This window comes from Camelus ferus, chromosome 8 (genome assembly GCF_009834535.1).
Source record: "Camelus ferus isolate YT-003-E chromosome 8, BCGSAC_Cfer_1.0, whole genome shotgun sequence".
NCBI classification, from domain to species: domain Eukaryota; kingdom Metazoa; phylum Chordata; class Mammalia; order Artiodactyla; family Camelidae; genus Camelus; species Camelus ferus.
The window spans coordinates 51,820,841-51,936,356 of NC_045703.1; the positions used below are offsets into that span (position 1 = coordinate 51,820,841).

At 39.1% G+C, this 115,516-nt stretch overlaps 2 protein-coding genes, 1 long non-coding RNA gene and 1 other non-coding gene across 7 annotated transcripts; 2 read left to right on the top strand and 2 right to left on the bottom strand.

Annotated features, from left to right (window-relative positions):
* Nucleotides 1-1,500: 1,500 nt before the first annotated feature.
* On the bottom strand, nt 1,501-34,434 carry LOC116665424. The gene is made up of 2 exons (XR_004322023.1): nt 34,269-34,434; nt 1,501-2,294 (listed from the first exon to the last, which is right to left on the bottom strand). It is a non-coding gene; the product is annotated as an uncharacterized LOC116665424 (long non-coding RNA).
* Nucleotides 34,435-34,550: 116 nt separating this feature from the next.
* On the top strand, nt 34,551-48,433 carry CCDC28A (coiled-coil domain containing 28A). 4 transcript variants are annotated; one of them, XM_006188492.3, is made up of 6 exons: nt 34,551-34,840; nt 36,753-36,952; nt 40,040-40,203; nt 42,962-43,116; nt 44,836-44,858; nt 47,863-48,433. In XM_006188492.3, exons 1-6 carry the CDS (start codon nt 34,586-34,588, stop codon nt 47,915-47,917), a joined length of 852 nt encoding a protein of 283 aa, XP_006188554.2. In that variant the 5' UTR covers nt 34,551-34,585; the 3' UTR covers nt 47,918-48,433. The 4 variants fall into 4 exon arrangements, with proteins under 4 accessions (XP_006188554.2, XP_032340914.1, XP_032340915.1 ...); XM_032485023.1 differs by lacking the exon at nt 47,863-48,433 and adding an exon at nt 47,003-47,829; XM_032485024.1 differs by lacking the exon at nt 47,863-48,433 and adding an exon at nt 46,533-46,961.
* A 2,059-nt stretch (nt 48,434-50,492) lies between these two features.
* Nucleotides 50,493-113,757, top strand: ECT2L (epithelial cell transforming 2 like). Its single transcript, XM_032485034.1, has 22 exons — nt 50,493-50,625; nt 58,422-58,555; nt 59,891-60,003; nt 75,016-75,178; nt 78,263-78,515; nt 79,327-79,495; nt 80,239-80,377; nt 81,958-82,126; nt 85,286-85,414; nt 89,632-89,724; nt 91,312-91,494; nt 92,054-92,157; nt 94,001-94,126; nt 98,807-98,893; nt 99,408-99,622; nt 100,222-100,369; nt 101,994-102,067; nt 102,168-102,324; nt 103,015-103,080; nt 104,464-104,552; nt 112,064-112,236; nt 113,607-113,757. The coding sequence occupies exons 2-22, from the start codon at nt 58,454-58,456 to the stop codon at nt 113,732-113,734; spliced, it is 2,880 nt and encodes a 959-aa protein (XP_032340925.1). The 5' UTR covers nt 50,493-50,625; nt 58,422-58,453; the 3' UTR covers nt 113,735-113,757.
* Nucleotides 58,746-58,818, bottom strand: TRNAG-ACC. The gene has a single exon. It is a non-coding gene; the product is annotated as a tRNA-Gly (tRNA).
* Nucleotides 113,758-115,516: the final 1,759 nt, after the last annotated feature.

Below are 115,516 nucleotides of genomic sequence, written 5' to 3' on the forward strand. Positions count from 1 at the left end.
TTAACTATCCACGTAGATACTCTTCTAAGGACCCTTAGCACATCCAAGTGATATGTAAATAAATAATTTGTAAAACAAACCTAAGAAAAACCACAACCAACAATTTGTATTAGTCCTAAAGAGAGCAAACACAAACTTAACTTATCACCTTTCTACACATAACATTATGAACACCTTTTTTGGTATAGTTAACAGACTGATGAAGTTGGAGGACATAAATTATATATACATAATTATATTAAAAAAGGAAATGTCCATTCATGTACACATTACTACCTATTGATCAGTAATAATCATTAGTAAATAAGAAAGCAATGTACTTCAAGCAACAAGAATTTATTGAGCATACCTTAGGTGCCCAGCACTGTGTCAGGGCCTACAAATCTGGCTGTGAATGAGACCCCTTATGTCTTACTAGTTACACTGTATATATTTAAGGATACATCAAAGAATAAAATCACGTACATTTTAATTTTTTTAGTGTGTTAAAATACAAAATTAAATCTTAATGTATTTTAAAATATTAATTTCATCATAAAAATAAATCCACAAAGAAGCCAGAACGTTGAGCCAAAATGGAAACTCAGCTGTAACAGCAACTGGATTTATGGCCATTAAGCTATCTGGAAACTATTCTCTTCCCTTAAAATCCAAACTAGCTATAGAAAGCCCTCTCACTCCCACAGGGCATGTTAGCAATAGAATTTGAGATCAGAGGGCTGGAGTTGTAGAGACTGAGTTCGGACAAAGTGAAGCCATATGTACTAGATTGGATTATTGTTCACAATTCTTCCCTCCATCCCTCAGCCATGTAAACCTACAGCACGCTAGAGCAGATAGGTGTATTTCCTAACTCTGTTGATGTTGCACCACGTTGCTTGCTCTGGTCAATGGGATGTCCGTGAATAGGACGTGCACAAAGGACTTAAATGTCTCTGCATTTTTTGGCTCAGTCTTTAGCACTCCTCTGATTGCCATAAAGAGGCATGTGCCAGCTAGCTGCTGCCCTTTGGTCTGGGTCCTGGAGTAAGGTACACAGGTAGTTCTACACTTGACCTAAAGCCAAGAGCCAAGACCAGCTAACCTGCAGCCTAATGCAGAGCCTCCTCTGCTAACCTGCAGGCCTGTGAGCAAGAATATAAATGCTTCAAGTTATAGGCCATGGGGTTTTTGAGATCTTTGCAGGATTTGGGGAACAATAAGTAACTAATACACACCATTCCTGGTTAAAACAAGTAGCACAAGTACAGATTACAGTAGCAGGAGGACTTCATGCAACTGCAGACAAAGAGGCCTAACAAACTGTGCATTAGTTTAAAATCCCTAACAGAAGTAACAGACCACACCAGTGAAGGGGATCATAGGATTCAAGTGGGAGCCAGTGGATGGTGCAGAAAAAGGGCCACAAATGAATGAAGCCAGTCTAGACCTCATAGGCTGGCCTACATCCTGAGAGCTTGCATGTCCCAAAGGCTGACACAATCACCACACGTGAATCTGTCTCCTGTTGAAAACACAAAGCTTTATTTTCCATTCATGGTTGAAAAATATTTTCATAGATCAAAGACTTTGGCTTAAGTAATTTAATAAAATAAGGCTCTAACTTGATATCTATATAATTTGAAAGTCAAGCACAATGATATTCTTCTTTGTTTTAGCAACTGAGAAAAGAGTCTGACTTATTAAGTAAATTATAAATCTCTACCAAGGGAAGACTGAATCACAACAGCTCTGTGAATGAAGGTTTTGCAATAGTTCGAATAGAGAAAAGCAATGAAGAAATGATTCATGACATAGTACACACCTTATGTGTAGGACACAAAGGTGCCCAGAACTCAAAACAACCCACAACGTATTAGCCAATGCCACAGTCACGTTGGGAAAGAAATTTCGTTTCAGTAAAACAACAATGTCTATAACATTGTTGATTTGAACTTTTCTGGTTTGGCAATTAAGTTGGCATCTCATTTTAAACTTTGTTTTTGTTGTTATAATAAACATTAGAGGTAAAAGGTTTTGCCTTAGTTAGTACCCTGCTGTTGTGAGTGACAGAGAACCCAAACTCCAACTCATTTAAATAGGAAAGAAAATGTATTTATTCATGTAGCAGAAAAGCCTTGGGGTTGTTTAGTGTCATGAGTGGTTTGATCCAGGAGCTCAAAAAATGTAATCAAAATTCAGTTTCTCGTAGCTTCTTGGCTCAGCCTTCTGCTGTGTCAGCTTCATTCTTAAGATTCATGTGGTAGCCTCTGGCATCTCCAGGCTTACAATCTTGTCCTTATTGCTACAAGTTTCTGCAGAAATAGAGAAAATAGACCCTCTGCAACTGCAGTACTCACTATAATTGAACCAATCACCATAGCAAAGGCCATACCTTCAGTAGCATAACCTGAAACAGACAGACTAACAGTTTTCAATGCGAGGTAGAGGTGGAGAAAAGGTTCCCCAAATAAAATTAGGGTCCTATTAGAAAAATGAGATGGGACTATGGGTGGAAAGGAATATTAAGCATCTTCTATAGCAGAGTTGGCAAACCATGGCCCAGGTGCCAACTATGTCCCACTGCTTGTTTTTATACAGCCAGCAGCAAAGAATGGTTTCTACATTTTTAAATAGCTGGAGGAAAAAATAAAAAGAAGACTATTTCATGACATGTGAAAATTATATGAGATTCAAATTTCATTGTCACCAAATACTGGAGGACAGCCACATTCATTCACTATATGTACTGTTCACAGCTGCTTTCATGCCACAATAGTCACAACAGAAAAGACACGGCTCCCAAAGCCTAAAATATTTGCTATCTGAGCCTTAAAGAAAAGCTTTGCCATAGTTTTATACTCTATAGGTATACACCTATAGTTTCACTTTAATACATTGTTAAGGTAGCATGATTGTTAAAACAACTGAAGTCAAGACTAAGACTCTCCATCTGTACATGTCCTTTTAAAGTAGATCACACTCAAATCTGAGAACTTCAGCTTCATCTATAGGATACTGAAGAGCGAAGATGTAACATCAATCAGGATGTCAGGTAAAGAGAGGACACTGAAATGGCCATTGCCCCCCAAAATGCACATTCTGATAATGACAAGTAAATTTTGAAATGCCCCCGTGACGTTGCCTCCAGACGTTCATCCCAATGGACAACAGGCAGTGCTATGTGGGACAGCTGAATCACATCACGGTGAGACATTTTTGTCCATAAGGGAAGAAGAGTATGGGTGCCTGGAAGCCAGGCATTGACTTGTTTTAGACAAGCCAATTACATGTCTCCCACGTCCAGTGTCTTTTCAAAGGAAATAACCCTTTCCACAGCCTTACTAATGACCCAGTTCTATGCACTCCACCCACTGGTGGCCAATCCACAGCCCAACCAATGGCCTAGGAACAGTAAAAGCCCTCAGAGATGAGCTGGGGTATCAGTTTCCTGTACTTGCTGTAACAAATTACTATAAACTGGATGACTTAAAACAACAGAAATTTATTCTCTCACAGTTCTACAGGCCAGAAGTCTGAAATCAAGGTGTTGGCAGGGTTGGTTCCTTCTGGAGGCTCTAAAGGAGAATCCACTTCATGCCTCTCTCCTGCGTCAGATGGCTGAGTCGTCTTGGCATTCCTCAGCTTGTGGCTACCCTCTAATCTCTGCCTTCATCTTCACATGGCCCTTCCCCTCTCTGTGACTCTATTTCTTCTCCTTTGTCTCTTATAAGAATGCTCATGATCAGATTTAGGGCTCACCTTACTCTAAGATGATCTCATCTTGATACCCATAACTTAATTACATCTGCAAAAGCCCTTATTCTAAATAAGGTCACATTTTGAGGTTCTGAGTAGACATGAATTTGATGGGGACACGATTCAGGCCACTACAGCTGGGTCAAATAAAATCAGGAATTTGAAATGGGAGAATACAGATGAGGCAACTAATGTTGAGAGCTGAAGTTCCCAAGATGTCCTTGAAAGAGCCAGGAGCAAACCAAACTTATGAGTAAGCTGAAGGCATTAAAAATCAGAAATTACAGATACAGAAGAAACTATGAGGAGGAGAAAAGGTACAAAATAGACTGTAAGGATGCCAGTAGGTATAAAAAGAAAGGAAAAGACACCAAGAGAAGCAGAAATCAAGATGATCAGAGTCTTAAATCAGGGCACCCATAACCCTATGTGACCACACACAACTGTCCCTGTACAGCCTTGGACATGTTTCAGATTCTGAAGATATCCAATGGTCTTGAGTTCCTTTGAGATTCTCTCTTTTTGCCAATTATATTTTTATAATAATTGCCATTACTAAACTTTGCTAAAAGATATCTCTTTTACTTATAAAGAGCTTAGTATCTTGAGTATATTTAAAATAACTGCGGAGTAAAATATATGTGGTACATGTTCATAGTGAGGTCCTAACAATTCTAATTAATCTTTTTGCTTTTTTATAGACTCTTGAGTTAAAGAACTCCTTCAGGTAATTCTTTAGACATCTGAGTGAGATGTACCCAGCTGATTAACTGCAGTCAAAACATGACTGTCAGCAGTCATCATGGCATGTGGATGAGCCAGCTTTTACTGGTAAGGTTGCAGTAACAACCCCCAAATCACAGTGGCTTAAACAATAAAAGATTATTTCTCATTCACAATGCTTATCAGCCATGGGTTAATTGTAATTCTTCTGCCAGATGTTTCTTCTTTAATATCTGAGCCATGCAATTCTCACAGCAGAGGGAATAGAGAGAGCAAGTTGGCAAAAACACACAATGATAATCAACACTTCTATTTAGACATAATGTAAGTCAGATCTGTTTGTATCATTGGCCAAAACAAGCCAAATGGCCAAGACCAACAGGAGGTACTGCAAGTTATAAGGGATATGTAATCCTCTTGTAGGAAGGGGTATGTAATCCTCTTGTAGGGAGGGAAATTATTTAGAACGGTGATAAAATCTATCAGTTTATCATGTAAACTGTATCAAAGAGAGAAATGTGTTACTTTATCAATATGTTCTTTTCTAGACGACTTGCAACTTTTTATGAAAGCACACTGAAAACTGTAGCATAACGTGCATTTTTATATTCAATCATGCATATATATTCTTATACATAAACTATAGTTTTATCATCATTATCAAGCATGCTAGAAAACATGAAGGTATAAAAGTTGTTCCACTAGAGGAATTTAAAACCAATGGGAGTAATTGTTTTCACAGCACACGTATTAGTTTTGAAGCATTACAGATATATTTAAAACAGTAATAGATGAACAAGCCAATGGGAAGCTTCAGAGACAGTACTATATGCTATACGTACACACACACACACATACACACAAATTTTGTATATGAAAAAAATGTACTTTAAATCAATGGGAGGAGGATAGATTATCAAATAATTGGTTACCTTTTTGTGTGTGTGACCATTTTTTTAAGTTAGGTCCTTATCTCCTAACTTGTATCTAAGTAGATTGCACGTGGATTGAATATTTGAATTTTCTTAATCATAAAAATATTGGAAGAAATGTAAAACATGTGTTCATATATCCATGGGGTAGAGAAAGACTTTCTCAGTATTACACCAAAGATAGAAATCATAAGGTTTTGATAGATTTGATTGATGTAGCAAATACTTCAAAAGGTGTCCCCCTCCAAAGGGGAGTCTACTTAGCTCATCAGCCAACAACCCTGCCCCTTACCATGTCAACAGCACTGCATTTTCATCAATAATGTTGTAACCACATGATCCTGCTCCACTGGCTCAAATATGTCAGACTAGCAGGAGACACCTGACCCAAGCTGAACCAATCAAATTGAATTTCAGGGATCCTGAACTTGGAACAAAGAGCTTTTGGGTCAGTCTGGTTACCATATTGAGTAGAGAACAGGTAAACACAAAAGACATGGATGGTCATTTCCCACTCACACAGCATTTGTGAATCAAACAAAGCTATACTTCCAGGGCCTGGAAATGAAGCAGATGTCCAGAGAAAAGCAGATATGGAGAGAGTACCTAATGGAATTTGGAGTATTTGATTTCAGATACATTTGTAACTGGCTGCATTGTTACCCTTGGGTCCCAAGAGCTCTGCCAGCATATGCACTGGAAACCTTTTGTGTACACCTCCTTTTCTCACATCTGATTGTGATACAAATGATTCCATACAGGCTTCTACTCTTTTTCAGCATCTCACCTCGAGTGGACCGCACACTCTTGTTTCCTGTTCAGGGTTTCTTTGGCACTGTGGTGTAGGACAATGTGGGAGCCTGTTGGTACTGACACAGCACACCCAGAACTGCACACAAGCAGTGGATGGAAATGCTTCTCAGTTTGTCCCTTTGACAGAGGTCTGCAGAAAGGCTCAGCAGGAACAAGCACCAATCTCCTAATAATGCAGCCGAGGGTTGCCTTTGTCTCCTTCCCTAGTTTACTTTCCTTGGTCCCTCCTTTCTGCTTCTTTGAATCACATCCCAAATAAACTGCTTGCATGCAACCCTAGACCCAAGCTCTGCTTTTGGGCAAACCCAGAATAAGCAAGTTGATATCAGAAGTAGCCACAGAAAGAAAACCCTCAAGACAGGATTCTAAACCTGGATCACCCACTGGTCATGCAGCAAAAAGAACCCCACTGTTGGTAGTCTGTGAGATGGCTATAATCTCTGGTAACAATAGCTTCACAAATTGCAATCATCCATGTTGGACAGGAATGTGGTAGAAGCAGAAGGCGTAGCAAGGGTTATGGGGTAATTTGGGACTGGAACAGATGGCAACAGTAATTCCAAGAATTATAGAATGGTTTGGCTTCTGTTAACTGCTTTTAAAGTCTCGATAAAAGAAAACATACTCATGTCATCCAACTATAACTCAAATCCCACTATAAAAATAAAAAGTCTTTCATATCAGTGTCTTTTCCATAACTGGTGCTGGATCCACTGATATCCATATGGAAAAAGTGAACTTTGACCTCTGCTTTATACCATATCCTCAAATTAATTCTAGATGGATCATGGACCTAAATGTAAATGGTAAAACAATAAAGCTTTTAGAAGAAAACAGAGAAGAACATATTCATGACCTTGGGGTTAAACAGAACATAAAGAGCACTAACTCTAAGGGAAGACTGATAAACTGAACTTCATTAAAATTAAGAACTTCTGTTCATCAAAAGACACCATTAAGAGTTAAAAGGTAAGCCAAGAACTTGGAGCATGTATTCAACCAAGTATTCAGATTCAGAAAACATAAAGAATTCTTACAAATCAATAGGAAAAAAAAAAAAAAGAAAGAAATTCATAGAGCTGGATCTTTAAAAACTGCTTGCAAAACCCTTTCCACGAGGATAAACAAATGGCAAAATGCATATGAAAAGATGATTAATGTCATTATTCATCAAGGAAACATGCATTAAACCTACAATCTGATATACTACACTCTCTCAAGAATGACTTACAGGAAAAGAACTGTCCATACAAAGTAAATACCTGGTGAGGATGTGAAGCAACTGGAACCTTATGTGTTGCTGATGGGGACGTTTAAATCAGTACAACCACTTTGGTTTTTTTTTTTTTTTAATAGAGGTACTAGGAATTGAACCCAGGATTTTGTACACACTCTCTATCACTGAGCTATACCCTTCCTCCCTTTTTTTTAAACTCCTTTGGGGGCGGGGGGTAGTTAAATTTGTTTGTTTGTTTCTTTGTTTATTTTAAATGGAGGTACTGGGGATTGAATCCAGGACCTTGTGCATGCTAGCCATGCACCCCATCACTGAGCTATATACTCCCCACAGTACAACCACTTTGGAAGACTGCTTGGCAGCATCTAACTAAAGTCCTATGAACATATAGCCAATAACTGAGCAACTTTGCTCTGCGAAAATTCTATTCCCAAAAGAAATGAGTACTTATGTTCACCAAAAGTCACAGGTAAGAACATGCATAGCAGTTGTATCATAATAGCACAAACTGGAAACAACCCTAATGTCCATCACCAGGGGAATGAATAAATGAACACAGTGACTATGGAATGCCACATAGCAATGAACAAGAGCTACTGCTGCACCCAGCAACAGGAATGCCCCTCACAGACATGATGGTGAGCAAGAGTACAAGCCATGAATCCACTTATATAAAGTTGAAGAACAAGAAAATGCATTTATGATGAAAGAGACCACACAGCGACACCTTTGTGGGGAACAGTGTTGACTGGGTGGGGACATGAAGCAGCCCCTGGAGTGCTGGCAGTGGTCTGTATCGAGATTAGGTAGCAGTTATAAGGGTGTATGCAAATGTAAACATGTATCAAGCTCTACCTTTAATATGTGTTTACTTTGCTGTATGTAAATTATACCCTGATTTAAAAATAAATAAATAAAAAGAGAAAGGGGAAAAATAAAAAAAAAAATTAAATGGCCTTCATTTCCCATAGCTGTAGGGCAATTATACTTAAAAACTCAGGCCCCAGATTTAACTGGAAGGGTGGCAAAACTGCAAAGGAGAGTGAAGGTACAACCTCAAAAAATCTTCAATATCGAAGTCGGGGCCCTGATAGGGAAAGTTGTTTCTTGCCATCTGGGATGGTGACCTTGGGTGGATATACCAAAATATCTTGAATCCCCAAGTTTCCATGAAACACCTGCCAGAAGCAGCAATCCTTTCCCCCTTGCTAGGGGGAAAAGTTCACAATGGCTGGAAGCTTTGCAGAAACCTCACCTGAGTCAGGCACTTTGTAAGACAATGCTTTTTCTGTTTAAGATCTGCCACCACAACCTTCACTGCCTCTGGAATAACAAGGGTTTACTGGGAAAAAACATTTCCTACTCTGGAAGGAAAAAGCTTATACAATCAAAACAATTTCAGGACCGGAATAATAAACGCTGGCAAGAAGTGGAAGAAGGCGTGTGGGAGTGTGTCTCAGGAGTGTTCAGACAGGGTGGCGGAAGGGCAAAGGACATGCATCTGCAGAGCGGAGGTCTCGTCCACGTTGGCGCACTCTCCTGTGACTTGGAGAGATGCCTCCTGGAAAGGAAACCTGGAGTTCACCTAACGTGCTGCTGAGATGGGCTCCTGAGGAGCAGCCATCTGGGTGCCTTACTGTACAAACGAGGTTGAGCTGCCAGAACTACTTTGGCAGAATACTGAAGAAGGGGTCATAAAGCTCAGTGAGGTGAAAATGTTAAAACAGACTTATCACACTTCTTACATATGATCTGAGAACCGCTATCTGACTACATTCCCCAGGAAGCCCCAGAGGTCACTGGCTTCCCTGAGGGAATAAGGAATGCACCAAGAAGCTTGCAGTGGGATCTCTGAGAAACTCAATGACACATTTCCTCTATACATTGAAGAGATGCTGCCTTGAAACCAGACTTCAATAGAGATGACAGGACTCTAGAACAGCAGAGGCTGGGGGATGGCACCTGACAGAATCTACAGGGACGTAACTACCGTAACAGACAGCAAGGCTGGAGTGGCAGACTTAGTGTCTTTACAGAAAGCTGTGGGGATGGGTAGTAGATTACGACATTTCTAGAAGCAGGACAGATGGCTACCCAATCAAGGTGCTGCTTATTTGCCCTGGAAAACAAAAAAACAAAATAACAAAATAACTGCTGAGAAGACTGACATCTGCAAAACAGAAAAAATACCGCGGTCTCTCCTTGAGTTTTAAACCAGTGCATAGAGCAGAGCCCATGATTAAAGGGGGGTATGGGTCTCCTTGAGGAAGAGCTTTATATTATCTCATCAAGTCTGCACAATAAATATTCCCTCAATCTTCCTGGAAAAGCTCTTGCAACCATTTACTACAGAACCTGTACACTGGAGAACAGAGTCTTCCTAGACTTTTTGAGGACTGTTACATAGTAGGGTCTGAACAGACAATGAAACAATCAAACGCAAAATGCCACCATAGACCTCTGGGTAGAGAAAGGACTGATGGATGCCAGGTGATAAGTCCCTAATGCCTGGCACAGGTCCATGTTACTGTGATCCCCCAAATTCTGCAGAATAGAATAGAATCCTGAAGATAGGAAATAAGCTATTCTGTGGTTATTTCCCCAGTTCCCAAGTGTGAAGTTGGAATGAACACTCTTATCATTTGGCAGAATTTTCACATTCTATGACCTACTATGTAAAACTTATCATGGAAGAAGGGCTATGAAGAAATTCTTGAAAATATCCCCCGACCATAGTCAGTCAAAGTTGCCAAGATAGTAAATCAAATACATCCCAAGAGGAATTTCAAGAATTCACACAACTCTTGAATAGTTAGAAGAAGCAGAGGGTTGCTTTCCCTGTTAATTTACCTGTGTGACCCTGCAGAAACCAGATAGATCATGTTGGTTAATGGTGACATATTAAATGTAACCACTTCGTAGTTCCAACTGAAGCTGATGGGCTGGATGTGGTATCTTCAATAGAAATAAGCAACACAAGCTCTGGCATCTTACTGGGTCTTGCCCAACAATAAAGAGGAACAAACAATGTATCTTTACATGAGAAGGACAGCAGTACATTTCACTGTCTGGACTCAGGGCTTTTAAACTCTTCTGCTTTCTTTACAATATTATTGGTAAAATTCTTGATCATCTTGACATTCTCCAGAAAAATCAAGCTGGTCCACTACAATATCTGGCTAAATAGACTTGGTGAATAGAAAGTGACAAGTACTCCGGATACCCTAGAAAGAACCCTGCCTGCCAGAGGGTGGGAGATAAATACGACAAAGATTCAAAGGCCTGCTACTTCCATGAAACTTTTAGAGGGCCAATAGTCTGGGATGTCACAGACAGGCCACCTAAGGAACAGGACAAGTTTCTGTCCTTGCATCACCACCCCCAAGGGGCACAGGGCTTGGTGGACCTCTTTAGATTTTAGAGGCAGTATATACTGAACTTGGGACTATTGCTCCAACCTATTTATTAAGCAATTCAGAGGGCTGCCAGCTTCAAGGGGGCCTTGAGGAAGAGAAAGTATATCCACAATTTTAAGTCACTCAAGTCACATGCTAATCAAGAAACAATGATGTTAGACATATCCTTAAGATTTAAGGATTTAAGGATATTTAGGGTCACTGGAGAAGCTCAATAGGAGAGTTACAACTTAGACCCTAGGATTCTGGTGGAGAGTGATGTCTTTGGCAGCAGAGAACCACTCGTCATTGGAAAAGCAGCTCCTGGTATACTAACTACTAGGCCCAGTGGAAGCTGAGTTCTTGTCACAAGACATCAAGTGACTGCTACCTACCCATCATGAACTAGAGACTAAAAGATTCATTCAACCATAAAATCAGATGGGTGTAGTGGTAATCCATCATAACAGGTGAATGGTACACACAGGATAAGGTCCAGCATGTCCGCAGGGCTCAAGTAAATTACATAAACAGTGGTCCCAGCTCCTGTATCTCCTGCTTTTATTGCACCGATGCCTCACTTTGCACCTATGACCAAATGATGGAGGAAGATAAAATGCAAGCTTGGTTGTCAGACAGGTTCACTCAGTATGTTAATGTGAGCCAGAAATGAAATGCTGGGACACACAACCCCACCCAGGAGCAGCCCAAAAACATGGGGATAAAGGGAAATCCTCTCAGAGGAAGAGCTGATATATGCTAACAAAATCTAGCATTTTCTTTGATCATGTATGTAAACAACAAACCACACTAATATTGATAGTACCTGTGACATGGGGATGAATAGAAATCATAAGTATTCTCATTATTGTTTATGGCCAGCATTACTTTGAAATTATCAGTTACCAGTCATTACATATTTTAATTCATTAAGAAAGAAGCATACCTTTTGTAATTCCATATATTTTATTTTATGCATTTAAAAACATATTTTGAGAAGAGCCCACTGACTTCACCAGACTGCTACAGAGATCACAGCCCAAAAATGATTGCAAATCCTGTCCCAAAGACACCCATCCCACGGCATCTATGGGCATACACAGGGATAGACATGCCAATGTTTTCTATCACAGAGGGGAGCTGGTGGCAAGCTATGTGTCCATCATTAGAATGGCGAAGTTAAATGCTGAAGTTTTATTCCATGGCATACTATAGACAAACATACTAAAACATGAATTCACCTTAAAATCACAGCAAGATCTCAAGCACAGTATAGTCAGGAAAATTTAAAACAGCTGCATACAAAATAACAGTATATATATTCCTCTACCTGTATGATTAAAGGATATATACATATTCAAGGACATATATTAATGACATCACACTTTGGAGTAGAAGCCCAGGGCCAGGGGTAGGCAGAGCAATAGGACTGGAAGAGGAGGAAAATGGAAAATAGAAAAAAATAGCTAACATATATGAAGGCCATTAAATAAAACAGTGACAAAGCTGTGCCATAATCCAAGGAATCTATATAGTTCTTCCCTCTGATTCAAGGTCAAATGAACAAGCCAAAAGACCTTACCACGAACAAAATGCAAAGGCAAAGCAAAGCTAGGGAAAATAATCACTAAAAAAAAAAAAAAAAAAAAAAAAGACAATGGGCTAATGTCTTTAATATAGAAGTTTTTATCAATCAATTGGGAAAATAGACAGATATTTTTAAATGGACAAAAAAAAATCAAAGCAGGCAATTAAAAAAACTTACAGGGACAGCAGCATGTAAATCAATGAAGCTAGAACACTCCCTTACACCATACACAAAAATAAACTCAAAATGGATCAAAGACTTAAACATAAGACAAGACACAATAAACCTCCTAGAAGAAAATATAGGCAAAACATTATCTCACATACATCTCAAAAATGTTCTCCTAGGACAGTCTACACAACCAATAGAAATAAAAGCAAGAAGAAACAAATGGGACCTAATTAAACTTACAAGTTCTGCACAGCAAAGGAAACCCTAAGTAAAACAAAAAGACAACCTACGGAATGGGAGAAAATTTTTGCAAATGAAATTGACAAAGGCTTGATCTCCAGAATATATAAGCAGCTCATACGACTTAAAAAGAAAAAAACAGTTTGGTGCAGCCACTGTGGAAAACACTATGGTGATTCCTCAAAAGACTAGGAATAGACTTACCATAAGACCCAGGAATCCTGCTCCTGGGCATATATCCAGAAGTTACCCTACTTCAGAATGACACCTGCACCTCAGTGTTCATAGCAGCACTATTTACAATAGCCAAGACATGGAAACAGCCTAAATGTCCATCAACAGATGACTAGATAAAGAAGCTGTGGTATATTTATACAATGGAATACTATTCAGCCATAAAAACCGACAACATAACGCCATTTGCAGCAACATGGATGTCCCTGGAGAATGTCATTCTAAGTGAAGTAAGCCAGAAAGAGAAAGAAAAATACCGTATGAGATCGCTCATATGCAGAATCTAAAAAAAAACCAAAAAACAAAAATACAAAACAGAAAAAAACTTATAGACATAGAATACAAACTTGTGGTTGCCAGGGGGACAGGGGGTGGGAAGGGACTGGGATTTCAAAATGTAGAATAATAAACAAGATTGTACTGTGTAGCACAGGGAAATATATACAGGATCTTGTGGTGGCTCACAGCAAAAGAGAATGTGACAATGAATGTATGTATGTTCATGTATAACTGAAAAATTGTTATCTACACTGGAATTTGACACAACACTGTAAAATGACTATAACTCAATAAAAAAAAAAGTTAAAAAAAAAAAACTTACAGGGAGAGGGTATAGCTCAGTGCTAGAGTGCATGCTTAGTGTGCATGAGGTCCTGGGTTCAATCCCCAGTACTGCCACTAAATAAATAAATAATCCTAATTACCTCCACCCCCCAAAAATAAAATAATTTTTAAAAAAGAAAGTAGCAGGTTATTTAAAAAACTTATAAATATACAAAAAGGAACTATTTAAACTCATAAGCAATGCAAGGTAAAATATCTACTTTTATCAAGGGAAGGGAAAATCTAACCTTTCAAACACTACTGGTGGGGAAAAGAAAGGTGGTATCAATTTTCTGAAGGGAAATTTGACATATGTTTAAAATTCCATGAAAATCTGCTTTAAAACCTACAAATCCTTGGCATAGCATTTTCACATTTAGAAATGCAGCTTAAGGAAATAATGAAAGTACATGGATATTTAGTTACAAAGACGTTTATTGGGGCATTGTTTCTTACAACCAAAATGTGACAAAAAGAAAAAAGTGATTAGATTAGATAATGGCAAAATAAATTGTAATATCTCTGTATTACAGAATAGGATGACATCACTGAAGCAGCATCAACAAGATGGGAATATGTTTAAAATATAGCATAGAAGGAAAACACATAAAATGTATGTAATATGACTCATTTTGTGATTTAACATTTACATAGCATTGTTAATCATAAAGGTTTCACATTCATGAAAATAATTTGGAACACAAAGGTCAAAGAACATAAAAGTCACCCAAAATTTCTCCAACCAGATCTATTCACTGTTTATACTTCAATGTATGCTACATGGATAAGAGTCTAATGTAAACAAATGGAATGGGGAAAAAAATGTTCTTTGGGAACCCAAATGTCAAATTTAATTTCTAATTCAAATGTTCACAAGTGAGTAAATCCCATATGTACCATTTTCTTTTATGATGAATTACTGCTATACCCATCTGAACTCTGAAAAAAAGCTAATAACTCAGAAAAGCTTAGAGATGCCAACTGGGTAAAATTTCCAAATTCTGATCAGGAAATAAATCTGATTGGAAAGAAGTAAGAAAAATGAATGAAACAGGAGCCACCGAGAGTTGATTTCTTTTTTTTTTTTTTTTTTTTTTGCACTTGTACCTAAACACCACAGGCTTGAGGTATGAAGGATTTTATGATAAACCACTAGGATTGCAGAAGTTAAAATTCAAAGCTTGGGTTCTGGAGAATGGCTGCCTAGGGTTGAATCACTGCTCCACTACTCATAAGTTCTATGTTACTGGGGAACTTAATGTTTCTGTCCCTCAGTTTCCTTAGAATGGGGATAATAGGCTCACTTATGGGGTTGTAGGTGAAATGAGATCATATAGCTAAAGCACTTAGAACTGTACTTGGCTCTTAACAAGCACGCTGCAACTGTTAATTCTGGCTTTGCCAACATCAGTGAAGCAAAGGAAGCACATTTTTAAACAGCAATCTGAAGCCCTAACCATCACGTACGTTGAATAAATGACTTGCTAGGAAGTGACACAAGTTACCTCCTCCCCTTCAAGTTTGCTCAGGAGAGCTGTTTAATACCAGCATAAATACTTAAGGCCACTATCAGGACGAGTAAAGCTGCGATGACTGCCCTGTGTAGATATGACATCTAAAATCAGCGTACAGATTCTTAGTGGGTTAACTCTCTCCTCCCCTTCCTGAATTCTTAGAATTGGATTTTGACACTTTCTGTGCTCAAGATCTTGTTATAATGTTGGTCTATAAAGATATTTAAGGCTTGGTACCCATCTTCTCAGAACTGAAAATCACTTGAAAGGATGATGTCAAAATACCTAAAAAAATAACTAAGTAATCCTAGTTTTTTCTTGTTGCTGTAACAAATTACCAGAAACTTTGTAGTTTAAATGATACAAATGTATTATCTTACATTCTGGGAGGTTAGGAGTCTGCAATGGATCTTACTGGGCTAAAATCAAGGTGTCACAAGAGTGCATTCCTCTAGACAGTCTTGTAGGAGTATCTGCGTCCTAGCCCCATCTAGCTTCTGGAGACCACCCACATTCTTTGGCTTATGGCATCCTTCAGAGTCAGCAATGTCAGGCGGAGTCCTCACACTGCATCCTTCTGGTTCCCTACTCTGCCTCTTTCACTTTTAAAGGACTCTTGTGATTACACTGGGCCCATCTGGATAATCCAGGATAATCTGCCTACTTTAAAATCACCTGATTTACAACTTCAGTTCCCTTTGCAGTCTTAATTCTCCTTTACCATGTAACCCAACATACTCATAGGTTCCAGGGATTAGGATGTGGACATCGTTGAGGGGCCATTATTCTGCATTCTGCGCCTGGCACATAATAATGAGCAAGTGAGGTAAAGAAATGGTATGTAATAGGGTTTCAGTGGAGTTCAATGTCACGGCAGCTAGGGATGGTCAGTGAAAGCTTAAAGGTTTTAAAACGTAGATCAATTCTGGCCCTTAAAGCATGGTTTGAAAAGTGGGTGGGAGGGGCCCGAATGAGACAAAGAATAAGAAAAGGGTCTGGAAAATATAATGAAAGGGAACCAGGGCACAAAGGACAGAATATTTTGGTTACAGGAGAAGGTGGAGCGGCTGGGACCCAGAATGAGAATGGCTGAGGAGTTTCATCTCTATCCTTTGTCCAAGCTAACTGACCCCAGGATGCTTTTTAACATTATAATATATTCATGGATGACCATCAGGAATTAAATGCTTTTTAACATAGTAACATCTCAATAAAACATCATCAGAAAAATCAGTAGTTACAGCTCCTCCCTGAATTAAAGCAGGCAGCCAAAAATATCTCCTCAGATAAACTAAAAGAAATGATCAAAATAGGATTTTTCCCATTTTTAACAGACCCACTCATAGAAATCAAAACATTTCATTAAGAACAAATGATACCTAATGTCAAATATCTCTCATTTTATACTTTTAATATACAAAACAATGTGCAAAAAATATTTTTAAATGAGAAATGGGCCCTTTTCTTTCCCCATAATGTGGCCACTTGATGTTAGTTTGAAGGTCAGGTCCTCGTATCAGGTGCTACATCAGATCTACTCCTTCACTTTGTTTTCACAAAACAAAACGTCACTTCACAAGGTCCATCATAGCAAAGGGTGTACTGCGTGTTTTGCAACATCCAAGGACTTTTGAAATAGGTTCTTCCAAAAATTACTATCTGTTTTCAATAGTTCACCTCCAGATAGTTTATTTCAGTTTTTGCCTTTTTAAAAAGTGCATTATGTATACTGTGAAGAAGAACATCCAACTGCACAAAAGGTCAAGAGTGAGAGCCAGTTTCCCTGCCTCCTCCCCTTGAGGCATATTAGCCTAGTTTGCCTCCGTGGAGACAACCACTGCTTGCAGTGACTCGTGTCTTTGTAGAGAGAATCTTTACACCCAAATGGTAACACACTCCATAAACACTGCTCTGTATTTGCTTTTGCCACTCACCTGCCAGCTTTTCAGAAACTGCTGGCACTACTGTTTGCCATTTTGAAGTGTTCAGAGATTTGCTTCTATAATCAGAAAGTGTGAGAAACCCAAGATGGCTTTTTTTTTCTTTTTTAGTTGGCTTCTTTCAGCCACAGATTCATGGAGAATGATTGTGGTTTAAAAAGGTCTAATTTATTAAAGAAATGGAATATCATAAATATGTGTGGCAGCCGGAAGAGAAACCACCACCACCACCACCGATAACAAATCCGAAGAAAACTAGTGATTAGAATGTAACCGAGTTTGAAGCTCTTGCCAGACAATAAAGATAAAGAAATTACACAAGATTTCATGCAGAAGGAAGTGCTCAGAAGGAGTACACAGGAGCCAAGTTAAGAGCAGGGAAAGTGTCAAGGGGAGATCTTCTTGTAAGGACCTAAGTCTTCACTTCTCTTCCCTTTAGAGACTCAAAAGAAAATCCAACTTGCAAAAATCTCCTGTGAAGCGGCCCCAAACCTCCACTAAAGCCATTTGCACAAACCTGTACAGCCTGACGTGCTAACCTTGGAGAGACAAGGGAAGAGACCAGGAGGAAGAGGAACTGTACCACCTCATCTCTTCCCACATTCCAGAGGAGAAGGGTACCGAGATTCAAGGTGATAACCACAGGTGAGCAGTAGGTGAACCAACGTATAGCTGGGGTGGTGGGAAACACACCTGGTGCCAGAGGGAAAACTCAGAACAAATCCAAGAGGCGGCCCACCAGGCACTAAAACCCCTGCCAGCAGGCCGGGATTTGAATCAGCACACTGCCATTTCCTGATCTTGAGTGAGTTACCCTCTTTGGAACTCAGTGTCCTCATCCATGAAATGAGACTAACTACCTTACAGAGACTTAAGAAGACTGTGAACATGAAATAACAAAATAGGTCTAAAAAGCTGAGAATGGTGCAGGGCATACCATGGGTGCTCAATAACTGAACAGCCCATGGATTGGAGCAGTGGTCTTTGAAGTGGGCTCAGGACTACCTAATTCTAGGCACCTGCCAGACTCCCCACCCCACCAGTGCCATTTCCCAACTTCACCAGGAATTCTTCTGCATCCAGGTCTTTGCACCTGCAGCCTCTAGGTCTCCCCAGCTCTGCCCCAATGCCTGCGGGGCTCATTCCCTCACCACTGGGGGTGGGGCTTGTTCACATGGTATCTACACCAGAGCAGCTTCCTGACCCCCAAGAATTTCTCCTGCCCTCTCCTCAGCCTCTGCTTTATTTTTCTGCAGGACACATCTCACCATCTCTCATACATCGTATTTTTTTCTTTTTTTGTCTGTCTCTTCTCCCTAGCTCTCCTCATCCTGGCAATAAAATGTAAGTTCTGTGAGAGCAGATTTTTTTTGTTGTTGCTGATGTATACCCAGTACCCCAAACAGCCCTGGCATACTGCAAGTGCTCAATAAATATTCACTGAATCAGTGAATATTTCCCAATATAGCCATTCCATTTAGGCACATTTAGACACGTGTATTGCTTCCGATTCTTGCTGTTACAATGTTGCAATGATGATTTTTGTTGTCTGTTTCCTTGTGCACATGCGCACGTACCTAGAAGTAGAACTACTGGATCATGAGTTAAGCACATCTTTTTAAATTTACTAGATATTGCCAATCAACTCTTCAGAGTGGTACTTATTCATATTCCCATCTGATGTGTATGAGAATCCTGTTTCACATTCTTCACAACACTTGACAGTATCAGACTTTTTAGATTTTTGCCAATCTAAATATGAAAGGTTGTTTTGCTTTAGTTTTAATTTGCATTCATCTGATCACTAGTGAAGTTGAATATCTTTTCATGACTATTGATCATTTTGATTTTCTTCTCTGTGAATTACCTGTTCCTATCTTTTGTTCACATTTTTATATGTTCTTGATACCAATCTTTTGTCAGTTAAATGTGCAGCATGTAACTTCTCCAGTCTGTTATCTTTTAACTTTTTAAAAGTGATTTTTTGGAGCAAAGTGTTATGGCATGATTGCATTTTATATGGAAGTATGTGATTTGACCAGAGTTTGGAAAAAGTTATGAAGCACGTTAGATAAAAACTCATAATCCCTCAAGGTAGAGATGGCAAACAACAGTATGATAGTTGGCTGATGAAGATCCTTGGACAGAATTAACTGAGTGTTGCATTCTTATAATATGTTCATGTTCTTCTTTGAACACAGGCCTATTACTCAGAAACAGAAATAGTAGTTATTTACATTCTTCTTCATTGTCTCTGGTTAGGTAGTGGGATAAAATTTTGTATTTAAATTGGCTACATTTCTGTATAAAAGTGGTTTTTGAGGCACAGAAGTTGGCATTCCATTTCTTAAAGGCAAATTATCCCATGTTAATCATTTCTTAAAAGTGTTTAGAGTTTTTCTTACATGTATAGATTAAAAAACACATTTTGGAATTCTTTTCCCCACAAGTTATCTATTTTCCAACAAGATCTATTACTATCTCTTAGAATAATAGTGTTCCATAGAACAGATTTGGGGAGACGCTTCTCTAAGAAAGAAGGAAGGACAGGAGGCTTTTGAGCAAGGTAGAGACGCAGTTGGTAGGGAGTTTAGGAACAGAGAACACTACTTATTTTTCCCGTGCTGTTTTATGTGGGAAAGTGTGCCTCTGCCATCTTGAATTCACAGAGTTGTTCAAAAAACCCTGACTGACTTATACAATGGCTAAATTTATCATTCCATCTGAAAGTCTTGTTTTATCACAATATTTTACTAGGCTGACATCATTCTGCATGTTACTCTGCCAAGGAGCTTCGTAGGTCCTGGGAAACTTCCTTTCTGAAATACTTTATTGGGAATTCTGTATACCTAATTTCATATTTGAAAGGCTTAATGTAGCTGTAATATTCTGGTTATTCTAAAAGATTTAACATTCTGGAATTGAAGTGATGGGATTCAGTCAGATATACTCATTTTAATTTACCTAAATGCCTAATGATTACCAGTCATTAAATGCCTAAACTCCAGTGTGACCATGGAGACTTTGAGCCCCAAGTTCCTTTCCTATGATTGTCAAGGAAACATTCTAGAGCCCTTATCAAGTTTGAGCCTTTAAAGATAGAAACAGTAAGAGGCTCCTTCTTGTAACTCAATTCTGATCACCTTCCTTCTCTCTCAATTACAGTCTCAGGTAGACAATGCTGATAATTTAAATGATGTTTAATTTCCTCATTGTTTCCCATCTTCTATTCTTCTGACTTCTAGTCATCTTAACGTATTTCTAAAATCTAGATTAGGAGTTAATAGTAAGGTTGTCTAGGCATTGTTAGGTGAATAATAAATATAACTTGTAGCAACAAAAAATATGCCATTAAACATAAACTAATTTAATATCAATAAAGACCATTACTTTTTCAAATATAGTTATTAATAATCTTTGATGAAAGGAATTACTGAACAATTTTTAAGTAATCAAAGCGAGACTATTAATATGAGAAATTATTCAGGACATGAGAGGAAAAAAAAAAACTAAAGACATAATTTTAAAGCATTCAGCCTAAATGCCTATAGCTCCACATGTATATACAGGAAAAATAATTTTATAGTAAATTAACTAATGAACAAACAAGAGCAATGGTTTGGTTTGTTTCATTGTAAAAAACTTGTTTAAATATTTATGGAGAGCATATATGTAGCATGCAAGAGGTTCAATCCCCATTACTTCCATTAAAAAAATAAATAAATAAATAACCTAATTACCTCCAACTCCCTTCCAAAAAAACCTCCTAAACTAATTTAAAAAAAGAAAACAAAAAATATATATTTTATCACCATCCTATAAACCCCTCTCTTTTGTGTAATAAAATTACACAAGCTATTTTTCTCTGCTAATGGATTTAGCTACTAAGAGATTCAGTATAAATTATAAAAAGATCCAAATTACAAAGTTAGTTTTAATACTACTGCACTTCTTACTCCAGGAACTTGTCTGGGTCTTTGAATTTCTCATCATCATGTCCTAATGATGATCACTCTCTTTTTTTCCTGTCTTACAACTTGGGGCCCAGTCTTTGTCAGCCTGGATTGGAAGAATCCTAAGGGCACTCCCATAACACAGAGAGGTTACGTGATCACTGGGAGGGATGGTTAAGACCTTGTAAAGAACATCTGGAAATTCTTAGATGAGAGGGATACTTTACTGAAAACTTCCCACTGAAAATTGAAAAATTTAACAAACTTAGGAGTCTGATGAATTACCATTAGGCCTCAAAAATTTTTTTTTCTTTTTTCAGACCCTACGAAACAAGTCAATCTTGCAAAACTAGAAGAAAACAAAACTAAAACTCTTTGATATGAAAGCACAGATTCCTTTTCTTTTTGCATAGCATCCTCTTCCAGTGACAAAGTGAAACAGTGAGATTTATCAGTATGGCTGCATCATACATTTATAAGTGACACCAACTTTCAGGAGGAGCAAAGTATGGGAAAGGGGAGAGAGTCAAAGTTTTATAAGAAAGGGTATAAATAAAATATTGGAGAAGTGTGCAGAAAAAAAAGAAAAATTAAATTTTTGACAGTTCTGACTGATAAGTAAGGCCACAAATATAAGATAGTATTGATTGAAAAAGAGATGTGGAAATCACAAATGTGTCTAATTGTTTTAAAAGGCTGTGATATGGGAATACTTTAATAGCATTACAGCTTAAAGAAGCTATCAGGTGATCCGCCTTTTCAGAGTTGGTAAAATAAACCTCCAGCCATCAAGTTTGTTATTTGAGGAAAACAGCAAGATCCTGTTTACCCTCTTTTGATCCAGTGTGGATTTCTCTCCTTTCTGGTCTGAAACTCACATTGTTAGAGCCACACTTTTCAATTACATAACGAACCCAGGTCATTGGCCCAGAGGACGCAACTGCACCCAGTGATGGTGAAAACCCTTCCTCTCCTTAGCACGGATGCTCTTGTCGGATCATGTCGCCTATTTCTTTCAGGCAGTAACTTAGACTCTGGCTGGAAAATAAATAAGATCTAATCTTTTTCCTTTAGGAGCTCACTGCCTGGCAGAAGATAATGTACAAATATAATACAACATGATACATTTTCTACTAGAATTGACAGAGATTGAAAATAATAATAATAAATAATAAAATATAATATAAAAATATAATAAAGGTTGAAAAGAATAATAATCAGCATTAGCTAGAATGTAAGGAAACAGAGCACTGAAACATGATTGCTAGGAGCTCAAATCGATAACAAATTTTCTGGAGGGCACTTAGGTGCTATGTATCAAAAGCATTAACAACAACAACAACAAAAAGTGAAAACAATTTACCTCACCAACAATGACAAAAAGTGAAAACAATTTACCTCAGCATTCCAGCTCGGGATTTAACCTAAGGAAGTCAGCAGACAAGTTTACAAAGATGTTTGCACAAATATGTATACAGTAGTACTTGTTGTAATAATGGAAACACTACAGTGTCCAATAATAGGTGGTGACTGGTTAAACAATTTTGCTACAACCAAACAACAGAATACTATTATCACCATTAAGAAGGATATAGATTTATATGCAGTGAGTAGAAAATATGTATTTGATACATTTTTGAGTGAAAAGTAGGTTATAAAGCATAATATACATATGTTGAAAATGGCATATAACCTCCGTGGTCTTCCTCTCCAGAGCCTATGTCCCCATGAGACATAGAAATCATGAGAAAAACACCAGACAAATTCCAATAGTGAGGCATCCTACAAAATCACTGACCAGTACCTCAAAACTGTCAAGGTCATCAAAACAAGGAAAATCTGAGAAACTGTCACAACCAAGAGGAGCCTAAGGAGACATGAGAAATAAAAGTAATGTGGGATCCTGGATGGGTTCCTGCAATAGGAGAGGACATTAAGTTAAAACTAAAGAAATCTGAATAATCTCTGGACTTTAGTTAATAATAATGTATCAATATTGGCTCCTTCCCTGCAAAATGTGTCATACTAATATTAGCTGTTAATTATGTGGAAAGTGAAAATGAGAAGCCTGTACTAACTTTGCAACTTTCTATAAATCTTTAAGTGTTTCAAAAAATAATGTATATTAATAGCAATCATACATAAACTTTTAAAAGATACATATTTACAATATACATGCATAGGAAAAAGTGTGATAGGATATACAGCAAAATGTTAATTATTTTCCAGTCAGGTTTACTGATGTATAATTTTTTTTATTGAAGTATAGTTGTTTTATAATGTTGTGTTAATTGCTGGTGTACAGCATAGTGATTCAGTTTTATATATATGTATATTATATATAATGTTATATTATATATATATTTATATATATACCTTTTCAGAATCTTTTCCATTAGAAGCTATTACAAGGTATTTAATATAGCTCCCTGTGCTATACAGTTAGAAATTTGTTGTTTATCTATTTTATACATAGTAGTATCTACAAATCCCAAACTCCTAATTTATCCTTCCATCCCCCCTCCCCCTGTAACAAGAAGTTTTTTTCCTATGTTTTGAGGTATAATTTATATGCACTTTTTACTGTACAGTTTTATCAGCTTTAATAAATATATACAGTTATGTAGCTGTCACCACAAACAAGATACAGACCATTTCCATCAGTTCTAATGCCCTCTGTAGCTCAGCCTCTGGAAACCACTGTTTCCTTTCCCTACAGTTTTTGCCTTTCCCAGAATGCCAGATAAATGAAATCATACAGTGTGTAGTCTGTTGATTAAAATTGTCCTTTTCCCCCAGAATGTGGGACTATGGATAATAATTTCCTTATTCTTGCTATCTTGCTTATTTATATTTTAAAATTTTTATAGTAAACATTACTTTGCAAATTACAAAACTAAAAGTAAAAAGTAATTGTAATGGTTATTATTCCAATAAGCGAGGAGCCAAAATTATTGGAGTATATACGAGGAAATTTTTGTTTAAGATATTTAAGTTGCAGAAATATTTTACTAAAGACCATTCTGAGTGGCAACAAAGTTGAGAGGTGGGCTCCAGAATTAGCTAGAGCTCAGTAAACATTCCGGCCGCGCTCTTGACTAGTTGTGTGACTTTGGGGAGGCTGCTTAATATCTTTTATCCTCAACATCCTCATTTCAAAAATAGGGTTAAAATCTGTCTCATAAGGTTGTTAAAAAGATCAGATGAGACTGCATGCAAATTTATGCATAACAGATTTCAGCTACTAAAATTATCTGTATAACCATTTGACTATTTTCATTCTCACAAAGGTATTACTATCATTGTTGAGCTCTGGAAAGGTGAGCACACATGCAAAGGCATCCTAGACCAAGGGAGCACAATGTGTGACATCAGAGTTATTGAAGTGTCTCCAAGGACAGAGGCAGGTAGGGACAGAGGAAAGGGGTGTGGAAATCCTAGAGGCAGATTAGGAAGGACCTGCCACCCAGGCCAGGGAGTATGGTCCTTATACTTAGTCCACGAACAGAAGCTGTCTTATTTAGCCATTTATATACATATAAATTGTTGTTATTACATACAATATATTACATGTATTATATATATTTCTAATTGTCTTTCTTATAGTAGCTTCACCTTTCATGCCAGGTTAGTCTTGCCTTTCCCCCATCCCCCTCCCCAAGCTCCCAAAGCATTCCATTCCTATCTCTCTGTTATGCATTATTTATAACTTGGCGTTGTAATCACTTGTTTACAATCCTGCATCTCCAGTTAGACAGGAGCTCCTATAGATTCTGTCCCCTACCTCCCCCTATATTACAAAGAGGTAGAAAATCCTTAATAAATATTTAGTGAATAAATAGCTACATTTTCGCATGACAAAGAAGATACTGTGAGAGGATGCAGTCCATGGTAGATGTGTTTCAACATGGAGAAAAAGAAGAAACCAAGAACTGAATGATTAGAAGGAGAAATAGGATGAAAGGAAAGACAGACCGAAAGCTCTGGCAGATGCAGTGGTGGGGGCGTCTCCAGGCAAGATCACTTGAAAGGTCTGACTAGAGTAACCTGGGCAGCTACCATGCTATCAATCTTAATATACTACTACATCTAGAAAGTGCAAGTTCTGTATATGTCACTATGGAAGAAAATCTAAGATCTATTGTTTGAGAAGAGAAAGTGGTAGAACAATGTGCATATCCTAAGTGTGTGTGTGAATACATGTGTGTAAACATAGACGTATATTTATATGTTGTACACGCGTGAGGTGAGACCAAATACAAGGTCGTCTCCTGGAGCAGAGAGTTCCTTTTCATCTTATAACTTTAATTATCTTTTATTTTAATATCACATACATGTATTTATCTACTCAAAATTTATTTTTAAAGGAATCTATATAGTGAAATTTTAGAATGCATTTCTAAGTTAAATTTTAAAAAAGGAAGCCATATGTAGGCAAGGAATAAAGGTCTGGAATGACAGATTCCCAAAATGTGGATGGCATAGCCATTTTCTGTGGGTATTTTTAATTTTCTCCTTGTCTAGTATTTTCTGTCTTGATTTTCTAATTTTGCCAGGACCTCTTTTCCCACAGCTCAGTCCTCAGGAGTTTTCTCTCTCTGCATACCCATGGTGATCTCATCGAGTCTCATGGCTTTTGATACCAACTATAGGCTAAGCAAATTTATATATCCAGGCTAAACCAGAGCTCCAGACTTAAATATACAACTGCTTACTCAACATCTCCACCTGAATGTCTAAACATCATTTCAAACATATCTCAAAATGAGCTTCCTGCCATCCTTGGCTTCCAACACACACGCCCTCCCATCTTAGTCAATGGCAAATCCTTCCCTGCAGTTGCTCAGGCCAAAAACTTGGGAGTTGATTCTTGACTCATTGTCCCACACCCCATATCCAACCTCTCAGTAAATCTCTTGTCAGTTTTACCTTCAAAATGGATCTAGGTTTTGACCACTTCTCACCTTCACAGCTGCCACTCTGGCCCAGGCACCATCATCTCGCACATGGGTTACCTGTGATCTCCAAACTGGTTTCCCTGTTTTCCCTTTTTACTCCCACAGTCTATTCCCAACAGCAGCCTGAGGTAGTGATCTATCAAAACGTAGGCTTGATCATGTCACTCCTCTGTTCAAAACTCTCCAGATGCTTCTGTTTCTCAAAGGGAAAAAAAAACCAAACCCTAAAAATGGCCCACCAGGCCCCATACAATCCCCACCTCCTTCCCGCCCTCCCATCCACAGTCTTCCTTTTCCCACCTCATCACTTCTTGCCCTTTCCCATGCTCAGCCCTCTCAAGCCAGTTTGACCCCTCCCTCTACTGGTCGTTACATACCAAGCGTGCTCCCACCTTATGCCGTTGCACTGGTTCCAGATTTTCTCATGACTCATCCCCTTCCTTTCTTCAAGTCTTTTTTCAGAATTTACCTGCTCAATTAGGCCTTCCTGTACCTTCCTATCTAAAACTGCAACTGTCCTCACAACCCTACTCCCTTTCCCAGGTCTGTTTTTCCACATACTTATTCCTTCTATTCCACAGAAGTGATTTGGTTATTATAGCTATTTTTATAATCTGCCATGCTTACATCCGTAAGAATGGGGATTTTTGTCCGTATTGTTCACTGAGCCTAGAAAAATATTTGCCATACAGTAGATGCTCAATAAATCCATGTTGAATGCATAAGCTTATATTATTTGTGTAATAAAGAATAATTTAAAAATAAAAATTACTATACTGAATGAAGGCTACAAGTATCTACTAATTCATAATTTGAAAGTTTTTTGAAGGCACATAAACAGTATATTTTGCTTTTAAAAACCCTTCCATTTTTGTCATCTTAGGAAAAAATATTTCTGGGTTTTATTTATTTATTTTTCCTATTTATCAGGACTGACGTAGAAAAAGGCTCTATTTTATTTTCACTCCGGGTGGGGGGAGTAATCCATTTTGTTTCAGGGGTTGCATTTTCTACCGCAGGCAGCGCTGCAGACGAAAGAGCAACAGCAGTTAGGGTTAAACGACAGGGGTGCCCATCTCCACCCCTGCACTCGCACTCGTGTGCTTCTGGACAAGAACCTTAACCTCTCTGAGCCCCCTTTTCCACCTCTGCAAAATGGGAATGATACCTACCCCACAGAGAGGATTAAACAGGATCAGCGCTAATATTTGCTGGGTGCTGACATCACAAAGTGGATAAAATCATGCCTGTTTTCACAGCTTAGGAAACAGGGACCAAAGGTCATCCAACTAGTCAGGTGGCTGAGTCAGAAGGCTGTTCCCCAAACAGTTAAGTCTGGGATTCTTTCCCCTCCAGCCTCCCACCTCTCATCTCTGTGGGAGAGGATAAAAAGTGGACAGTGTCTGAAGGCAACTAAGTGGGGACTGGAGTTTGGCTCTTCCTTTAGCACATGAGAGACTGTCACCCTGAGCAAGGCCTTTGGGAAGTGCGCTGGCCACAGCTGGGTCCTGTGTGAACCACCTCAGGTTATCACAACTCCGAGCGAGTTACACAGAGTCAGCAGTAATTCAGGGCAACATCTCTCCCACTTCCCCTTTTCTTTTCATGTAGATAATTATGCAAAGTCAAATTCATCTCCCTTTGACTTTTATTCTCAGGTCTCAGCTCAGTTACTTCCGCTCCAGAAACTTCTTTGTCATGCCTACACATGTATACTCCTTAATTCTCTTCCACCTCCCATTAACTCTCATCCAGTTACCTCAGGTAAATCTTTCTTCCTCTTTCTGACATTCTTTGTTGCACCTATAAACACCATAACAGCTCCATTCTGGTTGGTAAGCACAGAAGCAGTATACAAAATACACCTCACTTAGGGCGAAGACCAGCCCCTTCCCTTTGAACTTTTCGAGGCTCAGTGAACAATGCAGTGTCCACTCCTGGATGGTCATCAGATGTCCCCTTCCGAATCTTCTCCCGGGGCTCACTGACCTCTTTCAGTACGCCCACGCAGCCGTGCTGTGCAGTGCCTGATGCGGCTGTGGGCTGGCCCAAGCCCCAGTTCTGTTACTTCCTAGCTGTGTCACTTTGGGCAGCTGTTTAACCCTTGCCCCGCTTTCCTCATCTGTAACGTGGGATCATAAGAAAATCTACCTCCTAGGGTTACTATGAGGATTAAATGGATTAACTCATTTCAGTTACTTAGAATGGCTTCTGGGACAGAGCAGGAGCAAAATAAACATGGGTTACCAATACTTCTTCCAACATGAATATTCAAAGTTTAAAAACTTTTTTATTTCTCACTCTTTAAAATATTGTTATCATAACAACTTTTAAAAGAAAACCTGTTTTTAACTAAAAATGCAGTGGTTCAGTCCCATAATTAAATATACTCTTACTAGGAAACCTGAAGATGTGACTACCACTCAGTGTTGTTTCTATGAAAAAACTTATTTTAAATTCAGAAAGATTTATAAGTGACATTTTGAAGTGCATTTTATCTGGAAGATAGGGAATGCTTATATTAAAGATGCAGATGTACATAAAACTATGACATCGGAATTAATTTACCAGAAAATCCTTTACTTTTTTGAAACAGGATTTATTTCACAAGCAATTCACCTATTTCTGTTGCCACAGCTGCTGTGGCTCAGGCACCTCTGAAAAGTATAAATCAGAGCTGATGGGGTTTAGAATCTCCTTGCTTATTTACGGTTTGGTTTTTGCAACCAGACTCAATTTAGGCTCTACCATCTACCCTTGCTCGCAGGGTCAGTTTCCTGAAGATAAGTTACTCAGCTGGGGCACTCTGATCGGCAGAGGCAGAGTACAGGGAACAGCAGAGTTAGACTTACAACAAGGAAGCCGACCCTACCAAACTACTTCCTTTTCATCCCTCCGAAGGGAACACCGCTGGGCCCTGTAGACCTGGGGGAGTTCTGTTTATTTTGGAATTAATGACAACCACAAAATATCTGTTGGTAAGATTGCCAGATTTAGCAAAGCAAAATACAGATGACCAGGCAGAGTATTTTTGGTTTATCGGAAATTCAAATTTAATTGATCATCCTGTATTTAATCTGGTCACTTTATTTGTTGGAAATGAATTATCTGGACATATTACTGCTCTCTCTCTCTCTCTCTCTCACACACACACACACACACACATGCAGAGTTTCCATACTTTAAGGAAATAACATGTGTTCTGTAAACAAAGTACACCAATTTGTATTTACCATCAAAGTTTTGGAAACTGCTTGAATTAAAGAATGACCACGGGGGTGGGGGGTGGGAAGGGATAGACTGGGATTTCAAAATGTAGAATAGACAAACAAGATTATACTGTATAGCACAGGGAAATATACAAAAGATCTTATGGTTGCTCACAGAGAAAAAAATGTGACAATGAATATATATATATGTTCATGTATAACTGAAAAATTGTGCTCTACACTGGAATTTGACACAACATTGTAAAATGATTATAAATCAATAAAAATGTTAAAAAAAAAAAAAAAAAAAAGAACGACCAGTAATTCTCATTTGTTTTCAAATTGGAGAAGAAATCTATAATCACATGTAAGTATATTTTATTTCTTATTTTGGCTCTGTACAATTACAGAAATACGCAACAGAATTGTTTATTTTAATTCATTTATGTTTTCTTTTCTCAAAAGTTAAATGGAACCCGGTCTCAAGCAATTTAATATGAGATAATACTGCCACCTGGAGATCAGAGGTAGGTATGACTAAGAATCAGTGTAATTTCTAATTTGAAAATTAGTCATGTGAGTTAAGGTAACACCTAATTTAATTAATAATACCATTCTGCCACTTGCCATCATATAACTCTAGTTTTCTCCTCATTAGTCACTCATTTTTATGAACATTTTCTAAGTTTCTATTCTATGCCGGCACCATGCTAGACCTTGGGAATAGAAAGTTATATAAGACCCAGTTCCTTCCTTCAGGTAGCTCACAGACCAGTGGAAGAGACCAGCGGATTACCAGGTGTCATCCCAAGTACCTTAACCTTCAAGGTTAAAATGAAATTAGTATAAACCTCCAATCTTCATATGGTGGAAAAGTCATGTCTTGCCCTCTTTCTAAGATTATAGGGTAAACTATGATTTGTAATTTTCCCGTTCACCTTGGACTCTAAGCTCCTGCTTCATGTGATGTAGCTCAGTTATGGACTACTCTACTGTTTCATACATACTGCCCTTGTCCTTTACCAAATCTCCAGAAGATGCACAATACAACACTTGTCCCTTGATTTCCATAATGATTCATCGACACAAAGCCTGTAGGACATGTATTCTGATGTTTAGAAACATGGAGGACTTGTGTGTGTGTGCGTAATTAGAGCCACACTAACAATTATAAATTGAATTCATTGCTCTTTGTTAAAGTCCTTCTTCTCACCATCTTGACTCTTTCTCCCTCTGCTCCCCCGACAGTGGACAATTTCTCCCACTTTATTATACAGAAAAATTCAACTTTCTCAACCTTATATTCCCAAATTCAGCTTCCTGCCCACTTGTGCACATCCTACTCTCATTATTGTATTATGACACACATGGGCCACCTGCCTAGAATCTCATCCTTTTTCTTGCCCCTTAATAAAGATTCATTTCCCCACTGTCAGGCATTATGGTAACTCCTTAAAAGGCAGAGTGGTAACAGCTTAAGTTTTAAGTAACATTTTAAAATGTCCTTGTTAGAGATATAAACAGTGTTAGGAGAGCCATTCTTGCTCTTTACCTTCCTCCCTCCCTCCCTCCTTCTTCCCTTCCTTCCTTCCCTCGTCTTTTTTCTACTATTCTGCAAGCTATCCCTACAGGTATTTCTTAGCAATCTTGTGGTACTCCATGATAATACTGCTACTTGAACTAAAATTCAACAAAAGGAGAAAAAAACTGATGGAAGGATTGTAATACAGTATCGCTAATTTGCTGGCCCGTGGTACATTTTGTTTTCTGGTTAAGCCTAAACACAGCCTTCTTTGAAAGCTGGGATGTTCCAATGAGAAGAACTTGGAGAAAAGATATTGGAAGATTGAATCATCCTCATATCTTGCTCATAATCATTCCCTAATCTTGTTAACAACTCGTGGCCTTAAAAAGGAAGTGTGAATATGAAATTGAATTAAAACATTAATTTTGTGGAATCACATACTGAAACTATACCAAATATTAAGTTTTTAAAATAATCACTCAGGCAATAGGCAACAATTTCGCTAAGCTTCAGGATTAGTTCCTTCATCAGATCCCGTGGTGTGAAGGCTTGGGTACCAAAACACAAATTGCCCAACTGAAAAAAAAGAGCACTTGCCTGGGTATTAGTGATGCCATCTGACTGGCATTATGATTGGGCCTAGATCTATAGATTTGGGGGTTAAAGAGAGATTATGTGAATCACTTACTTTCATAAATAAAGTCAGAGAATTTCATTCATAACACATACACTTATTGAGCACCTAACTTACGTCATGTTCTATGTAATGTACAATGCAATGGTCTTAAGATACAAAAATTAAAACATAGTATCTGCCCTCAAGGAACTTAAGGCCTGTTGAGGAAGACAAAATCATCAAAGGCCATATATGTGAGAATTTTGTATATGTCTAACTCTAACTTTTCAAGTCTATTATTTACCCATTGTTTGTTTACTCAAAGCAGTTAGCAAAAAGATACTTACAATTATAAAGACCTCTGTGTTTATTTTGAGACCCTCCACTAATGCTTAAGATGCACATCTTAGAAATCCAGACCATCACACTGATTGGCATTCTTTCAGGCCCCTGAATATGACAAGCTCATTTCTGCTTTAAGGCTTTTTTACTAGCTGTTTCCTAAGCCAGGCATGCAAAGCAGCGTTGAATCTGATCTACCTTGACCTAGGCATTCTGGCACGGGAGGAAAAGGTGGTGGAGGAATACTTAGCAAATGATGAATAGGCTTCCAAGTTAAAAAATCAAAAACCAAAATCTCTTCCTTAAAGAACCACAAAGGACCAATAAGGGGGTGACTCTTTTCCAGGAACTGAGATAGAGAAGCCATTTGTATCGGGTTGACATCCCTGCCTTTTCCTTTAGAGTGTCACCTCCACGGGAAAAACGATGCAAGTTTGTAGCTCAACAAATGACGATGTACAACAGTGGCTTCCAAACCCATTCCTCATCTGAGGACTTCACAGAAAAGTATTTCTGATTCAATAAAATGTAAAAAAAAATTATGATGCTTGTGATGATATTGGAAATTTGAACACCGACTACATATGTAATAATATTAAGTAACGACTGCTGTTTTAGAAATAATAGTGATCTTGTGGTTAAGTTTTTAAAAATCTATTAGGGATCCATACTGAAATATTATGGATTCAGTGATGTCTTGGATTTGCTTCAATGTATTACTGGAGAGGGGAAAATGTCAGGGGAGGGGTATAAGTGAAACAAGATTGGCCATGAGTCAACAGCTAGATGATGGATACATAGGGGTTTATTACATTATTCTGTCTTCTTTGGTATATGTTTGAAATTTTCCATAAGAAAAAATATATTTGAAAATATCCTATAGAGTACGTTAGTAGTGGGGAGAGGAGTGGTCTTGTTGATCACAGCTCCTATCCTGGAAATACAGACTGTCTTTAGGAAGAAAGTAATTAGAGTAATTCACACAAGGTGTGCACTTAACAATCCGAAGCAGAGATTTCTGCAGTATAAAGGAAAGTATAGTAAGTCTCAAAGACAATATTTCTTTCAATAACTCTAGATTTCAAATAAAAGAAATCACACTCAAAATTGTACTTCTATAACTATCTCATGGCGCTCTGTTTCTAAATCAGTACAATCCAGCCACACCCACCCCTTGCTTCCTCAAACGTGCCAAGCTCAATCGTGCCTAAAGATCTGTGGTTTAACCATATCCTTTGTCCAAGGATGCTCTTCCCCCAAAATATCCCAAGGCTGGCTCTTGTCTTTTATTCATATCTCAACCCCCAGAGTTGCCTTTTCAGGAAGGCCTTCCTGGCACTCCATCTTCAGTAGCCCACTCCTTACAATAACTCACTATGACCTTAAGCTGCAAGCTCAGCTAATCCAGATAAGACAATTCAGAGATGAGTTAAAAGACACTGAGAAAACATATTGAGAAGATTGTACCCTACAGCACTGTTTGTAACGGTGTAAAATGGGAAACAACCCAAGCATCCATCACTATGGGAATTCTCAAATAATTTGTGGCAAGCCTATTTGACAGAATACTATATAGGTAAGACAAATGAAGTCCAGCCATCTGTATCAATGTGGATAGATCTCAAAAACATAGAATTAATTGGGTGAGAAATCAAGTTGTAGATCAATACACAAAGTATAATCGCATTTGTGTAAAACTTCAAAAGCCCAAAGCATTCTATATATTGTTTACAAATACATAGTAATAGGGAAAGTACAAGAACCTAGATTAGCAAGATGCATGTCAAATTTAGTTGCCCCTCCGAAGGGAAACAGAGTGGCACTGAGAATAGGTGGCACCCGCTTTATCCGTAATGTTCTATTTCTTTCATTTAAAAACATAAAAAGGCAAGACGTATGATCTGTTCATTCTGGATAGTGGGTACACGAATATTTACTCTGTTTTTCTTTTTAAAACATTTCAGAATGTTTTAAAAATGGAGGGAGGTGGCGGTATATGAAGATCCCATACTAGAAACCAGGATAACTGCGTTCGTCCTTGCTCTGCCCCTCCGACACTGATAAAATCTCTAGATACAGTTTTCTCATTAGCAAATGCGGGATAAGTATGTGGTGCTCTCCAGTCTCTTTAGTCTAACGGTCTGTGAACCTAAAACCTCCTCACCCCCAACCCACACACGGGGAAGGCTATCCAGACTAGGGAATAAAAACATGGATTCTCCCTTTATTTAGGATAGTTCTCTCTCTCTCAACCCTCAATCCCTTCTTCAGAGGCAGTTTGTGTAGTGAGTAACTGTCTCGGCGACAGAGAGACGTGAATTTATTACCCTTGGTGAGTGTCAGATTCCTCACTTCTAAAACAGGGATTCTAACACCTACCTCATAGAGTGCAGTGAGGTTTAGAGACGTCTGTCAAGTGCCTTAACAGTAGCTACTTATAATAGGAGAAAAAGAATTTCATTTAGGAACTCAGCCTCGGGGGTCGCTAAACAGAATCATGGTTTTTCACGCTGCCTTCCAAGCTAAAGTTGGTTTACCTTGCTAAATCCCAGCGATGCATTGGAAACAATCCGGAACAGTTGCTATGGCGACACTGGTTCCGCCTCCAAGGTTGCTCGAACGGCATGCTGGGAACTGTAGTGCGTGAGACCGTACACTCGCGGAGGGGGAGGGGCAGCTTGTGGAGGGGGAGGGGCAGCTTCCGGAAGGGGTACTACATTTCCGATTCTTGCCTCCATTTGCAAACCTTACCCTCGTCGCCTCTGAGCCAAAAGAGCCTAGAATAAAAGCCCAGCTATGGGTCCTCCTTTCCACGCTCCTCGAAGGCACAGCTGAAGGCAAGACAGGGGAAACAATGCGGTGTCAAGGGCGGAGACGGGAGCGGCAGTGGTGGAACCGGAAGAGGAAAGTCTCCCGCCTAGGGCACGGAGGCTCCGCCTCCTTACGTCACTTCCGTAAACAAAGGGCACTGTGGAGGCGCGGGGTCCGGGATGTGACCCCGGCTCAAGCTGCAGTGGTAGCATCGACGGCTGCAGGTGCGGCCGTGGCTTCGGAGGCCCCGGGATCTCTGCAGACTGAGGAAGAGGACCCCGATCCCCTTCTTCCTCAGGTATGAAGGGGAAGCAAAGGCACCCCAGCAATGTCCCCCTGTAGGCCGCTCCCACCACCGGTTCTGGCCACGACTGGATTCTGGGCAATGAAAGGTCACCGTGTCGGCTGATTGTTTGGAGAAGGGGAATGAAGCGAAGTCAAGAGGGACTCCTAATGGTCCTGCTTGGATTCCTGGGATTGGTATACAAGAAGGATTCCAGTGCTCTTGTCGAGATGTTACCTCCCAAAAAAGGATGATTTTCGAGCCCTGGCCCCTCAGAACATCTTAGTTTAGACCACTATTGGTTTATTTACATTACTTTACTTCCTAGACTTTTTTTCTTGCATCTGCAGCTGTGTATAAGCATCATTGAATTCGAAAACCACTGTGTTTGTGTATCAAACCACTGTATACCACTGTATAAATTTATACAGATCCTTGCCTCTTTGGAAAAGTGAATCCTCCTTCTCTATTTAGTTATTTTTTAAACATTTAGTTTGTGTTGCATGCTGAAACACCCCAAAATGTCTGTTGCTAAAAATACTTCTTAAAGGAAAATTTTTTAGCCAAGATTTAAGTGGGTTTACCTTTTTTTTTTTTTAATCTGGGATTAAAGACTGGGCAGTGGAGCCTTTCCTTTACAACCTTTGGTTCTTTGGAGGTATCATACCTCTAGTTATGATTGTCTAAAGTCATTGTAAGCCAACTGAGCTCAGTGGTTTAAATAACAGTGCTAGTAGCACCGAGTCCAGACAATAGCAGAAAAATCTGTTTTTATGGAAATTCTTGTGTAATTACTTTAGGAGTGACATCGATGGATTTGAGCTTTTTTGAATGGTCATAGCAGGATTAAATTCAACACAACATACAATAAAAGGCCTAATGGGCCTTAGGCACTTTACAGTCTAATGAGGTGAACAGCTATATAAATTTCTCATCCTGGGGGATGGGTGTAGCTCAGTGGTAGAGCCTGTGCCCACAGGGTCCTAGGTTCAATCCCCAGTACCTCCATCAAGAAAAGTAAAAAATAAAAAAAGTTTCTCATCTTATGATGCATGAAACAGTATAATTTTATATTATTCATAAATAAAAAGGAAATGTGGAAGGATATTTTTAGATGTGCTCTTAGGAAAATAAAACTGGTTAATACATAAAGTAAGGGAAAGCACTGGATAAATAGAAAACCTTCACTATATTCTGCATAGAAGGACCAAGTGTAACTTCATAGAGTAACTTTCTTGATAGTGGCAAAACTAAACATATATAATAAAGTTTTATGTTTCCTTGTAAACAGGTAGAGAAAGTAAATTCAAAGTAGTCATGGAACAATCTTAATTTTACAGTATTTAATTTTCCTTCACTTGATCAAGAAACTAGAGTCAGATGACCTCTAGACAAACTGAATTTCTACTTGGTGGTTGAAATAAGGTTTCTACTTGCTAGTTAAAATTCAGATCCCCATGTCAGTTATACATCTATTTGAATCTAGTTGGTTTTTTAAAGAATATATTTTAGAAAGGAGACTTGAAGGCCATTTAAAGCTTGAGGCAGGCTGGGAATATCATGTGGGTGAGTTGTTCAATGTTTATGTGTTGCTCTCCTATACCGTCAGCTTTTTGAAGGCAGGGACTCTGTCTTGCACAGTACCATTTCCCCAATGCCTAGAATAATGCCTAACATGTGAAGAGAGCAAATATTTGTAGGATGAATGAATAAAGAAAATGGTGAAAAAATTTTTGTTTGCCAGGCCATTTTGCTTAGGACTTCTGTGTATTTAGTACTGTAGATTGAACTTAAGGGATCCTTAGTCTAACTTTCTCTAATGACCTCTGAAATTCTTGATCCTCTTTCAGCCCATAAAGTGGGTCTTTGAACCCCTTTCATTTCAGCATACTGTAGCTATGTGTATAATTGTGCTGTGTTTCCTTAGGTCGTAAGAAGCTGGCCTTGGTGCAATAAGGAACTTAAAACAATGGAGGAGCGCAAAGTGAAGAGGAGGAGTCCTAAGTCTTTTAGTGCCCATTCTGCTCAGGTCGTTAATGCCAAAAAAAATGCCATTCCAGTTAGTAAAAGCACGGGATTTTCAAATCCTGCATCACAGTCAACTTCACAGAGACCAAAGTTAAAAAGGTGAATTCTTTTCTTTCATGTTATCTCAGGAAAATACTATTAAACTCAATACTATATCCACTAATACTTATAATATTTTTTCTCTTGGCTTAACTTTTAAAACAGTTGAGGCACATATTATATGTCATTTAGAAAAAAAATTATGAAGATTACAGTGTATAGAGATTAGAAAATGCAAAATGAGTGATTAGTTTTAAGGCCCTTACTTTGTCTCATATTAAAATACACAAGCAAGAAAACTTGTAGACAAGTTGATAAACTAGCCAGAAATGGAAAAAGGGATACAGGTTTGTTTGTTTGTTTGTTTTAAACTAAGCTGAGTGTTTGTACTTTGGTAGTTTTATTTTTTTTAAAGAATGAATTCATTGTTTTTGTGGAAATGATTTGTACTTATTGTGAATATTTAAACACAGGAAAATTTCAAAGAAGAAACATAGAACAGTAAAATCCCACCACCCAGAAGTAATCATTATTAACATTTGGTGAACGCCATTTGTCTTAAGGCTTTAAAGGAAACAGGAGGGACACGTTTAAATGTGTTACACGTTACTGCTGCATGTATGTGAGTATTTTGGAGTGTTAGATATTTAGAAAGGAAGATGGTGTCTTTAGAGAAAATGCATTTTATAATCTCAATCCTCTTCCTAATGATGATTAAGTAAACTTCCAAGCTCATCATGAAGAGTCAAGTAAGGAAGTGATGCTTGTAGCACTCAGTAGCCACCACGTTTACACAAAAGAAAAAAGACTGCTGCCTTGATGATGATCTCACAGTCTCTGAGGAAACAAATGGGGCATAGTGAGAGACACTTGGAAAAGAACATCCCAATAAGGACTAAGTGATAAACAACAAGATTTATGAAGGTTTCTTTTGACTACAGTGTCAGATTGCAAAGGGGTTTTTCCTCCTGGAGGAGTTTAATTTAGAGTCAGATTTTGAATGTGGTTTTAGTTAGTGGAAAAAAACCCAAGCGATTTTAAAGGAAATCACTCTTTCTTCCAAACTTTTGCATCTGTTTGCTCATATCTCATGGTCATTTTCTACCTTGTACTTTTATTTCTCTATCCTCTTCTAGAATGTAGTCTTCCTGAGGGCTGGGGCTTGTGTGCCAGGCAGGACTGAGAGTGGGGCTTTGCATATAGTCTAATTTCAGTGAATTCTTTTTAATTGTTGAATTGGTTTAATAAAGTGGGGCAGCGGGGCATGATCAAAAACACTGAAGTGGGAAGAAACAGGCTTTTATTTTTATTTTTTGAGAGGGTTGTTAAGTGATGAACTGATGCAGAATAGGTACTTGGATAAAACTTCCAATTTGAAAGATAAAAATATATTCGCTGTACTGAAACCTGAGGGTCTGTAGCAGTTTATCTCAGATTTTAGTGTGAATACGGCTCTCTCAGGAATCTTTTTATAATGCAGGTTCTGAATCAGTCAGTCCAGGATGGACTTCTGTTAAGCACTTCTAGTAAGCTCACAGGTAATGTTGATGGTACAGGTCTTGGACAGTACTTTGAATATCAAGGTACTAGATAGTGGTATGAAATCTAATATGTATCTAAAATTACAGAGCTTGCTTTGTGAAGCACTGTTACTGACCTGCTGTCACAGCCTTTATGCTCTAAGCCTTGCCACCTTCCCTACTCTGCACCCCCACCGTATACCCCATCTGCCTTACCGTATTGTGGTGAGTACACCTGTGGGGAAGACGTCTTCACGCAGCATTACGTAGAAATTAACTGAGTACTGAATATAAGTGTACATCAGGATCTGTGGTACATGTTGGGGTTATAAAGCAACACCCAAACCCTTCTCCCATTTTTACCCTTAACTCCTACTTAGACTTTAACTTTCACTCACACATCACCTTAGGAAGTTTTCTCTGCTGCCCTTCGATTGAGTTAACTGCTCTTTTTCTCCATTTCCGTATCACACTGTGTATAGCAGCATCACTCAAGTGTCTGAGAGCCTGGCATGTGCTAGACATGTGTGGTAAGAACTCATACAGTCTAGGGGTCCTGAAAAGGCCTTCCAGAGGCAATAACATTTAAACTGAGACTTGAAGGATGTGTGGGAGGTAGCCTGGCAAAGATGGCAGTGAGGGGAAGGACGCTAATGTAGCAGAGGATTAGCTGTAAGTAGATGAGAGAATGGATTCCTAGGAAGCAGAAGAGATTCGAGATGTCTAGAGCATCGACAGACAAGAGAGGAGAGGATTTCTTACGGATATCGGACTACTGAAGGGTTTGAATTACGTAAATCATTTCATCTGATTTTACTTTTTAAAAATTGACTTGGTTGCTCTCTAGGGAGGGAATGGGACTCAGAGACAGCACATAGAGGCCGGGAGACCAGCTGAGAAGCTGTTGGAGTAGTTCGGTCAAGCCGTAGGATAGTGGCTGTGGAGAAGGAGAGAACTCGCAAGATTGGACATCGTTACGGGTATAATCAGTAGGACTTCATGTCTGCATGTGAGGCCTCCAGAAGTTGGAGGCGTCAAGGATGGTAACAGGTTTTAGCACTGTGTCACATGGTGCTTATGAATTTATATGTCTGTCTTTCTCCTTGGACTGGGCACTCTTCAGTGCAGTAACTGATGTCAGGTGCATGTTTGTATACTGAGTATCTGGCACCGTGTGAGCTACAGATCAGGGGCCCATAACCACTTGAACAACCCATAGTTCAAGGAATAGCCTGAATAAAGATGAGATGGGAAAGGCGTAATATGTTTACTGAGAAATGAATATGAAACATAGGCTAGGAAAAAGACTTAGTAATTCTCTTTTCAGTTTTTTTTGCAATCCAAAAAATTAGCATATTGTAAAAATATGTTACTTAAGCTTTTTATATACCTTACTAAGTTATATTTTATACATTTATTTTGAGATTTTTCACAACCTGTTATTTTGGTGTCTGGCTTGAAATTATTGGTTTTATTTTGTATTGATTTTATTCTGATATCTTGTTTTTAATGGAAATTCCATTTAGTTTACTAATTTTGCTTAATCTAGAACACCCTGAAAGAATATAATTATCTCTTTTTAAAGATAGTTATACACAATTACTTTTTTATTGCATCCTTTCTACAGAGTGATGAAAGAAAAGACCAAACCTCAGGGTGGAGAAGGCAAAGGCGCTCAGTCAACCCCGATTCAGCACTCCTTTCTCACCGACGTCTCCGACGTCCAGGAGATGGAGAGGGGGCTTCTCAGCCTGTTGAATGACTTCCACTCTGGAAAACTCCAAGCATTCGGTAATTCATAGGTGTTTTTCTTTTCAAGATGTTTGCACCCTATTTTCTGCATGTGTTTTGCAATTCTTTTTTAAAGTGTCATTTTCTTTAATTAAAAAAAAAATGTCCAGAGGCATAAAACACAATCACCCTAGATTTCATTTGTCACAGAATATAATTTGCCTTCTAAAATTTCAGGAAAAAAAATTTTTTTTTTTTTTTTAAAGAGGGAGGGTTAGTTGAAATGTTCAAGTAGGATTGCTATTATGGAATAAGTATCTTGAAAGTGTAACAAACAAAAGAGACACTCTTTGTCAACTAAAGTATTTTAGACTTAGTGCTTTAGTTTTAGAAAGACTCAGGATCACTTTCCTTTACCCTTTCAAGCCTAAACTTATTTCTTGCCCAGGATTCCTGGCTTTCAAATATTAATGAGTCTGGTTTTCTCATTCTTTCATGAAGACATAAGAACAGTGAACTGATTGTTCCAGTAAAAACTCTGAATAGGTATTTTTGTATGTGAATTCGCAAAGTGTAATGTCAGATTTTTCATGTTCAGCTTGCAGCTTACTTGATAAGCTTTTTCTAATAATAAAATTATTTACCTGCATTTTAAAGGAGTAATTAAAAATTATTGAATGCACACATACGGAATCTCACTCAAAAGCATAAATGTCATCAACATAGATATTGCTTCTTTTTTTAAGTGTTGTCTTTCCTTCCCCTGCTTTTTTACTTGGCTTCCCTATCCCTTCCTTTACCTCCTCTACTTCCCCTGCCCCCCCAACCAGTTAGCCATGTGTGTATATATATATATATACACACACATATGTAAACACACACACACACATACACAAAGATTTTTGTTTTCATTATTTTATACAAATAGTGTCTTGTAGACACTTTTCAATGTCTTGCTTTCCTCACTAACCAGTATCTGGTGAAAATCTGTCTATGCCACCTGGTATGGCTCTAATTCACTCTTTTTTCCAATGGCTACATAATCTCCAAGTTGTGAATGTACCCTGGTTTATTCAGCCATTTCTCTGTTGAAGGGCATTTACTTTGTGTCCAGTTTGGATCACTAAATTCAATGGTGTGGTGGACATCATTTTATATATATCCTTATGTGGATGTTTTTATTTCTCTAGGGTGGATTCCCATGAGTGAGATTGCTGGGTCAAAGCATATATGTAATTTTAATTTTAATAAAAGTATCCAGATTGCTTTTCAAAAATGTTATTGCACTTCTAGTTTTCATAGCAATTTATGAAAAAACTCTTCCCTGAGGAAATGTGAGATATTTTACTGTGAAGAAGGATGATTTTGAAAGAGCTGCAGCTAGCTTCAAAATTAGTAGTAGTCCTTAATTTAATGTAATATAGTCAGTTTACGAAGATGTTATAAAGCTGGCCAGAGGAAAATATAATTTATATTAATTCATACTGATTCCAGCTATGTACTTCACCTTTGGCTAAACTATATTATATTATACCTTTGAGGAAATCAAAGTTTTTTTTTGAAAAATAAATAGTAATATGGAGAGCTTACAGAGGCTGTGTTTAAACTGAATGAAAATATATACATTAGTTGGTCTGGGCAGATAATGCTACCTCAGAGGACTCTAATTGAGACAGGAGGGAAGAGGACAGGGCACAACCCCTGGAGGAATGACACAGCAACTGAGGACAGAACAAACTGGTTAGAACCAAGATGGTGGAAGATTTGACTTCCAGTAGACCTTGAGCCTCTTGGCAAACCCACAGGCGCCATGACAGTTCCTAGGCTGACTATAAAAGTTCAAAAAGTGGGCAGGGGAGCCCAATTCCTGGAGATCCCTGCCCCTTCCCCAAGGTAGTTAGAATAATCCTCCCACTTGTTAGCATATGAAATTACCGAGCCCATAAAAACTTAACAACTCTGCATCTCACGGTCTCTCTCTCTCTCTCTCTCTCTTTCTTGCCTTCTGAGACAGCCCGCACTCTGTCTGTGGAGTGTGTATCTACTTTTACTTTAAACACCCCACACCTCTCGGCCTCTCTCCCTCTCACCTTTGGAGACAGCCAGCTTTCTGCCTGTGGGAGTGTGTATCTCCTAAGTCACTTTCCCTTCTGAGTGAGACAGACCCCACTCTGTCTATGGAGTGTGTCTCTCTCTAAATAAACTTGCTTTCACTTTAACATGCCTTGCTCTTGAATTCTTTCCTGTGCTAGGCAAGAACCTATTCTCTAGCAACATAATCAACAAATAATGCTAAAGCAGTAAGTTGTCTTTAACTATTATTTGTACATTGTGTTTCTCATGCTTCATAACATTCTTCATGCTTCGTAAGTATCTTTTATATTGCCTAAAAGAGGAATATATGGTTGGTAAAATGATTGATGACTGAAGTTTTTATAGGACTCTTAAATTCACTCAGATTATTATAAAATGTTGAGTTACTCAATTCTAATGGCAGTTGTCAAATAGGAGATGAATAGATGGTGTTAAAACTTCTATAGATGATATTGAAATTTTTTTTTACCACCTAAGGGGTGACTTTATTTAAAAATTTTCTTCTATATGATTTTTTTAACGTCCATGATCAGTTTTTAAATTGTTGTTTTCCTGGTCAGAAGTTTGATTTATAATTATACACAGAAAATATGCAGTCATTAACAATGTAATTTACAAAACAAAGAAAACCGATTTCTTTTAAGCACCTAGGATTTAGAAGTTTTTCAAGACAGTTAGTTTGACCTATCCTAATCTTTATTGATGTCCTGGAATGTTCCCCCAGGAAATGAATGTTCCATTGAACAGATGGAACATGTTCGGGGAATGCAGGAGAAATTAGCTCGCTTGAATTTGGAGCTCTATGGGGAGTTAGAGGAACTTCCTGAGGATAAGAGAAAAACAGCCAGTGACTCCAATCTGGATAGGCTTCTGTCTGATGTGAGTATGGCTCTCTTTCTTTATTCTTTTCTTAATAAAATTTGTATTGAGATAAAAGTCACCATTTTAACAATTTTAAAGTATACAATTCAGGGATTTGTAGTATATTCACAATGTTGGGCAGACATCACCACCGTCTAATTTCAGAACATTTTTATCACTCCAAAAAAAAACCCCTGCCCCTCGCAGTTCTCCCTTGCCATCCCCTAGCAACCGCCAGTCTGTTTTCTGTCTCTGTAGATTTGCCTATTCTGGACATTTCATATAAGTGGGAATCACAAAGTATGTGGCTTTTTATGTCTGGATTTTTTCACTTGGTGTAATGTTTTCAAGTTTCATTGATACTGTACTTTATATTCTTTTTTTAAAGAAATATGTTCAAAGGAAATTATATTTACGTCTAAGCATATTTTCTGAGATACTGGCAAGTCTAAAATACTTGCTTCTGTACCTATATAAGATCTTAAGTCATAGAAGGTAGTATGTCAAAAGATCCTGGCATGATTGATACATTTTGCATTATTTACTCAGTGGTGGTTACTTGTACTATGTTTGGTGTTTATGGTAATTTCGTAGGTTGTCATAACAAAGTACCATAGACTTGCTTAGGCTACAGAAATTTATTTTCTCACAGTTCTGGAGGCTCAGAGCTGGAGAATCAAGGTGTCAGCAGGCTGGTTTCTTTTGAGGCCTCCCTTCTTGGCTTATAGAAGGATGTCTTCAGATCCACATGGCATGCTCCCTCTATGTGTGGGTGCCTATGTCCAAATTTCCTTTTTGTAACAACACTGGTCATATTAGATTAGGGCCCATTCTAATGACTTCATTTTAATTTAATTCCCTCTTTTTAAAAACTTATCTCCAAATATAGTCACATTCTGAAGTTTTAGGGGTTAGGACTAAAACATAAATTTTTGGAGGACGCAGTTCAACCCATAATACCATATATGATTCTTATATTGAAAAGTGTTAATTAAATTTGCCTCTTGAAATCTTTTTTGGAACAAAAATAAATAAAAATTGAATTCAACACATTTTAGTTTCAGAGTCCATATTTACCCATAACAGAAATGGTTAATTTCTCTTGCTTTTCTCTATCTTTTGAATAAATAAGAGAGAAATTGTATGCCCATACTTTTAAAATTTTGAACCTATACTTGTAATTGCACTCGTGGTATGTTGAAAATGGAATTTGAAACCAGAAAGTCTTTGTTTAGTTCAGGATCTGCATAGAGCTGTATAACCTTGGGCAATTTAATATTTCTGTAACTCAGGTTTTTCTCTCTGTAAAATAGGGATGGTTAATTCTATCTCATACTAAAAACTGACTATCATGTGGAATCTTATTCTAATCCATAAAGTTTTTTAAAGATTTTGATCATTAAAATGGTGACTTTTTTCTTTTAAAAGCTATAATTAGAGACGATTATAATTAAGCAAGTTTTTAATACTTAGAAAACTTCAGTTTTTATTATACAGTTTTAATTCTCTTTTCATATTCTTATGTCATAAATACTACAGCTACTTTAGTATTATTTTGCATAAGTGAATTTCCCAGTCTGGAAATTTTTTGGAAAGTTTTTTCTTTCTAATTTGCTTTTTTATTTAAAGAAAGCTTAAATGAGAAATAACTTATTTAATAATGTATTTTTAACAATTATCTATTTATGATGTTTATCTTATAAAAAATAAAATTAAATTTTTTTCTTTGTGTTACAGTTAGAAGAACTGAATTCTTCCATGTATCCTTTGCTTAACATCAAAAGTGAAAAGGTTACAAATTATAATTTCTGGTGACTAGTCCCAATCTAATGAAGAAACCTACTATTATTTACTGGGGCTCTCTCTTTCCCTTTGGTCTCTAAGTGGAATTTCCTAGTTCTTTTGTTTGCTGAAATTTTGTTTGTTTATGGTTTGCACTTTACCTTGTATTGTTTTTGGAGTTTTATGACAAAATTTTTTAATTTAATCAGGAGAATTATAGATTAGGCTAGTTGCCATATAAATTATTTTGAACTTTAGATTCTTAAGATAAATGGAAATTGGATAGCAGACATACTGTACTATACTAGATTTAATATTTTTGCATAGAGTATTTTAGATGCATAAAAAAGTGTATCATAAGATTAGCATAAAGGAAATCACCAAGGCACATGTGAAATACTCAGGTTTTGACATTTCAATTTAGAGCAGTTATTTCAGGAACTTTTCAAAATGTATTTTTGAACACAGTGATAGGTACACTATGAGATATATAAAAATAATAAGAAATAATCCTGCCTATAAAATAATTTGAGAGGTAAGACATCTCTTTGAACCAAATAATGAGACACTAGAAAGGATACTGGTTGTAGAGTTAAGAGATTTGATTTTTGAAATTTGGTTCCACATTTTGCTAATGTAACCTTCAGCAGATTAACATCTCAGAGTGTCTTATGTGATACGGGGTAATTGCTACATATAATGATGAGTATATGAAAATTTCCAAACCGTATAGAATATATATAAAAATTGCTATTATTGCTTAACATATATACTGTTATTAATTGCTGAATTGTGCAATAATAACAGTTAAGAAGTATGAAGATATGAATAAATCCAGTAATAGTCATTAAGAGCTGACCTTTACTGAATTCCTACTATTTGCTAAGCATTATACGAAGGGATTTACATGCATTACCTCATTTGGGCCTACCCTTGGAAGTAGGTGGTGTTATACTGCCCATTCTACTGATGAAGAAAATAAAGTTTTGAGAAGCCACATAAACCGTAGGGAGATGTTAATTTAAGATATCATTGCCAAGAAAGACTTTAATATGAGGGTAAGATAGAGTTATTTAAGGGGCTTTTCTTAGAAGTTCCTGGGTTTTTTTTTTTTCTTTGTATTCGTTTTAAGCTTTATATCCTTTCTATGCTTTTGACATTTACCGAACTCTAATCCTCTCATCTGAGTTTTTGTTAAACATTTAGACTTACTTGTCTCAACACTTTCCTCGCTTCAGTCACCACAGTGAGATAAGGCATGATGGTAGAATCCAAGAGTGTTGGCTTTGGATGACTTGGTTTCAAATCTTGGTAAGCAGCCATGTCACCTTGAGCAGAGGCTGGCAACCCTAGTTTCCTCACCTGTAACGTCCTCTCTGTAATCATACTTTCCCCCCTGATTTTTCTCGCCATCATCAACGCCCCTACTATTTTAATCTTCAGGATTATTTAAAAATTCATTTGTGACTATAGCAGACGTTAGTCCTGGCACTATCTGCCATTTAGCCGGTACAGAGACACGAAATGATTTGCCATCGCTTAATTACATAGTTGTTGGGCATTATCAGTTCTATCTTGTGTTCTTCCTTCATTCTCTACCCTCATCACCTAATTCCATAACCTTTCAAATTTCTGTTCTCTGGAGACTGTAGAGCTGCACTGTTCAGTATGGCAGCCACTAGCCCAGTAGCTCCTGAGCACATGAGGTGTTGGCTGGCGTGGACTGAAATGCGCTGCAGATGTAATGCGCACACCTGACTTTGAAGTCAGCTAGTATGAAAAGAAGAATGTGAAGTATCATATTTTTTATAATGATTATGTGTTGAAATGATAATTTCCTGATTTGTTAGTATAAATAAAATGTATTTTAAACATTATATCTGTGGCTTACATTATATTTCTATTGGACAGTGCTGCTGTAAGTTTTAGACACTGCCACTAAATTATTCTTCCTAAAACATCACTTTCATCTTGCCATTTTTTACTATGTCATACTGTTAAAGGGCTCTCAATAATTTGATTACAACCTATATATCCTGAAATATTTTTCATTCCCACTTGGTGGTTCTCTGGATGCCCAAGAGCAGATTATTTCCATGCTGACCTTAACACCTTCGTTCAGGTTGTACATTCTACCTAGAGTTGCTCTGGCCTCCCCTTTCTCCTTATCAAAGACACTCAAGTGGACCACTTCCATAAAGCTTTTTTGTTTGTATCTCAAACTAACATTCTGCCTTATTTCATTATCTGTTGATTTTTATATGTGTTAAATCTCAGCCTTCCAATTGAACAAGAATATCCTTGATGGCAGAGCTCATGTCTGTACATTTTTTGCAAACCTCTGCAATACATGTATTGCTAGCATTTAGTTGTCCTCAGTATATCCAGACCGTTGTTTGAATTGAGGCTTGAAAAATAGGTGGCAAGTGGATCAGATAGATGAAAGAGGAAAATGAAAGGCACCAATGAGAAGGGAGTAAATTATGTAAGAATTCCATCCTATTTCCAATCTTCTTGAAAATTCAGAGGATTATAGGAAAAGTTTTAGAGCTATGATGATTTTATGTTTTGGGGTTTTTTTTTGGATTTTTACAAAGAAATTGTTTTTCCGAGGATGATAAAAGGATGTTACCTTCTCAAATGAATTTTTTAATCCAGTACATTTTATGTTTTAATTAGCTTCTTACCATGAGAACTGTTCTTGCTACATTAAAATAATTCTGTGCTCCATTAGAACCTGGAACATAGTCTTGATATAGTGATTTTTTTTAAGTCTACAAATTCTAGACATAGTATAATTACTTAACTACATTTAAAAATTATCCTACCACATCCAAGTTTCTCAATAACAACATAGGCACTTTCCCTTTAAACATATTTATTTTTTTAATATCTCTGTCTCTCAGCTCTTGAATGTAATTTCCAGAAATTTAAAAGAAGTACTCATTATAGAATGAAAATCTTCTTAACTGATGAATTCAGACAAAAACTCCACTTGGCAGATGCACAAGATGTTCCAAATACTTCTACCAGCTAAAGTGAAACGTAGGTTGCTGTCTCGTGGTTCGAAGAAAAGCGGTGTTCTTTACTTTTCCAGCTGAATCCAGTAGCAGAATCATCTTCCACAATAAGGAATTAAAAGTAATTAAAGTGCAGTGACTGCTTTCACATCCTGCTTTTAGTAATTTGCCCTAAGTCACCGTGACTGGAGGCCTAGGCCTTGCTGAAGGCTTGATCAGGAAATGTGATACAGAGGTTTTGCTGCTCCGCGCTATACTGTTGCCTTATGGGTTATACTTGAAATGCATCATGCTAAGTGTTGTTGAGAGGGCTGCAGGATTACCCCTCCTGAGCTCACCAGACTTCGCCCCCTGGTGATCGTAAGTTGATGATGCCCAGGCTTTTTGTGGCAGCCCAGCTTCAGTTTACATTAGACAATCAGTACACACGCCTGGTGTGTTTGCCAATGGCCAGTGACAACAGAATGTTAAATGAGTATCTGTGAAATTTGCTATTTTTAATAAAGTGATTGTTTTAGTCTGTTTTGGAGAAACCTGTCGTCTTCAATCTGGGAATACAAGGGTTCAATCCTCAAAGGTAAACTGTTTATATAATTTGAGGTTCTGCAACTTTCTTGCAAATCTTGCACCTTGTGCACATTTAAATATTGGCAAAATGAAAAGAACATGGGCTTTGACTTTACTTAGATCTTGATTGGAAGCCCCATTCTGCCTCTTAGCTTTGAGTTCATTTATGTTTACTGTTTCTATCTTTTTGTTTTTAATCTAGAAAATGAGGTTAATAACCAGCTTGTGGTGATGGTTATGAGCAGGAAGTTAAAAAGTGCACATAAGATGCTTAGCACAATAGCTGACACAAGTAATGTTCAGCAAACAGTAGCTTATTAACATTACCATTAGCTTTTAAACAGCTTTATTGAAATAATTCATATGCTGTAAAATGTACCCTTTTAAAGTGTGTAATTCAATGGTTTATGGTAGATTGACACGGTTGTGCATCCATCCCCGTAATTTAATTCTAGAACATTTTCATCACCTCAAAAGGAAACTGATCAGCAGTCACTCCCTATCTCTCAAACGCCTCAGCCCTTGACAACAGTAATCTATTTTCTGGCCCTATGGATTTGCCAGTTCTGGACATTTTGTACCAGTGGAATCATACAATACATGATCTTTTGTGACTGGCTTCTTTTACTTAGTATAATGTTTTCAAGATTTCAGGGTTCATCCACATTGTAGCATGTATCAATACTTTTTTTCCTGGCCAAGTCATAGTCCACTGTATGGATATACCACATGTTTATCCATTTATAGCATTTATTGCCTTCATCTTGGAGAAGACGCCCATGCTTCTTCCTCCTTGTTTCCAGGCCACAGTAACAAGCACCTATTTGGAAATGGGGAGGGTGGGGGACCCATTGAACAACATAAAAAAAACCTCAATTTCAGTAATTTTTGGCATTCGAAGTTCAAAGAATTCTGATCAGTTTCTCTAATCAGTCTTTTGTATACCCCTTTTAAAAATAAAATCACCAGAACATTAAATGCAACCTTCAAAACTTTTCTGTTGGGTTGAGAGAATAGGAATTCCAGGGGGAAAAGCATTTAAGGTCTGACAGAGCAGAAGAAAACTTCGCCATTTGACATGTTTTTCTTGGATGAGTCTTGAGATAGAGTAACGCAAAAGCTGTTTCCTGTGGATTCGTGACAGAGCGGCAGATCAGCCTTGTTTATTCAGCTGGTTCATTTGTCCTTTGTGTCAAGGAACCCCATGTAGGTCCCAGGTAACAAATTTTTAGTTTATCTAATTTGTATCCTTTCACACAATTTAAGCATATGTTAAAGGCAACAAGAAAAAAAGAGTTGCTTAGATTAGAATAAAACGATTAGACTAACATTTATTATTTATTATACAGATGTTGCATATTTATAGTAGAAAAATTTTAATTACAGATGACTAAAAGAAGTTTGTTAATGTACTTCCAGGCTTCTTAAAATAGACATTTATTTATAAAAATTAGATAGTACTATTCATATGGTTTTCTAACATGCTTTTCATGTTGTGACCATCTTCCCATGGCGGTAACTATTTATCTACATAAAAAAAAAAAAAACCTTACGGGCTTCACAATAAATATGTAGAAGCATTTTGACTAGAACCATTAGAAACTAAGAAGGATGTTGATTTGGTTTTGGTACCTCCTGTGTAATGTGAAAATTGGCAATAGTAAGTATTAAAATACTCTGAGGGTTTGCTGAAGATACGAAACGCCACAGCCTTAAAATTCCTGGCTTTGAGACCAAGCAAATGTTGGCTTCAGTATCCAAGTCTCTTGGGTCTTTCCCCTCTGCTCCGTGCCTTCAGGGGCTTCTGGGACCTGCAGCGACGCCCAGGATCCCATCGCAGACTCCCTGGAGAATGACAAAGTCACGGGGAACCAGCAGCAGTGGAGAGGGAGGTGTCGGCCGGTGCAGCACTGGCGCTCTGAGCGTGGTCCACAGGCGAGCAGGTTTCTGGCCCTCCTGCGGGCAAGGCGCGGGTGCCGGTGACTTGGAGCTGTGGGCCCGCGGGGCGGGGCGGGGCGGGGCCGTGTTGTCAGGTTTCTATGGAGACGAGCCGCTGCAGGCCCTACCCCCTCCCCAGGCTGCGGCTGGGGGTCCTGCGTTCTGCGTTCCAAAGAGCAAGCATCCGTTCGGAGCCGGGTCTCTCCACCAGCTGTCAGAGGTAAAGCTCTTGGCTTCTCGGCCTCACAGCTCTTGCTTGGGGCCGTCGGGGCCCGGGGCCCAGTGCGCAGGCTGGTTTAGTTCCCGTGCAGCCGCGGGAAGACCCTAGGCAGCGCCCTCACTGGGCTCCCCTGGTGACCTTGGAGAAGCTGAGCAGCTCCATAATTTTCCAAAAGGCTGAAGTGGCGCTTGGGAGAAGAACACTATCCCTGCCCTAGGGTCAGGTTTGAATTGGGCTGTGACCAGTAAACTCTTATGTCCTGCAGAGCGCTCGGTTGGGACAGAAATGGAGTTAAGTCACTGAGCACTGATTTTCATAGGTTTCCAAAGAGGCTCACACGGACTCCCTCCCTCCTGCCAGTTCTCTCCCTCTTTCCTACCGTGGAGTCCGGAGTCCGAAACGTGGGAAGTGGGGTGAGGGGTGGGGAGGCAGTGAAGCAGAAATACAAAGACTCTACTATGAATACAGTTTGTGGTTAGAACTGTGTAGCACTGAGAGTTAATATGCCAAGATTTGATGAACTGGATTATATTCATGAATAGCTCAGAGATCAAGAGGATGAAATCTTAAAATCATGGTACTTATGAATATTCATCTTTTTAAAAGTACTCATGCTCTGCTTATTAATAAATCTTGCCACATATCGTATCAGAATATCCTGACATCTCATGTATTCAAGTTCAGAAAACCTGAGAAATCGTTTTCACGCCCATCTTGACATTTGTGTACCTCAGGAACCGCAAAAATCATGCTCTAAAACCAGTTATTTCCATTGGGAAAAAGGGGGGGGGGTTGAAACTTGAAACTTTTAGAACAACAATAACTGGTTATTTTTCTTGAATGTAAATAATATAGTCGCTTCTTGCTATTATTTTAATTTTATAGCAATTTTAATTTTAGCCAGCATTTGAGTATGTCCAGTTTTGGCTCACAAGGATGGTATTTCCTATCCCCTCTCATGCTTTTAATAGGGTAGATTTCTTCAAAATATGCTATTACTTTCATTATTTATTATTTATTTGTACATTTAATAAAAATTATCTTTCATTTCTATTTTTTCACTTATCACCCTCACTTCTCCTATACTCTAGTTCTTTTCTGCAATCTAGAACCACACAACCTCTGAGGAGGCATATTTAAGGAGTTAAATTTTGGATAATAAACGAATCATTGTACAACATGCATGAGTGAATTGCAAAAGTACTCAAATGTAGGTACCTTTGTGCCAAGGAACAATGTTTTGTTTTGTCTTCACTCCCAAGTCAGTGTCTCATATGGTGGAGCAGGACGAGACTAATTTACATTCCTCCGGCTGTGTAACCAGTCATCTGTGGGAACAGTTAATAACAACATGGTTCTGATTTATTCCAGTGATGATTTAGCTCTCTGTATGGACTGGCAATTGCCTACAAATTTCACCCCTTAATCTGGCTTTGGTTGTCACACAACAGGCACCCCACTTTTTTCCCTGAGCACTGAGGTGCCAGTGGCAATGGCTGAATTCCTCCTTGATATGTCAGTGGTAAAGAATAGTCGGGCACCAAATAGAAATTGTAATCCCAAATTAACCCATAGCGGTCATATATCCAGTTCAAGTTACACTCACACTTTTAGAAAAACCCAGTATAATTTTCAAACTTGATAGCCAGTTACTACTTGTGTGACCTTCTGGACAATTTTCTTTACTCTGTTCTTCTCCTCTGTAATCAATCTCCCAGGGTGAATGGGAGGATTAAACAAGCTCAGGTATGGGAAAGAGAATTACTAACACTTGCCAGTCAGAATAGCTACTCACAAAAAAGTAGGGTGTTAAATATAACATCTATTACCTGCTCCCTCCCACTTTGATTTTGTTACTAACCATGCTTCTTGGATCCAGTTATACATGAGAAGAGCCACAGATTGGGGTCTCTTATTTTAGTGCTTTTTTCACCAAACTTCAGAAGCACTTAGAGCCCTTGTTTTATAGAGTGAGGGAAGAAAGAGGTCTCCAGTTTGTGTCACTCATGCTGGAGTTTCGATTCAGTGGAAAACTGGACAGTAAGCAAAGCAGCAACAGGCCCTTTACTCTTCCAAGAATGGATACACTGCTTTGTGTAAAACACGAGAAATCCTAAGTGATCAAAGAAGAACTTTGTGGTACAGTAATTGGGCTTTTGGAGAAAGGATACTGAGAAAAGATGAAAAATGGATGAGAATTTGGTTTTGTACATTTATGTTTGGAGTGTCTGTTGGTATTAGAAGGTATTGTAACTCCCCTGTTGTAAACATTAATTCACAATAAGTTTTCTTGCCCCAGAGTGAATTCTAATCTCAAATAAGTACCCTTTCTTCCAATTTGCTGATGTCATGAGAGAACAATCTGTCAGATCTACGTATGAACTTAATTAAAAGTTTATATTACCATGTAACTCATTTGACATAATGGTGGAAATTAACTAAGAAGATCACACAAGTTGATAAATTGTCACAGTTGTGACGCAGTTTTCAAATCCTAATAATCAGTGACGGAATTTGGCTTTTTCTTGGCTAGCAATTTGTTTTTCAGCCCTTGAATTTAGAAAATTGGTAGACGTGAGCAATTATTCATTTACTCACTCAGCAAATATTTGCCAAGTCCCCACCTGTCGGCAGGCACTATGGTAGCAGCTTCTAGAATGGCTCCCACCACCCTAGCTTCCTGGTATTCATGCCCTTGTGACTCTCCTCCCTCAAGTGTGGGCTAGACCTGTTTCTAATGCAGGGGTTGCCAAACTTTTTCTGTAAAGGGCCAGAGAGTAAACAGTTTTGGCTTTGTGGGCCATGTAGTTTCTCTCCCAGTCACTCAGTTCTGCTGTTGTACCACAAAAGCAACCACCGACAGTACATAAATAAATGTCATTAGCTATCTTCTAATAAAACTATTTACAAAAATGGGTGGTGGCCCAAATATGGCCTGCTGCCCCAAATATGGCCTGCTGCCCATGTTTGCTGACTCCTGCTCTGACTAATCAAGAAGTGAGTATATCACTTCTGAGACTTTGTCACACAGATTCTGGCTTCCTTGACTGCCCTCTCTTGCCCTCTCACTTGCTTACTTGGGTGGAAGCTAGCTGCCACTTTGTGAGCTAAGCTGTGAAGAAACCCACATGGGAGGGGAGCCTTCAGCCAACAAACAACCTGCAAGGAACTGAGGCCCTTGTGCCAGCAGTCAGGGAGGAACTGAATGTTGCCAACAAGCCTTTACATGAGCTTGGACGTGGATCCTTCCCCAGTCCAACTTTGGGATGACTATAGCCCCAGCTGACACTTGGATTGTGAGAGACCCTGAGCCAGAGGACCTAGTTAAGTCATGCGTGACCCCTGATTCACAGAAGCTGTGAGATAATAAATGCTTATTGTTTTAAGCAACTAAGTTTTGGGGCTGCTTGTTACATGGCATTAGATAACTATGATGATACACACATCAGATAATCAGTACACACCATGATAGGCTCCTATAACAATGAACAAGGGAAATGCTGAATATTATCTCCTCCTCTTGGAGAGTCACCGTGAACATCAACACACTAAATTTCCAAAACATCCTACAAAAAAGAAATGGTTTTAGTTTTGCTCAACCAATCATTTCCCAGGCATATTTAACAATGGATCCTGTTTTTCTGGGAAATACTTACTAATTTCTTATGGAGCTACTATTTGGAGAAATGCTGGACTATGAAAAGATCATACCATTTAAAGAAGTAGTGGTTGCCAGCATGCCATTTCTCCCTGGACTGAATAACTAGTCAGTAATGTTGACATCTTAGAGAATGAATAAAATCCTGTGGGAATTTGTATCTTTATATTTATGTCTATATATGATGTACTGTACTCACACATTTAAGTCCACCAGCAGAGATAGCAACTATTCTTTCTGTAATGTTTCACTCATTTTGTAACTCAGTAATCTCTTAACACAGAGGATAATAACAATTTTGAGAACTTGCTAAATAAAAATCCCTTATGTTGGCTCTTGGAGAGATTTCACATAACAACAGCTGGGCATCTTATGAAGCTAAGGATTTGTCTTGGTTTAATGTTGATTCAGAGAGAGGTATTTAATTTTCCACATTGCCATCAGGTTTTTATCTGAACAACAGATTATTATCCTGCAGTTTGCCAAGACACATCTCTGCCTTGCTTCACACGTGAGGAAACTGAGGCTCAAGGATGAAATTACTTCTCAAGCTTCAGTTTGGGGTGATCAGAGCAGGGGTCCACATCTGGTGCTCAGCCATGTCATGCTGCCCTTCTGTAATATTTCTAAAATGGTTCCTAATATGGTACATACCTTTCTGAGATGTTCTTTTTTAAAATGCGCTTCTATCTCACTGAAGTGTAGTAAGAGTAGAGGCACCACCAGCATTTGTCTAATTCTCAGATTCTTCTGACTTGCCCGTAAAGTTTCTTCAGCAACTCCAGACTGAAGAAGTTTACATTGTTCCCTCTCTTAGAATTTATAGCAATAGAGGGTTGCTTAGAAACTTACACATTTCTGATGCTTGAATCTAGCTAGAATTTCAGTAAAAAGCGGTCATCCAGTTTGCGTTTTAATGTCGTCTGGGATGGACATAACCTCCTGAGACAGCTAGTGCTGCTGAAGTGACTGTTTTCCCACTTAGACTGAGCCGAAATCCATCTCTCTGACATCATCCATTGTTCTTAATTTTGTCTTCTGGGCATTCACAAACCATGTGTAATTGATTTTGTATATAAAATAGCCCCCACATAGCTGATGTGTGTGTGGTACAGTGTTAGAAAGGGGACCAACTGCTTTTCTGTTTTTAAAATAGATACTCTGTTTTCTATAAATGGAAACATCTCTCTCTTCCTCTTTGATTTGTCATCTCAGAAGTGCCCATGGTTGCATGAGTCTATTTTGGACTTTCTCTTCTGCTCCCCTCTTTTCATTGTCTGTCCCACACTAATACCAGGTCCTCATATCACTGCGCCTTTAATAAGTCTTGATTCACATCTAAAGTCTAGAAACACATCTCTGTCCTTTGTTCTTCCAGACTGTCTGGAATACTTTAGCCCTTTAAATTTCCAAAAATATTTTAGAATCAGCTTTTCCAGTTACACGCCCGCCCCTTCTCCACAATACCTCTCTAGGAGTTTTTTGAGATTGCATTGACTCTGTAGGTCAATTTGAGAAAATGAGTCTCTTCATTTTTCTGAATCAAGCCTATCTCTCCATTTATTTAGGTTTTAAAATTTTTTTTTCAGTTAAGGTTTCTAATTTACTTCAGAAAGTTGCACTTTAATTTTTTCTAGATATTTAGTAGTGTTTTATTGTTACTGTACTACTGTACAACTTAGTAGTGTTTATGTTATTGTTTTAAAACTTCTGGATCAAAATAGAAGATATAGAAAAATAGGCAAATCATTAAGTGTAGCACCCAATGAATTTTGAAGTGAACTCACCCAGGCTCCCACAGCTAGATCAGTACGTGCACTCCAGAATCACCTCTCACATCCTCCCTCCTAGTCACTACCTTCTCTTTCTCCCTAAAGATAACCACTAACCTGACTTCTAATACTTTAGCATAGAACTTTGTATAAATGATACAATACAAAATGTGTTTTGTTTCCACCTTCATCTTACATGTGTAATTCGTGCACATTGTTGTGTGTAGCAGATCATCGATCTATAGCATTCTATTGCATGAATATATGACAATATATTTATCCATTCAACTGTTGATAGTTGCTTAGGTTGTTTCCAGTTTGGAGCTATCCAATGCAGCTATGAATTTTCTTGTTGATTTATTTGGCCCACAGGTGCATGCTTTCTTGCTGGGTCAAGTGTATGCATATGTTCAACTTTACAAAATAATACCAAACAGTTTTTCAAAGTACTTATACTAATTTACACTTTGACCAGCTGTAGATGAGCATTCTAGATGCTCACCAAGGCATGGCTTTGTCAGTCTGTGCTGGATAACAGTCCCCAGATTTAGCAGCTTGAAACAGGAATCATTATTTTTCACATTTCCATGGGTTGGCTGGCCTCATCTGGGCAGTTCTGCTTCCTGTTGTAGGCTCAGTTCACTCGTGTGGTTGCATTTACCTGGGAGCTCTGTTAGAACTGGAGTACCCAAGATGGCTTCATTCACACATCTGGTGCTTTGACTGGGGTGGCCGAAACAGCTGGGGGCTGGCTCAACCTCTGCCTTTCCATGGAGCCTCTCCTCACTCAGTCACCTAGCCCAAGCTTATTTACATGGCAGCTAGATCTCGAGATGCAAAAAGAAAAACTGCAAGTCTTCTTAAGGCCCAGGCCCAGAAGTCATATATCATCACTTCCAGCAACCTGTTGGTTAAAACAAGGCAGTGCTAGTGCAGATTCATGGGGAGGAAGGGCAATTAGACTCCACTTCTTGATGGGAAGGCTGGGAAGGGAGCAATTATTCCTGGCCATATGTACAGTCAATATACCAACAGTTCACAAGCCTTTCACATGCAGAATACATTTACCCCATCCCAAGACACCCAAAGTCTTGTCAACTGTGGTGTCAGGCCAGGCTACAAGGAAGCTGGGGCTTCCCTCTTGTGTGCCCTCTCGTGCTTTTTCTTTTGCTTCCTGTGATGGAAGCCAGCTGCCATGTGAACTGCCCTATGGAGAAGCCCATGTGGCAAGGACAGCAAAAGAGGCCTCCAGCCAACAGCCAGTGAGAACCGAGGCCTTCCACCCAGCAGCCCATGAGCACCCGAATCCTAGCCACAGCCACATGCGTGAGCTTCAGCCCCTTCAGATGAGACTGGGGTCCTGACCAACACCTTGGTTGCAACTTACAGGAGAACTTGAGGCAGAGGTACCTGTTAAGGACTGAATTGTGCCCCCCCCCATTCATGTGTTAAAGCCCCAACCCCCAATGTGCCTGCATCTGGAGATAAAGCCTATAAAGAGGTAGTAGAAGTTAAGTGAGGTTATAAGGTTGGGGCCCTTCACCCAATAGGACTGGTGTCCTTATAAGAAGAGGAAGAGGCACCAGAGTGCCTCCTACCTCCACCCACTGTGTGCTCAGAATAAAGGCCTTGTGAGAACACAGCAGGAAGGCTGCTGTCTGCAAGACAGGAAGAGAGGCCTCACCAGAACTGCCCTGATGGCACCCAGAACTGTGAGAAAATAAATTCCTGTTGTTCAAGCCACCCAGTCTGTGGTATTTTGTAAAGGCAGCCCTAGTAGACTAACAGTACTGTGCCCCACTACATTGTGCCTGGTTCTTGACCCTCAGGAACTTTGAGATAACAATAAGAGTTTCGTGTTTTGAGCTTTTATATTTTAAGACAATTTGCTATGTGGCAATAGATAATATATTAGTCTGATTTTTTTCTCTATATCCTCTTTTTCTCTATATCTTCCACTTACGTCCTCAACAGCTAGGCAGTGGGGTGCCCTCTTTGAGCCCTTCAGATTCTTGCTTTCCAGGGAAAGAGAGTCAGTATTTATGGCTGATAAGAATTGCTGAGTCATTTTCCCAGCAAAGTTAAAAACAGCTCTAGTTTGGATTCCCATTTGGGTGCAAGTAGTTGAGGAGAGAATACTCGCAGTGATTTAGAGTTCATGAACTCCCTGTGTATATTTGTATGGACATCTATATATATCTAGGTATAGATAGATATGAATTGCTCTAATTTTATCTATATAAACATATATATATATAAATATATAAATGAATTGTTGCAATTTTATTATTCCTGTAAGAACAACACTAATATGCTGGATGTTCTAGGTGGGTTTTAATTGAACATCTATTGAAATGAACCTGTAGTTTCTAGGACTGGACGAAAATAATTTGCTGAGATGTCAGCTGGGAATTCTCCCAGGGAAACCCTGGAAATGGAGAGCTTCCACACAAGATTCAGTGCTTGGACACCTTTTAGCAACAAGTCATTAAATCGACAGGTGAGTCACACCCTCTAGTATAAACCAGGGTAAATTTCTAAGGTGAATTTTACTTTGATATTCTGGGTCTTATGTTGACACATTTAAAATAAAATAAATACTTGTAAAGAACTTGGTTTTTTTCTTTTTTGGTGGGGGGGTGGAGATAATTAGGTTTATCTATTTATTTTTCATTTATTTATTTTTTAAATGAAGGTACTGGGGATTGAACCCAGAGCCTCATGCACGGTAGGCATGCGCTCTACCACTTGAGCTATACCCTCCCCTCCTGTTTTTGTTTGTTTGTTTTAAGAACTTAGTTTCTGAGTCACTGTAAACAAAAACAAACCTACATTTGCCTGCCCCAAGAGACAGTCTCTTTTTACCCCAGTCCACAACTCTATTCTTATGGGAGGTGCAGATCTGCCTCCACTTTTGCCCTCTGGGCACCTCCAGAGGCAAAACGGAAACCTCTGGGACCCACGCTGGCTGCTGGAAGGGGGAGGAGACAAGAGAAGGTGCTTTTGGTGGTTTTTGGTGTGGAGACTGTTGATATGTGTTTCTTTAATTCTCTTTTCCCTCCTGTGCCAATTATATAGTTCATGGAGCCTGGGAATGCCCCCTCCTTTGAAAGGTAATGGGGCAAGTGGTCACTGAATGGCCCAGGCAGCTCTGCCAGACCTTCATGGAGAAGGCTGCCTGGGTCCCCAGAGCGCATGCGTGGTCTGGGCCTGTTCAGAAGGGAAGCAGACCAGCCGGGCTGGGACCAAAGCCTGACTAGTAATGTGAGCTTATATGTGTCATCTGAGTAAAACTGGACTGAAACCAGGTTTAGGGGGACGCTGTTCCCTGGTGTATGTTTTCCGTGGAGACATTCCTAACAATGACTATTCAGCAATATTTACTAACTTCCACTCTGGTGGGTGCTCTGAAAATATAGGACTGTAGGTTAGTAAAATCATACCTACTTCAAAAGGCCTTGTTTTCACAATTAAACAAGTGAACTGTATGTGTTTTCAAGATGAGATGTTTGGGCTCTGTTTCCCTGGCCATATTAGCTTAGGTAGAACAAGAGTCAGGATTCGTGACCTCCCTGGGCTGCCCTTGGGCACTTCTGTAATTACATCCCCACCAGCCTTCCCCACCAGCCCACCCAACTAGCCTGGGCTCATCTGCATCCCTGGATAAAAGCATTTTAAGCGAAGGGAAAGACCCTTCCTACATATGTGAACGTGCTTTGTGAACTGTAATGTGCTATGTAAATATTAGCTGTGAGGTTGTTACGTTGCCAACAATCGCTTAGTAACTAAGAATGTGTAGAACTATAAAGGAAAATGTCACCCCCTCTCCTTACAGCTCTTTCAGGAAAGAGTTGCTCTTGTAAGTCATTGGTTTGACCTCTGGACTAACAAGCAACGTCAAGAATTCTTATTCACGATTTTTTTACGATGCAGTAAATCACAATTAAGGTAAATGTAGCCTAATGATGTCATTATCTTAAAGAAAATACCATAAAGTGTTCATATAACCTTTAAGAGTTTCTTTTTTTTCCTCTAGAAAAAAAAATAAAACAATCAATATTTAAGGTTTATAAACAGTCTTCTCTAGTGCTGCTTTCTCTCTGAGGATGAAAGGGAGCCTTGGGGGGGCTTGAACACCTTCATACCACAGCGGGTTGTTTCATTTTGCAAAAAGTTATAAATGGCGTCAGTCAGTGAACTTTTAACATTCTCTTGGTATATTAAATTCTCCTTGGAACTATCAGACAGACAAGATATATCAAATGATATACTATATACAGGTAAGTACTCTGAAATATTTGTTACATGAATGGATAGATCTGAAAATTATCTGAGAAGTGACCATAGCAGCAACATTTAGGAATCTGGGCAAGACTTGTATGGCAGTGGTCTGATTGCCAGTAAGTCCTGGCTCTTATTCTTTCCCTTGCATCCTATTATGTCTGTAATTTACTTTAAAAATACTCCAGCATGGATGGTGTGACATGAAAATTGTTGGTTGAACTTACACTCAGGGGCTGCCAGTTTTTGTATCAGGAGTTGGTACTCCAGGGGTGGTTAGTTAGCACTGTATTGGAAAGGTCACAGTGTCTCAGTTATTATCAGGTACTTTGCTAATTAGCACACCAAACATTGGTTATTATCAGAGCAACTAGTGGCTTGTTAACTTGCCAGATGAATGCTAGAAGTGGACTGTCTTTGATGAAATTAAAGGTATTCAGATATGTGGACTGATCAAATATTCTAGACAGCCCTCTAGCATGCCTGTACCTGGTTGTAGAATCCAGCCAGGCCAGTAGGTGCTTAAAAGGATGGGTTCCCATGTTTTGTCTCCAAATAAATGGCCTTGTCAGACTGGGGGATTTCTGGCAGCATGAGACCAACAACAGGGGTCATAATGGAATCCTATTTCTGGAACACTGTCCTTTCTTAATTGAGTGAACATTTCACCCAAAGGGCAGAGAGCTAGGATGTCATCAAGTCTGCAGAAGAGACCATATGAAGTAATTTGGGCTTATTTACTTAAGTTCATTCAGTGGACCTCTGGGTAAGGGATCATTTGGTGTTGCTTTCATTACAACCAGAAGTAGGATGCTCTTGGAGGGAGAGGCTAACCTTCAAACTTCTTAGGTAGTTATCAAAAAGTATCTGAGAGCTGTGTGAGACCAAATCAGCTCATTTGTTTACAATACCTGCCTCTCATTTGCTTACACTTCTGCCTGCCTGTCTCTTTCAATCAGCCATTTCATCTCTCCTACCCACAAGCTCACCTTTTCTGTTGTCAGCTTTCTTTTGCATCCGTGGGCTCATAGTGGATTGTCCCTGATGGGGTCACCTAGTCACCGGTGGGGAGACAGACATCTTCTAGTTCTGTGTTGAAAGAGGCTGCAAAGACAAGCCACAAAGAGGCTCTTCAGTCAAGGCTTAAAAATCAGGGAGAAGGAAAATTTTTATGGTGGTCACTGGCTAGGTTTTCTTTGGCTCCAACTTTGTAGCTTTCATGATAAAATAATAGATCAAACCCCATACCTATAATTACTCTGTGGGGCATGGTTGTCTAGTCTCCTGTATTACAAACCAAGCAATTTTCGTTGTGACCACTGGAGGTCGTTAGGGATCTTGTGGTGTACATTGAGGCTCATTAACATTAGGCCTGATGTTTTTTTTCACTGAAAACTGCATCCACTGTCTGGTACCTGAGTTCTTCTTTCTATGGAACAAGGACATGTAAATAACTAACCTGGTTCAGTGAAATTACTTTGCTTTGTTGGATAGCGGCTGTGTTTCTACAGAAAGCTGTATGTATTTCATAGTTCCATGAAGCTGTCATTACATGTTTGGGGGCTACTGATTTCAGCGGAAGTTATATGTCACTTTCTGGTCTCTAGATTTGGCAACCTGAAACCATCTTTAATGTGTTGTGGTGGTTTTTGTTGTTGAACATCAATTAGTTCATTCCCCAAAGTCTGGATGAAGTCTTTCTTATACTGCTTCCTCCGCATCTCTTTCCATCAGCCATGTCTTCTCTCTTACCAACGTCTGCAGACACCAGGTGCAGGTGGTCTAATCCAACGTGAGCCGAGCTTGATTTTAATTAAATCCAAAAGCCCAGCTCATTTTCATTTTTAGGCTAAAGTTAATACAATAACATTTCTAAGCATCTTTATTGTGACATAATTCACATACAATAAAATTCATCCACGTAAAGGGCACAGTTCAGTGGATTTAGCACATTCACAGACTTGTGCAACCATCACCACAATCTAAGTTTACAGCATTTTAATCACCCACAAAAGAAACCCCTTATCCATTAGCAGTCATTTACCATTCCAGTCTGCCAGCCCTGTGCAACCACAAACTTCTTTCTCTATAAATTTGCCTATTCTGGACTTTTCATATAAATAGAATTATATAATATGTAGCCTTTTGTGACTGGCTACTTTCATGCATTATAATGCTCTCAGGGTTCATCTATTTTATAACATGTATCAATACTTTCCTTTTATTGCCAAACGATATTCCATAGTATGGATATGCCATATTTTCTTTATCCATTCCTCAGTTGATGGACATTTGGGTTGTTCCCACATTTTGGCTACTGTAAGTAATGCTGCTATGAACTTCTGTGTATAAGTTTTTCTATATGGATGTTTTTATTTCTTTTAGGTTTATAACTAGAAATGAAATTGGTGGGTCAAATGGTAACCCTGTAATGAACTTCTGATTATTAAGCATTTCTTTCCTATAGTCCCTGTTTCCCCCATAACTGTGAGTAAGCTTGTGAATAAACAAGAGAATTTAGCATGATTTGAATGCCTGAAATCTTTGTATGTAAGTTCAAGCGTCTTTGTGCAATACCTTGTTCTCCAGGCAAAGAAGCCATTGTTTTGGATGCTTTGTTTTATAATTTCTGAATAACTTTGTTTTGACTCAGGCAGTTAGAAAGCTTGAACAGAATACTGTGGTATTGGTCAGAAATATGCTGTCACGATGTTTGTTAAAAGTTTCTTCTTAATCTCTACAAGATATGTTTAAATATCTAAGATTTTTCTTTTCTGTCCTAATAAATATTCCATATGGTTAAGGTTTTGGAAAATTTCTTAAATGGAGATTTATGATATTTAAAACATTTTTCAAAGGTTCACCTTCTTAAACCATCCCTCTGGCAATTTCTCCCTCTCACCTCAACTTAAGTGCCACCCTCCCCTGCCACCCCTCCCCGAAGCCTTTCCTGCTCATCTTTAACCCCCAGCAATTTTTCACAAACCTCTGTCATGGCATTTCCCCCCAGATACTGTGCTTGTGGCCACATGTCCAGGGGTGTTGTCCCCCTGCCGCTTGACTAGGCTGACCTTTCCTGTGACTCCTTAAAGGAAACTGGGTTGTTTGTGTCTGTCACACTTGGAGAAACCTATTGAGAAGTTTGAATCAGTCACCTCATCACACTGGTGGGACCGGTTTCAAATTGCTTCTGTTCATTAGCAGGTAATGCCTCCTACAAAGGCCTTTCCTGCTGGGGCTGGAGCTGTTGAAACTTGTAGCTTTTCCTGGTGGGTGGGGCAACATTCATGCAACTGCATTCCCAAGAGATGAATGGATTGGGGGTGTGTGTCTGTGTGTGAATGTAGGGAGAAAGTAGGGTGAGGGAGATTACAAACAGGCAAGGATTAGCTCTCGTCACTTGTCTGTATCAGAACCAAGTGGAAATGGGGTTGGAGGGCAGAAAAATGTACTGACTAGTGTAGAGTCAAGAGAACACCGGCCCCGACTCTACGTCTGTGCACACACCGCCTGTTCATAGGCAGCCCCGGGACGGCTCAGTTGAGGATGTCTATCTCAGCTGTCATCTGTGAGGAAATCTAATGCATAAATGTTTCAGAGACAATATACTTCTAGATGAATCTTAAAATATAAGAACAGCCACATCACTATGAGATACTGACGTCCATCTGAAAGGAGGATGTTTCTGTGTGCAGGTGGTGGAGAGGAGAGAGGAGTGTTCAAAGGCATACTGTTTTCTAGATATCCAAGACAGGCCTGAAAATGTGGGTCATCCTGACTCTCCTCCCCTCGGTGCCATATTCTGGACATATTTCTGTCCTTTCACATAGATCAGAGGGTCGTGGGCAACCACATGAAATATTAGCATTTGTTGTTGGGATGGGTTTTAGGGGTGGATGAAGCTGAGAAAGAGAATCCTTGAGTTTAAAAGGAAAAGAGAAACCAAAACCCGAAGCTGTTTTACTGGGCAGGGGATGGAGACAGAGGAAAAGTGGGTGGTGGGAAGGCCATTGGCTTCCATCAGGCAAAGCCCCCGCACTGGATGTCCTCACTTCCCATTTTGTAAGTGGTGCCAGTCCCCTGTATAATGTTTCACTTCTCTTTACAGCAGGTAGCTCCACCTGACACTGCATTGGTCATAGTATATGCTTATTTTTTTACCCTCTGCCTATTCTGCTAGAAGATTGCTTCATGAGAACAGGGGCTTTTTTTTTTTTTTTTTTCCTGATAACTATTTCTGTCCCTGGCACTTAGAGCAATACCAGGTACATAGTAGCCACTCAATAAATGCTTGCTGAACGAATGAAGATGTGTAAAATTCTCCTTATTACAACAATAACAAAAAGATAATTGGAAAAAAATTCCTTGGATAGTTCTCTAGGAGGAAGGAATTTTTCGAGATACTACAAGTTTTAGAATATAGGGTATTACTACTACTTGGCTTCATTCAAGACTTTTCTTTAATCAATTCAAGATCTCTGTAAAGCAGTTCCCAAATGAATTATGCATAGTACTAATACCCTAGGGTGCTATGTTGCACACCTCTAGGGGGTGCTATTTCACACTGTCATCTGTGTGAGTGGATTGAAAGTTGTTCACCGCATGACTTCTCAAATATAGCAGCCCTGGTAATACAGCCATTTATAAGTGACGTGATATTAGCTTCCAGATCTACCAAGTGTCGTTTCACCTTCTGTGTAGGAATAGTCAAATCAATAGATAATTCATTGGAAAGTGGAACCAAGGTGCCAAGAGGCCGTTAGTCTCTGTTCTGCATTTAAAAATCTCTTTAGGAACTTTCCAGGAGGGTTGTGGCAGAGTAAGAGCAGAAGGGGCTGCCATGAGACCCCCACTGGCTAGCACGTATTAGCAGAAGTCAGATGCTCTTAGTACACAGCAAGTGTTCAGTGAGAGTGCGTCATCTTTCCTCCTGCCCTCTGCTGGGAGGGTTCTCTTCACTCTCAAAGGGACCTCAAAAGAAACTTGAGGAAAGGACATGCTCTCTTCTGCCCTGTGGCCTCTGCTGTGTGCGGACTTCTGCTCACAGTGGTCTGTCACCTGGGAGCCACCTCGGGGAACAAACTTGAGGACCAAAGCAAACCATCAAGGCGGCAGAGTGAAAATACAGAAAATCCTTAACCCTTGATGACACTGAATCTTTGAATTCACTGACCTTGGAGCTACCCTGATTTTCCTTATTGATTAAAAGTGCAAGGAAGATAAATCGGTTTTAAAATGGTCCATAACAGCCCATTTTTTAGTCGTCACTTCTCATAACTCTGAGAATGTAGCTGAGAACCAGCTAGATTTGGAAAAACAAAAAAGCATTTAGCAGTCAGACAGATGTCCTTTACACATAGAAGAGAGCCCCTCAGAGCCTCATGCAGAGTCTAAGTATTTAATTAATTCAGGGCTTCAAAAAGGATTATACATTCTCTGATGGACACCATACATGTATTTAACACTTTGTACTTGACTTTGGCATAAGCATCAGGATCTGCTAGCTGCCTCTTCTACCAACGGAAGGTCAAGTTCACCGATGTTAGGCCGGCTAGGCCCAGCAGAGTCACTAGGAGTTTGTGAAAACACAAACTGCGAGCCTCATCCATAGACATTTCAGCTCAACACACCTGGGATGGGGCGGAAAAGCTGTTTTGGCTAAGCTCCCAGGGTGATTGATCCGCAGCCAAGTGTAAGACACAGAGCCTGGGTGACCTGAAGGCCTCAAGGCTTCATCTTCCTTTTGATTCTGCTCCTTCTTGGAAGCAGGAACACAGACCGTACGAGAGTCCTGTCCTTTCTAGTCTCAATTAACAAAAGTACTTGCTCAGGTTTTGTCGGTTTTTCATCTTTCACTTGCGATGCTTCTTAGTGGTTTTAGAAAGTTTCATTGTAAGTAACCTTAAACTTGACACAAAAATAAAGAAAATATTTTACTCTCATATAATTGGAAAATTCAGAGGTAGGTTTGGCTGCAGTTGAAGCTTGATCCGGGAGTTCAGTAATAAAACCAATGACTTATTTCTTTCTGCCCCTCTGCTCTGCCTTCAGCAGTCATGGCTTCATTATGGTTCCTCAGTTGTGTCTAGAAGAAAAAAATGTCCTTGGTTTCACTCTGAACTAGTTTAGGTCCATGCCCACTTCTGCCAAGTGCTGTGGCCACGGGATTGACCCACATGAATTGAATTAGCCTTAAATCATGTGCTTGACCCACATGAACTGAATTAGCCTTAATCATGCACTTTTTGGCATCAGGAGTGGAGTCAGCTCTTATAGAACCACATAGACCACCAAATAGGAATTGAGGTTATTTTACCTAAAAAAGGGAAAGTGAACGTTGGGTGCCAAAAGCTAAAGCCTATTTATCCAGCACTGAACAAACATTCACTGCGGGTCTGCTGTGTACCAAGCGTTGTTCTTAGTGCATCGGATTCAACACTACACAGAGTGTAAAAGACTCCTGCTCTCTCAAGTTCATACTTCAGGAGACTAAAAGTTACCCTAAAATGGGAACTGTGAGTACCCACGCATCTCACTGAATATCTGACGGCACTCTATAGCACCACTGGAAATATCTAGGGGTGTTTTACATGTCTCAGAAGTTAGGGCAATGTGGTAGACTGGATAATGGCACCCAAGTAAGTCCACGCCCTAACCCCTGGAAACAATGAGTGTTACCTCATATGGCAAAGGGGCCTTGCAGTTGTGATTAAGGGTCTTGTGTTGGGGAGATTATCCTACATCACTGGGGCTTCATTTAATCACAATGGTCCTAATAAGGGATGCGAGAGACATCAGAGTCAGAAGAGAAGACATTGTGATGATGGGAGATACAGAGAGATTTGAAGATCCGGGGCTGCTGGCTTTGAGGATGGAGAAAGGGGACATGAACTACGGAACACAGGCAGCTACTAGAACCTGAAAAAGGCAAGGAAACACGCTCTCCTCTCAGAGCCTCCAGAAAAATCCAGCCCTGCCAACACCTTGACTGTAGCCCTGTGAAACTGATGTCAGACCTCTGACCTCCAGAACTCTGAGAAAACATATTTGTACTGCTTTAAGCCACTAAGATGGTGGTCATTTGTTATAAATGATCAGGAAACTAATACAAGCAGTGATTTTTTTCTCCTCCTGCTTTCCAACTTCTTTTTTTTCATCCTTTATTCTAATTTACATGTATCTATTTACCGCCTGCTAAGTTACAACTACCACACCAGGTGCTGGGGCCAGAGCAGCACCCAAGACGGCCACCGTGCCTTTTCTGTGGGGCTCACAGTCCAGGGGAAGAGGAAGACTTCAAATGGTGAATGAGTCCAAAAAATGACTAAATTTGAGGGTAAGCAAGAATGGAAACACAAAAATAGAGCCTGAGTTAGACTACAGTGCACATCTAAGTGTACAGGATTCAGGTTGCGGCAAAGGATGTGAAAGTTAGTTAAGCAGGGCTCCGTGAGCGACAGGAGCCTCCCAAGGGGAAGTGCTCGAGGAGCAGGAATAGTCAGCCTGTTGGGAAGGTGAGGGGATTCTGGCAGAACCCCAGAAATATCACCCTAAAAACCCACTAACATCACCGTATATGGTTACCTATACGTTGCAAAATTGCTTTTTACCAGCCATGTGACTTGAATCCACCATGCTGCTCCCAGAGAAGGTTTCTTGCTCCTTCCTCAGGACTGTATTGCTTCATTAGACACAATAAAGTTATATAATCATAAGAATCGCACAAGGGAAGTCAAGTCCATGTGCACGCTTTATCCTTTATTTTCGACAATCCAAGGGGAGGCCTGGCCAGCCCAATAGATAGCAAAGAAATAGCTCCAACTGTGCTAAGTGACAAAGGGAAAGCATTGGGGACCTCACCTAGTCCAGGGGATCAGGGAAGCCTCCCCTGAGGATTGGACATTTAGGCTGGAATCTGAAGGATGTGTAGGATTTAGACAAGCCAAGACTTGGAGGATGAGTGTCCCACCTAGAGGGGACAACTTGTGTGAAAGCCGTGGGCCCTTTTTGTCTATTCAACAGTCACACTGGGCTTTCGTAGAAGCATTGGAAAATGTGCATAAGCAAAAAGAGGAAAATACCAATTACCTGTAGTTGCACGACCTAGATTTAACCTTCTCGTTTTTGATGCTTATGTGTATCTATTTGACTATTTATGAATCAGGGTAAACAAATTATTTTTAAATCTTAAAAAAAAAAACAACACAACACTTCAATCACTCTTATTGCTGTACCCAGACCCTGCTTTGCTCTCTCATTCACTGGAGATTTCAGCATGCGGTTCTGCATTTTGTGTACACTCCAAGCCCAGCTGTTACTTGGTGTGACACCAGCATCCATTGGAAATCCACCAAACACAGACCCTTACCATACCATAGAGTGTTTGTAAAGCTGCCAGACAAGACTGAGGGTGCTACCTAGGCAACTAGATGACAGGGACCTCCTCCCAATCCACTTGGCCATCTCCGGGCCACCTCTCCAAGCTGCTCCCCTGTCAGTTCATCACAATTTTGGCAGCTTCTTTCTACTTCTTACCAGAAATTTTGGAGCAGAGACTAAGCCTTGTTATTTTTGCAAAGCACACATTGTGTATTCAGTAGCACGCTGCAAAGCATTATCATGAATTATTTAAATGAAGCTATCCTTGTCACAACAAATGAGCAAAGCACATTTTGTTCATTGTCTCCTTACATGTTGTTATTTCTTTTCACGGATTTCTTACTTCAAGACATTAACTAAAATGCAATGAGCCACAATGTCATTACTGCAAACTACCCTAGTTCTCCGCTCCTCACGTACTGATTTTTTTTTTAATCTAACTGAAGCATTTTCTTTTCTTCTTGCTTAAGATTCATTATATTTGAGTGTGTCATTGTAGCAGTGTAAATGAGGGACAAATATAAAACTTGTATAATTAAGGTTGACTTTAAAAAGTAACTCAGATTCAATTCTCTTTTGCTTTGCTGGAATGGAACAGTAGATGCTGTGGGGTGGAATGGAGGATGGGGACAAAAACTCTGAAGATATGAGACCTGTCTCTGAAGAGGAGGCTGAAAATATTTCTGTTTTTGCATCCAATTTTACTGATCTGCTTGAGAATTCCAAATGAGAGTAAACTGTTTCTCAGGGGCCAGTGAAATGATTGTGAAGCCTTCCTCAGACAGTGAGGAGTTAGGTCAGTGATCCATTAGGATTAACTGTTCTTGGTGTCACAAGCCTCACTCAGTTTGAATGTTAATTTCAATCAATACTGAGAAGATCCCTAAGGGACACTCTGTCTTGATACTTGGTGCTCCCAGCGCATGGACAACTCCATTCCTTGCCCCCTTCTTACACCCGCACCCTAACCTTTCCCCAGACCACGGTCCCATTGTAAGCCATTCTATTTTGTCTCTGGTCTGGTTGTGACAAAGCTGCATGGATGGGGATCAAGAAAAAGTAGCAATTTAAAATAATGCCAGGGCAGGGGGAAGGTATAGCTCAAGCAGTAGAGCGCATGCTTGGCATGCATGAGGACCTGGTTCAATCCCCAGTGCCTCCCCTAAAAATAAACAAACCTAATTACCTCCTCCCCACCCCCTACCAAAATAAAAGAATAAATAAAAATTTTAAAATAAATAAATAAAATAATGCCAGGGGAGTAGAAACACACAAAAATAATAGACAATCATTAAAACTTGGAACTGAAGCAACTAGCTTCTTCTTTAAAAAAACAAAACAAAAAACACACACTTCTTTACAATAATTTTTAACTTAGAAAAGTTGCAAAAATAGTACAAACAATTCCTTTAAGTTTTTCACTTGGATTCCTCAATTGTTAATATTTAGCCATTTTTGCTTTATTATTCTGAATATTTGAGAGTGAGTTGTAAACATAATGCCCCACTAACCCTAAGCATTTCAGTATGTGTTTCCTCAAAAACAAGCAGACTTGGCTGAAAAAAATCACAGTACATCCTCCAATATCAGAAAATCCACATTGATTCAGCACTACCACCCAATGCACAGACTCCATTCAATGCAGCTGATTCTTCCAACAATGTCCTTTATAATCATCCTTTTCTTCTCAGTCCAAATCCAATCCAGGGTCACCCACTGTATGTAGCTTTCACATCTCTATCTCCACCTTCAATGGAGCAATTCCTCAGTTTTTCCTTGTCTTTTCTTACATGACACTTGAAGAGGACAGATCTGCTACTTTGTTGAACAACCTTCAGTTTGTGGTTGGCTGGTATTTCCTCACGATTACATTGAGGTTGTACACTCTTGGCAGGAAAAACACAGACTGGATGCTGTGTTCTTCTCATTGGGTCATTTTGGGGGCAGAGCATGTCAATTTGTCCCACCGCTTGTGACTTTTATCACTTGGCTAAGATGCTTAATTATTAAGTATTTTATATTTATTAATTTATAAATAACTAAAAAGGATTTGAGTGATTAGTTTTAAATTAATTAAAAAGTATTTGAATCTATGCAAATATCCTTTTCCTCAGCAAACTTTCACCTACTAGTTTTAGCGTCCATTGATGATTCTTATCTGAAACACTTATTACTATGATAGCTGCCAGGTGGTAATTTTCTCATTACTTAATTCCTCTACGTGTATTAATTGGTGTTCTGTTGCAAGGCAGAACTTTTCCTTCTCCCAAGACTTGTAAGTGAATCTCTAGTTAAGCCAGCAGTTTGGTAAATGTGTGGTCCAGACTGCCTCTGGGTCTAGTGGATATTCAACAACCTGGGGGTGAGGGTACCTAAGGTCTTTTTTGTTCCTAATTGGAGGTGCCATTTTCATTTCACACTGGGACTTTCTGAGGCTTGACCCACTCTATGGGAATTTAGGACCAAGAAGACCCATTGCAGGATGAAATCTGTTCAGAGTCACAACTTTTCTTTCACTGAGTTAATCTGTGTTCATTAGGACCCAGTAACAGGGCAGCAGAAGCCACTTAGCAGTGAGGGAGAAGTCTTGGAGTCTCAGTGGCCTTAGGTAAATGAATTCTGGTAGGTTCTTATTACCAAAGTTTCCAATCAGCTGTGAAACTAGTCACAATTATCTGTAATTCTACTGAGTTTGGAGGAAATCAGGAGTTCCAGGGAAGAGTCTCGATTGCTATCTGGTGGCTTGGGACTATAGCAGATGTTTATTGCTAATATCTAAAGAGGGCAATCAGGTATTAAATATCCTTTTTTTTTTTTTTTTGTAGTTGTTAGCTGCAGGGCCAGCAGTGCAAATGTCTCTTTGGTCTAAGGTTTATATAGCCCCCAAGATGACCACTTTGATAGAGCCTTGGATTTTATATTTATTCAAGATCTATCTGTGCTTAGGTAGAATGCTTGTAAGAAGTTTTCTTGATAGATGTCATATTAAAAAATTATTATTGAATTTCTTAAGGTATGATGATGGTATTATATATAGTATATATATTTTAAAAATGTTTCTTATTATTTAGTGAGACACTGAAGTATTTATGGATGAAATTATATGATGCCTTGGATTTGCTTTAAAACAATATGAGAGTGAGGGAGTAAGAAGAAAAAGGGGATATAACAGAAACCAGATGGTCTGTGAGATGATAATTATTTAAGTTAATTAGTGGAGTCATAATAGTATAACAAATATTAATGTGAAATGAAGACATTTTCAAATAAAGGGAAACTGACAAAATTTGTTGTAAAGAAATGCTGAAGGAAGTCCTTTAGGCTAAGGAAATTGATAACAGAAAGAAACTTGGATTTATAAGCAGGAATGAAGAGCACAGAAAATGATAAATGTGTGAGGAAATATAAAATTTTGAAGTTATTTTAAGATAAACGACTATTTAATGCAAAAAAAATGTATTTTGGAGTTTATAACTTAAGTAGATGCAATAGATATAATAACAAAAGCATAAAGGATGGTGATAATTATACTGTCACACTGGCCTTTAATTTTACATGAATATTAACTCTAAGTAGGCTATGAAAAAAACAGATGCATACCATAGTTCCTAGCAACAACTTAAAAGAGTAGTGTAAGAGATATCCTAAAAAGCCAATAAAAGAATTAAAATGGAATATAAAAGAATTTATTAACTCAAACCAAGGCAGGAGAAGAAGAATAAATGTCCATAAAACAGACGGGACAACCAAACAACAAATAACAAAATTAAGACTTGGTTTCAACATAACAATAATTATATTAAATACAAGCAGACTAAACCCTCAAATAAAGGCAATGATTGTCAAATGAGCTTAAAAAAACGCACTGTATAATGACTATGAGGGATACACTTTAAACATAAAGGCACTGATTGGTGAAGTATAAGGATAGGGAAAGATACACTGTGCAAATAGTAAGCATATAAAAGTAGGATGGTGCACCCCAGTGTTCACAGCAGCACTGTTTACAATAGCCAAGACATGGAAACAACCTAAATGTCCACCAACAGATGACTGGATAAAGAAGCTGTGGTATATTTATACAATGGAATACTATTCAGCCATAAAAAATAATAAAATATTGCCATTTGCAGCAACATGGATGGACTTGGAGAATGTCATTCTAAGTGAAGTAAGCCAGAAAGAGAAAGAAAACACCACATCACTTACATATGGAATCTAAGAAAAAAAAAAGACAAATGAACTTACTTACAAAGCAGAAACAGACTCACAGACATATAAAACAAACTTATGGTTAACAGTGGGGTAAGGGGGTGGGAAGGAATACACTGGGTGTTTGAGATTTGCAGATACTAACTAATACATATAAAATAGATAAATAAGTTTAAACTGTATAGCACAGGGAGCTACATTCAATATCTTGTAGTAACTTATGGTGAAAAAGAATATGAAAACGAATATATGTATGTTCCTATGTGACTTTAGCATTGTGCTGTACGCCAGAAATTGACACATTATAAACTGACTATATACTTCAATAAAAATATAAAAAAGTAGGATGGTAATATTAATATCAGACAGAATGGACTTCAGGACAAGGAATATCACCAGAGAGATTGAGAGGGATGTTTTATAATGAGAAAAATATCAATTTATGAAGAAGTCATAACAATTACAAATGTTTATGTACCAAATAACAGAGTTTCAAATTACATGAAATAAAAACTGACAAAATAGAACCAAACGAAAAAATCAGTAAGAATATAGAAGAACTGAGCAATATTCTCAACCACCTTGAACTAAAATTTGTAGAAAACTAGACACAACTATTTCCAAAAATGTGTTCTTTTTATGAGCGAACTCACATTGATCAAGATACATCACTTCCTGGTCCACAAAATAAGACTCAATGCATTTCAGAATTGTTGAAATCTTATTAAGTATATTCTTTAACACAATGCAATACATTTTGAGATTAATAAAAATAAAATATCTAGAAAATCCCCAAATATTTAGACATTAGCATCACTTATAAGTAACCTATGGTCAAAGAAGAAATCACAAGGGAAATCAGAAAATATTTCCAGTTAAATGATAAGGAAACTACAACAGGGCTAAGCATGTGGGATTCAGCAAAAGCACAGCTTAGAGGGAAAATATCATGTAAATGTTAATGTTAGAGAAAAAAGGGGTTTAAAATTAATGACCTAAATTTCTATCTTAAGAAACTAGGGGAAAAAATAGCAAATTACACTGAAGTAAGTAGAAGGAAAGAAATGATGAAGACTGGAAATCAATAAAGTAGGAAACAGACAAACAATAGAGAAAACCTATGAAAACAAGAGCTGGTTTGTTACAAAGAGTAATAAAATCTATAAACTCCTAGCAAGAGTAGCCAAGGGAAAAAGAGAGAAAACACAAATTGTGACTATCAGGAATGAAAAGGGGATGTTGCTCTAGATCCTATAAGCACCTAAAAAATAAAATTGTCAACAATTTTATACTAACAAGTTCAACAATTTTAATAGTTGTATAGATTCTACATACATGGTACATGAATTGAGACCGTTTTACTGCTCCCTTTACAATGTGTATACCTTTTACTATTTTTTCCTGCCTTGCTGCACAGGCTAGGACCTCTGTTCCACGGTAAATGGAAGTAGTGAGAGTGGACAACCTTGCTTTGTTAGGGGGAAGGCATCTGCTATTTCACCACTAAGTATGATGGAGCTATAGGTTTTTATTCTAAGTGCATTGGGAAGTCATTGTAGCATTTTACTTGCATGAGTGGCTTTATCTGATTTACATTTTTAAAAATCCCTTTGGCTGCTGTGTGGAGAATGGGCTCTAGGAGGGCTGGAGTGGAAGGACGGGGGCAATCAGGAGGCGGCTGCAATCACCTGGGGGTAGGGGAGAGGCGTGGAAGCAGTGCAGGCAGAGAGAAGTGGCTGGATTGGGGAACATATCTGGGGGATGTATATTTGTAAAGCTGACAGGACTTACTGATTTTGGGGTAAAAGAAAAGAAAAGAAAAAAAAAAACCAGACATGTCTTAACTGTTTATTTCAGATTTTTTTTCTTGTGGATCTTAGATATATTTTGTTATTCATCTTCCTCTTTAGAATGGATCATTGAAAGTAGGTACAGTATTCTTAAAAATCTATCCTTCAGTTATTTAGGATTTAACTTTTTAAATAGGTAGAACATTAGAGAAAGAACAATGACCAATATTTATACTGGATTTGTAATCAATTTTAGATATTCGTATTCTGAACTAAAGTTTTGTATTTTGCTTTCTAGGGTTGTCCAAGAGTGGTTTTCAGAAAGGATGCAAGTGGCCAGAGTGGATTTCTCTACCGTGTTACCACGCTTCATTTCTCTCTATATTTTTTCCTTTCTGAATCCGAAAGACTTATGTGCAGCTGCACAAGTCAGCTGGCCCTGGAAGTTTTTAACTGAACAGGTTTACTATTTGTCACTTCCCAGTAACAGGGTCCAAATGCAACTGTCATCTGTAATGAGGCAACTGGGGTAGTTCTCCTCCCTGAAGATAATAACTGAGGGTATCTGACTCATAATTAACTTACCCTTAAGAGAAAAAAAAATGGGGATGAACTAAAAATAGTAGTTTATTTTGTAAGTCAGGGGATATACACTATTCTAATAATTCATGCAATTTTAATAATCTTTAAATACTGAGTTATTTAGAAAATAATTTGTCTGCAATAAAGAAGTCCAACTTTTTGTGAAAAATCATTTAAGCTTTGGTTTTTAAATAATGTTATTTTATTCACCTCAATAATCGCTATACAACCACAACGCTAACTGATCCCTCTTTGGTTAACATCTGTTGAGGAGTATAAATCTCTATCTTCTACATCCTCTGCCATTAATTCTGCCTCTGGACTATCTGTCTCCTGGTAGACATTAAATACAAGTTAATAAGTTACTCCTTTAACTCGTACAAATTTTCCAGGATGAGTTTGTGCTGAGATTCTGATCTCAGAGAATACCTGCGGGGCCACGTGCAAGAGCCAACTGTGAGCCCTGGATTTCTAGCATGTACGAATCCAGGCTTAGTGTTCCTGTGCTCTGTGGTCTGTCTGTCTTACTTTCAAACTTCCTGTGTCCTTATATTTAAGGAACACATCTTGTAAACAGATTATGGTGGTAGTGGTTTCCTTTTAACACTTAACAATCTTTGACTTATAGCTGGGGTAATTCAGTCTGTTCACATTTATGTAAATACTGGTATGTTTGGGCTCAAGTCCACCTTTCTACTATTTTTTTTTTTTTAAATGGAGGTACTGGGGATTGAACCCAGGACCTTGTGCATGCTAAGCATACCAATGAACTATACCCTCCCCTCCCCAGTATTTTATTTACTATTTTATATTTTGTTGCTCTCCTTGTCTTCTTTCAGGGTTAACTTAAACTTTTTTGAGATGAACTATAAAGCCTTTAGCAGTTCTTTTTCGGCTAACACAGCACTTATTACAGCACTCATCCTAGGGTTATTTTACCTCCTCCAAGATAATGCAGGGAGCATAGAACTCCTTAACTCCATTTGCTTCCCTGCTCAGTTTTTATGCTTTGGTTGTCAAATATTTTAATTATACACACACACAAATATAAAATACACAAACACACATTTATATATATATATAAACCTCACAAGTCTTTACTTTTATTGTTTGACAGAGTCAATATTTACTTATGAGTAACTCTTTTTGTTTTCTTCACACTTTCTTGCATCTCTGAGATTCCTTTTGGGATCATTTTTCTTCTGAATTCTCTTTACTATTTCCTAGACTGCAGCTTGCTGCTGACAGATTCTCTTAGTTTTTGTCTGAAAATGTCTTTATTTCACCTTCAAATTTGAAGGCTATTTTCACTGAGAATTTGAGCTCTGGGTTGGTAGTTAATTTTTCATAGAGCTTTGAAAATTTTCCATTGTTCTCTGGCTTTCATAACTTTTTTTTTTTTGAGAAGTAGGGAGTTTTATTATTGTTCCTTTAAAGGTAATATTTGTATTCTCTAACTGCTTTTAGGATTTTTTTCCTCTCTCCTGTTTTTTCTGCAATTTTATTACAATGTACCTAGAGGTGTTTGTCTGTTTTGTATTTTGAAATGATTTTTCAATTGGAGATAAATGTCTTACCAGTTTTGCAAAGTTCTCAGATGCTGCCTCTTCATATATTGCTTCTGCCCCATTTTCTCTCTCTTTTTTCTGGGATTCAATACACTAGATTGATTCACCATGTCTCATATGTTTCATATTCTCTTATGTGTCTTTCCCGTCTTTTTGGCCTTCAATGTTTCAGTCTAGATTTTTCTTCTGCCTAGTTTTCAAATTATCTCTTTAGCTGGATTCTAATTTCCTCTTAAACTGGTCCATTGAGTTCTAAATTTCAGTTATTTTTCAGTCCTAGACTGTTGACTTGATTGCTTTGCCAAAATTTTCCAGCCATTTAATTTCTTAGGCCTATTAATTAAAGGTTTTTTTTTTAAGTTCATGTCTGACAATTACAACTTTTGGCTCTCCTGAGGGTCTCTATTTACTAAAAAAAAAAAAAAAAACTAAAGAAAAAACAAACAATTTTTATCTTTTTGTGTACCTGGCATTTTTGATTGAGAACCAGATCCTGAGTGTCAACACCGATGTGAGAATTTGAGTCTCTCTGGGTGATGTTATCTTCCTCCAGAGAGAATTTGACTTCGCTTCTGGCATTTGGGTAGGCTAGAAATAGATCACTTAAATCTAACCAGAGGATGGGCTACTTAAAGCTAGTTTCAGTCTAATTCCTTATCATCCTACTGAAAAAGATCTCGGCTGAAAGCCTGGGGTCATCACCAGGGTGCTTCCCCTTAGCGAGCCCTGAATTTGAAAATGCCTTAAATTCTTATCAACATCTAAGTCTTTCAGTCACAACTTTCTACCCTGCTTCTCAGCTTAGGCTTTACTTTGGATCCGTCAAATTCCTTGAAGTGAAAAGTGAGGCCAAATCAAAATATTACCTCTCTGGGTTTCCCTTCTCTTTGGGGTCATGGTTGCACAAGTCCTTATTGCATCAGTAGCTCAAAGCATTGCTTTATAGTATTTTGTCTAGTTATTTGATTAATTTAAACCACATGAAATTTGCTGTTTTCATATATCAAAACTGGTTGCATATTGGCAACATGGTGTGGGTCAAAGTTGTTCCCAGTAGGAAGGTTGGTCTGAAACAAGCTACCACACCATTGCTAGAAGCAGAATTCTCAGAATCTGGGGTTAAAGTAACCAAATGCTACAGGAACAGTGGATAAGTGTACAAAGATGACTAATACATATATTCATATACTATGCATGAATATGTAAATACATGTTCATCAAGGAATATTTTTCCTATGGAGTAAGGTGTATCTCTTACTTCTCAGAGTCAAGCTTAGATGGCAAGTCAACTGCACTAGGCATCTCAATGTAGTAAGAAAAAATTACGTGTCCCTGAAAAGATTACTACCAGGAAATTGTCCTTGCAGCTCATCTTTCTCATTTCTTTTTTGGAAGGATTGCTTATGGATGCCCAAATGCATTAAGTTTGGCTGGTTTCTGCCCTATACTCCAACAGAAAATGAGTATGGTGCTTGGAAGCACCATTACATTGCTTGTGTGTCCAACTTAGACTGGCTAACCCCTAGGGAAGCCGCTGCAATGTATGGGACTCTGAATGAACCCAAAACAGAAGATGAGGAGCTACAGGAAAGGCAAAGAGAAAAGTGCCTAAGGAAGATAATCTGGGAGAAAATTGCACTACGTAAGAGTGAGTGGCATTTTAAAACTTTGTATCTTAGCCAAGTATTGTTGAAACCAAGGGATTTACATAGAGGAGGACAGTGCTGTCTTTCTGAAATAGCCCGTAGGTGACATTCTCTAAAGTATGTTCAGGACAAGCTCTTTTTTTCTTCACTATATATTTCAAGTTAATCAAGAAAAACAAAAAGATTTCTGATGAAATGTATAAGGTTAAATATCCATGCCTCGTAAGACCAAAGATGGGGAGAGAGGGCTATGAACACAGGCAAAAACAAATAAATAGGTTCAAAACAAGAAGGAACAGGATCAGTGGAAAAGAAGAAAAATGAAAATGGAAATGGAAGCAGGAAGAATGACATCAAAAAAAAAAGTGGAAAGGGAGTAGGGATGAGACATGCTCTCAGCTAAGCCTTCTGATTCGCATGGTGTGTAAAGGTAATCAGCAAACCTGATTTGAGTTCTCCCATCTTTGTTTTGTTACTGACTCACCCTCTGCAAGATCGTAACAAATGGGAAATTACTGGAAGCCGAGAAGAAGGGCAAAAATAGCTGTGAAGCCTATAAACTGATGAACTGGTTTCCACAAGAAAAGAGTTGCTTGTTCTCTGAGTTTTGTATCTTGACCTGAAATGACTGGTAACTTGCAGCCACAGAGCTGAGAGGATAAGAGATCCAAACAGAGCCTGTAACACTGGCTGTAATTACTGCCATCTGGAACACTGCCCTGGTTCAGCTTTATATCTGATGCTTTATCTGTGCAGACTTGGCTGGGAGCAGCATGGAGTCAACAGCTGAGCCTGCTGCTGTCTGTTTTTCAGAGTTGTTGTTCAATGTTCGACCCCCTTGGGTGAGTGGAACACGCTGCTCTAGATTGTTAAAATCCAAATGCCAACCATGTCTCTCCCAGACCATGAGGGATCGAGTGGGATTCCATGAAACTTTGGAGAAACAGCTGATTTTGGCATCTTTAGACGCTTTGCCCAAGCGGTAAGCAAACCTCCATCTGCTGAAGGCTCAGGACTGTCCCATGATACCAAGAAATCATTCTAGAGTAATTTAGTCAACATGCAGGGATCTTGTATAATTATACAGCTCTTATCCTATGAAATAGCAATAGAAACAGTTCCTAAATCTTCAGTAACAGTAGCCTTTAACATGCTTCCCGAAGACGGAAATATGTAACATTCAAAATTTACATTTCAGATATTCTTAATCCCACAAAGAGCCACAAAAAATGGATGTAGCACATTTTCTGTATAAAGTTTTTGAGGAAAAATAAAATTTTTTCAGAAATTTTTTTATGGGGTAAGCATATCCGAATGGTATTGGGATTAGGGGTGGCTGGGGAGAGACTGGACATTACTCGGAAAACCAGGAGGCCCGGATGATGACGGAAATTTAAAATCTCTTGGCTGCTCCTTTTACAAATGCCGTTTTGAGCCCTGAAGTCTGTCACTACATTGGCTTTAAATGCCCTACAAAAGTAAGTTCCAAGAGCCCTCTTTAGCATCCTATGAACGCAGAGGGAGAGGCCCAGAGGGCGGCACTGGTCCCATCCAACCGGGAGCCCTGTTTGCTGCTGTCCCTGAAAACCACAGGGAGAGACTAAGGTCCTGAGGTCGCCTACCTTGTATGGGATAACTGATTTCCAGATAACAAACTGGTTCTCACTTATCAAAGTCAAGTTAAGGGATAATAAAAACTTCACTTACCCCCCCTTTCCCCTGCAGAAGCAGTGTTCCTGGATGCCATTCCTACCCTTTCCTACCAAAGAAAAATTGGCGGGGAATTTATGAAAGTGATGTCAGCTCTTCAAATGCTCTCCAGCCGCACTTCATATTAATATCCTCTCGGATTCCTGCATACGAGGTACCCAGTGTGTTATAAGGCCAGCCCCTTCCTGAATGGGTTTTTTTTCACCTCCCATAGAGGGGACAGATGGCAATCTTTTGGCCACTATGGGTATGAGAATGATTAATCTCCTGCAAGGAGAGTGGTCTGATCTCAGTGGAAATGTATATACCCAAAACAGTTTTAAAAATCAGAAGCAATAAAAATCATCATAAGTCAAAATTATTTTTTAAAAATTATTAAAGGCCTAAACTGCCTTGCATTTAGTATCTGTCCAATAAATTCTTATTGAATTGAATTGGTTGCACTTAATCCATAAAAAAATCAAAGTGATACAAATATTTTAAAATTTCTTTGGGCTGCCCAAGGAATTTAATAATATCATGCAACCACCATTTCTGAAAAGAAAAATGTCAGAAATCTTATTTTGTGATCTATTTAATAAGGGTGCCATTAAATGAAAATATGCTCTTTCTATAGTGAAGTTATATATTTTTATTTTAATATGAATAAGAGAAAGGAAGCACAAAGAAGATACAGGAAGCATGTATTTATATATTTAAGTATGTATATCTGTGTACACATTTATGTATTAATACACACACGGGCATATATAAGGAGTGGCATTAGTAGGCTATATTCATTGGCTTACTTAGAAAGTTCTTGCAAAAATTCTTATCTGTAACAAAAGGGTTGCTTTCAAGATATGAAATCACTTCTCTTTTTGGGCATCTAGGAACTGACTTTGATCATTTACAACTGGCTAGCTTAATTAATGGATCCACATGAAAGCAAGATCAGAGTTTTGATCTCCACGTGATGGTTTCCATAAGGTTAAAAAATGCATCGTGCTAAGCACAGAGGATAATTGTTGATAGAATATGGGTGAATAAGCTGGTATAAAATAAATCCATTCTCCTATTTGTCTTCTTTACATAAGACTATGCCATAATTACTTGAATGTAATGGGGGTTTAGGGAAAAAGCAGAGTGTAACCATAAGGTAGTACTCTATATGTTTGAACTGTGACCTTTAGAAAGTAGCGTGAGGTTTTGGGAAAAATCAGTGACATCAATGACTTTCCAACCTGTCTGTTGCTAATGAATTAAATTCATCACAGTGAAAATTCTACTTGGTTGTTGAATTCAAAGAACAGTGGTTTTAATATTTATTTAAATGTGAAATATTTATCAATATTGATAATTCAAAAATTTATAATTAAGAGGAAAATAAAATCTATTTAAGAAGTCTATTGCAAAATTGTACAATCTTGACTTCATTATTTTTTAAAAGCTGTATGTATATCTCTGTGTAGGGGTGTGTACAAAGATAAAAAAGCTGGCAGGAAATAGTTTGTTAGAATTTCTCTCTGAGTGGTAGACTTACAAATGTACTTAAATTTCTCCTCTTATAATTAGAAAAGAAATAAAAATTTTAAAAAAACCAGTGAAGGAGAAAGCTTATCTTCCTTCTACCATTTCTGAAGAAAAACAGTCATTAAAAATCATAGCAGGTTACATATTCATTGTGTTTATTTTATTAATAAATATTCTAAAATAATGGACTTTGGTTCCTGCAGCTCTGGTTTCATTTTCTAGATGGTGGTGAACAGTGTTAAAGCAGGGATCGTTTCTGTGGTGTACGAACACAGTGGCCTAACCTTGGAGAGCCTATTTTATCTCATAGAAAAAGCTCTGGATGGGCAGAAGGCACAGAGTGTGGGAATATTTAGTGATGGAGACAGCAGAGAAATTAATTTAATCCAAGGTAAGACTGGGGATTGGAAAGAACAACCCACTGTGCTCTGATGTAGTATTTATCCCCACATACGACCTTCAGAATACTTTTTGAGTTTCAGTTGGTTAAAAAGGTTGATATCCCAGCTCAAAGCAATCAGGCAGGAGGAGTTCCTTCTTATTCAAGAACGGACCACCTTTTTGTTCTATTCAGGCCTTCAACTGACTGGATGAGGCCCACCCATATTAGGGAGGATAATCTGCTTTACTCAGTCTACCTATTTAAATATTAATCTCACCCCAAACGCCCTCACAGATGCACCCAAAATAATGTTTGACCAAATTTCTGGGTACCCAGGGCCCAGCAAAGTTGACACATAAAATTAATCATCACACCATTAAACAAGTCTCCTCTGCCCCCTCCCCTTAGCCCTTAGGAAATACCATTCTGCTTTCTGTTCCTATGAATTTGACTACTTCAGATACTTCATCTAAGTGGAATCATACAGCATTTGACTTTTTGTGATTGGATTATTTCACTTAATGTCCTCAAGGTTTATCCATGTTGTATCATGTGACAGAATATTCTTCCTTTGAGGTTGAATAATTCATATTCCAGTGTGTGGGTATATACTCACACCTACTTTGTTCATCTGTTCATTTGCCAGTGGACATTTGGGTTGCTTCCACGTTTTGGCTATGAGGGCTGTTATGAACATAAGTGTGCAAATATCCCTGAGATTCTGCTTTCGATTCCTTTGGATGTATACTCAGAAGTGGGATTGCTGGATCATTTTTTATTTTTTGAGGAAACTCCATACTATTTTCCATAGTGGCTACACCATTTTACAATCCTACCAACAGTGCATAAGGGTTCTAATATCTTCACATTATCACCAACATCTGTTTTTTTCTTTCTGTTTTTTAATATCCTATCCCAGTGTGTATGAGGTGATATCCATTATGACTTTCACTTGCATTTCTTTGATGATTAGTGATGTTGAACATCTTTTTATATGCTTGTTGACCATTTGTATATCTTCTTTAGAGAAATGTCTATTCAAGTTTTTTGCTTTTTTAAACTGGGTTATTTGATTTTTTTTTGTTACTGAGTGGTAGACATTCTCTATACAGTCTGGACATTAATCCCTTATCACTTACATGTTTCACAAACATTTTCTCCCATTCTGTAGGCTGCCTTTCACTCTGTTCATTATATTCTTTGATGTACAAAACAATTTTAAGTTTGATGAAAATTAAGCAATTTTAACAGCAGCAAATACCAAGAACTATATACGGGTGTGCACTAATAATATTCATTATACTTCCAAATGGCTTATACCACAAAGGACAGGATTTACTGGTACCACTGACCTGTTATGGGCCATCTTTTAAACATTTCAGTGATTACCCTTTGTGGGGCAAGGAGATGAATGTTTTAGAAATACTTTCAGTTTCTATTCTTCCTCATATACAACTTGCAACCTTCCTCGCTTATACCTAAACAGGTTTTAAGTTTTACTAACATGAAATCTTCCATCTTTGTGAAATGAGGGAAGATAGGTAATAACAGATGGTCAAGGATCCAGCTGGCAAGGAACTCACAAAATGGTAGAGTGAAGACAGATTTTCCTCAGCTTATGGTGGGGTTATGTCCTGATAAAATATTTTCAACTTATGACGGGTTTAAGTCAAAATGCACTGAATACACCTAACCTACCAAACTTCACAGTCTACCTTAACCTGCTCAGAACACTTACATTAGCCTACAATGGGACAAAAATCACCTAACGCAGAATCTATTTTATAATCAAGTGTTGACTATCTCATGTAATTTATTGAATGCTGTGCTGAAGTGAGAACAGGATGGTTGTGTGGGTACAGAAAGGGTGTAGTTGTACCAGCTGTTTACCCTCAAGATCAGGTGGCTGACTGGGGCTACAGCTCACTGCTGCTGTCCAGCCTCACGAGAGTATTGAACCACATACAGCTAGCCCGGGAAAAGACCAAAATTCAAAGCATGGTTTCTACTGAGAGTGTATTGCTTTACCACCAACATATGGCCAAAAAATCCCAAGTTGAACCACCGTAAACTGGGGACCCTCTGTACCCTGAATCATCTGTCAAACTTCCATCCCTGTAGCTGGAACTCAGCATACTGGGAATGGTTTCAGTGAATTTATTAGCAAAAACGAACTGCTTTTGGTTTCACTTTACCTTATTTTTGGCTTTTTTTGTTTAGTTTATCTGTGCCTGGAGCGAGTTGCATTCCACATTCAGTTTTACATAGCTTCCAAAAGTAAGGCACAGCTGCTGGCAGTCTGGGGTTTGACTGGGTGCTGAATTACACGGCGATGCGTGTCTAAGTGGCAGGGAGGCACCGACTGCAAGCTTACCCCGTGGTAGCGTGTTCACTGCCGGTGCAGTGCAGGAGCCGGTGAGGGTGTCCTGGTCCCAGCCTTCTTGTTCTCCAGATGAGAAAGGTTTCCAAATTCCACCTTTGCCCTGTTTTCTTTTTTTAAAGCAAGAGTAAAATAACAAAATACCTCAGAAAGCAAAAGTTTCCTTCTAGATAATGATAGTGTTTTTTCAAAAGCTTTTTCCTTAAAAACAAAATGAAATCTCTCACTCCAGTCACCTGGAGAGGTCCTACCCTTGCGCGTTTAGACCTCTCGGTGCGAAGAAGTGAAGCGGAGGGATTGTTGTGCCCGACTTTGCTCCCTTCCTTTGCTGGGGCTGAGGAACGCAGCGTCTCCAGGGCTCATTTGGAAGTGGGTCCAGACACGTGCGGATGAAGGGCGTCATCACACTGCATTCCCAGGAAGTGAGAGGGACAGCGATGCTTCCCATCCCTGGGAGCCTTACTTCTGCTCTGAGGGACTTATTTTTTGATTGGCAATTGGAGGACACATTTCCCCTTTAGAACTTGGTTGCAAAATCCCCGGACTTGACTGGCCATCCTCCTCAGACGACATCCTAAACCTAACTGCTCAGTGTCCAATAAATCCAGAACGTGAGGAGCCCGTGGCCACGGTGGGGGTCAGGGGTACCTTCCGTGGCCCTAACGTAGAGGCAGCGCTGAAGCAGCGGTGTCCCGGAGATCTTGTCCCGGAGCAGGCTTTTCGCATTTTCACGAGGTGCTGAGAGTTTCTCTTAAACTAATACGAAATTTTGACTTTTTTCCCCTCAGGCTATAAAATTGGTGTTAAAAATTTATTGAGGCCTGAAGTGAGAGACTTCTGGGAGAAGTTAGGAAGCTGTGTGGCCCCTGAAGATGAAGGGGGTCACGTGGACATCTTTGCACCACTCGGAGCATCAGGTCAGTGCCGAAAAGCAGCGGTCATACCTACTTTGTGATGGGGTTTAGTGGATTTGTGAGATGCCCTCTGTTCAGAAGACTCAGTCACGTTTATTTTTTATTTCTTTTTCTCATATATCTCACATACTCAGGTATTTAGGGGGAAAGGGCATCAGGGTTAGTGGTCTGAGTAACTAGTCCCTAAAGAAAGCAAGCCACTGGTGGCAAGAGGCAATCAGGAACATTATTTCTATTTCTTCTGGAAAATACAGTAAAGTCAGCCTCCATCGTACAGGGAAAAGTGCCCGACCAGCATAGGACCTTAACTGGTCAGTCTGAGAAAACTTTCCCTGCTGACCCTGAACGAGTGGGCATGAACTTGGTGACCAGGGACCTGGACTTGAATCTCACTCACATCACCTCAGCCCTGTGGCCTCTGTTTCCTCCTATGAAAGTTAGGATATTAGTGCCTTACGATTCGGGACTTCTGAATAGCAAAACAATATAATTAAATAACTAAAATAAAAAATATTTAAATACTTAAATATTAGAGTATTAAAAACAATGAAGTGCCCTGTAAAAGTGAGTGTGGTAGTTGAGCATTTTAAGTGCCTCTGTTTGGTACCAGCCAGATTTAACAGAAATCTGTTAAGTAAAAGCTCTGCATTCATGGATTCCAGGGCTGTGTGGTTTTTGTTTTTGTTTTGTTGTTGTTGTTTTTTAATCAAGCAGAGCAAGAGAGAAGGAAGGTGAAATTTCTGTTTCTTACTACCGATTCCTTAGGGAGCTTTTTAAAAATTCTTCTTAATCCTCAGATTTCACTGGACTATTCAGTACATACAAAGCATGACCCTGGCAGGATTCCACCAGGCGAAGGAGAAAACAAAAGGATGGGAAGGAGTTTAAAAGAAAACAAAATACAAATTACTGTAAAAAGAAATTTTTCTTTTACAGTTATTACAATTATATAATCTCAACTATGTAGAATCTAGGCATAGAAAACTCTAGGAGGAAATATAGTAAACTGTTAACATTGTCTATCTCTGGATGTGTTTTTCAAATTTTTCTACTTTTAAAGTCAGTTTGAGAAGAGTAGGTTACAAAGACTAGGGATGGTGTGATCTCAGTGTTTAAAACCTGTGCATGCGTGGGGGAGGGTGGCGGCGGTGCGTGTGTGTAAAGAGGGTTTGGAAGGATGTGTGTATACCAACACGCCAGCGAGAGTTGGATAAGATGAGTGAGTTTTCCTTTCTTTTATTTTTCCCCTTTTATTTCCTTTCTGTGCCTCTATTTTCTGTACTGAATTAGTACTACTTTTATAATGGGAGCAAAGCAAACTTTTAAACTGGAGTAGGATAAAAAAAGGAAAGGATGTGAGAAAGAAATGTATTGAAAGGGTAAGAGAATAAAGGCAAAAAGGGGGAAGGAAGAATAGATTTGATGACACAGAAATGGTCTCAGGTGAAACTTATTGGCACTCAAACAATAGATTTCCCACCACCATTCTGGTCAAATATAATTTACACCTGGATGAACCATTGGGCTCCTGGTTCAGTCAGAAGACCCTGATTTCTCAGGCAAAAAAATCTCTTTTCCACCACCTCAGGTGTCACACTTGAGCTTGTCATCCCTGGTAGCTGTCATCACCTCTGAAATCAAATCTTGATCTGAAGCCTGTGTCTGAGTACCACTTCCAAATCCCACGCTCAGATTTTCCTACTCCATCAGCTCTTTGCCTGAATACCTCCAATCCACACATTCCCACTTTTCTGTTCTCTATCACCATGCCTTCGACCCTGGTTCCTTCTTCATTAAACTTGGATTAATGGTTCCTCATTATTGTTACTCTCTTGCAAGGAAGCTGAACTTAACTCTTGTTTATTTTTCTCCTGGCTAAATCCCAATTCATTTGGCTAAATCCCAAAGCTGGCTAAAACACAACCATGTGCATAATCTATGCCTGCCTGTACCAAAGCAGCTGAAGACTGTTGGAAAGAGTAATACAACTGTTCTTGTTGATCTAACTTTACTTAAATGGCATACGTATCAAATGGGATTGCAGCACCACTAGGCAATCCTACTGCATTTCCGCGGTAACTTCACTTTCCCATTCTTTGAGATAACTGTCATCTCTTCTCTGCTGGAGTCACTCTTTCATTAATGCTCACTCACTTGTTGACTTCATCTTTTACTTCTTTAAGGAAACCCCTTAGTTTTCCTCCCACCACAAAATCCGCCACCTACCCCACCTCTTACCTTCATTCTGTCTTCCCTTCTGTTACGATGGCAGAAGCACTCATGTTCAACTCAAAAGAATGACTTCTCCACCTGGACTTGGCATCTCATCGCCTTTCACCTTCACTCCGACACTCCAGTCCTCCCCCATAGCCTGTCCTCTCTCTTTATTAGCTCATTCCCATCAAACCAAGAACACCTGTACTAGCTCCACCCCTCTCCCGCCTCCTAAAAAGAGAAGGAGACCCTAAACTTTCCCTCACCAACTTTTGAGTTGACTATACCAGTGGTTCTCAAAGTTTTCATGTGTATTTGAATCACCTAGAGGGCTTGTTAAAATATACATTCTGGGTCCCACCCTAGCGTTTTGGATTCAGTAGGTCTGTAACCGGGGCTGAGAATTTACATTTCTAACAAGTTCCCAGGTGATGCTGATCTCTGATCCCAGAGGCACACTTGGAGAACCGTTGGTCTAGCTGACAGCCTCTGCCTTCCTCACTTCTCACTCACTCCTCAAGCTCTTCCAAGTGGTCTCTTTCTACCGAAAGCTCTTTTGGAAGACTATCAGTGACTTCCATGTGCCCAAATCCAGGTGTCCCCTCTCTGTCCTCACCCTGCTTTGACTTCTCAGCATCTGAGGCAGATGAACACTCCTCCCTGCAACTTTCCCTCTTCTCTTGGTTCCCCTAATACCACCCTCTTCTTGTCTTCCTCCTACCTCAGTGGCCTCTTCCTCTCAGTGTCCTTTGCTAGCTCCTCCTCCTCGGCGAGATCCTTCAGTGTACCCAGGTCTGGATCCTGGGCTCGCTTCTTTTCCATGACTAAGTATTTCCATACACTCATCTCCTAGGGAGTCTCATTTATTCTTATTCAGTTTATATGCGGGAGATTCCCAAATTCATGTCTCCAGCTCTGGAATCTCTGAGCTGCAGGTGCATATCTAGGCACTTTTACTTGACATTAAACAAGGATGTTTAATTTGCAGGTCTCATAGGCATCTCAAAGTTCACACATCTAAACCAAACTCTTGACTGCCTCCCAGCACAAACCTACCCCTTCCCCAGGATTCCTCACTTCAGAGATCATCCTTCACCAGTTACTGCATAAGCCAGAAACCTGAAACTCATCTTTTCCTTGGCATTACTTTAAAAAATTTTAAAAAGCTTTATTAAGGTACAATTGACATACAGTATTTAAAGTATGTAATTTGATAAATTTTGACAAATGAGTACACACTCTGTGAAACCATAAAACAATCATTATAATGAACATCATCATCCCCAGAGGTTTCCTCCTGCCACTTTGTAATGTCTCTCTCCCACTTCTCCGCTCCAACCTTAGGCAACCCCTGATCTCATGACATACTGGTTTGCATTGTATAGAATTTTCCATAAATGGAATCATATAATGTGCATCATATAATTCTTTTTTTTGTCAGTCTGCCTTCACTCCAAATAATTATTTTAAATTCATCCTCTTCATGCTGGTTATCAATGGTTCATTCCTTTTCACTCTGGAAATAACTTGTACAGATATACCGCAATTTGTATATCCATTCATCTATTGGTAAATATTTTAGTTCTTTCCAGTTTTTAGCTTTTACAAGTGAAGCTAAAATTTGACCATTGTATTCCATTTATCTTTAGCAGTTTTACATCTGTCCTCTTATAATAAGACTCCTCCTTTGAGTCAGATTATTTTGGAAAATATATGTAGACTTTTCTGTCTTTGGCCTGAGAATTCCACATTTGAAAATAAGCACCAGGTCAAACTTCATGCCTCCTTCTCCACCCTGTTGGCAGTCCTCATGAATTAAGTGTCTGGACTTCAGCGCTTAGGGGTGAGCTGAATGTGCCGATGGGCTGTTCCATGAGGGATCTGAATTGAGGACAAGATCTGCAGGTGGCCTTTCCTGGCCAGCAGATTAGTGCTCCTAAGGAATAGTTAACTGTTTCATGGCAAAACCTGTGAGTAAACTAACAAAAGTATTTTTGGCTATGCAGAGGCCGGAATAGAAGTTCTTTCTCAGCTGTCTCAACTAACTGGCACGTTATTTACTGCCCCCACTGGGATTGCAACCGGCTCTTATCAACACAGTAAGTGTATATGGGAGCTGACCATCATGCCCAACACCCACCAACTCCAGGATCACCAAAGGGCAAAACACAGCCAATACTGTTGGTCCTGCTGATGTCAGTTACTGCCTTTCATTCCTTCTCTGAAGGGATGCTGTCACTTCCCAAACTAGGTCTTTTGCCATCACTCAGTGATTTGCTTAGGAGATTATTATCGCAAATATTTGCTTCAAACCATCATTTGCAAAAACGTCAGCTTTAACAGTTAAACAAAGATGTATAGTAGCTGATCTAGGGAAATAATAAGTACAAAGAACATTTTTTCTTAGTAAAATAGAATCAAAGTGCTTTCATTTGGAAAAATGAATTGCAGCTCTAAAGGATGGTGAAGAGGCTGGCTGGAGTTCCATTTCAGTAGCATTATCTGAGAGGAAAAACAAAAATAAAACACAACTAGAAGCAAAGTTTCATTTAGATACTGCTTTAGCTGCAGCTGTTGGATCAAACTGTAACATTGGCTGACCAACAAGAGAGTCAAATTGCTTTACTACAATGCTAATCCTTTTCCCCTTTAAAACTCCCTGGCCTCCTATCAAACAGGGCTTAGAGTGTTGTAGAAACTATATAAAACATTACTTCTCTATTCCTGAATGCTAAGGGTCTTTCAAGACTGAAGAAAGCTGGCATCATTGGGAAACTTGTAAGGGAAAAGATTTCATGTAGATACAACAAAAAGCATATTGATCTAATATAGTTGTTGGTTTTTGTTTTTTTTTTTTTTAGCAGAAGTCGCTTGTTAATTTTAGTTTATTTAGCAACATCACCAAATAACACATTTGGCCCTGTACAGAGAAGAATCAGCCTCGAAGAGACAGCAGGGCACAGACACTGCTCTTTCTAAAACAGATTTTCTTCTTTTTCTCCTCTGTCTCCCCTTCCTCCTGTCCATCCTGCTTTTCCCACTCTCCTTCTTCCTCTCCTTCTGGAAGAATGTATTATAAATGTTTTCACACTTACCAGCAAAAGTGGGGGGAGAAGAATCAATCTATCCATTTAGAACAGAAAATCAAGTTGAACCTGGCCCTGTGTCATTCTGTAATTGATTTTCCAGGAGAGAAACTTTCTTAAGCACCCACTACAATGCAGAGATATTTGTAGAAAAAGAGCAGCTTCACAGAATGTAAGATAGATACGAGGTTGGCTACAATGGGGATGACTTTGGATGGAGAAGGAACTCAGGGCAGAGTGGGGTTTTCCTGCATTTTTATCTTTAGGATGTAAACATAAAACAGAATTTCTTACTTGGATGTCTACTCTGCTTTCTGACACAAAAATCCAGCAGCTATTTAATTTTTAATTTCAAACGCAGTATGAAGTGTCAACCTTCTCTATCAAAGAGTAGATAGACATTTGAAATGATTCATGTGTCCTGTTTGAGTGTCTCATTTTACCTTTGAAAGCCGACTATGGGTGTTTATCTAAGTCTTCTAATGAGAAAGGATAATAAGCCTGATACAAATACAACGAAAATGTTTTGTACTGAAAACGGGATGAAATCTTCTATCCGAGCTTAAGTCTACAATAATAAAAGGAGAAAATAATTGTCAGTTCTTAGTGACTGGCTTGGACGACAGTGGGACAGGGCGCCCCCTTCCATCTACTTCAGCGAATCAAAGCTGCAGACATGGTCCAGCCTCACCGACTTCCTGGAAGACACCTTGAAATCAGTAAGGAAACAATTAAGTCCTCTCTTCAAGGAGCTGCAGAAGAATGCCAGTGGGAGGATGATAGGTGAGAACTCTTGCTACTTCTGCTGCAGGTTAATTTTGAAGCTTGTTACATTCCATGGTGAATACAAGTTTAGGAATGCCTAAGTAAAAGTGGACTCTTAAACATTTTCGGTATAACTTTAGTCCCTTTGTTTTTCATATCTCCTTTCAAATATAAAGAATATCCACTAAGAACAAATATATTCATCTTCAAAATGCTGAAGCTAGTTCCTAGTTTCAAATTTTACCGTCTTATTAATTCTGTGTCAGTCAATTGTTTTTGGTGCAGTTGAGAATCTAAACCTTATAAGGCATATTTTCACGTGTTGTTTTCTTGTCCAATTTACAGATTTCATTCAGTATCAGCTTTGTCAGGGTGGGTACTTTTATATGCTGCACATTTAGAAGTTTTTGTTCATTTTATATTTTATCATGGTAGATAATCCTTGTGGCATAATAGAATTTTTCTTTTTCGTCTTTGCATGTTTATCCACTAACAAGAAACTGCGAGAACTGAGTTTTCTTCTTGATCACATCTTTTATGTAAATTAATTGCAGGGCATATGGCCTTATATTTACAGGGCAATTTGTATTCGACACCATGAGTATGGCTAACACTCTAAATAACCAAGAAATTGTACAAGCTCTGGCAGATGGATTGACAGAACTTTCAAAAGAAAATTCTGTAAGTGATTCTTTGAATAAAACAAACTATAAAACCCCTAACACTTTAAGTTTTTAGTTTGCATTTATTGTTATTATTATTTTTTACCAGTTTATCCCTTTGGAACACAATTTCTCAGAGAAATTATGTTGGTTTATGAAAAAAGCCACTGAGAGATTCTGAACCTAAGATATATTAGGTGCACAATACAGACACATGGGAAAATCTCGGTTATTTAAAGTTGATCACATGGTGCACTGTTTTCTCTCTTGTGATTAATTTTAGTCAGAAGTGACTTATTTTAAAAACATGTTTAATGGCTTTATATTTCACAAACATTATTCAATGGTTAAAACAATTAATAGTATGGCAGAAAAACTGAGAAAGTGTGAAGCCAGCTATGAAAATATGAAGGGCAAAGAAGGCTAGATGAGAGAGGAAGGGAAAAAGAACACAAAAGAACAGACACAGCAAATCAGTAACTTGGTTGGGGATAAATGTGGGGAAAGCCTAAAGAAACATTTTCATCAGAAACAAGTCTTGAGTGCTCTCCCAGAAAAGTCAGCCCACATTCCAGGAAACAGTGCGGAGGCATTGTAGAAAACACACTCTGCCCCAAGACCAGAGCCAGGCTCTAGGAAGATAAAATACAGCCCTACGCATCTGTGGGTACCGCACCCACAGATTCTGCATCCTTGGATTCGACCAACCATGGGTTGACTATATCCAGAAAAAAAAAATTCCAGAAAGTTCCAAAAAGCAAAACTTGAATTTGGCCATGCACTGACAACTATTTACATACCATTTACATTGTACTAGGTGTGATAAGTAATCAAGAGATGATTTAAAGTATACAGGAGGATGTGCTCGGTTATATGCAAGTACTATGCCATTTTGTGTGCAGTTGCGAAGGGACTTAAGAATTTTGCTATCTGTGGAGGTCCTGGAGCCAATCCCCCAAGGATACTAAGGGACAGTTGTATGTAGCGCCCGATTCTAGGGAAGCTGAGACTAGGACAGGAATAGAGATGATGTTAACATCCCTGTGTGCAATAAGCTCTCTAGTTTTCCAAGGAAAGATTCTCAAATCCTTCCCTCCCACTGTAGTAATTCTACTTTGTGGGTGAGTTGAACATCGTCTTTGGGCACACTCTCCTTACCTGTCCTAGTTTCAACGTGGCTTCCTGGACAAGCACCACACATCTCCTGGGTTCGCCGTCCAGTGTGGAGCCTGAGAAGTTGCAGTTAGCCCTGATTTTCTTCTCTGAAGACTCAGCTCCTCAGCTCTCTAGCAGCCCTCGGGCAACCCAGTGATAAAGGCCCTGGCAGACTTTGCTGATAAAATGATGAGGGATGTTTGCAAAGAGGACCCTGAGGCCCTGCAATTCTCTGCACTGTCCCCAAACACCAAAGAATCATTAAACATGTTTGGTGTAGGTTTACAATACTTATTATAATTTCGATGGTGCTCAAACTTACAGCCTGAGGGGGAACCAAATTTGGGAGTGTTACAGGGTGATTTCCCCAAGAATTCTGTTGCAGTAGCCTCTCCCCCAGGCCTTCGTTCCCCCTGTAAGACAGCAGAGTCATCCTGTCCCCTTGCCTATCTGGCTAAGAGGCTGGTGTGAGCCACCTTGGTTCTGAAGATCCTGAGACCCTCCCACAAGACCTCGAACTAAGATTAACTAGAAAGTCCCATTTACTAACTCTAATCGAATACTACTTTGTTATCTGGACTTACAAATGAATTAACTAGAATGCTGAAAACTCTACTGAAAAAATGTGTTCTTTTTTCTGCTGCAATTTTTTGACCTGTATTTTAAATGGGAATTCTTTTTTGGGGGGGGGGTGCTGATCTTTCCAGGACAGACCTCTGGAATTTTTGTCATCTTTCCTGCTGAAGAAATGTAGTAAAAAGAGCAAAGATTTTGAAGGAAATATTATCCTGCCAAAATGTGACCCCACGGCAACATGCGATTTATCCATGGAGGTAAAGTTGTTGCAGCATTTTTATGCCATTGCTTCACTGTGGAGTTAGACACATGTGCTCAAGAAATTCATAAACAATAATGATCATTCTACCTGGAAAGCTTTCAATTTGTCATTTCTCCTAAGAACTTCATTTTCATGGATTATTATTTAAATAAAGGTGTTTTGCAGTTTCATAATATGAGTAACATTTAAGCCACTTACAAGCACATGTGGCCCCGTGCTGGCAGGGGTTACACTATCGGGCTCTTGGGGGAAGAACTGGACTCTGCATTCAGCCTGCCAGTCACTCAGTGGAGGCCTGAGATAACCTAAAGAGATTTTTTTTGTTTTGTTTGTGGCCCAGGACACTTCCTTTGTGAAACTAAAAAAAAATTTTTTTTGAGATTCAAATTCATAAAAGAAAAATAAAGTGGGTTTGAAACTAGTTCTTTAAGCAAGAAGAAATCATTTTGTCAGGACTAGATTCAGAATCCATACATTCTTGGCTAAGTGAAATGATCGGGATTCAGGAAACACTGAAAATTGTATTATCATTCAGAGAGCTGATTTCTAGGAAAGTGTCATTTTATGCCCGTTGAAAAAACATCACCAATCTTTGATGACTGAAGGCTTGGGATACCATCCCCAACACAAAGTTGCCGTGGAGACTGTTGGTAGGAACAGACGTTTGAGTTCCCCTAGCAGGCAAATCCTGTGCCGCCCTAGGAACCTGAAATTCTGTAAGTCTTTGTCTTCCTGGTTCTAGAGGACAGCACAGAGCAGGGAAGGGCAATCAGGGAGGACTGCTGGTGGCGGCGTCCCCTCTGCCAAGCTGCCCCTCCCTTGCTCAGCAGAGTGAAAAATCTGCAGTCGTTTGGCCCCAGCCCTCTGTTGTTAGCAGAGCCTGCCCCGTAGCTGAACCCCTCCCCCTGAAGCGGCTTATTCTTCCCAACCACAAGCATCCTCCCCGAGAGGAGTCTTAATAAACACATTTCCAGGGATATCTAAGCCTTTATAGGTCAGAGTCCTGCTTCCCTGCTGCCCCACCCCTAATCTGTCTTTTCAGGAAAGTCTCATGAACCATGTATTCATCAGGGTTCTCCCGAGGAACAGAACTATATATAGTTCTGTGTGTCTGTATATAGAAAGGGGTTTGTTATAAGGAACTGGCTCTCACAATTATGGAGGCTGCCAAGCTCTAAGATCTGCAGGATGAGTCAGCAAGCCAGAGCCCCAGCAGAGCTGGTGGTGCAGTTCTAGTCCAAACACAGGCTGGCTCGAGACCAGGAAGAGCTGACATTTCAGTCCAAAGGCAGGAAAAAACCAGTGTCCCAGTTTGAAGGCTGTCAGGCAGGAGGAATTCTCTCCTACTTGCAGGAGAGTCAGCCTTTTTGTTCCACTCAGGCCTTCAACTGATAGAACGAGGCCCACCCACACTAGGGCAAACAGTCTGCTTTACTCAGTCTATTGATTTAAGTGTTCATCTCACCCCAAAATGCTCTCAGAGGCATAACCCAGAATAGTGTTTGGCCAAACATTTGGGCAGTCCATGGCCTGGTCAAGTTGACATATAAAATTAACCATCACAGACCACCTCTTGGGCAGAGGTCAAATCCCCATCTTAGTTCATCTCCCTAAAGACTTACAGGAACTGACCATATGTGAGGCACTGTACTAGACCCTAGGAATACACATAAACTAAGACACAGCCTCTGCCTTTGAGAGACCTGCACATACTTAGATGATGCAGCATGATTGCTGCCTGTTAGCAGGATGCACAGAAGGGGATGGAACTCAGGGCAGGCATTTAAGGTAGATTCCCTTTCTGCCCAGAGTCCTCTTGCCTTGTTATAGTAGCCGCTATCTCTTTGAGATTCCTGGGAATTAATCTCCCAAAAGGGTGGACGTCATCTCTATCCCCCCTTTAGCCTGTGAAAACCTTTAAAAAGTAACACTCAGGGCTCCAGGACTACTCATTTCCCCTTGGTTCACTAAAGGGAATAATCAGCATGTAACCACATTACACAGGATCCGAATCCTTCCAAAACCCTTACAACGTCTGGGTCATTCCTGACTCCCCAAAAACCTTATTGAAGTTCTTCCATCAACCTTTATTCCTCAAGAATGACAGTGTCACCCTCAACCATGGATGTACAGGCCCCAGAAATGCCCCACTTTGGAGCAAGAAAACTTGAAGAAAACAATAGGGACAAAACTATAGGTGTTTCCTCTTCTAAGGGTTCATTTTACATTTGAGAGACCTTACTATTGGCGAGAAGCATTGCTGGACTCTCTGACCCCTAAAAGGATGGTCACCTAGAGCAAGTCCTCTCAAAGATTCTTTCATTCTTTCCTCCGCCAAATAAAATCCACACTGAACTAAGTCTTCTCAACCTGCTCTTGACCTGATCACCCAATCCCTTTAATGAAACAATGCAGAAAGTTGTGGCTTACAGTTGCCTCAATGCTGGAAACCAAGCATGCTCTTGTTACATCGCCTGCCTGTAATGAAACTACAGAAACGTGAGACTCCTTCATGCCTAGGCGTGTCTTTGATATTTTCCTTTTTTTTTTTCCAATCAAATTAGAAAGAAAATATGTTAGATTCTTACTTGATTTTCTGCTATTTAACACTTAAGGGCCTGTGCACAACACCCACGAAATGAAATTGGGGAACCTAGGAAGGGAAACCACAGCTTACATGTAGGTGGTGAGTTCAGATCAAATACAGAAGCTGAGTTTCTCCACTCCCTGGGGTTTATTTTTAAAAAGTGTAGATATTTGTCCAGAACAGCAAACAAACTCACAGCCCTAGAAGTGGAATGTAATGCCTTCTTCTGAGATAACTGTTTTAAAGATCCTTCCATAGGGGCTTGTGTAAGAGGGCCTGTCTGCCAAGTCCAGGACCAAACACACACACACACACACACACACACACACACACACACACGGGTACACACAGATCTATAGACAGACATGTGTATATATAGCCCTCTCTCTCTCTCTGTCATCCTGCCCCCCAGGCGGTAGTGACGGCTGGTCCTGGTGTGCCTGCAGTGTTTCCACTGATACTATACAACCATGGAGGTGGGTGACAGCCAGAATCATAGTTGCTCTTCAGCTCTGCCTGTCATTTGCACCACTATTTCTGGCCCCTAGTTCAGGCAGCTGAGTGTTATTCTGGGAGGTGCACCAGCAATAACTAGGATGTCTCTGGAAAATGCAGTGCCGGCCTGTGCTCCATCCTAGAGGACAGTTCCTCCCACGCGATCAGAGGTCTCCCTTCCATGCCATGGAGAGAGCGAGGCAACGGCCCACCGACCCAAAATAATCGTTTTCTTTAAAATGTGCAGTTTGTTGCCCCTGTTACTTCTTCTGAATTCATCCCCCAAAACAAATAGGGGATAGCATCTTAACCTAAAAATAGGCTCTAAAAAATCCTAACAACTGGACGTGTAGCACAAAATGAGAGAACTCTACATTTTTAGGTTCAAACACAATTACCACGTCCAATTGATTTCTTATCCACAAAGAAAAACTTATATTTAAAAAAAATAGCTGTTGCGGAGCCAGGGGGATACAAAGCCCCGGTCTGAGCAAGCAGGTTTTAAAATAGCCAGGAGGTCTAGGAGTCGTGCTGATGCCTGAGTTTTAAGGCACAAGCACTCAAGTGAGCCTGTCCAATAGGATGGCATCCCAGGTGAGGGGGCCTCCCTCGTCTGTGGGCCCACAGTCTGATTCGGTACCGTCTGGGCTCTCTTCATCTTCAGCCAGCCAATCTGAGTTTTATTTTCATTTTACATCTGCACCCAGTTCTACCTACACAGCCACAGGTGTCACAGCTGACTGGTTGAAGTTATTTCTCTATAAACTATTAGCATAATTATTTTGAGAGAAGAGAGTATTCCACTCATAGCAACTTTGAATGACTTTGTCAAAATTCAAAGTCAATCTCTTTTTTCCTAGAGTAAGCGCGGAGCAGACGTAAGCGCTCAGGCCAGCCGGGGGGAAGCTGGCTGGCTCTGCGCGGTTCAGGGACCAGAGCTCTTACAGAAAGGCTTCAGGCAGCCTTAAAGGATGGCTGCAGGTACAAACAGAAATGCACTTTTGCTTGAGTAGATTAAGGCAAAAAGAGCCTTAGTTACCAACTGACCTTTCCCTTCCAGTCTCACTCCGAGATGTCAAGGGGTTACCATGGGCGGTCTTATCTCTGACTCGGAAGGACGGCGGTAGTGACGGTTCAGCGTCATTAGCTCTCAGCACAAACATGGGACCATTGTGCCGGTGCTCGGCTGGACCCTGGGATGCTGCAGGCAGAAGAAGGGCTATTGTTTTTAATGTGCTAAATTATATGGAAGCCACAGAACAATTAACAGGATAAAGTGAAGAGAGAAAAAGCCAGATTTCCATGTGGAAACAACCTAGAAACAGCATGTGAGTCGCACAAAAGTGCTGCGCTGAATGTAGTTTCTCACGTGTAATAGTTCCTAGGAAGCGAACAGTTGTTTTTTTTTAACATAAAATTTAATTTAAGAGAGGAATGAAATTTGTCAAGCGCGTAACTCACTGTGTCTAGGGGCCGCCATAGTTAGGGCTGAAGGCAGAGCTAATGGGAGCCTCCTGTGGGCATAGCACCGACTGGATGTTTAGCTGTTCCGAGGCCTGCCTCCAAATAACCAAGTCTGCATTTAATTCTCAGGAGAGAAATGTTGTAGAAGACAATCCTCAGGACACAAAATCAAGTGTCAGCAAAAATGATTCAAATTTTGAGTTGCTGGTTAAGCTGGTATGCCAATTATTACATTATAAGAGTTTTCTATTTGTTTTGCTCCTGACCCCCGAAAAGTCTTCAGCCTTTATTCTGGTTGGTTCTTTATTTTTTCTAGAAAGTTTCCCTTAAGGGGAACCCCCCCCCCTCCAATATAACAGGGGGAAATCCAGACAGTAGTTTTTTCTTTTGAATAAGTCCTGTTCTGAAAAGTTGAGCCAAGAGGATGGAGATGTCACATCTTGGGGGCAAGAGCCATCTCTGTGCTGCTCTGTGCTGTATGAAAAGGACACTGAGACAGCATTTAAAGAAATGGCATAGGGACCTAAGGGTTCACAGTTTCTAACTGACCCACCAACTAGGGTCTGACTTCAACCCTGCACATCCCAAACCAGAAAGGGGAGATCTCAGAGCGACTGCCTGACTGCTCCATACTTTAGTTTCTCTGACTTTGACTGTCAGACTTTTTGAGGCTGTAAACCTGGAAAAAGTCATTATGCTTTCCCTATGAATTCTAAATGCTTTTCTACAGGAGAAAAAGCTACAGCTGGACTCAGCTGAAAAGCGAACCAGCGTCCTCAGAGAACTCTTCCAGAGTGAGAGAAAGTACGTGCAGATACTGGAAATTGTGAGAGGCATTTACGTCGCGCCACTGAGAGCAGCGCTGTCATCAAACAGAGCAATTCTGAGCGCTGCAAACATCCAGATCATTTTCTCTGATATTCTGCAGATTTTATATCTCAACAGGTAAACTCTGAACAGGTGTTTTTTTGAAATATTCATTGGGTGGTGGGAGGAACCCACACTGAATGGAATAGCTTTCCAAAACTATCCAGAGGCTCAGTCGTTCTATGCTCTTCTTGGGGACCCTGCCTGCATCTCACAAAAGACAATGGGCCCCAAATCCTATAAAAAGAAGAGGTTGAACTAGGCCTCTTCCAGTTTGCAAGGTCTGTGACGGCTGAATGAGGGATAATGATAACCTCAGACCCACCGGGAAATGGGCTGAGGGAGGCTGATGGCCTTCAGCTGTTGAAGTGAGTTGACTGTTGTCCTTGGAGGAAGGTAAGAAACTGTCCCCCAGACGAAGTAGGAAGGGGACAGTCAGGGGCAGCCTCTGGTGGCCAGCCTGGAGTGCTGACTCAAGGAGTTAAGGTGAAGAGGTGGGCTTCCACCAGAATCAGCCTACTTCCTTCCCTTCCCAGCTCCTCCTCTCCTGTCACATCTGTGCTGCTCTGTGTCAAGGCAAAGTGATTTGACAAAAGCCCTGCCCCAAATGACTGACAACTCATTTATCAGGCTATCACTGGCCAATGTCTCATGGCCGTGCTTTTCTCGTACTGCAGGCAGTTTCTAGATGCCCTGAGAGACAGACTGCAAGAATGGGGCCCAGCTCACTGCGTGGGAGAAATAGTCCTAAAGTTTGGAAGCCAGTTGAACACATACACCAGTTTCTTCAACAATTACCCTGTTGTTCTGAAAACCATTGAGAAGGTAAAAGATTGAGTTACCACCCAGGCATTTTTTAGACCTTCTGAGCTTGAAAGGAAGTTTCATGTATAATTTAAAGGACTAGAATTAATAGGAAATACTTCTCTACTCTTGGCTTCCAGATCTCCTCTGGTTTATAGTGAACTCCTTGAGGACGGGGACCCCAACTTATCTAATTTTGCACCAGCAGGAGCTGGCCCAGTGCTTGACCCAGCAGGGCCCAGGAACAGGTGGTGGGACTGATCTAACCCTCATGCAAATTCCCAGATTTCCATCTGTCCCAGGCACCTGGGGCTCAGTTGCAGGAAAATGGTCAACAATTAGGCAGAAGCAAGGCTGAGCTCTGCCTCCATGCGGCCTCTACAGCCCTGTGTGGCCTTGTCTAGTCCAGCTCTCTCCTGCAGAAAAGAATTCATAATCCGTATGTTGGAAGAAAGACACCCAATGTGTGAAATCTCACTAAGAAATAAGGAATTTTTTGTCTTGCATTCTGTAGAGAGTGCTTTAGAAACAATCTTCTCTGTTGTGACTTACACCCTCACTGCTCCTGTCGGGACCTCTTCTGACAGCAATAAGATACCTCTTTCTTCTCTCCTCAATTTGCATCAAAGGGTAGCAGAAGAGGCTGCCTTGTGACATGGGGGTCCACTTCTGCCCGTGTCCCCTGTGCCCACTGTGGCCGTGTCTGCTTGTCTGCACTGAGGCCCTGAAGAGAAGGCCCGGAGGGGCTGAGAGTTCTCGAGACGATTCCTGACCTCAGACACCCCCCTTTGTCGTGGTCTTCCTGCCCTGCCCAGGGAGTTTAAACGCTGCTGGACAACTCAGTTATGTGAGGGTCACATCAATAAGGCAATTGCATAGAACTGACCTTTAGGGCTAGAACTGGAACAAAGCATCACACGTTGTCATAGGCAAATCGGTGCCAACATTTTCACAGTCATGGGCAATAATGTATCTATTTCACTAGCGTGGGGGTGCACGTAAGTCAGTACTCAATAAACGTTAGCTATGATGGAAATCAGTGAATATTTGATTTCTAGAGATCAGCATTACTGTCATCTGAGAAAAATAAGGTAACTTCCTGGGTGCCCTAATGGTGATGAGTAATATATTTTCCAACAGATGGTAGGTAGAGTGGAGCACCGTTTTAATGTTACTGTGGAAAACATGATTAACAGCAGCATTATAGGTGAGCACCATCAACAGTCTCTTACTAGAAGGAAGTAACATTTACTGTGTGACTTTATGGCACTTTATGGATAGGATTTCCTCCCCTCACCACAAGAGTTACGTACAATATCTGTGAGAAAACTGAGGCCCAGAGAAGTTAAGTAACTTGACACTAGAATTAAATTAGGAGTCTGATTCTAATCCAGCCCTACCTCCTTGCAGAGTCCATTTTCATTTTCCTGCAATGAGTAAGTTCAGTGAATAGGGGTGGGTGTGTGGTATAAATCATGCACTACACTTAGACTCTCGGTAAGCACCTGCAGTATTAACAGTACTCTTGATTAGTGGCAGATGATGTCCTTTTGCTTTGAGTGCTTCGTAGATCATGCCTGCCTGGGGGAATAGAACGCTTTACAGCTGTCTTATAGAGTCTTGATGCTATAACGCTCACCTTTAGTGCAGAGAAATGACACCAGCATTCCGAGCTTTCCTGAAGAGGCATGACAAGACCATGGTTACCCATATGCTGAGGTAAGTTCTGAAGGGCAGCACAGCTGGGGCGCCCCAAGGATCGGGCGTTCTCTGGCCATCGGAAAGGAGACCAGGGTTCCCTTCTCTGTGCCTCACGCAGCCTTCCGGAGCTGCTTTTGTATCCATCCCGAAGAGTTGAAGAATATATTCATCTTCTCTATGCTCTGAGGCTTCATACTCCTGCAGAACACGTTGACCGTGGGGACTTGACCACTGCAATTGAACAAATCAAAAAATACAAAGGTTATTTAGATCAGGTTGGTCACTGATAAGAGTCTGTGTCCTTTAAAGATGTTACGATGCCTTTGTGGTACTCTAAGATCCTGAAATATCTTAACTTCATGCGGTTTTTACTTCAAAATCTTTCATCCTTTTATGATGTGAAATCATTGTGTTCAATGATTTTGAGCCCTAAGGGCATCTATTCCAAATCAAATCACATAAGACAGAATGTCTTCAGATATCTGTGTAAGTACAATAAAATCTTTATTAATATAAAAGTTTAAAGAATGGAGTATTTGAGTTGATTTTTCTAGATGGCTAAAAGAAAAAAAAGTAAAACCCTTTGTTTCTGAAAGGACTTTGTAATGTGTTAATTAACTATTCTGCCTAAGTAACTACAGCAATCACAATTATTCCCTGCAAGATTTCAGTGTCTTGGAGTACAGCACTATCATTATGAGAATATCATTGTGATGTGCAGACTGCACGGGAGTCTGGGCTGAATGTAAACTGATCACACGTTATGCCCAGAAGATACTTTTTGAATATAGTCTTGTCACTTGCCTTTTTGTTTTACAACATTGGGTACCTGAAATTGAGATTCTTACTATAGTTTATGAAAATACTGAGCCCTTATTATAGGTGCCATAAATTACTTTTAACTTATTTTTTATGTATAAAAAATTACACTTTTAGTTTGCCTAAAATTAGGGTCTGTTTCCTAGATGAAGCAAACCATCAATATGAAAGATCGGCTGTCAGACATAGAGAGAATCATCTGGGGATGCCCTGTACGTATTCTGATGTACTCGCTACATCTCGTGCTCGTGAATTTTAACCTCAAGTCACTGGCAAAAGGAGACAAACAGATTTCAATTCAGCTGACATCTGTTGAATGCCTACTGTGTGCCAGATGCTGCCAAGCTTTCATATCTCACATCCTTGTTATCTGCAAGGATGCTGGTTGAGAAGAGACACAAGTGGGCTTGGCCCCACCCTGTAACTTCTTTGCAGTCTTAGCCCCTTGCTTGGTACTACTGTGATCATGACCCCCTTTGAGGCATGGGGCCATGTCTTTATTGTTTTCTGTCTCCCTGCACACAGTGTCTGGTGTAGGATTCTGCACACTGAGGACATCTGCAAAAATCCTGGAAGTGTTTTGTTGGCTGTCTGTTACATACAGAGTATCACCTGATCCCATTCTACCTTCCCTCTTACTGCCTTGCCTACCACCTGACGATCAGGCCACGCAGATCTACTCACAGTTCTTCAATAATCTTAGCCTCTCCCCACACATCTGTGCTCTGCCCATGTTCTTCCTTCTTGCAAATTGCCTTCTTTGTCTACTCCACTGAATAAACTCCTATTCATCCTTTAAAGACCCAGTTCAATCACTGTCTGCCTTGTAAAGTTTCCCCCAACGTCCCCAGTTGCAAGTTTCCCCTTCCTAGGTTTTCTGCAGCACCCTGAACATCCCTGTCACATTTTCTTGCGAATCTTTATTCACAAGATCGGGGGTTCCATCAGGTATGCACTGTGATTTACTTGTCTTCTACTGTTCAGCATATTGAAGGAACTCAGTATATGAATTATACTGAAGTATCAATTGATTGGAAGTGTTATTTTTATTTGTTCAAGTTGGGGAAGCAAGATGGAGTTGTTCTGGACTCATTTAGATCTGCACATTTGATAGGAAAAGAGAAGTGGAGTTGATTCGATTACAGAAAATTCAAAATCTTGGAACTCATCGAGTCCATAGAACTTTACCTCTGGATCACAGTGCACACCAAGTGATCACCTCCATGCCTAGATCAGTAAAAGGGCCTGACTTCCTAATTTGTAACAATTCATTCACTTCTTTTTCTTGATCGATCCCTTCTTACCCACCCCACCCCCACTTCATTTTAGATACTAGGAAAGCATTTATAAAAAAACAATGATTTTAATAGTTTAAAAAATTAGACAACACCCTCAAATATAGTTTTAACTGTCAATTCTGCAGTCTTCCTAAAGAAAGCCTATTTTTACAAAAAGTGAAAACATTTGCTTTTTTCATAATTGAACTGAGTTCTACTCAACATTTACATCTTCTGGGATATAAAATAGTTCTGCAGTAGTGGGACTTGTTTTCTAAAAATGTATATATGTTTCTAATTTTGTTTTTGATTTCATAGATTCTATCAGAAGTAAACAGATATCTGATTAGGGTCCAAGATGTAGCCCAACTTCACTGCTGTGATGAGGAAATCAGCTTCTCTTTAAGGTAAACATTTAGCTATTCTATGGCTGTGAGTGTGTCTTACTCATCTTGTACCCAGCATCCAGGACAATGTCTGACATCTTGCAAGTTTACAATGAATCTTTGTGTTGAACTGAAAAGTTGCACACACACCCCTCTCTGAGACAATGTTAGGTGCTTTAATCACTTCACTCACATTCCAGGCAGCTACTGGGTGGAATGGAAGAAAGGAAATGGTCTTTGCCAGGACCACTAACTCCACAGAAATAGAAATTCTGAAGTCTGGTCACTTTCTTACTGAGAAGAGAGCCAAGTGTTGTGGGACATTACATCAAGTGTCTGCTCAGCTACAAGAAAGAGAAGACCAGTTTATTATCTGCAGATAGTTGTTGAGGTCGGTATTCAAAAGGTCTCACCATAAGACCACCACGACACTGAGTGCTCATAGTAGTGTAAGAACTACTGTGATGGGAGGTGCCAGTTTCTGTAAGCTAGCATTCCTTTTCTCCTTTAGAACAAGGGTGGGCAAACTTCTTCAGTAAAGGTTCAGATAGTAAGTATTCTAGGTCTTTCTTGCCAGAAGATCTCTGTGGCAACTACCTAACTGCTGTTGAAGCACCCACACAGATACAAAAATACAATACATAACAAATAATACAATCTTCATGAACAATACAATACATAAGTGAACAAGTGTAGCTGTGTTCCAATAAAGCTTTATTTACAAAAACAAGGGGGGGTGTCATAGTGTTTTGATTCCTGCTTTAGAAAATTGTTTTCCAAACTATGTTCTCAGTGGCAAAGATGATAACTCAACAAATAGCCATCAAATGGAGAATTAACTCCAATAAAAGAAATAAAAATTGATTTGTCTTGTTATTTCAATGAATATATCAGTGAATGTTTCCCAAAGGCCCAGGGCAGGTCGATAGTTGGAAGAAACCAGACCCCTCATCTCTATCCCCACCTGGAGTATATCTTAAATGAAAATCAAAGCACACAATTGTGTCACTTTTCTCATTTTCACAGTGTTTTTGTTTGCTTTTGGTCAGTAGCAGAAGAAATGAGCTAGAATGATGGGAGGAAACTAGCTACCAAGCCAACAATTTTAAACACACTGGTGTAGCAGGAGACATGCTAGGATTATTCCAAGTATTTTTTAAAGAATTTACTTTACCTTCATGTATTCATTCTCAAGAACTCTTTCTTTATGTAAGTCCCAGTTTCTGACTTACATAATGTATCTTTTCTCTGAAGAACATCTTTTAACATTTTTTGCTAGGTAAGTCTGTTGGCAATGAATTTTGGTTCATCTGAGGCTCATTATTTCTCTTTCACTTTTGAAGGATAATTTTTCTGGCTACAAAATTCTAGATCAGTGGGTTTTTTCTTTCAACACTTACTTCATTCTACTCTCTTCTTGCTTGCATGGTTTCTAAAGAGATGTCCAATGTAATTCTTATCATTTTCCCTCTGTAAGAAAGGTGTTTAATTTTGATTTTTGTTGTTGCTCTCTAGGTTCTTTGAAGATTTTATCTTTGTCTTTGATTTTCTAGAATTTGAATGTAATATGTGTAGATTTCAGGGGATTTTTCCTGCTTGGTATTCTCTAAGCTTCCTGGATCTGTTTAGTGTTTGTCAATAATTTTGAAAAATTCTCAGCCATTATAACTTCAAATATTTCTTCTGTTTCATTCTTTCCTCTCCATCTGATATGCCCGTTAGACTTAAGTACACCTTTTGTAATTTTCCCATTTTTTGGGATATTCTGTTCCTTTCTTTTTCACTCTTTTCTCTGCTTTCTATTGATATATCTTCAGGCTCACTGATTCTCTTCTTGGCTACATCCAGTGTGCTGATTAGTGCATCAAAGGCGTTATTCATTTCTATTATGGTGTTTTTGGTTTCTAGAATTTCCTTTTAATTCTCTCTTGGAGTTTCCACCTCTGTTTATATTATATATCTGTACTTACGTGTTGTCCACTTTTTCCATTAAAGTCCTTAATTTAACTTATCACAGTTATTTTAAACTCCATAGTCTGACAATTCCAACAACATTCCTGCCAAATCTGGGTCTGGTTCTGATGCTTGCTGTCTTACCAGACTGTGTTTTCCTACCTCTTAGCATGCCTTGTAATTTTTTGTTGAAAGCCAGACATGATGTATAGAATAAAAGGAACTGAGGTAAATAGGTCTTTAGTGTGCAGTTTTACATTTATCTGGCTAGATGTTAGCCTGTATTTACTGTTTGTTGTAGCTGTGGTGTCAGAGGCTACAATTTTCATTTTTGTCTCCCCTGTTGTCATTGGGTTTCCTTAAGGATCCCATAAATAGGACTTGAAACCTGCAGTTCTTTTCAGCTGTAATGCCTTGTTTGTAAGCAGTCCTATCGATGTGGTAGTAAGGTGTGAGGGGAAGGGAAGTTGTATGTTCTATGATGAGGTCTCAGTCTTTTAGTGAGACTGTGCCCCTGGGCTATGACCTTTACAAGTTCCTATAAGCATTTTTTTTTTTTTTTTTGCTCACCTCTCTGATGAGACAGGAAGGTTAGAAGGAGTTGGAGTTGGGTATTCACCCTTTCCTCATGTTGGTTAGGTGCTGGTAAAATTGTTTCCATTGAGAGCAGGCCTTTGTTAAGTGGAACAGAACTCTCTGGGCAAGTTTCAAATGGTTACTTTCTCCCTCCTTATGGGAAAAATGAAGGGATTGTTCTTAGATCTTCATGGTGAGAACTTGGTGGGGCTCCTGGAGGTAAAACTCACATGAGGGGTGGGTGTGGAGTGGGCTAATGCTAGGTCTCCAGGAGTTTGTAATCTCTTGCACTAACTCACATTCAGTCTCTAGCAATTAGTCAATTACCCTTTAAACATTCTTACCCGATGCTGGCTCCAGCAGGCAGCTGCCGCTTCCAGTAAGCTGTGCTTCTATGTGCCAGCTTGTCTCTCCAGGTTTTGGGGTGGTAGTTTACCTTGTGACCTCATTTCTCTGATAGCTCTGAGTTGTTGATTCTGTTTTCATCTTCCTTTTTGTTGTGAGGATGGAAGTGATGACTTTTAAACTCTTTACATGTCCAGCCAGAAACCAGAAGTCTCAATTATTAGAATTTAGACTTCTGCTTTAGTCTTTGGACAAGAGTGCATTTAAAGATCTCAGGAAAATGGAGGAATACTAAATTATTTTACACTCTAATTATGAGGTACATTTATATTTAAGTAGGCACTATTTCAGTGATTTGCCAAGCAATAAATATAAATGTAATTTTACATTAATATTTGAAATTAAGTAAATACAATAAGGTTCATATTCCACAAGTTATCGCAGAACATTTAGCCTGTAACCTTGTTTTCTGTCATTTTAGGAACTCACAATGATAGTCCCATGATTTCCATCATTTCTACTCAGAGGAAAGTCTGTTTATATTTATGTGTACAAAACCAACTCATTTCAGTCTAAGGTTTTATAGTTTACCACATATTTTAACCACTCTCATTTGATATAATCCTTACAACCACCTGGTGAGGAAGGTGGGAATGGAACTATGTTATGGCTGCTGAATCTGGATTTGAATAACTTGTCTGAGGTCACAGAACTAATAAGTACTGGCTCAGAATTCAAAAGCAGGTCTCAGTGTTCTGTCCACTGATTAGACCAGTAGGTGGAAAGATGAGCTGGGCTTTCCTCATAATAAACTCACCAACACAGCAGCAAGTACTAAACAAATTACTAACAAACAAGAGCAGAAGCTAAGAAAGAACAAGTAAATAATTGCACTACAAAAATGAAAAACTTTGCTCTGAGGTAGAGATGAAGTCATGGAGTCATTTTGGAGCTAGGAAATCTAGAGGCATTTGTCCCTCTGTGGATATAGCCCAGAGAGTTTGGGTATGTTAAGCTTTTATAATACATTATGTACCTTGGAACTTTTTTATTGCTTTTTCAGAAACACCAATTTTCATCTATGTGACATTATGCTTGACAATTTTGAGCAGTTTTATTTTTGTTTCCTTCTAATGGGGTCTCCCCAAAGGTTCTCTGAAACCCTAGGAACTCTCTAGGACTGGTGAATAGAGGCACGGCCTTGAATCACCAAAAGGAGGACTCAGACCCTGAGTCCTCAAGGAAGAATACTACTACACTGCCAAGGATGCATGCTGTAACTTTCCTTTTAGCCTTTCCTGAAGGGGCCGACCGTCATTTACCAGGGCAAGCAGGCATTGGGGAAAGAAATACCCAGACTTCTCAGGTACACTGGATTCTGGCTCTGCACTGACTTTTATCCTGGCAACCGCTAAACCACTATGATCCATGAGTCAGAATGTGGATGATGGGTCTAGGTGATAAACAGTTTTGGCTCAAGGCAGCTCACAGAACCAACGGCCTACTGTTGTCTGTTTATGCTCTGAAAATTCAGTTTTATGTATTTTTGGAAGTTAGATACTTTGTCTCTTGGACTGGCTAATGCAGTAATTAAACAACAACAAAATACTTCTAGAATGGTGTTAAGAATTTAAACTAAAGTAGACCTATTCTATTTTGCTGAGTCATTGAGCCTATTTGTGACTAAGCAAAGAAATCATATTCAAGTTCAAGGGACAAAATCTACCCTTGGAGTTGGTTCTTTTGAATGTGAGCAGAAGCAGCTTTCTGAAACCCTAGTAGGATCCAGAGTTTCCATTTCAGTTGCTCCATTATGTCAATATGAAAGGCAAAAAAAAAAGCATTTGTTTTTGCATCTGTAGAATTGTTAAGTTTAAAAAATTTTTCTGGTGTTTTTTGTCTCTGGATGAAAATTGTTGGAGATCTTGTGGGGTGTAATTGGCTTTTGGAGAGCCTTTTTCTAGGTAAAACTCACCTATATATTTTTTAAACAGCACTTTTACAATCAGATTAAAATAATAAAAACTTCTTTGTGTGTTTATCTTTCCCTGCTCACGTCCTCAGATTACAAGTGGACTGAACTCCAAGCTCAAGTTAATGTGCCTGCTCCTTCCCTCCTCTGGCCTCTCCACCCACTCAGTCCAAGTGGGTCACTAAACTGGAATTCTCTTTCATTTACCTCTGCTTTCAATGTTGTCCCTTCCAAAGGAAAAAAACTAAACATGTTTACTAGAACAAACACCCCTTTCAAAGCTACTTCTTCAAAGCACCCTTGTAGTTCAGATAGAACAGCAGTTTTATTGTAGCTTTAAACATTTTTCTAAAATGGTATGATGATTCTTATCAGCAATCGGATAAAAATATTGCCAAAAGGGTCAAGAATATGGTGGAGTTCTTTTGCCTATTTTAAAGTGGCCCTTTGCCCCATCCAGCCCAGCACACACAGATGTAAAATGCACCCCATCTTTCTTGCTTCCCCTCTCCCTCATTCCTAGTTCAGTTTGCTCCATTATTCTCAGAATGAGCTATCAACTTGATCTAGAACATTATTTCTAGCAAGGTATCAGTAAATATGAAACATCTACTCCTTCTAGCCTAAATCAGAACCACAGAGATGGGATGGAAATGTTTGAAAAAGGAAGTTGGTTCTAGTTGTTGTGTGATCACTGCATTGTTATCTACCCACACACCTGACATGACCTGCATCTCCTCACACTCTCCAAAGAGCTGAACCTGAAGTATGGTACTCCTTAAAGATGTTTTGACATCCTCTCCAGTCCTTCACCTACCTCATGGGCATGACTGTAACTGATGACTTAGGCACCTCACTACTCCACGTGTGGTCTGCACACCAGCAGTCCCAGGCTGCTGTTAGAAACGCAGAACCTCAGGCTAGCCTAGCTCTGAGGAATCATAATTTGCACTTTAACAAAAGCTCTGAGCAACTCAGATGCACATTAAAGTTTATATTAAGCACAAGTCAGAGCCATTATAGTATAAAGTGGATTCTAAATGTGAATTATAGCAGCTTTTATGGAGAACAATCTGGAAGTCTTTGATAAAGATATGTGTACTATTTGGCCAGTCAATCCTACCTGATAGAAATTGGGACTCCTATCTGATAGAAGTAACAGTACCTGTAAGGAATTTATTTATGTGTAAGGAATCAGTTTATCCCAATATTGCTCACAGTGGCAATAAAGGAATTAAAAATGAAAGAAGGGAGGGGGAAAGAAAGGAGGGAAGAGAGACCTGAGCCTGTAAACAAAGCAAATGTCCATGAAAAGAAGAACGTTCGTCAAATGGGGAAGTGTTGGATACATCATGGTCCAGCCACACTATTATTTAGCTATTAGAAAAAAATTGAAGTGATTCCCATTGCTGAGAAAAGCAAGAAAGAAGTCTGGATAATACTACCATTTTTATAAAACAATGGCAACCTACCTATAAATAGATGTGTATATATAGGTACATATGTGAATTACCTGAGCAGGTTAAAAAAAAAAAAAAGTGGAAAGTTACATACTAATTTGTTAACTTGGGTGACCTGAGTGGAGGAAGGAGCCAAACAAAAAGTGAAACAAAAGAGTGGTACATTAAAAAAGCTGATGGTACATGCTGATGTTACTTTAGCATTTTGATAAAACTTTATGTGTATCTGAATCAACAATTTAAAAATTAAACAAAATTGATGAAGATAAAAAAAATAAGAGAATTCCTCTGAATAAGCCAGTAAATTGATTTGCTTCCTTAGAGTTACATCCTTAAGAGTTGCTTGATGTTTTTAAGAGGAAAACATTTTTTGGTTATCTTCCATCAAAATAACGAGCTTGTTGCACTTAGCCACTCCTGGTGCGGGGCAGGGACTGGGGGCGTAGGGTGGGGCTCCCCCAAGCTCCTCCCTAACACATCATGTGGTGCTCCGTTTAGTACCCACAGTAGATGACCCATACTGGAGTACAGTGAAACTGGCTCCACCAACAGAAAAGCAAAGAGGATACTAGTTGGAGGTTGGGGGCACAATATTTTGCTTACTGATAAACATGCCTACAGCTGACCTTGATGGCAACCTCAGTGAAAATGAATAGTTATTTAATTCCAACTTTTTATTGTTTCCCTCCAATCAAAATTAGAATTTCTTTCCTACTTAGTAAATGCTTTTCTTCTCCCTGCTTTCTGCCTGAGACACCTCACACCTTACTGATTCTTGTGCTTTTCTCTAATCCAACCTGTTCCCCTTAAAAGATAAAACCAAACCAAAAGAAAATGTATTTTCCCCAGATTCCCTAAATACATCGAACACAAAATACCAACCTTTTGACAAAAGTTTAAAAACACAGCTTTAACGTGATTCATGTCATAAAGGAGTGAAAGTTCTGTGTTCATTTTTCCTGCATTGATTGGATACTTGTCCAGTGGATCTCAAACCATTCCACCAGGAACCTTGAGGCCCACCCACACAATTAATCTGAGACAGAGGGACTAGTAACAACCAGAAAAAAATACACAGAGAACTTCAATAAGCCATTCAAAAGGTCTGAGGTGGGCAAAATCCTTGACTACTGGGTTACCAACATAAAGATGGTGAACTGTGTAACAAGCATGTATGTATGCATATGTAAAACTACTAAAACTGCTCCTTCTCTGTCTTAACTCAGGCTCTATGAACATATTCGTGATCTCAGTCTCTTCCTCTTCAATGATGCACTGCTTGTTTCTAGTCGGGGCACGTCTCATACTCCATTCGAAAGGACTTCAATATCAACCTACCAGTTCATTGCATCCGTGGCCCTTCATAGGTTACTCATAGAAGATATTCCAGATTCCAAATGTATGTATTCTTTTCCTCCAAAGAGTTAAATGCCTTTAGGAAGCTGTATTATACAAAGCCCATTAACTATTAAAATAGAAAAGCAGGAAGAGAACTAGAATTTGCCAGTTTGCAAATAATTTCCCTAATAGTTTTAGGATCCTATTAATGTAAACTTTCATCTATCTCTGAAATAGCAAAAGAAAGGCATACTGGCATTGTCAGACACACACCTTAAGACATAAGGAAAACAACTTTCAAAAACCATGAAGAGAGACATAACCCTACATCATTGTGAGGGATTTTCTGAAGCAGTCTGACAGGAGCTGGGGTCCTTAACCACCACTCTGTACTGATTGTAGATGTTACAATTTTAGATTTTTATCTATTACTTTTCCATTCTACTGGGAATAAGCGATTATTACAGGTTTGACTGTACCTTTTCTTCTGAAAGTTCGTATTTGAGAGTTCTATAAAGGATCGATTTGCAAAGGATGTTTGGTAACAAACATTCCCTCATAATAATCTCAATAGAAATACCATGTTACGAAAATAAATCCTACTTAAACTTACTGTACTTAGTTTTTATCTTATATTCTACTTTCCAATCTTAAAAGGATCCATATGTCTTTCCCATATTTGTTAGGCCAATCTGAATGTAACACCTCTCATTTCAGTATTTTTTACTGCATGTGAAGGCAAGACTCAAGGTTAAAGCTGGAATGAAGATCTCAGAGAAGGAACTAATAATCTAAAATGGGCTGCTTTCCCATTAGCTTTAGCCCCATTTAAACTCTGAGCATGAGAAAAAATGAACACTAAATATGGGAATAAATATTTCCACCTAGAATTCAAACTCAGGTAAAAAGAGATAGTTACCTGTATCCACTGGGTGTGGTTGAAGAGTGTATGACATGTCTCCTTTCATCTCCCCTTAATCAGCTGTGCTCTGTGTCAAAATACCGTAACGTAACTTAAGAGTGGGCACTCAGCTCAGCAGTCAGCCTAGTTCTGTCCTGGCCCCCATACCAAGGTGGTCCAGGTTGAGCTCTCAGCATCTCTTACCTACAATAACTCTTAGTATAGACCTTGACTGGTTCCAGTTCCTTCTGGAATTAAAGAACATCACATCATCTATCATTCAGTCTTTAAAAATAATTGCTAGTTACAATTAAACAATTATAATATAAAGATAAGATTATTTTAGACTATATTAGAATCATTCTGTATCTTAGGATATTATATTCTAAACTGGATTTGTATTTGTTTGAATCTCTCTTTAATTTTCAATAAAATTTTCAAGTTGACTTGGCTAATTCTTGAATTTTAAAACATTTTCTTTTGATTGTTACCTGCAAAGATTAATTAGTATACCCCAAATATTTTTACAGATATCAGGAATGCATTTATTCTTCAAGGTCCAAAACATGAATGGATTTGTGCTGCAGAGGGTGAGGATGATAAATTCCTATGGTTGTCAGTACTCCAAAGTGCCATCAAAAGTAGTATGGAAAAGTGAGAATGGACTTAAAAATCCAGCGGTGCCAATCTACCAAGACAAAGACAGACAGCATATATTTTCTATTCCAGAAGATCCAGCAAGAAGCAGAATGATTATGTATCAGGGTTGATGGGAGGATGAACTAGGATGGCCCATAAAGTTCCTTTTAATTTTTAAAATTTATCATAGATGCTCAATTATGTGAAATGGACAAAAGAACAATTTGAATACAAAATTTTGAACCAGTTATTTTGGTAGTTATTTTTCACAGACAGTATTATTTAGAGTAGTCTGACTAACAAAACCTAAAACAGAACAAGGGTACTGGGTATTTAAAGTTTTGTTTTATGATCTAATGAAAAATAAAAGCATAATGAAAAATGTTTCTTAAATGATCAGTATCTTAGAAAAATGTTTTTAATCTAATGGTGACTTACCAATCATCTTTAACATGTTCATAAAATTGTTATTGATTTAAAAAAATATATAATATAAACGGTAATTTACTAAAAAATCTGACATATATCCTTAGTATGAATGTACTTCTCCAGAGACCATTTTTAAAAATATACCACTATAGTACTAAAAAGTTTTCTGTAATTTTTACATGTTCTTTTGCTACAAAATTAATTTCTTAGACGTTTTAAATAAAACGCTTTAAAAACCTGTTACACTGTTAAATTAGAAGGCTGTTGGTGGGTGGGGGACCTTTTAAAAAAAATAAAAAGTAAACTTGCCTGCAATGGAATTTAGCGGAGTGAAAAATGAAGAAATTAAGACAGTTCTGTTTTAAAATAGAGAAAAAGAAAAGTAAGTATTGAATAGTTTTCTGGGCCTTAAAGCCTTCACTTATTTAACAAACTGAAGCTATAACCTGTTAGCCACTTTGAAACTTTAGCTGATATATGCAGTAATAATATTTTTAGTTAATGGTAGATAAAAGTTATATTAATCTGGGAAGCTTTTGGTTGTCAGTTTCCTTTTTGCTTCAAATTCTCCTTTAAGGTAATGAAATTTAGTACAGCCTAGGATTGTGAACTAGGTGATTTTAAACATTTTCTTCTTTTAACAACAAAAATACAAATTCCTTCAAAGGTAATTCTTAAAAATTTAAATTCTTGTTAAAAAATGTACAAAAGTTAAAATATTGTGTTTTATTAGTGTAAAATCACACTTTTGATTCTTTTATGATATATTCATGCAGCTTAACATCTATGATCCCATAGACAAAATAAACCATTAAAGGAATATCTGCTATTAGTCAGCAGTAAATGCAAATTTACAAATGTGATCAAAGTGTAAATACCATATAATACAAAACAAATCCTGAGACACTACATCATCCTGAATAGGGCACACTTCAGAAACCCTCTGTTCATAGGGAAAACCTGTCTCTATGGCAAAAGAATGAGTGACAAGACAGCTAAAGGTAAACTAGGAATCTTAAAGAATTTCCATTTATTCTGTCCATAATTAAGGTCCTCAGAAGTTTTAAAACAAATTACTTGAAAACACTTTTAGAGACTGATAAGCATAAGTTTCTAATTCAGAGAGAAAAGCATAAATCATGCAAAAAATGATGTTTGCACGTGGACAGAATCTATGTTGTTTGTGGTGGTAACAATTTCCCTTTGCTTCTAGGGGACAATTAAGAAAGGCCTGCTCTGTGGTAATTTTGTAAGTTTGCACGACTGCTGCTGAATTAAAATCTCATACACAAAAAGTTTAAGTCATAGGTGAAACTAATGAAATTGTCACAAGGAAAAACATAAAATCTGACCCCCAAAAACTGATGTGAAT

Excerpts from the sequence above, each read along its gene's own strand:
- ECT2L (XM_032485034.1), top strand. The coding sequence starts at position 58,454 with ATGTCAGCTGGGAATTCTCCCAGGGAAACCCTGGAAATGGAGAGCTTC. Across the intron at positions 78,516-79,326 it reads GAAAATTGCACTACGTAAGA|AGTTGTTGTTCAATGTTCGA; the intron begins GTGAGTGGCATT and ends TCTGTTTTTCAG. Across the intron at positions 104,553-112,063 it reads GAAATCAGCTTCTCTTTAAG|GCTCTATGAACATATTCGTG; the intron begins GTAAACATTTAG and ends GTCTTAACTCAG.
- CCDC28A (XM_032485023.1), top strand. The coding sequence starts at position 34,586 with ATGCGGTGTCAAGGGCGGAGACGGGAGCGGCAGTGGTGGAACCGGAAG. Across the intron at positions 36,953-40,039 it reads CAGAGACCAAAGTTAAAAAG|AGTGATGAAAGAAAAGACCA; the intron begins GTGAATTCTTTT and ends TCCTTTCTACAG. Across the intron at positions 44,859-47,002 it reads GAAGAACTGAATTCTTCCAT|GTTGTACATTCTACCTAGAG; the intron begins GTATCCTTTGCT and ends ACCTTCGTTCAG.